At 42.6% G+C, this 139130-nt stretch overlaps 4 protein-coding genes and 1 long non-coding RNA gene across 14 annotated transcripts; 1 reads left to right on the forward strand and 4 right to left on the reverse strand.

Moving 5' to 3' along the window:
- Positions 1–3644: 3644 nt before the first annotated feature.
- PARVG (parvin gamma) lies at positions 3645–25471 on the reverse strand. Of its 7 annotated transcripts, none has more exons than XM_085048976.1 (13): positions 25335–25471; positions 20967–21068; positions 20426–20490; positions 17995–18097; positions 16938–17069; positions 16451–16566; positions 15566–15621; positions 14649–14671; positions 12791–12852; positions 12618–12686; positions 11660–11761; positions 7402–7474; positions 3645–5458 (listed from the first exon to the last, which is right to left on the reverse strand). In XM_085048976.1, exons 2-13 carry the CDS (start codon positions 21043–21045, stop codon positions 5379–5381), a joined length of 960 nt encoding a protein of 319 aa, XP_084905102.1. In that variant the 5' UTR covers positions 21046–21068; positions 25335–25471; the 3' UTR covers positions 3645–5378. The 7 variants fall into 7 exon arrangements, 5 of the variants coding, with proteins under 5 accessions (XP_084905102.1, XP_084905101.1, XP_084905100.1 ...); XM_085048975.1 differs by having other exon boundaries at positions 12791–12849; positions 16938–17078; XM_085048974.1 differs by having other exon boundaries at positions 16938–17078.
- A 2068-nt stretch (positions 25472–27539) lies between these two features.
- On the reverse strand, positions 27540–75935 carry PARVB (parvin beta). The gene is made up of 13 exons (XM_085048973.1): positions 75627–75935; positions 56736–56825; positions 54547–54617; positions 48211–48313; positions 46573–46713; positions 46084–46199; positions 40949–41007; positions 39311–39330; positions 37336–37397; positions 36618–36686; positions 35619–35720; positions 33830–33902; positions 27540–30276 (listed from the first exon to the last, which is right to left on the reverse strand). Exons 1-13 carry the CDS (start codon positions 75739–75741, stop codon positions 30200–30202), a joined length of 1098 nt encoding a protein of 365 aa, XP_084905099.1. The 5' UTR covers positions 75742–75935; the 3' UTR covers positions 27540–30199.
- Positions 75936–82020: 6085 nt separating this feature from the next.
- SAMM50 (SAMM50 sorting and assembly machinery component) lies at positions 82021–96638 on the reverse strand. 2 transcript variants are annotated; one of them, XM_085048979.1, is made up of 15 exons: positions 96509–96638; positions 94653–94763; positions 93225–93326; positions 92665–92752; positions 91977–92083; positions 89950–90080; positions 89656–89743; positions 89017–89145; positions 88272–88343; positions 87095–87181; positions 85682–85752; positions 85206–85273; positions 84249–84395; positions 83002–83143; positions 82021–82233 (listed from the first exon to the last, which is right to left on the reverse strand). In XM_085048979.1, the coding sequence occupies exons 1-15, from the start codon at positions 96527–96529 to the stop codon at positions 82188–82190; spliced, it is 1410 nt and encodes a 469-aa protein (XP_084905105.1). In that variant the 5' UTR covers positions 96530–96638; the 3' UTR covers positions 82021–82187. The 2 variants fall into 2 exon arrangements, with proteins under 2 accessions (XP_084905105.1, XP_084905106.1); XM_085048980.1 differs by lacking the exon at positions 96509–96638 and having other exon boundaries at positions 94653–94817.
- A 1957-nt stretch (positions 96639–98595) lies between these two features.
- Positions 98596–117215, reverse strand: LOC146443869 (1-acylglycerol-3-phosphate O-acyltransferase Pnpla3-like). 2 transcript variants are annotated; one of them, XM_085048982.1, is made up of 9 exons: positions 116939–117215; positions 111968–112200; positions 111190–111255; positions 108364–108573; positions 107203–107263; positions 104842–105060; positions 104387–104519; positions 103074–103190; positions 98596–100665 (listed from the first exon to the last, which is right to left on the reverse strand). In XM_085048982.1, exons 1-9 carry the CDS (start codon positions 117123–117125, stop codon positions 100374–100376), a joined length of 1518 nt encoding a protein of 505 aa, XP_084905108.1. In that variant the 5' UTR covers positions 117126–117215; the 3' UTR covers positions 98596–100373. The 2 variants fall into 2 exon arrangements, with proteins under 2 accessions (XP_084905108.1, XP_084905107.1); XM_085048981.1 differs by lacking the exon at positions 116939–117215 and adding an exon at positions 114286–115703.
- Positions 117216–121595: 4380 nt separating this feature from the next.
- LOC146443870 (uncharacterized) lies at positions 121596–128544 on the forward strand. 2 transcript variants are annotated; one of them, XR_014849347.1, is made up of 3 exons: positions 121596–121712; positions 127072–127470; positions 128233–128544. It is a non-coding gene; the product is annotated as an uncharacterized LOC146443870 (long non-coding RNA). The 2 variants fall into 2 exon arrangements; XR_014849346.1 differs by lacking the exon at positions 121596–121712 and adding an exon at positions 123875–124062.
- The last annotated feature ends 10586 nt before the right edge of the window (positions 128545–139130 follow it).

Below are 139130 nucleotides of genomic sequence, written 5' to 3' on the forward strand. Positions count from 1 at the left end.
TTTAGGGCTCACACTGAGGAGCTCAGTGATCTTCCTGACTCCCAGCCTCTGGGTTTGGCACAGATGGGTTCACAGAACACACCCTTGGCACAGGGATGTCACATGCAAGATGTGCAACGAGGGACTGTGAAACATGCACAGCGATTCACAGCTACAGCTAGTATGTTGATTCGAGAAAAAGTCCATTTTAAAGACATGGCCATGCCTTGGGATCACATACAAGCACAGTCTGCAGGACTTTATGTTCTTCAGATATCACCTGTAAATGCTGCCTCAGACCAGGTCTTTGGGGTGGATGCTCACTTCTTGTTTAACACTGCTTTGGTTTATTGAATCTGGTGAGAGCTGATACCACACCCAATAGTTTAATAGCCTGTCCTGTAGAGATGTTAAAAAAGTTTTCAGGAAAAAAATTTTTTTTCCAATCTCATGCCTGAAATTTTTATGTTTTCCTGATTCTAGAATAAAGGGAGGAATTATTTCAAAGGGCATATTAAAAGAGAATGAAAAAAACCAAAGTTGCACCAGCTGGAAGAAGATTGTGGCTTTGGAATATGAATCAACTTTCTGGATTTCATTTTCTATTCACACACTGGAGCTGCTTTTTCCCACCTCCGCTCAAGAGAACAAGTAGGGACACAACTTCTACTTTTTTTTATTATTATTATTTGAGAAACTTTTGATATAGCAGATGCCATAAAATGTGTTAGCTGCCCACTTCTGCAGAGATGCACAGTGAACTTCGGTAACACGCTATGAGCCGAATTAAATTGTCTGCCAAAAGCAAGCAAACTTTTCCAGACAATCTGTTATTTGACACACTGCAACCAGTAAAGCCTGTTGGACCATCTGCTCTGCATAAAGTGCAGGGTATGTATTTTCCATGGTTCTAAACTTAGCAGCGAGCCAGAGTCAACATTTCCACAGTGGGGATCCCCTGCAGGAAATTCTATCAACAGCTCTTGCCCTCTTGGCTTCATGTCCAACATCCAGGAAATTCCCTTTCCCCAGGAACTTTGCTGCCATTCCAGACAGACTACACCATCAGGAGAAGTCTTTTCAAAGCATGTCTTCCTGCTGATCTCATGACTAAAAAAGCATTATGATCAAAACGATGGTTCTTCAAGTCCTGCAGCACTACTGGGATGCAAGTTTTATGGGTATTTGAGTGTAGAAACTGCACACTAAAATTTCTCTTGCCTCAGATACTCTACTTTGGTGTGGGTCCCTTGTCCAGGCTGTAATTGTTCCAGAATTTTTCCAGAATCCTCCAAGCTTTGCCCTGGGAGATGTCCAGCTTCCTGCCACTGTTTGCTCTCAATAAAGGCATCATCATGATGATATTTCTTACACAAACTAATGTGAACCAAACCTGCAGAGCAAATGTGAGGTGTCAAGCTCAAGGTGCATCCTGCACAAGCCGATTTCTACCTCTCCACTGCAAATCCAACACATCCAGGAGAAGCTGCACTGCTGCACACATAATTCCTACCAGTGGGCATCCAAAAATCCCATGGAAAACCACCAAAAATCCCAGGACAAAACAACTGCACCAGAGGAGTCTGATCTGCTGGAGTTCTCAAACACCCAGACTATTTCAAACCCTCCCTACTCAACATTTTCCTGCCAAAAAGTGAACACATCCAGGAAAGCTACACACAGACAGACACACCTATCCCAGCTGCCTTGCATCTAAAGGTAAAAGGGGGAAGGAAAATTAGCTCATTCCTGGATCTGGCTGTACTTCTGCATCCTTAACACACTGGCTCAGTCAAAATGTTATCTGCTATCTTTGATATTTTTTTAATGTTGGAGGAAGGGCAAAAAAATTCTTCTTTCACCACTGAGAAACATTTTAAATTCTTATACACAGCAGCCAGCTGGTGTTTCCAGAGTTTTTACACAGCTTTTTTTACATTTCAAATACGACTTCTCCACCAGATACCTTCCCTTGGCAGCTCTGAGCACGGAGAGGGGAGGGAGCTGTTTGACCGCCTAGGTCAGCAGCACAAGGGGGGCACAAAAGGGAGGAAAACTGGGGTGGACAAAGAGTCAGAATGCCAAAGGACTAAAATATGTAGGGAGAAGCACATGCAGAAAAATCAGACGTGAGAATGAAGTTATAAACTGAAGTTTATTAATTTCATCCATAATTTTAGTTGGTGTGTCTGCAAAATACCTGACAAAACACAAATATATGTACACTACATCTCACTATGACACTATCATAACTTAATGTGGCCCAGATTATCTAGACTCTTTCCTATTTCATAACAGAACTGTGTTCTTCAGATGTGTGTAGGGTCAGATCACATGCCTGCAGTAGTATTTCTAGTAAAAACACCCACAACAAGAAGTACTTTGCAGCACCCTGACTGCAATTCCCCAGCACTTCATGCCAGCAAATGGAGGCAGCTCCCATCTAAGCACCCAGTTACTGTTCTATGGATAAAACTGATCAGTTTCTGATCAAGCTCCTCCATTCTCCTCTAATATTTAGCTGCTATTACTTATTATTTTATTGGCTTCTTGCTGAGATGTGTGAAATGCATTATGTGCAGCCTGAGGAGGGGCATCAATGGAAAAAGTCCTTAGTAACTTTAATTTTAGCCAGTGGCTGGGGCAGACCAACTTAGGGGACTATTGTTTTAAAGGAATGACACAGGGGAGAAGGCTTAGAAAACTAAGGGGAGAAGTTAATGGTAAACTTCTGATTTGCCATTAACTTCTGGTTTGCCTGATGCACTTTGCTCAAACCAAAATGCAAAAACCACACAGGTGGGTGGTTGTGTTTGGGGTTTATTCCTCTCATTTTTAAGTTCTAGAAAGTACAGGTGGCTGATGGAGAAGATGGGACAGCAGAGATGTGCCAGTCCTCAGTACTGCTGTCCTGATTTCATCATCACTTGTCTCAAAACTCATCTCTCCATGCCTCAGTCTTCACATCCTGTTCACATTCTCACTATCCAACCAAGAAAATGAACAGCAGGAAAAAACCCATCCATCTCCACAATGAGCAGAAAGGCTCATAGACACTAATTCATTTCCTCAAAGTAAAACTTCCATCTACTCTTTATTAAAGTATTAATTGACTAGGGAAAAAAAAAATCACTAGTGTAAAAACTGACAATGGCTTTTATTCTTTGGGGAAATTTTAGCAGCCTGTAAGAGAAAGAACAGCAAGGTCCCTTCATACAGACACAAACACAGGCATGCTGTAGGGCTTTGGAAGGGACCTTAAAGACCATCCACACCCCTGCTGTGGGCAGGGACACCTTCCACTAAACCAGGTGCTGGAATATTCTTTTTAGCTCTACCACTTGATATTTATTATTAAAACTGTGCCAAGACTGTGACTACGTCTGAAATGTAAATAGTGCACTTGTATACTACACCGATTTGTGGAGTGGGTGTCTGTATGATGGATTAGTAAAATTCCACAGCATGTTCTAGAAATCAAACACGGACTCTTTATCAAAGTGTTCAGACACATCAAGTGTACTAAAGATTGGCTCTCAGCATAAAAAGCAGATTAAAACATTAATTTTTGGTCTCACCATAGTTTTGATTCAAGCACATTGACCATCTTTTTCTCCCTGTATGTCTTCAAAAGCATTACATGTTTACCACAGGTTTAGGCAAGCTGGTGTTGGAAAGGGAATATAACCCTTTCTTTTATTAAATATCAAGATCTAGACATCGCCTGCCAGAAATCCACAGAAGTACAAGCACTGGATTTATTTATGCCAGAGGAGGGGAACACAAAACCCTGAGCACAGAGAGAAAAATCCAGCAGTTTTCTCAAGCAGTAATAACTAGCTAAGCAGGGCAGCACCAGCTAATCCTCCCAGCACTTTTTCCTGGCCCAGGTCATGGGCCTGCAGTCAGCACTGGAACTGAGCTCTGCTCACCAGCACAGGGCAAGAGGCTCAGGTTGGCTTCCCAGGAGGAAAAGGTCACTCTGCCACCAAATCACTGCCCAGCCCCTGCTGCCCCCTCACTCACCCCTGCTCTCCACAGGCCACATCCTGGCTTTAGCTGCTCAGTACCAATTCATTCCACAATCCACGTGCCATGGTACAGCAACATAAAATTCCACGAAGCAAGAACAAACTCCTCAGATCTCCCAGACTATTCTAAGAAGCCCATTCAGGAATAAAGCAAGGCACCTATGGGGACTTGCAAATGAAAAAAAAACCCAAATATTCTTTACTTAAATTGTGCAGAACAGCACAGACAACTAACATTTTGCTGGAGAATCAAATGATCTTGGTAGCTCATTGGCACCACACGTTGTATTTTTCTCTGTCAAGACGTCACGAGCTCATTCTTGGTGCAGAAGGGATTGGTGCCAGAGCAGTTTGCAGAGCTCTGTCCCCCAGCAGCTGTGCACTGTTACCATTTCCAAAAGCGTTATCAGCATTGCTATCTCAGGATCTTCCCTGGGCTGTGTGATCCAGGGGTAGACACAACAAATTCTCCTCTGTAAATGTCAGCCCTCGCACTGGGCGAGCTCTGGTTTCCCATTCACACACAGATGGAGGATCAGACCTGAGATCAAATGTCAGAGTTACCGACAGCAGGAAATTAAATCAGCTCGGATGGAAGCAAAAAAACCCAAATACTGAAACTTTTTTCTTCCTAATTACATCTCTAGCTTTATGCAACATGCCATAATTTTAAGGTCAAGGGCATCTTTCCACAGGTGGGCAGGACAACCCCCTGTTACTGCACAGTCTCACAGCAGCATGTTGTTCTGAGGTCCTTTTCTAAATTCGAGCAATTGAGCACTGAAACATTTATCAAACACTTGGTAAGTCCAGATTTTCTTTTTGCTACCAATTCATTTGGTGTCCAATTCATAGCCTCTTGTCTGACAGCCACGGGCCACCTCTGTAAAGGAAGTTTTTGAGCTTCAAGTGTGTCTCAGCCTTCCCACTGTGGTGGATCTTTCTCCAGTCTGATTCCCCAAATGACTTCCCAAACCAGGATAATGGGGAGGTTGCAACAACTTTCAAATTCACCTTCAGGAGCAAGGGACACAGAGTCCAGAATTTAGACCCATTTAATTTCTTTGTAGCATTAGGGGAGGCTCAGAGAAAACAGAAGGCAGGGTCTGGAACAAGAGCCACAGCCACAGAATTACACAGTGCCCTGCCAATGGACACACACATTTCCAGTTGCTCAGGCTGTGTGTGTGAAGCCTTGCATGAATAACACATTTGCTATACAATATCAACACAGCAAGTGTCAAACACCAGTGCATGCCCAGAAACAGTGGCAAACAGAGCTGGCAATCCAAAAATCGCACCATGACCTGCTAGGGAAGGGAAAAAAAAAAAAAAAAAGGAAGAAGAAGATGCTCTTGGCCTTGTTCTTCATGCTTCTCTGGTCTCGTATTTGGAATACAAGCAGTACAGAACCCGCAGTATAGCCTTGGTATCTCCGTTCACAATATCTGTGGATACACAAACCAGAGACAACAAAACCAGATGGGAAGTGTTAGCAATCCCTGGAACAGGATGAGGCTGCACCTGCCAATCTCCCACCTTTCCCCACTCATAATGCAAACTTGGACAATCTGATTGCAACAAGAAGCAAAATGTTTTGCTTCTTGAGGGGGAAACTAATAATTTATTAAATTAACTTGAGGAAAAGGGACTTTTGTTGCACTCTCTTGCTAGAAGACAAGGGCAAATAATGCAGAGTGAGAAATGATTATTGAGTAGCAAAGAACAGAGTAGATAATTTAGTATGGCTTTATACCCTGAGGTTTTTTAATGCATATTCTAAGTCAGGAATCATGTTGGAATTACCTGACACTTTATTTTTTTTTGTAATATTTCCATCATGTTTTGCTGCTATTAGCTGAGGTTTTTTTTGTTTTGTTTTCTTTTTTCCATTTAGTTTTCAGTTTCTCTCTTCTTGGCTATATAAACTGCTTGTGTATTTAAAAATTGCAGGTGGAAGAGGGTAATGGATTCAGAGGGTTTAGTGTTCTTCTTAAGGTGCTGTAAATTACTGGGACAAAGATTTACAAAGAAACACTAGTAAAATGAGCTCCTTGAACAGTGTAAATAGTGCAGCTGTAGCAAGGACCCCTAAATCACATTAAATTCACTCACTAGCTGGGCATTTCCCCAGTGAAGCTGAAGGACTTGGGGATGTTGGCACCAATATTTCTTATACTGATCCGCTCTGTGTTTGAGGCAGTGCAGAATAGCCGGGGGGAGGAAGGAAAGCACAGATTTATCTCTTTTCACACAAAAGGTGGATCTCAGCATGGAGACCTGAGCCCACACCGGTTACTCTGTGAATGTTAACATAAATAAAAGCTCTTTAGCTTTCCAGGCTCCTAGCTCTGTGCAGCACAGCAAAAACCCCACAGCTCATGAATGCCCAAGATGCAAACTGCTGACATCACCAAAGCATTAGTGGGAAAAGAGAACGAAAGGAAAAACAAAGGAAGCCCTGAATCCCCTCTTTCCCTCTCCATGATGCCATGTGCTGTGCATCAAACACATGCACCCACTCACTTAACAGGGAGCTAGAACTGGAATAATGCTTTCTATTTTTAATAAAGATTTTACTTCCTTATTCAGCAACAAACTCGTAGAGGAATGATGGGATTGTGTGCCCTGCAAGAGTTCAGACTATGCAACCACACCACTGCCAATTAATTAATCACATCCCTTGGCCCACCAGGAGCTGGCACCAAATTCTTCTGTGGACTATTTTAATTGGGTAATTGGACTCATCCAAATGGAGCTTTTTGGTTTATTTGTTTTTGTGGTGGAGAAGGAAAGAGCGGGATGTGTGTGCATTGATTCAGTGACGGAAGAACTCGCTTGGATGCAGGAAATCGAGATTCAGCTCCCGGGTGTGAACCAGGCACAACAACATCTTAAAAACTATGACTTTCATCTTCAGGAGACTGACCCACCACTCTTCTGGGTTGGAATGGAATGATCAATTTTTTTTGATTTTCAAGACATATTCGTGAAGGTATCTTCCCACAGAAACAAGCTTGCTTCTAATGCACTCAAAGTTTTTGTGAGACAGGAAAATAGCTTTGCCTCCAGCTCAGCTGCTGTAATTTCTCTAGGAGCTGTCACTGGTTTAAATCTTTAACAAATACTGAATTACTAAACAGTTTCAGTTTAGTATAAAGTTACTAAACTTATAACAATCCAACTTTTTAGTATAGAAGTAATGATTTTTCAAAAAAAAAAAAAATCTTTTTACCTCTAGTATTCATTCTGAATGAGGAGCTGTAGGGCAGCCATCTAATGAAATGTCTCAGTGTCACTTCCAGAATCTATTTTCTGCAATTACCCAAACTTTTGCTAAGCCAGGATATTAGCAATTCTATTCCAGGTAAGTTTGCATGTCATGACTCACCTTCAGAGTTCACAGGAAAATTCAGAAGACCTCCATCTGCCAGCAAGTCCAGTGCCAGGTTAACATTGTGGAGCTGTAGAGAGAGATTAATAGAGCTGACAATATTTCCTAACCAACAGAAGATTTCAAAAAGTATTTCTCTAGTAGCTGAAGATACTGATTCATAAATATGTACTCATATTCCTCTCCTTAGTTTTGATGGAGTGCTCTTCAGAATTTCTACCAATTATCATATAAAATTAGACGTAAAAATCCATCTCCAGCAAAATGTATCCCATGGGGTGGGCAGAAGAATCCATTTATTTAAAAATAGACCTTGTATGTGAACGACTTGTGTTAATGGGTGTTTCCATGGGGAAAGCAGGCTGGATTCCTGACTGGATCTAATAGAGGCATGAAGTTTATTTCTGGCTATTTTTTAACAATGCCCATATGCTTACCACACTTGGAACAAAAAAAAAATAATAAAAAAAAAATTAAAAAGGAAAAAAGTTCTCTATATGTCATTCCTAATTGCCAAGATCAGGTATACTTGTGAGCTAGAAGATTCTGCTGTACATCTAAAGGTGTTGATTCAGACAAACAGCAGTAATGATACCCATAACAACACTCATGAGAAATTAAGCACACATCTGTGAATGAAGGCTGAGGGGTTTTTCTCATTTTTCTTCACTGCTTATTCTTTCCCTTCCCCACATAAAAGCAACATCACACACATAAACAGTAGTTGTAATTGATTTTCCAAAAGTGATATCCCCTTCTCACACCTTAAGGGCAGTTGTTTATTTGGCTGGTAATTAGCAAGTTCCCTTCCTCTAAAGCAGTAACAAGACCTGAATGAACTTCAGATTGTCTCTCCCTGCCTTCCCTGAGCTACTGGGCAATTTATCCTTTGGGAGGCTGCTGTCCCCTGTTCTGTTCTGACAATAAGCACAGGAGTCCCCCATGCATAAGCCAAGCAAAACTCGTGTGCTCTGAAGTGAAGAAACAGATTTACCTTTCACCTGCTCCTCTGGTGTACAAGGAACTGGGAATGCCTGTTTGGATTCAGGTTTGTTTTCTTCCTGTGATAGTCAGCAGCCAGGAGGGCTTAAGACCTTACAGTTCTACACCATTTGCTGATGGGAATGAATAAATCCAATGTTTCCTTCATGAACCAGCACAGGCAAAAAGGGCACATTTCCCTCTCTGCAATGCTTGGAGATTTTCAAGGAATGACAACATGTACATTTCAAAAAGCATCTTCTGACGGAAATACCAATAATTACCAAAGAAAGGGAAGCCTTGAACAATAAGGTGTTTTGTCCAGCTGTGCCTCCAGGCTCAAAAGAGCTGGACAGTTTTCTAGGATTTACCTCTGGGTAGGAGCCAGGACATTTGGGATGTTTCAGCTCTGGGCCCATTTTGGCAAAAGTACCAAGTTCACAAAGTTTTGATAAGCACACAAGCCCTCCTTCCTCATCATCTTCATCTCCTGACTGCCCAAATGTCACCCCTAATCTCAGCCTGAACTATTCTGTGATCGTATTCTTTGTCACAGAATATGTACACCTTTCTACACTCACGAGCACCCAGAGCCGCACCTCTTTACAGTTACTTGTAAATGCCCTTTTTGGGGGGTAATAAACACCACAAAAAACCCTGCAGCAAACCCACCCATGTGCAGTGTCTTCTCCTTGCACCCCTAAGGTGGTCACCTCCTGAATTTCATTGTGGCAGGACACTCCCCCCTCCCCCTTCTCTCTCTCCCTGATCAGCCACCAAGATGAATGGCTCAGATTAGGCTGATAGCTTAATCCAGGCTATCGAGTACTGGTGCCTGGAAGTCAAGGTGTGACACTGAGAGAATGTGAAAAAATTTTAAGTGACTGCAAATCCACACTCTTTTTCCTATAAAAACACCACAAAATCTCAGCAAAAGAGATTTCTACATGGACATTGGAGCGTGAAGTAAAGTCTTCTCCCCTGGGCTTGGACGCAACCCTGTGGTTACTTCTTGTGGGACTGGGGGAGGATTCTAATGCATCCCCAGCTCCAAAAATTGGACTTGGTAAGAGCATTGGTTTCCTAAATTGTATTCTTCTTTGCTAGCTACAATAATATTAATAAGTACCTTTCTCATTTTTAGTGCTGTATTGTTTTAATCTCCCTATTTTGGGCAAAATATAGATATGTTTGTTTTAGCTATGAATAGCTTTTCATGTATTGTGTAGTAAAAAATGTCTAGTTCTTTGCTCCATTCTCACCTGTGTCTAATAAACCATAATCTATTTTACATTAGACATAAATTGGCTGTCTTTATAAGGACTTGTGAGTGAGACTGGGCTTTGGGGTGCTGGTCACTCTGAATAGGTTTGGTCACTAGTTGTCATAGGCCTAGGCAACTGGTAAAATCTATCCACCCTGTCTCCATTTGTGACATTCAGTCAGGGAATGGTTTTGGTTAGAAGGGGCTGTGAGGTGGATGCACCACTCTGATCCCAACAGCACACGTGGTTGTCACCATGTGAACAGCAAATGAGATCTTTTAAATCCCAGCAAAGGTTACATCTTTATACTTTACTGCACCAATTAATGTCTAAAATGACAGGGAGTTAGAAAGCACAGGGGAATTGAAAGACATATTTTGTGTACAAATGACAGCTGAACTATGGTCCATCAGTATTTTTAGTTGTAGTGTCATCCCACTTTTCTTCTTGTAATGAGCATCAGAGGAGAAACAAATGGTAAATATCACTTTGGCAAACTGCTCAGCAGTAAGTTCAGTACTTTGGGAGTAACTTTGCTAAAATGAAATTAATATAGTGTAAAGAATTGTACTGAAGCAGTACCCAAACCCCATTATATTCTTTGATGTCAGTGACAGGCAGGGTAAGAACTAGAAAGTCTGAGCTTTGATTTGTACCAGAATTTTAGGGCTATCTCATTTCCAGAAAGAAATCTGTGAGGCTAGAATGAGGCTGAACCAAAAAGAAAGTGATTATTTATGAAATTTTAAATAAGAAAATATTCAGTGACTTCCTCGGAATAAAGCTAATGGAAATGTTAACAATTTCTGTCCAACTCAATGGGAACATACCAAACAATTTTGAAAAGTGAGTGGAAGAGAAAGGGAAGAAAAACAACTCCAGGGAAATGCTTTGATTATTTCTGATTCAACGCTTCAAAATATATTTTCCCTGTTCTTAGGTTAAAAAAAAAAAAAATCTATTTTTTCCCTAATTTTAAACAGTTATCAACTGACAGCAATGAAATTTTGACAACATTTGAACCTAAGTCTCAAACAATTGTGCTTTTAAAATTTCTGATGAAAAGCACCAAGGGAATGTTTATTTGTTAATATAGGACCTCTGAGAATTTTCATTACAAATAAATAATGCCCAGGGGCATTAACTGTGGGAAGGTTAGGAATAAGATGAAAGCTTCATCTGTGTGGGGAAGCTGTAATGCAAACCATGCCAGAGGAGAGATTTTCTTCTCTGGCAGCTCTCAAGCAAAAAGGATCTGACACATTTCACTTTCAGAGATCTGAGCATAAACCAGGAAAAATAGCTACAGTTTCAAGATTTTCAGAGCTATTCAGTGACCCAAATGAAAAAAAGCCTATCCACACCAGAGACAATCTGAAAATACCTCAAATATCTCAAAACATTCTAGACCTGTGGAGGAGGCAGCCCAGCACACACTTCCTTCTGGCTGGTGACAGTTTTTACTTTTAAAGCACAGATGAAATCTGCCTGGTAGAGGTGGAAAAAGGAGCCAAGCAGGTCTGGCTGAGTATGTTACAGCCCCCAGCCTCGGGGGAGGAAAGGATGTAAACCTTTAAGAGCTTCCCAAACACAGAAGGGGCCTTCAAAATGTTCTGGCCACGTCTTGATTGAGGTTTATTTTTAGGGCAGCATAACGAAACCCACAGGGATCTGGTTCTGCTATGCAAGAGGTGTCATCCTCTTCAAATCACTGTTTGCAGGACAGCCTGGCAGAAGATGACACAGTCACTCCCCAGCACACAGAGCCCTGGGTTTCATCAGAAGGCTGCAGAAGCATGGCCATGCCAAACAAACCCAAGTAACAGGTGTTTGCCTCCCCTGAGATGCTAATTTTGAAGAGGACACCAACCTGTTCCGAGGGATTTTGGCAGCACTGTGTTTGCACTGCCCCAAACCCCCCTCCTGCAAGCACAGCAGCAGCAGTGGGAGCAAGAGGCAGAATACACAGTTTGATGGCTCAGGCTCTAAATAATTACAGAACAACCTACCATCTCCGTGGTGCTGGCTGGAGTCAGGAAGAAATTCCTCAAATTCAGAAAGTAACCCTCTAGCTGTCCAATTAGGAGAAGTAAGATAACTCCATCTGAAAACTAGAGAAGACTTATCTGAAAATTATTTGGTTTTATTAAACTATTCCAGTAAATGCCATTCTAGTAATAAAGGAATTTAAATGTTACTCAGGCAAGCAGACAGTCTAATGACTCAGCCCCCTCAACCTCTTCCACAGTGAACTTCATATTTAGTTAGATAAGGCTCCCAAATTCATGCTTGAGAAAATACAACCTTGTAAAAGGACAGCATTGAAAACAAACTATTCCAGATGTGAAGAGACTTCAGACAAGCACAAATGGGTAACTACAAATAAAAGAAAATTGTGCCTAGTGATGTATGACAGAACACTTGAAAAGCTTCTGTTCTTACAGTGGCCCACCAGGAGCACCCAGAAGAGCACCCTGATCACCAGAACCCAGAGAGGGGATCCTGACATGTCCATCAAGCCATTCTCCTGCAATTTCCTACTCTAAAGCAGCTCTGCCTTCAGAGGATGAGGCTTTGAAATGTGATGAAAACAAGGCCTTGGTGCCATGAAGCAAATGCAGCATTAACAGTCACTAAGTACAGCAATCAACTTGCCTTTCATCTGAATGTTCAGAACACCTTTATTTCCATCCTGACAAAGAGAGCACCCTCAGGAGTTGGGCAGGCTCTGAAAATTACTCCCTGTAGCATTACAAGGGCAGCATTCAACACAAAGGCTGTATTTTTGCATTAATTATTAGCTTCAGAATCTTCAGAGACTGATGCTTGATATCTTAACCTAAACCTGGAAATCATTATGTTGCCAAATTTCAAATTACTATAATAAAAAGGAGGATTCCTGACGGTGAGAGGAAACACTCAAATGGCTGACAAAACACAATTAACATGCAGGTTAGAGCACACTACCTGAGATTTGATGTCTTTCACATCTAATCCTAATTTTCCAACATGCTGGTTGACAAAATGCAAAACTGCCTAAAGAAAAAAAGCAGGGGAAGAAAGGGGGAAAGAAAAAATAACTTTTTCAATATTTAAGTTCTGCCTAACAGATTTTGATGTCTACCAAAAAAGTAAATTACCTTTTTAACAGCATCCAGTTTATCTGGAGCACAGCTAAATAATTCATCAAAGGCATCATCTCCTGTATCAAAACAACATTAATTAGTTTTATTTGGAATAACTGACAGAGCAGAGCTTTAATGTGGCTCTAGACGGAGAAAGGTATTTGCAAGTTACAAGCCAAGGAGGAAAAGAGTAGCAGGGAGGCAGAGAAAGATGCTGCTTTTATATTCATCACAGGACAGGATGACAGGCTTCCCCTCAGCCTGACCACATCAGAGAAAACAATTTGCTTCATTCAGCTCTGTAATTTTCACCTGCAGAAGTTCTCAGTTTGTGCTGCCCCCAGTCTGAGCAATGGCCAAGTTTCACATTGCTGTGGTTTATCTCTTTTCACTTATGTTTTTTTAACCCCAAACCTCTGGGATAAAATACAGGGAGCAGAGAAGAGCTACACATTTCACTGTTCTCCCCAAACAGAAACGTCAGTTACACCAAATTTGCAGAAAAACCAGCCTCCTTCCTTCAAAAAAAAACCACAAGCAAGATATGGAGACACTGCCCTTCCTCTGAAAATTTAGAGACCTCAAAAAAGGCCAGCTCCATTTAGCAAAACCAGCATCCACCTCCTCACCCAGCCACAGCCCAGCTCTGGTTCAAGCATGAACAGAGTGTTTGCAACACCCTGAGCAGTGAAAGGCACTCTGGCAGCACAGTTACATGCAGAAGCAGTTTCTACAGCAGAGGAAAGCAAAGGCAGCTGTGCTCAAGAAACATTCCTCCCAGAAGACAGCGACAGAGAAGCCTCCTTTGTGAAAGGGATTCCTCAGGTTTCCCTGTTCTCCCCGTTTGGGGGTTGCTGCCGGAGCACAGTCAGGGAAGAGGTGAATCCATCAAACAAATCACAGGGAGCCCTCTTCTGGAGCCACGCTTGGGGATTTCTCTCTCTGCTAAGAGAGCTGGGTCAAAAATAGAGAGAGAGCATCTTGAAGAGTGAATTGCAGATTCCTCTTCCCTGCAGAAGCAGCCCACTAAAAGAAACACCTAATTATGGGTTGGTTGGGTTTTTTTTTCAATTTCCCCCCCATTTTTTTGGGGTGGTGGTAGGGGGGTGAGTGTTGGAGTTTTGGTTTTGTTTTTTCACAATTTCAGCCCACACTAAAGAACACTCGGTAGAAAAAGCGATAAATACATATCAAACGATACAGTTTGCACCTCTGCAAAGGATGGAAATGACAAAATAAAGGGCACGGCAGAGAATTCAGGCAGTTGCCTCAGTTCTCTGGGGATGCAATGTGCTCCTTTGCAGCAGGGAAGAGCAGCTCACACTGAAGCCTGAGCAGTGCCCAGACCTTCTGCATGGATGATTTTCACCTCAAATGTCTCCCAGCCCTCCAAAGCCCTAAGGGTAAAAACTCTGGGGACGCTGGTTTGACTGAGCTGCCATCCACAGCCGAGCACCAGCAGATTTCAAACTCTCATTTGCAAACTGTGGGAAGGCAAGCACATTAAACCAGCAGCAACGAGAGCCACAACTCTGAAGCCTTTATAAATAGTTCCAACAGTGAACGAGGTCCATGCATAAATCCAAGCTGTATTTTGCCCCCTGCCAGGTTTCTTTATTGGGTCAGCAAGCCACCCTCAGGTCCTGTCTCCCCTCCCATCTGTTGCCTGTAGTCCACAGGCAGAGTGACTGTGCTGTGGTGCTCTGAACAGGCAGGAACAGAAGACATTTGGAGAAGAACACCAGGAAAAATCCATGAATCTCCGTAAACTTCAGTGGGAGCACACTGATTTTATCACTAGGTAAAAATGGATCAGGACATGGTGTATAAAAGCACATAATGAAACACTGAACTTGGCAATGCCAGCACTTACTTGACTGCGCTTCTATATTCTCTCTAGAAGTGCAATAAAAAGCAAGAATTAGAAAAATGATTCAGGAGAGCTGATCTTATTCATAAGCTTTGCTTGTCTGCTATCTCGTAAAGCAGGAGATAGAGTTCAAAGTGCCATTAACTTTATGTCAGAGTGCCTTCCCTAGAGACATTTTTAAGTGCTCTGTACATCTGTGTGGGCTCTTGGAAGCATATGAGATTTTAACTGGCCCACATGCCAATGAACATTTATTTTATAAGCACAGTCCTCAATATCCTTTTCCAATAAGCTGCTCATGATATTAGAGCTTGAAGATGTTCTAGCATATAAAAAAATTATAGAAGGAAAATCTGTTTCTAGTTCTTAGAATGATGTCCATATTTTTTCAGTATATAAATGGTATCCTACTACTTAACTCCTTTAACAATGATAGCACCTCACACACTCAGCAAGCTAAAACATTTTTCACAGTAAAATAAGAAAAAAACCTGCCTCCTTTCTCTTTATTTAAAGACACAACAGCAACAAATTAAAATTATATTTAAACTTTTGTGGCTTTAGAAAATTTCCAATTTAGTCTGGCACAGGTAAATTTAAAGTACTGGAATTTTATTACTATATTTGCCATGAAATTCCACGGCAATGACAAATGCTAAGGTTCTGACATAATCATAAATATTGCTTTAGAAAAGTTTATATATAAGAATAAAGAAAGGTACTGCACCACAATACCCAACGGGAAGAGAGGGAAAAAACAAAAAGGAAAGAAACCAGAGAAACAACTCCCATTCATATTTCATACACTGAACTAGGCTTACACCTTTTGTCATCATCATGATCCCAGCTATTTTTTGTAAAGGGGAACACACCCACAACATTTCTTTGACAGTGTAAAAACCAGATATATCCCCTCTTACTTGTTTTCTGTGATATATTCCACTGCATTTGATGCCTTTAGTCCCCCAGAGGTGGTCTGTTGAAAGGACAATAGACAATGTTGGGTTTGTCACACAAAAAAAATTTCCTAAGCAATCTTTCACAACCTTTTTTTGCTGCCTTAAGTGATTATCAGAGGGCATTTATTCAATAACTCCAGTACAATTAGTGAAAGTTCTTTGAGAGGTTTCTGCTTCCTTCTGCTCTCTTCAGTCTCTAACAGGAAATCTCTTACTTCCCCATCAGAGGAAGCCCTTGGTGTTTGCTGTGCTTCCCTTTGGACAGTGAAAAACATTCTCTGTTTACATACTGGTGGTGCTAACTTTTGCAATTATTTCCCAAACTGAGGGATATTTGATACTCTCCTACATCTCAGAATTGATTTTAAGAAACAAAATAGAGGAAGAGAGCATGCAGATCTCTGCTTGTAGAGAATAACACCAAAACGTGACCCTATCCCCCCTAAAGAAAGTAAAATCTCCCATCCTCTAAAGAAAGAAATCTTCAGCATTAAACCACTTTTATGAGCTATGAATACAGGCTTCTATTTTAAAACATTTAGAGATAGTAACAGCAGAATTTCTTCATTTTCTTCTTTACAGAGATCAGCAGCTGCTTTCAGTTTGGAGCATTCCTTTGTTTGACTGGGGAAGAAAAACAGCATAGGCTTTCTCCCCTTTTAAAGACAGAACATCCAAACTGAAAACTAAATCTAATCCAACCACCTCAGAAATTAAAAGGTGTGGTTCACAGAAAACAGAAGTGTCTCTTTCCCAGCTGCACACACGTTTCTCCCCAGTCCTAAGCACGTTTTCCTTGTGAAAGGACTCTAGGAACTTCTGTAACAAACACTGAACTGTAAATACCTCGATGGTGATGGTTTCCACTTGAACGTTCGGAGGCAGAGCCAGGCTGGGTTCAAAGTGCTTTGCTATTGCAACCAGGAGATGCAGTGTGCTCAGCAAGTCCTTTGCCAAGACAGCTGTTAAATGTAAAGAAAGAAAAACAACGCTCAGTGTGCAAAACAAGTAAACTTCACTTCAACATCACGAATTCTCCCTGTGCAGAGGACCCCAAAGCCATGGAGGGACCTAACACAGGTGGGACATCAGACTGGGGTTTATAAAATATCATCACTTAGCCATAGCACAGCTCAAAAGGGAGACATGCAGGGGATGCTGAGGGCTCTTAGGTGATCCACAAGTCCCAGGCAGGGTCAGATATTTCTGTCTCACTTTTGATTCAACTGGTAATTGAAAACAGGCTGTTTAATTACTGCTCTGGCAGCACATTGCCTCACAGCAGAGGAAGCCTATGATGGATAATTTTCTTCAATTTCACTTCTGCACCTACATTCCACACTCCATTTCAGCTGACTTTCTTCCAGTTGCAAACACTTGGCCACAGCTTCCATAATCACAGTGAGTTTCTGTCGCTGCTTTTTTTCTGTTAATGCAATCTTGTCAACATCCAGCTTGAGAGATCCTAAGTTTTCTTTGACAGAGAGTCCATAGAAAGTAGAAGGATGTATTTTAACACCAGCAGAGGAAAAAAAAAATTAGAAACACGAAATCACAGCAAAGCACATGAAGTCTTGTTTTAATTGTTCAATACCATTTTCTAGCTCTGCAAAAGGGAGAAGACTCAAGTCAGTCCTTGCAGCATCATCCCCCAGCCCTAGCACTTTACATTCCTTATTTTCCTGTGGATGTTACAGAAATCCAAGGAGTGAATCTTTCCTGTAGACAGTGGACAAAGTCAATATCAACCGATATATAGAAGAAACCCCAACTCATTTCTCAGGCAAGTAAACTATGAAAATAATCCAATCCTGTTCATGCTGCTGCTCTCAGCCTTAGTGGAAAGGAGAGAGATTTGAAAGACATCCCCAAAAAGAGTGAAAAGGGAAAGAAAAATATAGGAAGGACAGGAGAAATAGAAATAGATAACACGCTGCTCCAGGAGGTCACATCTTTACACAAGCACTGTAAGATGCTTAGATTTTTACCAGTTCAAGTAACAGACTGGTTCTTTACACCCAGATCTTTTTAATTATTTTTTTTAAGGCAGAAAAACATATTGCAGTGCTGATTCCATCCAGTGCTCCTGGTAGCACCACAAGCCACCTTTGTACTCCTGACTCACTAAACCCTCCTTCCTTTCAGAAGAACTGAACTACACACTACTTAGTCAACCTTTTGATCATGTCAACAAGCAGGTAATAGGAATTTCTTAGAAGCAAAATAACCATGAAAACAGTAGTGGGAATTTATTCAGAGCTGTGATTATCACAGCTGGCCCCCCATGAGAAGTGATGGAGATCCCTGCTGCGATTTCTGAGGTTTATTCTCTGATTGGAAAGTTCCTCTGTGAGGTGTCTGCAAGAGCTAAACTCAAAGGAGCAGCTTACCCAGGAGATGATGAAGTACCAGCCCATCATACAGGTCTTCTTCCAGACTTTTTACTACTATGTGTTCCTCTTTCAGAGTTCTGTTAATCCACTCAGTCAAGAACTGCAGGGGAAAACAAAGCAATTACATCCCTGTTGTTTAGACATTACAGCACTCAGTACCATATTCTGTTTCACCTCTCTCTTTAGTCCCTTATCTCACATCTTGGTTTGCTTTCACTCTCCACTTCCTTTGTGTATTTCGGTTCTTTTTTAAAGGGTTAGTTCTCCCTAATTTTGAAGTGAGATAGACATCTCACTAGTTATATTCCAAGGAATTCTTTTCTACAGCTGGGGAGACAGACCCTATTCCCACTTCCACCAGGGAAAAGGCTGCACAGCACACTTCCCATCCCCTGCCTTCATCACACATCACAGAATTCACACAAACTCAACTGCCAGGCAGAAGTTGGTAAGGAAAGAGGCTTCTCTCCTTCTGTGGGTAGTTTCTTGTACTCATCCACGCTACTAGCACTCCTCCCTCTCATCTCCTATTTTTGTTTTCTTTTTCTTTCTGCAATATTATACTACTCAGTCCCCAAATACCTTCTTGGAACTTTCTTACATGGCAGCTCTCCCCCTGGCCCTCCAGTACCTTTCCTGCCTTCACAAGGGGAAGGTGCTCAGGAAGCCACAGTCTGGCTACAAGAGGAGAGGAACCACAGGAGAACAAAGCAGCTCCTCAGCACTCCTCCAAGCATGTGTTTAATTCACGTGTGCTGAGAGAAAGGGAAGGTGACCTGGTGAAGCAGAGCAGAAAAGCAGTAGCCCCAGCTGGCTGCCAACATGAACATCCCTCTTGTAAGAGGGAAGGGTGCTGCTTGCATTGCTGTGGTTGCTGTGAGTGAGTGTCTGGAGTGGATAATATCCTTCTCGCTTGCTGTAAACAGAGGAGAAAATTCATAGCAGATTCCTGTAAGCTCGCCAGCGTTAACAGAAATGTAAAAAAGGGTTTGAAAAGAAAAGTCTCTGAGATGCTTGAAATGGCACAAGAAATAAAAAGGGCTGAACTGAGAAGCTGTCAAAGTGCCATACATTTGCTCTGCTAAGTAACAAAAATCTTCTAGAGCAGAAAGCTGTGCCCTTCAGCTGGTGCTTGGTGACACTTTGGACGTGAAGGGGTAGAGCTGTACCCCAAACAAAAAGAGAATACAACACCAGAGGGGAGTCAGAAAAGCAGCAAGCCCTGCTGAGTCCAGACCTCTGACATCCCTCCTCTGCTCTCCCAGCTCAAGACAGCCAGATGCACAGCCTCAGCTCACACAGCTCTGCTTTCTGTCCACTCGTGGGGCCACACTCAGCTGCACAGCAGAGCCTCATGTCTAAACATCAGTATACAGGGAAAGGAGAAAAGGAATACTTCGAGAAGTTTGCTGCTGGCTTCCAAATGTAACCATCTTCTATTTTACATCCAGCTGGGTATTTATAGCAACTACAGGGAGCCATTTAATATTACTCAGGTCTCCAAAGCCACCTCAAAATGAAAATGCAGTGAAACAGCCTCTCTCCCAAGCGAGTTTCATCACTTCCCTTGTTCTTGCCTTGAAGATTTTCCCTGTCCCTGTCTCCATCCCAAATGCTTCTCTAGAAAAGCCATCAAATCTTTAGATTAAGAAGAAAATAATGGGGCACTGATGGGCATTTGCCTCCCTCAGGACACAACTGCCATCTCCTCATCATCCAAAGGAAAGAAATTAGACAGGGATGAACATCGTTTCAGGAATCTCTGACAGAAAACAGATTAAGCACTGAATCTCCCAGAAATCTCCATAACTTAGGAAAATTCCTCATTTTTGGCAATCTGGAAATAAAAAAAATCCAGTTTTTCTGTAGACAACAAAATTGCATTTTGCAGCACCACCTTTCAGACTTTCCCTTTTGTACAACAACATTGTGAAAGGCTGACACAAAATCAAATGGTTTTGATCAAATGTGCACAAAAACGTAATACAGAAACACACCCACCTACATATTTATAAATGCTATAAATTACAAACATCAGCACATACCTTCAGCTGCTTTTCATAATATTTATAACAATTTTAGCACCTCCATAATGCAAGGAGTGCTGGTCTCACAAAACACATGCCACTTTTCTTCCAGGAAATTTCAGGACTTGGACTGTGCCATTAGAGGAATACGGTGATTGAACACACCGAGGAAACTTTCAAAATTAGATGGAAATAAAGCACTTGCCTGTGAAATAGCATTCATCCTTCACAGTCACCTCAAGCAGGCAATGTACCATACAACCTGAAAGCTTTTATCCTGAATTCCTGACTTGCAGACTCTTCACCCCATTCCCCTCTGCTCTCTGCTAACCTTGCCAGCTGAGCCAGCTTACAAAACAGCTCAAGGCGAGGGTTGAACTGTATGGTAAAAGAAGTGGTACCAGTTTTAATTCTTCCAGTTTGGGGTTGTTGCTTGAGGTCGGTTTTATGAGTTTCCTCTTCTCACCTATGGGAGGAAGCAAACAAGATCCATCACAATTATCAGATATGACTGATGCAAATTTGTAGCTAAATCTGCTATCAATTTGATATCACAAATATGGCTAATTGCCAAATGTAGAAACACTCATTTGTTTTGTTTTAATTAATTCCTTCTGAGCAAGAAAATGGTATATTAGACTATTAAGACTGCTGTTGGAAATTATGTTTCAGTGCAATTCAAATCAGTAAGATCTAGATAGACAATTCTGGAAAGAGGAAAATAAACTCGGTCAGATCCTTATGTTTGAAACTTAAATTTCATTTCAAGAACCATCTGGACTTTGTACCACTTCTTCAAAGAGTCAGCAGCCAAATTACACACAGAGCTTACTCACTTCTGATACAACTATGCTGAAAAATACACAATTCATTTGTACTGCACGTTTTCTGTTTGGCCCTTCAGGTGGGACTTTTTTCTGTCCTGGTTAATAAAGTACATACCTTTAGCAATTACATCCTCAGTTAGGAACTGATCAAGTGTAGAAGGCTGTGTAAATGCATTTAAAAAGTTTGGATCCATTGTCTTTAATCACTCCTGGTAAACTGGTAAAAAACATGGGGGAAAAGGGAACACAAATAAAGGCAGGTAGAGATCAAAATTAGTGCTAAGAAGAAAACAAACAAATGGAAGGGGTTTTTTATCACTTACTATTTCATGACCAGTTGCTTTAAAAAATATGAAAATATATTTAAATGTGTGCAAAGAAAAAAAAACAATTCTCTTTTTTTTCTGTTAATCATCAAAATATAAGAAAAAAAGACACGAAGTACTAAAACTTGCTTAAATTACATCTGATTCTATTTTCCCTATATTAGATAAGTAAAATCCTATTTCAACAGAAATGAAAAAGCTTTCAGTCCCTAGGTATTAATGGATATGTGCTAGAAAATATAAAAATGACAAATACTTAAGGAATATTAAATGAAGAACACAGTAGTTAAATTACTGAGACAAGTTTATAAATATAAGCAGCTTCCTTTATTAGAGCAGCTTGTACAGCTGTGGGGAAACAAGGGCAGATATTGGAAGTTAAATATTTTTTTTCAAACTCTAGTTTTGAATCATAGAATCATTTAGATTGGAAAAGACCACTAAGATCCTTGAGTCCCAACTGTTCCCCCAGCACTGCCAAGACCACCACTAAATAATGTCCCCAGGTGCCACATCTGCATGGCTTTTTAATTCCTCCAGAGATGGTGACTCCACCACTTCCCTGGGCAGCCCCTTCCAAGGCTTGGCTACCCTTTCAGTGCAAAAATTTTCCCTCATATCCAACCAAACTTCCCTTGGTACAGTTTGAGGTTGTTCCATCTCCTCCTGTCCCTGTTCCCTGGAGCACAGCCTGACCCCCTGGCTGTCCCCTCCTGTCAGGAGCTGTGCAGAGCCACAAGGTCCCCCTGAGCCTCCTTTGCTCCAGGCTGAGCTCCTTTCCCAGCTCCCTCAGCTGCTCCTGGCTCTCCAGACCCTTCCCCAGCTCTGTTCCCTTCCCTGGACACTCTCCAGCCCCTCATGTCTGTCCTGAGGTTCCAGAACTGGACACAGCACTCGAGGTGTGGCCTCAGCAGTGCCAGCACAGGGGACAGTCCCTGCCCTGCCCTGCTGCCACCCCATGGCTGGGACAGCCCAGGTGCCACTGGCCTCTTGCCCAGCTGGGCACACCTGGGCTCAGTCCAGCCACTGTCCCCAGCACCCCCAGGGCCTTTCCCAGCTTTCCAGCCCAGCCTGGAGCTGCAGGGCTTGGTGTGACCCAAGGGCACAGCCTGCTCCTTGGCCTTGCTGACCCTCAGGCCATTGGCCTCAGCCCATGGATCCAGCCTGTCCAGGTCCCTCTGCAGAGCCTCCCTGCCCTCCAGCACATCCACACTCCCACCCATCTGGGTGTTGTCCATGAACTGACTGGGTGGGCACTCCATCCCCTTCTCCAGATCATGGATAAAGACATTTAACAGGACTGCTGAGCCCTGGGTATGCCACTTGTGACTGGTCACCATCCGGATTTGACTCCATTCCATTCCCCACTACTCTCTGGGCCCGGCCTTCCAGACATGCAAGAAGCAACATGGATCTTTATAAACTAAATGCACATTGACTTAAGTGCAAGAAATCAGAGATATACTGCAACTGTGGCCTGCAGAGTTGAAGGAAAATGCAGGAGGATGAGGGCTCTGGACAGTCATGGCAGCACATGGTTTGCACCATATCTGTTCTAGTACGAGTGAGACATCATCCTTCCCAACAGTCCAAAACTCTCTGAAAGTCACAGCAGTGTAGATGTGATGACCAAGAAGACTTTTACATTCATCTGAGCCATCAAATCCCAGCTGCTGCTGGGCACAGGGTGCCCAGGGCTCAGCTCTCTGACTGGGAGTGCTGCTGTGTGGGAAGGGAAATGCTCTCTCTGAAGGTCAGTGCTGCTGGGGCACTGCAGGAGGGGGGATGCTGACTGGTTTTGTGCTTTTTTAACAGAAAATGAGATGCTCCATATTAGAGGTTCCCACAGGAGAGGACTCCCACTGTGTACCCAGGGTGCTCACATTGGGAGCCCTGAATCCTAAAGCTTCCTGGGTAATGAGTGGGAATGGCACATTTCAAGAGCAATCCAGAGCATTTAAATTAGGGGCTAATCCTAGCTTCAGGAAAGGAGTTCCCTCCATTCTGGCTGCTTCTGCAGGTGCCTGAAATGAGCTGCTCCCACGCCCCAGGGCAAGGCACCTGCTGGGAACGCTGTGACACTCAACATCTCCAAAGTGACATTTCTCTGCTTGATATCTTTATACACCAAACAGCACAGTGCTGCTCTGAAGGCTCTCTCTCACATATTTCTTACAATCACCAAAGTGTGTTATGAACATGTGTTTTAACACACAGTTTGCCAAGCTGAGAATAACTGGATGCTTTTGCAAATCATCAATCTGGTAAAACAAACTGGTACAAAATTGTCAGCAAGGCACTATGAGGAAGGGTCACAAGAGAATTAATTTCATTACAGTGGCAGCAAAACTGAATGCTATCACTAAAAAGGTGCTTCATAAAAACAGATAGGAGAAATTGAGTGATTTAGTGCCTGAGGAACAACTGAACTATCTGAGATAAGACTGCCCAGATTAAATTAACTGAGAAAAGTTAATTAATACAGAGCAACCTGAGGACAACTTACTTTTAAATTAGGTTTCTGACAGCTGTGGTGCCTTGGGGAAGTCCTGCTCATAATAGAAATGGTCTGTGTAAACCACAACTTACACTCACTCAGCTTTGCTGCAATATTCATCTTGTGTATCTCTTACTTCATTTGGCTATCAAAGTGGTGTGTGCTGCCTGCCACACCCTTGGGCTCTGTTTGGCCAAAGAACCTGAACATCAGAAGCCACTCTAAAATTTGGAAACCTCTAATGAAAGGCCTGAAACTCAGAATTTGTGATAATATAGCATAATAAACTTTAGGGCCTCAGTCCTGTGTGTCAGTCAGAGTTAAAACTTTAAGATTCACTAGCCTGGTATCCAGTCCCTTTCAGTTCCTTAGGGACAAAAAAAAAATAGCAACAAACCATTCAGAGCCCATCATATATTGTGTTTCAGCTCACATTTATCAATATTGATTTCCCACAGGCATTTCAGAGCCTGACAACTGCAGCTCTTAAGCATTTAATAGCCTCATTTCTTACTGCTCATCATTAGCATTCACATGGCATTGCTGCATACTGGTGAGGCTTGGTCCCAGGCAACAGCCTTTCAAGGAATAACATCCTGCAGGAACAACAGAAAATGGAATGCACCGGGGTTTGGACACCTCCTTGGGTGAGATGTTTCATGAGAAACAGGAAAGTTGGGAGAGTTGGTTCTCACCCCCAAGTTTCCATATTTGCTGCAAGCAGCCCCTGCCACCCATCAGTTAAATCTGCTGCTCAGAGCTGTGCCTGGCATCCTGGTTTTTCCAGCCCCCATCCTCCAGCACGAGTTCTTCATCAGTACTTAGAGAGGAGAACATTGTAAGAGACAACTGCTTGAATGCTGACTGGACGGGCATTCATTATGGCAATTTTAAATAAAATAGATGCTTAATTATCAACTATTCAAAGGAAATGGCATTCTCTGAATGAGATGCTCATTCTCTGAGAACGCCATGGATGTCCAGGCTTTGCTTTAAAGCCAAGGGGTGTTTGATTCTTGTGTGCCTCCTGCAACAGCTGCCAAGAAGTGAATTGTTCTTAGGTCAGGAGCTAGGCTCTTGCACAACCTTGCAATGCCACAGCTACTGAGAAACAACGAATTTTCTAGTTGGGTCAGAGCAGCTCACTTTTACTCCATGAGTCTTCACAGAATTTGGCTCCCAGATATCCCCAAGGCACCACACCAAGCACTAATGAGTGGGGGTCTCTGGCTTACAAACCAGAATGTTCACAAGGCATTTACCAACACTACCAAACTGTTTCACCTGTTTTATTTCCTGTTTGAACAGACAAAAACCCTACTCTGCATTAGCTCAAACACATTTCCTAGGAATGGTTGCCCAAGTAGATCACACAAAGGAGGGAAAAAAAACCCCAAGCAGAAAGGTTAATAGTAATATTTCTGCCTTCAGAAAACCAGAATTAAAAAAAATTAGTTGAAAAAAAGAGAATGCTCAGTGGGCACCCAGTTTGAAACCTACTTTCACTTCCCTGTTCAGTGCCAGACTTTTCAGGAGCCATTTTTGCCCCTTAGCACCACAAGAGATGTCAGAACAATCCACACAGACACAGAAAGTCTTGCAGTTAAGAACAATAATTATGAAAAAAACCGCCCAAAGGAGTCCCATTTTCCACACTTACTATTCTCCCCTTCAGTAGCTCTTCAGAAGCTCTTCCAAGACCTTGTCCCAGCAGACAGGATGAAATTTCCAGGGAGAGGGCTGGCCCCAGGCTCGGAGGGCAGCATGAAGCAGACAAAGCCAGTAAGGGGAAGTTGTGCCGCGGTGTTCTGCTGTTGAAAACGAAACCGCCGTCCTGTCCGGAACTGAACTGTGTGTGCTGGGCCCTGCTGTGACACTGAGATAAACAGGAACACAAGTGCAGGAGACATGCAGCCCTGCAACTCCTGAGACACCAGACTGAATCAGGAAGGTGTGATCCTTTTTGGATGGCACTGCCCAGCACGACTGGGCTGCTCTGCCTCTGGGGCAACTCGCAGAGCACTTTTGCATTGTATCTAGTAATAAACTAGCCAAGAAAAGACAAGATCATGCTCCAATACACCTTTTCCTCATGCTCCTTCAAGCATTTTATAAAGCAGATCAGCTTAATTAGTGTGTCTGGCTGCTGTCTCATTAATGGGGTTCTTGGAGAACTGCAGAGTTGCTTTTGCTTGCTGGGAGAGTTACCAAATGCAACTGGTACCTGAAGGAAATGTCCAGGGAAAGTGGTTTCTGCAGGAATCTTTTCTTTAATCAATGGTGTAAAAGGAGAGGAAGAGCAGCAGCACTGCCTGGTGGAGATAACTCTTGTCTCATGTGAGGGTTTTGGGCCCCTGATGTGGTGGCTGATTACCTCTCTAAGGACATATGAATTAACTTCCTGCCTAGTCTTCTTCTTCTGCCAGGTAGGGAGAGTGAGCACTGTGTTTAGCTGTGTGCCAAAGACAAGAATGGACAGTTTGGCATGAGCTCAATGGGATAAAGGAAGGTGGGTTTAAAACAGATTTCTAGCTGCCATGAATCCATAGGAACCAACAACTTAACCCTAAATCCTGAATCAAAGCCTAAACCTAACTATTTTCAAAGAAGATAACAAGCAAAACAATACAACAACTTAGAAAAGAGACTGAGTACCTTCTCACCTACTCAGAAGCACATGCTGCAGGCCACACATGTAGTAAGTCAAAACCACAAGGTATCATTGGAGATGTTATTGGGAACTTTGGACATTTCCAGTTTCATGTCAGCAGGCAGAGGGAGCAGGGAGAACTAAATGGGAAATCTGTCTGTAATTACTAGGTCTCTCCCTACTTTCAACACAAAGGACTTGAAAGTCTCATTCACAGTTACGGTGTGTCACTGGTAAAAGAAAAAGTTTGAAATACACACCATGGACAAGCAACTTTTTCCTCCAAAACCTGATGTTGTGACCAGTGCATGGAGTATCCAGACTTCTGTAGAACAGCAGTAGTCAATTCTGTATGAGTTGCATTTGATTTCATGCCTATGATGCCTAAAGGCTTTTGCTTTTTATACATTTTTTATGTATTTGTAGCTTTGTAGACTGTTAACACATGGTTATATAGCTCCCAGTATTTTTCCCACCCTTTCTCTAAGATTGTAGAGTAATAAGCTAACCCTGCTAACATTCCTGAAATTCTGTTGAGTCTTACTCTCAAGAACAGAACCTCTAACAAGGACATTTTGTTTTGCAACCAGAATGGGAGAAAAGCTTCACAAGAGATGATGAAAGAGAAAAGAGAAAACCATCACAAGAAAATAGGGCAAAGAAGCCCCTGGTCCAACTCCAAGAGGTGGGCTGGGGGATAACTGATTTCCTACTGGATTTACTGGCTGGATATACTGATCAATTAACCTTATAAAATTTGTAGAAATCCTTTATCAAGTGTGCATATAGCCATATTTATGCACCTGAAAGCTTTCATTAAAGATCTGCTTTTTATCTTACCATTTTAACACTCTTGCAAGGTTTTGTCCTTTTGTTTTTAAGGCAATGCCTATCTCTCCCCCTGCCCCCAAATGTTGCTGGGCATTCTCAAAGCACATCTCATGCACACACCCCCACCACACACACCTGACCCTCACATGAAAATTGCCACTGAAGAACAATTTAAGGCTTCAACACCAGTCCCACCAAAACCAAGTTCTGATAATGCATTATTTTTCTGCTTCTCCATGCAGCCCTGCTGTATTGGAGAGCCACTCCATGCTCTCTCCACACCAAAGCAAAGGGAAGCTCACCATTTGAAAGTTCTCCCTACAGCTTTGTCCACTGAGGAGAAAAAAAAAAAAGAAAGAAAAAAAAAGGTAGAAATAGAAAACATAGTGATCATTATCTGTTTATTTGAATAAATAGTACAACTGTCAAAACCCATGCATAAACATTCCTGCTGTGAATTTTAGCAAACATAGCATTGCATTGTAACTTGCTTACAGTACACAGCTCTTATCACTAAGATGGATGTCTCCAGCATATGACAAGTCCAGAATTTTATCTGCAAGGCTGGTTTTTAGTACTTAGAAATCCAGAGTAAACACTGTTAAAACCAGTAGAAAAGACTGTTAAAAATACATTAATACTGAAAGCACTGGGGTGTGGGGAAGAGGAGTAAGAAATCCTAGAAGGCTTAAAATGATTTTAAAAAAATCTGCCACTGTTGGTTTTTCATCTTGAAAAACAGAATGCAGCTGAGGACTATCTCAGCTTTCTCTGTTGCAATGCAGCTCATGGTAACTGAGTGTGTCAAGTAGATGCACCTAAAAGTCAAGTTGTATAGACTGGAAAAGACAGACATTCATTGAGTACTTACAAATGTGGGAGTTTAGGGCTGCAGAACATTCAGCTTTCTAGACAAACTCAACAGGATTCAGATTGGTACCCATATGTAAAACCCCAGTAACACAAAGACATCATGAATAACACTTTTAACACTGACTCAGCTTTTTGAGAGGCAAAGAAATATCGTGCATGTGTCACAGCAAGGCATGAAAAAAGCAGGCATCCAGAGAAGCTTTATGTACATTGCTCCTCCTGGAAACTGGACTGGATGAAGCTCCAGTTCCATCTGCCCTGCTCACAATCTGGTTAACAACAAATGCAGTGTCTGCAGAACAGGGAGATGGCCAGAAAGCAAGGAGCCAAGGAATGAAAGGTGTATTTTTCCTGTGCAACATTTACCAGCAGACAAAAACTGGCTGTGACACCTGCCCCCAGAGTTGGCAATTCCGTATCACCTGAAGGGAGCGGGGTGGAATGACAACTTTTTTCAATTGTTTACCACAAATAAACCCACATTAAACTAAAAGTCTGAGAGACCTTTCAGTTCAATGACCTCCCAGCCTCGTGATACCTTTATTCCTCAGCACAAAAGTTAGACCAACTTCACTAACCTGCCAGGAGAGCTGTTGCTGTTGTGGTAGAGTCTAGTGACCCCACCTGAACTGCACATCCACTTGTTCTAAGCTCAGTGTAACAGCAAGAGGTCAGCTCTTTCCAAAAGTAGTGATTCCCCAGAGAGCCTTACAGAGCAGAGGAGATCTGAATTTTTCATGCAAAGAAAGGGCAACTTCCTTCCAGCCTTTTTTTTTTAGAGGTGTGAGGAGAGGTGACCCAAGTAATCCAAATTCTAGAACTCACAACCCAAAGAAGCAGAAGCTCATTTCTCTCCCTCTGAGATGAAAAAAAAAACCCCATTTGAGCAGGGAAGGAGACAATCGTAATTGCACAATTATATCATTCAAATAGCATGTTTCCTCTTGAACCTGAGTTCAAAGGCAAATAAATGTTTGGTGTAAGAAATCATTTTTAGGGAAAGAAGATGCCTACTTGCAACAGGACTCAAGTGAGCCCATGAGCAGAGCAATTCTACCTGCTCTTCTTTTTCAGTGTTCTTCAAACACTCTGCCTAGTGTTTCACCAAAGGAATGGCTGCCCATAAAACAAAAATTGCTGCTGTGATCCATAACATCAGCAATCAAATCTCTCCTCTCTGTGCTCAAAGGAAAACAGTGATACTGTACACACATCCCACGTATCATTTACTCTGGAAATGCCAATCCCATTTCTTCCACCAAGCTCTCCTCAAAAATCTACTCAGGTGGCTCCTGTTGCAGCACAGCTCCCTGCACACAGCTCTGCACCAACCACATCACCAGGCAGGAGCAGTTCTACAGATGAGACCAAGCTCATCATTCCCCTGCTAGTTTCAGAAAGGACTGGGGGCAAATGCACTAATCCAGAGCAGCTCCTGACTGACCTGACTGAAGCTGCCTGATTAACAGGTGACAGTGGCCCTAGCAACCAAATTCCTCCTAGAAAACAGATTAAATAAAAATAAACATCCAAAGACTAGTTGGTCATCCCATCGCAAGACTTATTCTGTGTAAACACTGAATGGAAATAATACTGAGAAGAACAAAGTGAACACAAAGACTGAAGCCTTTGCCATTAGCTTCAGATAGTGCCTGGAATTCCCCTCAGCCAACCCACCCAACAGAACACACAAAACCTTATTTAATAGAAAGGGCTCAGCTTCTAAATAAACTCCAATGCTGGTTTTCTACTGTTAGCACTTAAACCTGGAAAATCCTCAAATGCCAGTTGCAACGAAGGAGTATGCAAAAGAAAGTGTTCTGCAGAAGCAAAGAGTCTCTAGCCATGAGGAAGGTCTCATGTTTTCCCTGCTTATTAAAGTAGTTAGTGGTATATTTTCTTTCTCAAAAGAACACTTGTGGATCCTAGCAAACAGCAGATCCACCTGGTAAAAGTGTTAAATACCTACACATTTTCAAGTGACCTAGAGAATACACATGCATCATTTTTAGTGGGACTGTCTTACAAACAGCTACAGAGAGAACACATCAGCTGTAGGAAGAATGCATGAAGTATAGGATAAGGCACAATGGGAGCATGCAGAGGGCGTGTTTATTGTAACTTCTGCCCGAGGAGGCTGAAGGATGAAGAGACCTCAGCAGCTTCCAGAATCACTCAACGTTCTTGTACTTCGTGAACAGGTTGTACAGAACCCTGAGTGTAGACTTCAGGTCCAAGTTGACAACATCTGTGGAAGAAAAGGAGAAATCCTTAAATTGCATTTTCTTTTCCCTCGTTTGTCCTGACAGGAACAGAAGTCCCCACCATCTCTGAGCTGGTGGAATCAGGAATTAAAAAAAAACCCCACAGGGTTCTGATCCCCCCCAGGACAAGCCTTTTAAATTTCCTGCCTGATGAGCTTCCAAACAGCTTTACCATCATACAGTCACAGCTAACTTCTCTCTGGGAAACAGAAGGTAATTCCCTTCCTCAGCTAAAACTGGTTACAGAGAAAGTCCTCTTCTGTCAGAGAGCTGGGATAAAGGCTTTGGGAAATACTATCCATGGTCACACCCTTCATGAGGTACTGAGCTACATCCACAACTCTGCAATGATACAGACCATGAATAAACAAAGCCTGGATCTTTAGCAGACTCCAAGCTTTCTATTATTTAATATATTTTTTTACCACACTATGTCAGGGAAAAGCTCTCAAGAAATAGCTCTTCCATTAGGACCTGTCCACCTATACTATAATCAAATGTCAAGAAATACCACAGATTTGATGTAGGAATTATGGGGGGAGGCACAGCACAGAGAAGGCTGAAGAGGTAGAAGAAGTTTGCATAGAATATGAAAGAAATGAGGAGGAAGAAGCCAAAATATACAGTGAACAATATATACAGAAGCAGAAGTAAAGAAGAACAGATAATTTAAAAAATCATCAAAAGACCTAGAAAGACAGCACACAGTTAACCGACCAAGGACAATTATTGTGAGGTCCAAGGGAAACAACAACTGCCTGCTTTGAAGAATCACTGCCAGGCCCTCTCCACCCTTCTCTCCCACCCCACACTGGATACCACTCTAACCCTCACACTTCTTCTCGTATTTTCAGGAACCTCCCAAACATTCTTTCTACACATTTTTCCTATATTATTTTACATAGTTCATCTAAGATTTTCAATTTGCATTTGCAAGAGAATCTTATCCTGCCCTGAAAGAAAGATCCTAACTGCTCAGAGGTTATACAGCCTGAAAAAAATAAATTACCTATCTGGATAACTGAAATATGAAACAGGCTTCTAATTTTCCCAGGTAATACAGAAAGTTGCTCACTACCCAGCATTCTCACTAAGTGAACAGCCAGAATCAGCAACCAGCATTGGTTCCTCTGTAACAAAACACAGTTCCCTCAGAGATTGATTTAAAATGTAAAGTTAGCCATGGAAAATTTTTTCAAGGCAAAGTTCTGTTGTACCTGAGAACAGAACTTTACCATGAAAAACCTACATCAAGCTTACAAACCAACCTGAACTAAAACACAAGCTTAACATTGCATGTTTTCTTAATTCATTTTTTTCTTTTCACATCATCCTGTGGTGGAAATCCCATCTCCATTCCTTGACAATGCAGACCAGTGGTTAATAACCACTGCTGCAAAAGTTATACTGTAATTCCAGTTTGCCATTTTCTTAAGTTCCAGACCTTGTTATGTCTTTGACTGCTGCATTAAAGAGTACAGAAATGCATCCTCCCTGTGTGGGTGATTACTGTGTTCCATATTGATCAGTGTCTAACAGGTGTTTCCTCCTGTTTCTTACAATAAAACATGCACAGTAATAACATTAGCAACAACAACTACTAAAATGTTAATGGAACGTGGCCATACATTCTAAAAGTAGTTTAAAATGTTCCATTAATTTAAAACTTCCACATTCCAAAACAACCTCATTAGAGGATACTAAATTAATCCACCACAACATGGTTGTGCTACAATAACTCAGCATCAAGTTCTGCTGCTGGCCCAGGCTACTCAATTTGGCTGGAAGAAGAGAGAGGAGATGAGCTGTAAGGTGCAGCCAAGGGGGGGGTCAGGCTCTGCTCCCCAGGAACAAGAGGAAACAGCCTGAAGTTATATCAGGGGAAGTTTAGATTGTATAGTGGGAAAATATATTACTGGGCAAGTCCATGCTATGAATCTGTGACACAAAAGCATTGTCAAGCAGCAAAACAGGCTGCCCTGGGAAGTGGTGCAGTCCCCAACCCTGAAGGAACTTAAAAGGTGTGTAGCTGTGGCACTTGGGAATGTGGTTCACTGGTGAACATGATGGTGCTGGGTTAATGGTTGAACTCAATTATCTTAAAGATCTATTCCAACCTTAACAATTCTAGGGTTCTAATTCAAGAGGCATTTCCTACCCAATTCATGCTGAAGGACATGGATTCACCTGACAGGTTTCCCAGCCTATTGGTGAACAAACAATGGATCCAAGTACAGCCCTAACAGAGCATCCTATACATAGAATTTTTTTCACAGAGCTTCAGATTCTCCGTCAAAATGAATTATCCTTCTGTGAAACACGTATTACATGACTGCCAAGATGTTACAAATCAAACTATTCCCAAGATGTGACTGTCCTCTCCATGGGAGTAGTATTTCAAGTCACCACACAAGCACACTCACTCCAACAGCTGGGAAATGCTGCCAGCAATGGCCACATACACAGAGGAGGAAGGAAAACACGAGAGATTGTACATCCTGCAGCAGCAAAAAGCAAAGAAAGGGATGTTGTATGAGCTAATTTGGCTCTCTAGCTTATATTAATAATTAAATTTTTTAATCAGTAAAACACTTAAAAGCATATTTTGCTGCTTCTTGAATCTATGCACTTTATCCCAAGCAAACAAAAGATCTGCTATAGTGTTTTACCACTCATGATAGTGTAAAGATGTAAGAAAGCCTTATGGAAAGATAAACTCTTCTTGTTCTCATCATTTTCAGCATTCTTCAGGAGAACTTTTCATCCCCCAGTTTAAAACAATACTGACAGAATATATAGGCATTTAATACTGTCTTTTGCCTTTTCCCCCTCCATAACCAGCTCCACTATTTGTTAATCTATTTACTATCACCACTTTGTCTCATTTTAAGTCAGACCAAACATTTCTTGGGGGCTCCTCACTTTGCTTTGCCCTGCTGAATCTTCTAACACATCGTTTGTAACACCAGGAATAAAAATTGCTCATTTAACAGTCATAAAGTTTTAATTCCTCTTTTCATCCCTAGTGCAAGGAACAATGCAGACCTCATCAATAATTAATTTTAAAGTTCAGAGACTTTAAAGGGAAAACTCAGTTTTTACACTTTTTAGTTCTGACTCCCACATCCCCAAAAATCAAGAAGATCATTTACTACTGGCTCTCCTAAAAAAATCCCTAAAGCCTTCCAGTTATCTGTCATTGAAACCTGATCACAGGAATCCAGACCAGCACCAGCTGGAAGAATGACAAGAATTAGACCATGAAAAGCTTTCTGCTTGGATTGCCATAGAAAACACCAGCTGAATTGATAATGTAGCACTGAGCAGCTCTGGAATGACTCACTAAAGCTCTGCTTGGACACCTCAGTGAATCTGCTCCAGACAAGAAGCACAGGCAGTGAGTCCCTTGGAAAACTGTCAAGGGGCTCCATTGCCAGCTCCACTTTGTGGTGCTACTGCCTTTGAATGGAATTGCAGTGAAATCCACCTGCTCTTATGCCTTCATACACAGTTTAAAGCCACAGGGCACATCCATACCTTCAGGACGAGCTTTTGGTTTCTTCAGTCCTCCATCCTGCATCAGCTCAAAGGCAAAAGAAACATTATGCACCTGAAAGAGGGAAAGGGTTTAGAACCTCTGAGTTACATAGGCATCAAAAACCTATGATGAAAATTTTTAGATGCTTTATTCTCTCGATACTTGGCACAGAAAATGAATATTTAACATTAAATCAACATTTACATGTTTAAGCATGGCAGAAAGTAAACATGAGCCATTACTAAATAAAAGCCTGTATCATTATAGGGCAAATACTCACCTTTTGATGCAAAGGAATTTAAGACCTCCAGATATGCAAGTGTAAAAATGGGATTGGATCCCACATGGACCAAGAAACCCCATTAAACCCTGGTCTCAGATCTCTACAACTCAAACAGAGCTGCATTTTTTCCTTCTGCCTGTCCCCATGGTCAACAACAAGACCTCACTTGCCATCCAGGCAACAAGGGATGCAACAGAAACAATCTAACTGAGCAGAGATGAAAAACATACCTGGGCAAGTAAGAAAGAAAAAACGAGGACACCACACAGAATTATTTTCAAACAACATTAGTCTTTTCTGTGCTATTATCAGCTGTGCAGCAAGCAACAGCAACATCAGAGCAAGGATTTTGTGCTAATTCCTTAGTCTTGTGGTGATTTGGCTTCCCCTACTCAGAAATGGAGACAAAAATCAAATTGAGTTTCTGTAATGAAGTAAATGCTTCCTAAAATGCTTGGTGGGGGCAGTTCCTGGATAGGCTGTGCAGAGATCCTGCAAAACAAGCTGTGCACATAAAGAGCTTCCTGAACAAACCCCCACAGATCACACATGAGCATAAATTCAGAGGAAAGAAAATGGACAGAAGGGAAAGAGAAAGAAAGTAGGTGTCTCCATTTAATCTCTCCTTTGAGGAATGAACATTATGACTTGAAGAGATCTACATAGCTGATTTCTTGTCCACACTCACTGAAATTTAGGCAAGGTAATTAGCACCATGAGTTCTGTGCAGTTTTGTTACTCAGGACTTTATTAATCTCTTTTACCTGCTGCAGTTCCTCCTCATTCTTTGTGACAAAACCAGTCACTTTCAACGTGATAATTGTTTCCTCCCAAAACACAGAGCCTACCTCTTCTTCTTCAATTAACAAATCCCCATTCCTCAGGGCAGAGCCTCCACACAAAACCACAACATGACTTCAGGAATACCAGATAATCCTTAAAAATTTCAACCATTAACACTAAAATTGTAACCCAACAGACAGCAGCTGCAGCTCAGCACCCTGCATTTCTATAAGGGCAAAAATGGAAGATACTGGGATAAAAAAGCAAAAGAAAGCTGTAAAGGAGAGCTTGTGTAAGATGGACAAGATAACCATCCCTCCCCAAGATGTAGGGCTGACAGCTGAGCAGCAAGTGAGGGGCTGAGACACAAGAACACTTCAGGCAGTACTGCAACCTAAAAATTACTTTGATTATGCAAACTACTGTACAGTACAAAGCACTCATTATTCTTTATTCATCCTGGATATTCATGAGCTTTACGTGTTGTCCAATGCCAGTGACAGAACACCTTTCTTCCTTAACTATGGGGAATTTACCCATTCACTTCACAAACAATTTTTAGTGGTTTTAACAAGTGCCACAGCCAGTGCCTCATTGCTACGGCTCTTAAAGAGAATATACCAGGTTCTGGTTTACCTGGCACAAGGAGAAAGGATGCAACAGTTGGAAAAAAAACATGTGATAATAATGCAAACAGAGCAAAACCTGGAGCTTCTACCCACCTTTTGATCAAAACTTTCAGGTGTTAAGTAGAAGTTGTGAAGTGGAACAAAATAGTCTTCAAGGAGACCCATGAGCAAAACCAAGTAGACACCATCTGCAAACTAAAGAGAAATACTAGGAGAAAGCATCTGTTTGTAAATCAGCATTCATAAACGAGAAGAACAAAGAATGTTTGGCCCAAATTATGTGTTTTGAGGTTTTTTTGCTAGTATGAAAGTGTGAGATGGTTCAGGTGTCTGTACTTGCTTTCCTCACATTCATTTTATTTGCTTTAGGAATCCTGCCAACTCCACTGCAGTATTTTTAAAAGTCCTAAACATCCTGGGAAACATGTTTGCACATTATATACTCTCAGTGCTATTTCCACAGTACCTGGTCGTTTCAATTGCAATCCCTCTTAAATTCTGTTAAATTTTGATTAAATCAACCAAAACTTGCAATTAAGCCTCCCCTGTTTCAGGTAGAAGTTAAATTTCATAAAAGCATTTTTTCCCCAAATCAAAGAAGATTTTTTATGATTTCAGCAAATACTTAATAAAATCCTTTTCAGCCATCCTGTTCAGTGTTCCTACCAGACCAGATGACTCCTGACTGGCTAAGGGGGATAAAGTTGTGCAGTTCTAAGACCTCTCACTTGTGATCCTGATAAGGTTTACATGACATCCTCTAAAAAATAAATTCTTGGGTATCTCTAAGGCATTAAATAATTTCTTGTGACAGATCAGCTGCAGTCACCCATTTATTTCAGCAAAGCTGTAAACCAGCAGTGAATGAATGACTGGTATTATACTAAGCCAGGCCCACATGAATTACCCATACTCCTGGTATAAATCTCTGGATGCTGTGCTTTTCTTTTTGTTGAGACAGTAAGATAACCATCTCTCACAGCTCAGTAAACTCTGGAAAGAAAATCTGCTTCTGCTTAGCCAAGCCTATGTCTGAAAATTCTCAGTTTACACAGATTACATACAAGAATTACATACAAGAAAGCCTCTTACTTGCGTTTCTAACTCCGTTACTTCCAAATTCAGTTTATTCAAGTGTTTGTTCACGAAGGTGATCAGAGACTATTAAAAAAACCCCAGAAACAGTGATGTCAGACACTCCACTCAGTGCTCATGTGAAAGGGTTAACACAACATTTAACAACATTTTTTAAAACATAATAAATGTGTGTGTGCTGCTTGCTTTTGCACAAATAAGAACACAGAACTGCCATTTTTGTTGCAGCAGATGCCAGAAATCACCAGATGGTGCTGTTACATGCAGCTCACTTTTAGCTCTCCCAGCACATGAAACAAATTTAGTGTCCTGAGAAAAGGCTGTGATGCCATTGGTGCCCAAAGGTGAGGTGAGCAGTAGGTGCATTACTGTCCACCCTGATTTTTTTCAGGCTCTTGAAGAAGATCTCAACAGCACAGGAGGACAAACCAGGGGACCACAGCAATAAGTGCTAAGCAGAAGAGCCCTGGGAAAAGCAACTCTTCTGTAAAAGCTCTGTATTTATATTTCAGCAAACTGCTTTATGGCTGAATCCCATTTTAGGGCACTGTGGAAAACATCATCCAGCTTTGAAACAGTGATCTTTGGGGATAAACATGCTTTTCACCACTTCAGATTCCTCTTCTGTTATTTGCTGGATGTTTTTAAATATCTTAACAAAAGCACAGGAAAAAAAATGCAATGTGGAAAATCAAGCTGGGATTTTAGTTTTTACCTTTTTGACTACACTGAGTTTGTCTGGGGCGTGATCAAAAAGTGTGTCAAAGGCATCGCGCTCTGGTTTGGGGAAAAAAAAATAAAAATCAGAACACCTCCAACAGCCAAGTATGGGAAGCAGGTTACCTGTGCAAAGCTTAAAGGTTTTTTTCTCAGAAAGTCAAAAAACAGAGACCCAAGTTAAAAGGCAGCACCCTATTTTGATGTCTGGCTATATGCCAGAGCAAGCTGCCCTAGGAATTTTAGAGGTAAATGAAAATAAATGTATTCCCTGATTTCCCCCTTCTGCCATTCAAAATTGGTACACAAAGTATGTAGGTGAAAGAAAAATTAAAATGATACACTAATTCTAACTATACCCCAATCCCAACCTAAACCATAGCTCTGGTTGCATCCACACTCAGCGTCAAATTCAGATATTAATTGGGTTAATTTAAAATTACTGGTAGTACCCCAGACATCAGTGAAGCTTAGACTTGAAGTCAAGTGAATTCTGATTCAGCTGTGTATGAAGAGCAAATCCTACATTCATTATAATGACTTAAATTGTTTTTACCTTCAAAGCACTGTCGCTATCAATCTCTAATCCAATCTCTTTACAACATAGTTTTTAACAGTTTTTCCATGATCAAATACTTTTCAGTTACAGAATACATTTTAACAGTTTCCTACAGTTAAATAAACAAACATATTTATTATCTAAATTCCTTTGGCATCTGAAGATACATTATTTAGCCCCTGTAGCTCCCTGACATTACTTATTACTTATTTTCCAAGTACCTTTTTAAAATTTAATGTAGATATGCTGCAAGAGGAGAAATTACATTGTTCACGTATTATAATGGGCAAATAAAGAAAATAAATTACTTATTTTTCATCTTTTACAGGAGCACACACTTTAAAATGAGAAATTACTTAACATCACTAAAAAAATGAATGCAAAAAGGGACATCTCTTGGCAGCAACATTAAAAACATGAGTTTTGTTTAGAACACCAGACATACACTTGGTAAGGCCTAGAGTCTAGCAAATACAGAGGAGGTAAGATCCTCCATGCAGAGGAATTAGAGAGGGCTGTTTGCTGAAGGTGGATAGATAAATAGAGCTCTTGGACATTTTGCCACAGCCCTTGAAACAGTGGTTTTCATGTATAAATTAAATGGTCATAATATGAAAAAGGTGTAACTCTCATTGCTGGGGACTGCAAAGCTTTTTACTTGAAAGTCACTAAGACCAGAACTAGGAAACATTGTCCTGTGCAGAATTTTAGTTCTGTAATTATAGAATCCTCTGGGTTGGAAAAGATCTCTGAGATCGTTGAGTCCAACCATTCCCCAGCACTGCCAAGGCCACCACTGCCCCATGTCCCCAAGTGCCACATCTGTACAGCTTTAAATCCTTCCAGGGATGGGGACTTCACCACTGTCCTGGGCAGCCTGAGACAGGGCTTGAGAACCCTTTTCCTAATTTTCCATAATATCCAACCTGATCTTCCCAGCACAGGTTGAGTCTGTTTCCTCTTGTTCCCTGGAGCACAGTCTGACCCCCTGGCTGTCCCCTTCTGTCAGGAGCTGTGCAGAGCCACAAGGTCCCCCTGAGCCTCCTTTGCTCCAGGCTGAGCTCCTTTCCCAGCTCCCTCAGCCCCTCCTGGCTCTCCAGACCCTTCCCCAGCTCTGCTCCCTTCCCTGGACACTCTCCAGCCCCTCATGTCTGTCCTGTTGTGTTCATTTCTTACAAATTAACCCAAACAACACAGACCAGGCTAAAGAGCTCAAGAGGTTCACTGGATGATCTGGTTCTACCCATTGTGCCCCACATCTGCATGGAGTAATAAAACCTCCCCCGTAACACATTCCAACCTCACGGAATTGCTCAACCCATTGCCTAGATCTGCTGAAAGAAAAGAGACTAGATTCCTGTGCCTGACACGAATGAAACCAAAAAAAAAATTCAGAGTCAACTTTGTTACTCACCAAATCTTCCCATCATCATCCTGCAAGTCAGAGCATTTGAAACATCATGTTAGTTCATGAATAATCAGTTTGGGAAGACAAGAGCATGGCCTTGACAGGCATTTTCCTGCAATATGCAGAGGGCCAACCACTTGTGCAAACTCTGAGCACATCTCAGACCAGACCCAAAGTGCTGCAGAAATGGCTCCAGCAGAACACCAGTGATGTTAGGGAGAGCCACTTGAAATTAATGGAAATGTTTAATTACATTTTACACACAATTATGACATGTTATCCATAACAATTTTGATGATGGTGAATGAATAAATGTGCTTGTGTGTGCATTTTCTGCAAATATATAATCATCAGATGCTAAACCACACAGCTTACAAGATGCAAATCCATCTATCTCACTTTAACCTGCTTTCTCTGAAAAAAATACACATTGTATGTGAATATTATGTAAAAAAACCTGCCACATATGAAATACATACATAGCCAGTGATATCATGCAGATGTTTATCAGCTGAAAAATCAGGCCCTAATTTGCACAGAGGAATCTGAAAGTACTCAGTGAATGCTGGATTCTGCTGATCACCACACTTGCCATAGGTATATTGTAACTGGATATGCAGCACATTAAACAGTAAACCTCTCAATATTGAGTAGCATCAAACAGCTTCATAAAATACATGTATAAACACACATGCAAATCTGCAAGCATCCTTCTTGCTAAAAAATGTCTGAGCCCCAGCCTGCATATTACATCCTGCAAACCACATGTGGAAGAGAGGACAAGCTCACTGCATTGTTCAAGAGCATGGGAGAGAGGGGAGGAATTTTGGCGCACAAACCTGAGCCAGAGCTCTGATCCTACAAAAACCACTATGAGATCTTGAATGTCCACACAGACACGTTATGATCTCATCTTTGAGCCTTTCCATCTGAAACATCTTCCCCACTAAGCACCACATGGAGCTTCACTTATCTTCAAAGCCATGGGAGGCTGAGCCAACTCTACAGGGAGCCAGTGCACTGATAAACTGAGGGAGGGCTCATGTAAGCCCCTCTCAGAAGAGCTGCCTTCAGGCCATGTGAAGGAAAACCTCAGCTTTCAGTTGAAGCCAAAATGCATGTCTAGCCTTCTCCTTACAAAAAAGGACTGTGAAAACATAAAGCAAAGTAATCTGGTGCAAAAAATTGGAGGGGAAAGAGGTTTATTTGTTAAATTTATTTTTGCTGAGCTCTTCTCCCCTTACAGATTTAACTGTATCGCTTCCAGTTTGAGAGGTATGCCAAAGAATTGCTTTTTGCCAAACTAATTCTTCCCCAAAATATCTACATTAGCCCTTCACTTGATAGAGAAAATAGTACTAAGCAGAAAGCAGGTTTATATAAAGCTAAATCCAGCAGGCAGAGGGAAAGAGAGACTCACAAAGGCCACTTTCAGTTAAAAGTTTCTAAGACACAAGAATTTCCAGAGGACACTTCTCCTTTGTAGCATCTTCCCAGAGACCAAGTCATTTCCATATAGTCCAAAAAGCACCACATGAAGGGATTTTGTGAATTTAGCAAGGATGAGGGAAGGTTAAATTCCTCCCCCATCTTTCCAAATGGTCTCACACCCTGCACTTGCAAAACAGTAAGTTTTGTGCTTACTCTGTCGTGGTTGTCAGCTCCTCTGAAACATGAGTGGTCTGAAGGAGGCCTTCACGTTTCTGGAAAGGAAAATGGAATTAGCAAAGGAGAAGCTCACCAGGGGCTCATCCAGCACCATTCAGCATCTTTCAGAACACCAGGGGATGAAGCAGGCTCACTAAGTTTCACAGAGGTGAAGTTGCTGTTCACTCCCAGAACAGTCAAAGGGGTGTCTGGGAAATGTATTTATACACCTAGATTTGCAGCTACCTGCCTCACTAGCAATTCTCCTCCTCTGACTAGAGTCAACATCATGCCTGGAACACAATTTAGAGTTTGTCAGCCCCATCTGAAATCCCCCAGGGCAGCTGGTCATGTCACAGTGTCACCCAGCAGCTGGACACATCTGGCAGCCTGAGCCTTCCGAGAGGTCTGGGGCTGAAATGACACGGATGGCTGTCCCCAGGCCAGGCTCCAGAGGGCTGGCACAGCTCTCCTGGAGCAGGCATGGCACTGGGGCCACTGCCACACACCTGACAGGGACACATCCTCCAAGGAAACACAGGAAGCTCAGCTCATGACTTCACAATGAACAAACAGTATCTCTCTGATACTGCGTTGTCTCTCCTTGGCATGATTTTCTGCATGAACAAGGAGCCTCTACCCAAGAAAAATGGCATGTGTTGAGACTCAGTTTCAAAACACCTCAGGGGCTGGAAGTGCTTTCACCTGAGTGAAAAACTTGCTTAACAACTCTATAGGTTCTGTTCAAAATTGTGCCTGAATGGAGGAATTTCATTCCTCACTTCTCCATGCTCAAAAAACTGACAGAAAGAGCTCAAATCTAAGCAGCCATTGAGGAACCAGGTCTGTCAGAATGACTTAGGGGAGGGCTAATGAACATTTCAAGCTCAGGTAAGCAGGGAAACCACCCAGACACAAGCTCTGTACATGTTTACCATCTCAATTGTTTTCACCAGCTGAAGCCCAAGCAAAGAACTTCTTAGAGCAAACCAGCTTTGAAGAGGAGCACACATCCTTCCCCTGAAGCCATCTAAGAAGTGAGAATGGAAATCTAAACACCAGCAGGAAGAACTGCTGCCCTTCCACTGCCTGCTCAAGCAATGAAGGCAGGCAGGAGGGAGGGAGCTGGTACAGCTCCATGCCCCAGGGGCTCTGGGCTGGCTGCTGCCAGCTGGCCACATCTTCACTGCCCCACTTCCCTATCACACTGCCAGCTCATCCTGCTCCCCAGGGAGCCATGGGAATGGCACCAGCAGGTTTGGGGGAAAAGGCAGAATGACAGCATGGATGGAAAAAAGAGGAAGCACCCAGCAGGGCAGTGTTTTCTTGCATACAGAACAATGCTGTCTGTATTCCATCCCACCATGTCTCTGCTTTGTTAACAGAGGGCTCTGGACCTTGCAGCCCAGGGAGAAGATGCTGCAACCTGTGGACAAAACCTCAGAAAGAGATGACTAGTGGGAAACACCTCCAAATGCCTGGTAAGACAGAGGAATGGACTCCAGCATTGACCCCTCAGCTGGTGGAAAAGGAAGCACCTTCCTCCCTCTCACACCAAGCCTAGCTCCCTTGACCTTGCAATCCAAAAGCAAATGTCATTCCTTGATAAAACTTTGATTCCTTCCACCACTGGCACCAGATACATTTATTCTTCATCCTGCCTTGCCTCTGACCTTTCAGCCTGCAACTCAGGCTGAAGGGAATTACTGTAAAAATACCCCAGATCTCCCAGCAGCACCAAGGTGAGACATGCTGCAATTTTAAAAGTGAGGATGAGGCAAGCTAAGCACGAAAGATGACAATTCCTGAGCCTTGTAAAAATAACCAACACATTGAGCCTTAAGGACAATTTTTACACTTCATTCCAAGAATTTTTTGTTCTCCTGAATTAAAGTATTTCTTCACCATGCAAGCTTCCATTTCAAATAGCAGGCAGAAGAGTCAGCTGGAAAATCTCAGTATTTTCAGTTCTCACTGGAAGCATCACTGAAACCAAGAGTTTCTCTCCTCCCTGCCTCCACTGAGGCACATGTTGAGTGACACCAGCATTAAAGCATGTACCACTCTACACTCTTAAATCAGCACTCAGAGCAGCTACTCACAGGATTTTTACTAGAAGAGCCACCTAAACCCTTGCCCTGCTGGGACTGTTCTTGAGTAACTTGGGCACGAATTGCCACAGTGACCTAATTTCCTATTTCACACAAAAACCAGCAAGAAAACTAATTTTGGAGGATGATTTCAAAAAGGCTTTCAAGTTCCTTCCAAGTCAGTAGGTTTCAGGAACTCTGCTCATGAGAGGGGCTACGTCATGGAGGCCATTATAAAGGAATAAAAACAAAATTGTTTTTCTGCTGGGTTAGTCTTGTAGTTGTTCCACATAATATTGAAAGACAGATATATAGGGAAAGGTTCTTCCTGCCAAGGAAGGTAAAACAGAAAGTCATCTCCAAAATATCTGCAGGTTTCTGAGCAAACCAAACTGTGCAGGACCAAAAAGGGATAGTGTGTTGCTGGACAGATCCAGATTGAGCTACAGATCTTTCTCACACTCTAAAGCAACTATTTTTAATTTAAAAAAAAAAACAAAAAAACACAGCACCGTAAGAAAGTCTCAGTCAGTCACCTCAAGATGCTGAAGGAAGAGAAGAATTCAACAGAAGGGCAGAACTGCCACAGAACTGTGGAGATCTGGACAAATACTTTCCATGCAGCACAAAGCTCTCACAGTATTATCTTACTTCATGGATCAGGAGAGTGAAAGTCAGAGAGGAAAGAGCCCACAACGCTTACAGAAGCTCATGAGGTGTTCTGCATTGCTCTGGGACAAGCTGTGGAAATGCACACAACTTGGCTAAGCAGTAACTTGTTAAACCAGTTTATTTTCATGGTGTAAGCACAGTCCTTTTGGGCGAGAAGCACCTCAGGGACCTGCACAGTGTGAGAACAGCTCAACAAAGTTGATAAAGATCATCAAAGTCATCCATGAAAATGAGACTTCACTAGTTTTGAACACTGCAGTGAGGGTGTGTTCTTGCACCATACTCCCACAGCACCTTGCACAGTTTTCTTGCTGCAGGGTCAGTTCTGAAAGAACAGAAGTCACTTAAACATTATTTACCCCCTCAGATGTATACCCAAGCAAATGGAAGCATTTCAATGAAAACCTCTCCATTAATACCTTACATTAACTGCGATCTAGTGTGGGGATACGTAACAAGAGATCATTTAACAACAAATTGGTAATAATGGCAATAATCTTCTTAATAGTAGTTTTCTTACTTGGATTAGGAACAGTATTAACCTCATTGCCATTCTGTTTGTCATTAGCATAACAAAGGCTAAACAAAGTCTGTTTAAAGAGATCTGTCCTACCAGACTGTATTTTCAGACTAGATTAGGGATGCTGAACTACAAAAATTCAGTTTGCCAAACTAAAAGGCCAAAGCTCTTGCTCCAGAACCAACATGCTGTGTTTCCCACTGCCCCTTGCTTTCCAGTTAAATAACCAAAGCTGAGGAGCTGCAAGCTTTTCCCAGGAGTGGGTTAGGGACTGCCTCTTGCCCAGGGCCAGCTCATGACCATCTCCAGGCTCCAAGAGCCTCTAGGATTTAACCCAACTCTCTCTGTACGTGACACCTTCACTCTCTTGGGGACACAGGTGTTGCTCTCTCTCTCTGCCCTAGTTTCTTGTCAGCCTTCATGTCATCTTGTCATCGCAGTCCCAAGATCCAGGCACTCTGGTGAACCAGATGGTGTCTCCTCTACATCCCTCCAACAGGAAAAGAAGAGGAAACCTTCTCCACAGCCTTCCCTCTGCTGTAGAGCTGAAGGGTTCTGAAGCCTGAACTAAGGACAAGGAAAAGAGAGGCTTTACCTCTCCCCCTAATGCTTCTTCTGACTTAGCAGCTTCAGAGGACACCTCACTGTACTGGGCAGGAGAAGGTTTTGAGCACCAAGGTGTGACAGAACTGCTGAGCAGCTTATATTTACATATTCCTCCTTATCTTTCCAAGACAGACAAAAGAAAATTTGAAAAGAAATCAGTCTCCTATTTACATTCATAACTAACTCACTACTGCTTTATACCTACCTTACTGTTCTTATGTTCTTGAGTCTAACTTCAGTTCTGAAAGAACTAAAGCAGTTCAAAATCACCTCCTACAGATCATATACACATTTATTGAGAACCAGGGAGTATCCATCAATTTCTCATTTACATCACCCCCTGCACCTCTAGAGCATCCAGGCAGACAGCCTGGAAAACACCATGACTTAAATATAAAGCAAAATGAGGCTCATCTCATCAACCACCCTGCCATTTGGAACGGGATCCCCATTTGCAAAACAGGGTGTGAGATCACTTGATCATCTTTACTCTTGAAAGGAAACTTACAGCTGGAACAGTAGATGGCACTTGCAGAGTGAGTGCCACAGCCAACAGGCACAGCAGGAGCAGAGTGCCAGCTGGAACACATCTGCCTGCAAGAAAAACTGGGTTCCCATGCTACAGACATGGGAAGCTTTCACTGGAGTAGAAGGCAAGGGAAAAGCAAAGTACAGACACTTGAAAGTAGAGTCTTTGCAGGGGCAAAGGAAATGATCAACACCAAGCAGAAAAAGGAATAACTAGAGCAGTATCTAGGGCAGGGGGGAAGCAGTCAGGGATCCTTAGGTCAGATCTCTTCTCCATATCTAAGAAAAGCTAACAAAAACACAAGACTGTGAAAGAAATGATGAAAGTCTATCAGGCATGCCAAGGAAAACAACTTGTCTAAGTCTGCACATGAAGTCATCAGGGAAAAACAACACTGCTAGCAGGCACTCCAGACTGGGGAGATTCTATGTGCTGAAACTCTTTTCTGTGCTGTTCATGTTTCGATGGCTTCTCTACAAAAAATGCATGGCAAAAAGAAAAAAAAAAAAATACTGAAGTGACAGAAATGACAGACCCAACGCTCCCTTGTACAAAATCCCATTGCAGACTTTCAGCAACAACACACGCTGGCTCCAAACACACTAAAATCTGCTGTTCTTGGGGTCACATTCAAGCACACGCGATCTGAAAATTCCTTCCCGGGCTTGGGACTCACCAAGCAGTGCAGAATCCCATGCCAGGAGGTGGTACTCACCCTCACCACCACCACCTGCACAGCCACGTGCTCAGGCAGCCGGATGGGAGCTCGGAAATGCATGGCCAAGGCCACCAGCAGGTGAAGGATGGAAATCAGGTTCTTGCCGTGGATGGCTGTGGGGAACCAGGGAAATGAAGGAAGTAAAAGAACACTGAGGTGTTGTTTTAAACAAAGAGCTCTGGGGAAAGGGCAGTGAAAAATGCTTTTGGTCAGCGCAGGCTTCTCTTTTTATCCTTCTTCCCCTTTTTCCTGAATTAGTAAGGCCTACAATGTAACTTGACAGATGGCAAAGCCTAGACTCAGCCTTCCTTTAAGCCTGACTTACAAGCCCAAACCCTTCCACTCCCCCTCTGACCAACAAGGACAGGCAGACTCAACCACTTGTTTTTCACTGCACTGGAGAATACTGCAGAACACTGCTCTTAGCAGACTTCCTAAGTGATATCCCACTTTCTGAGACAAAAATCATTATAATAGAGTCCTTACAATCAACAGTCCACTTGATGGTCCAGCCGTGGGGTCGGAGCAAATCATGGACAGCTTCCAAGACCGTCTGCAACTTCTGTTTCTGACCAATTTCAGATTGTGTCACCTCTGCCACGTTCAGTTTACGGTCAGCCAACTTTTCTGCATTAAAAAAAAAAGAAAATAAAAACTAAAAAAGACAGGCAAAACCAGATTACACTGTGTGGAAATAACAAGCACAGACCACTGGGCAGAGCTGGAGTCCACTAGAACTTTTCTAGGAGAATTATTTGCCTTGGAAGGAAAAATAGGTGAAAGTAAAACTTTCAAAGTGATTTAATTCCAATAAAAATATGACGAAACTGGTAGAGTCTGACTAAACATACTCATCAATCAGGTGTCAAAATATGTAACAGCTTTCAACTAGACATCAAGTTAGCAGCAATATTAATTTTACCTCCCAGTTTCTTCCACTGCAGAAAAGCATTTGGCAGAACACTCTTCACTAAAAAAGGAGTCTGCACAAGGGTAAAGGACTTTTTAAAACAGTTAATTTAGGACCAACAATGGGAAATATTGAGTGAACATTTACTTCAGCTTGATAAGCTTTATTTCAGGTTAGCTGAAGGTATGAATTTCAGCTAAAGCACATTTTGCACCCTCAAAAGCCATAGACTCATGACCCAGGGATCTGTACTGGCTCAGTGGAACTAATTTTAAAAAGCTGATACAATCTTCTCATGATGTTGACATTGTCACATCATAGTTGATTACTTCCAAAATGAAATAATGCGGGAAAACGTGTAACATTACATTACTACAATTTCAGTTGTTTATGTAAGATAACTATTTGTGGCCGAAGTGGTAGACAAGTCATTCTTCTCTTCCTCTGTGTTGTGGTCCTTGCAAAAGAGACTTTCCCTTTTTTTATGGGAATTTTTTCCTTTAAAATTCCCATAAAAAAGGAAAAGCAGAGAGCTGAGGAAGGTGGCGTAGAGTCCTCCAGCCATCAGAGCAATGGGAGCAGCTGATCTCTGTTCTCTCCATGAAAAATGTGGCCAAACTCATTCTGCTGATCAGTCTAGGAAGTCAGGACTGCTTGGCAATATATCCAATTACATAATACTCCACTCTTTAAAACAAAAAACCCACACTTCACCAAAACTGAGATTTTAAAGAATTTAAAGATTCTTTCAGAAATGTTTCAGAGTTGTCAAAATCTATTGTTCCAACAATGGAGATATTTCTGCTCTCAAGAGTATGCTTTTTCTGGACATTTCATCTAGCTGAAGATATACATTTATTTCTTTTTAAAGTGGCAGCAATGCAAAAGTACTCTCGTAACCCAAACAGAAAACACACAGAAGTGCATATTTTGAGTCCATGCCTGCTACCATGTATTCTCATTTTCTCTTTCCCCCCCTTCAAAAGTCATACTATCAGGACCTCAAAAAAAGCTCTCAGCCCAAATGCTTTCAAAAGCAACCTATGCTGACAGAATTTCAGACCACAGGGCAAACACAAATCTCTTCATGCTTTTCCTACCCTGTATTTCAGCTGTCTGGAGAATAATTAGTGCAGCTAATTAGAGCAGCTTTGGAAGAGGGTAACTTTGTGCCCTTGCAGTCTCTGGGGCTGCCTTCTCCTGAGCGGACTCACCCAGCAGCTTCTGCAGCACTTGCCCATCATAAAGATCCTCTTCAAGCTGCTTGACAATGATCCTCTCCTCCACCAGAACATCATTAATCCAGTCAATTAGAACCTGCAGGCACACAAAAAGGAGGCAAATGCCTAAAACCAACTGAAATATGGTCCTTTCACTCAAGGCAGCAATCAGGAATATAAAACAGATGAAGTGCAAGCATGTTTATGTATTTACAGGAGATAATAACAGAATTTTAAAAACGTAGAATAAAAGCATCTCATTGTTCTTAATTCAGGTCTTGACAACACGACAAAGCAGTTTATCCTCAGCTATTGCAGAATACAAAAGTCCAGAATTGAGATCTTGCTCAAATGGCTCTGATAATCATTTCACAATTTTAACAGTTCCCATATGCTAACTACCATAACTATAAAAATCATTCAGTCACCTGTACAACAGGAATGAGCATAGAGAACCTTTAAAAAGAAAAGGAACTGAGTTAAGTTTTCCAGGTGCCAAAGATAATTATTTCCAAACAGTTACAGGTAAACAAGTTGTGACTGTTTGAAGATGGTAGCAGTGCTCTCCTCCAATTCATCATTTGGAAAATTAAATTGTTTTCACAAAAACAACACAGTTCTGTGGGAAGAGACATGATGTTAACTCTTGCTACTTCCTTGGTTCTATAAGAGAAGAGTATTGCCACTCACAGACATGAAAAGTCCATGAACTATAGCCACCTAAAACAACAAGCTTCATCTAAATGTTCTGTAATTTTTAATTTGCATCATATAAAATGGTGGATTCCTTAAAATCACTTTCTGATTAGACCCCATATTTCTGTCTCTCCTTGGAAATTACGATGGCTAAGAAACTTTTGGGGTTTTAACATACAGGCGATTGTGAATCAAAACCAAATAACCAAAATACAGACAGGCTTGCAGTGGAAAACACCCACCTTGGGAATCCTAGGGAACACAAGGATTTGGATATGTTGGTCATGAGGACGTTTAAGTTTTTCAGCCTGGCTACTGATGTTGATTCAACCTAAAAACCTCAAATAAATTCGGTCAGGCTTAGTGACCATGAAGAAGTTTACAATGCAAACACGAAATACTAATGCTTCATGTGCCTCTAATCCATATCTTTAGTGCTTCCAAAGCACTCTGAAAACAGGCAGGGCTGAAAGTCACCTCTAGAAATAGCAACAGTGTGTAAGTGGCAGATTTTAGCCAGGTGATTTGGCAATTGCTCAATCCATGGAAAGCAAGGATCAGCATCAGTGCTCACATATGTAAATCACTGTCCAGAGGGATTGTAAGCCCAAGAATAAAAATGAGGGCTAATTAAAAGTTTCACAAAAATTTATCACTGAAAAACTTTAGGCAAAAAACCTACACAAATTAGACACAAATTAAACAGGTCTAGCCGTAGTTATTCTATTATTTTAATAATTTAGCACCTGAATCAAAGAAAAATATCCCAAAGAACATTCTAATTTCTCTACTATTCAGACTGCAACTCCAGCTCCATTAGAAAAAGAGAATCTGCAATTTATATTTAAGGAAAGAAAAACATCCAGATGGGTTTTTTTAACAGCTGTTGAAGACTGGCAAGTACTGTAATTAAAAAAAATCCCAAGCCTTTTTTGATTGTGTCTTAATTAGGAGCCTGGAAATTTTTTTCTGCACAGTTGATTTTTTGGGGGTTTTTTTGGTAACTTTTACAAAGGAAACAGCACATTGCTTATTGAAACTTTCTGACTCTGCTCACGGAAAGTCAGCTCTCTCCAGTTCTTTGTAATTTCTCCTCCATACAAAGGCAGAAGCAGGAATTATTCAATAACCTGAATGTCTAGAAATTTTACCAGCCTGACACAGACACATTGGTGCTTGGTGGGGAGCAGACAAGAGCTTTTCCTATGCATGAAAATAAGCTTAACTTGGATCTGTCTGCTCTCACACTCCTCTACCCATTCCTTCATTCCTGTGCCTGCACTTCATACATCTGCAGCTCACTAGTGCATTTTGAGCTCATAGAAAGCTGCTTTTCTATAGCCTTCTATAGTATTTGGGTATTGGTAGTGTGGTTTTAAAAATTTGATGCCATATTCTGGTGTTCTCAAAACCATGCCTGACATTTCACACACAAATAAAAGCACTTTTGAACAGGGCCAAATGCTCAGACACACATGCATTTGTAGTGGGAAAAATTCAGAGTTCAAGGGCATAAGGACCCCACAGTCACCACAGTATAGTAGAGAAGGAAATGCAAAACAACACAAAAGACATGAACACATCTGGCACAATGGGAAAACAGGAAGCCCAGGCACCAAAAACAGCAAAGAAAGCCCAGGCTTCAGTGCCCCACTTCCCCTCAGCTTCTGGGAGAATTGGGAAGCAGAGATCAAAGGTGTGAAACTGGCTTCAGGGCTGAGCATGAAAATTAACACTAAAAATTCATATTCAGGCTTCTTGACTAAGCACAAAGCATTGGCATCTTGTAAACAAGGGGAAGGCACCTTTTTTTGCCAAAAGCAGATCAAAAAGCCTTTAGGAAGTTCAGTTTCATCTGGTCACATGTAAAACCACATGTCAAAGGACAGTGGCTTCATTTTGGTTTTTTTCTCCACCACAGTAAAGCTGAGAAAGCCATAAAACTAGACATGGAAAAAGTCGGTACTTCTAGGACTGTGAATGCTTTACTACAAATGAGACTATTTACTCTTTTCAGGCAGCATCTAGAGCAGCAATGTTTGGATCTGTAGGAAGTTGAGATGAGCCTTTTAAATGCTGGAAGTTACTGCAGTATTACCCAATCTTACAGAAGTCTTCTCAGGGAGGAAAAGCACCTTACAGCTGTGACTTGCTGCCTTTTGTCAAGGCACTTTCAGATGGGACCCAATTCTTGCAAGCTGCTCTTCTAAAATTTTGCATTCAATCAGCAGAAGCTCTTTTTTCACGTGTTTCCAATTGAAATACTGAAAATGAGAAACCCCTAGGAAATCTGCCACTTTTGTGAAGTGTTAAAGTGTCTTTTCAGAGTCTGTGACTCAATTCCTACAGCCTGTTAGCCCTAATTGTGTTCAGAATGACAATCAGCAATGTGGCTTTTGAAACTCCTACCCTTCCATCTTTATACACAACACATAAGGAAACACACACAAACAACAAGGAAAGTACACATAGATTAACCTCATTTTTTTTAAGTATTCAAAAGAGAGCTAGAAGAACCCCCAAACATTATTTACAATTAGTAGCAGGGGTCAGAGCTAGGGAAACATATATTAATGAAAACTGAATTTTAATCAGATTCACAATAACATATAGAATAGAAACCTGACTCTGAAGTATAAAACAAGAAACAACATATCACAAGACATCTCTGTATCTGATCACCAACTAGCCCAAAATCTATAATTCAAATATTTATTATAAGTTAGTTGGGCACTTGGCAAATATTGGACAATGAGTAAAAGCAGCTCATGCATTTCAGACATTAGAAATAGAGCATTTTGTGAATAAAATATTTATACATACATCTAAACAAAAACCAGTAACTCATCTCTCCCTCCCTGATCTGAATTTTCAGCTTTAGGTCTGCTCAGCCATGTACCAAATTTTGATTACACACAGAGCAGATGCAGCGAGTTAAAAACGGCTGCTGGCCACAGAGGGAACTTTGCTGAACACTTCATACTGACAAATTAGGAGTATTTTTAGAAAACTGTCTGTGGTGATAACAAACAACACTTCCAGGCATAACTTCAGACAAAATGTTTCTCATCTGTGCAAGAAGACTTAATGCAGGTATTTTCCCATCCCCAGCTAAGCAGCCTTCAGCAAGGAGATTCACTGTGTGTTTGCTTTCCTAAGAGTGAGGAATGAGGCTTTTTGTTGTGCTTTCCTTCTGCTGCTCTCTGTATTACCACAATGCTGAACAGTCTGGCCCTCTAGAGTTACAAAGGCTCTGTCAAAATCACTTCCAAATGCCCGATCCACAATGCACACAATTCCCATGGCGTGAGGTTAGCACAAATTAAACCAACATTTGGCAGAGACAAAGAGGTACTAAAGCAGCATCAGCAGCAGATATCCCTGGTGCTGCTTTGCACTGAGGTAATTTACCCAACTGCATGTGGCTGGCAGACCGGGAACACTCAGCACCAACGATGGCATTGGCATCTCTAGCTCTGGAGCTGAAAGAGATCTGGCTGGCCCCAGCTAAACTCAGTCCCACTGCCAAATTTCAAAATGCACGAGGCTCTGCTGCTGCTATTGACACATTCCTCTCTGTGGGGAAAGGGAGAGAGAACCACAGTTTTATGGAGAGCTATAAAAACCTCCATCTATTTCAGTTCCCACTCCCCACTAGCCCGTGGAGAGCTTTCCTTTCAGGCTCTGTGGGGCAAACACTTTTCTGCTGGCTGGGTTTCCAAAGCATGCAGCACAGCAATTCTTGTCCAGCTCTGGGGCTTTGGAAAATGCCATTAACCACCAAAGAATGGAAAATGAGGAATAAACTACTAATTTCTTGGCATCATCCAAACTCTGGAGCATAAAATAAGTTTTGCCAATATAATTCAAACCTCTCCCTGCCTTACAGATTCACACCAACAGAGTGTGAATTCACACCAACGGTGCTGAAGCTCTGTAAAAACTAACTGCTGAGAGGTATGAAAGTTATTAGCAATTACCTAAATTACACAGGCACTCTGCAGAACACCTCCATCCTTTGAGGATGACCCCAAGGAAACAATCTCCAGTTCCATGCTACTCCCTGCACCAGGTGATCCAGCTCCACTGGAACCTCTCTCCTTGTGCAAGTGTGAACTGGCCTAGAGAACGTGAACCTGATGCTGCACTGCACTCAAACATATCCTCAAGTGGTTTTCATTCCTCCTGAAGGTTTTCAGGTTTTGAATCTGAAAAATACAACTTTGCTGGACTATGACATCTAGGGAAGACTCACCAATCTGTATTAAACTCAGCAGGAAAATTCACAATTTAAAAGCAATTGCGGTTTTGGTATCAAATCTCCCGAATCACAGAGTGCATCTTGTTCCTTCACTGCAACGACTCATGTTCAGCTGATAATATCACTGCTCCACTAGCAGAGAAACCACATTACATTCTGAGAGGGTGATGCAAGGCCACTGCACCTTTTAGAGAATTAATGGATTTAGGTACTAACAAAGGAAGAATGTGCAGTCACTTAATTTAAAACCACAACATACTCCTGGTGAATTAGAGTAACACAAATTTGAGCACAGCTCCTTGCTAGACTCAGTCTGATGTGGCTTTGTGATCCTAAACATGTTATTGCAGTGATAATAACACACCACTGGGCTGGTTTTAAAGATGCACCAGGTGAGCAGTTTGCTGAAGCAGTTTACTGCTGTGAAGCAGCTGTGTGCATCAGGCTTCCAGCAGGGAATGTGCCCCAGCTCAGTCCCTCTCAGAAAATGGGATACACTATCCAAAAATTTCATATCCACACAGATATAGCTGTATTCTCATTTCTAACAAAAATTATTTTTGCCATTATTTTAAAGTAATAAAAGGAAGTACAGCACCAGCATAAATACTTTTTTGAAAAAAATCACATTTGCTCAGGTTCACCATGCCTTCTCTTCCTGCTCAAGCTGGCACTATGTTAACCCCAAGAATTTACTGCATAGAAAAGGTTGTGAGCACAAGTTCTTCACAATCAAGTCCTCTGTCATACCAGACAGGAACTATGGGCACTGCTGAGTCAGGAGGTCTCATTTAATATCTGCACATCTGGGCACACCTTATCAACACCTTGGGCAGGTGACAGGACAGACCCAGCACTGAAGTGAACTGAGGACACAATGCAGGGCAAGAAGAATCCCAGTTCCAACTTTTCCATGACACAAGAGGTCTCCTCTTTGTCCCCTAGCATGTCCTTGTGCTCATTTCAGTCCTTTCCCCTCCTGAAACCTCACTAATGCTTTCCAAAGCTCCTTCCCAGCTTTCATAAACAGAAAGAACCTACATTTGTGTAGCTCCTACATGTGCTGGGACTGCAGGCAGACTTGAGCCAAGCACTGATCCTCACTGTGATAATCACAAGGATATAAATGGACAATTGATCCTTATTCCATAACTAGCACAAGGACCCTGACATTCAGCCTTTCCTTGTCTCTCTCACTGTTGCTTTTAGCCTTACCTTGGTGTCGACCTTCATCTCAGTTTTCACAGCTACACTCCAGTTGAATAGCAACTCACAAGTTGCTATTCCTCAACTGTGTTCTTGGGTAACCAGCTTGCAAATTACTCCATCTCACTAATTAAAATTTGAAGAAGGATGAAATATTGATTTCCTACCTTGATCAGTTCCTTGAACTTGGGATCTTCTTTGGAGTTCGGATCAATCATCGTGCGTTCCTCATTCTCCTCTGTTCACATAAAACAGAAAACCTTGGTGAGATCCACTTCAAACATGAAACTGCAACAACTCCTAGCCAGGCAGGGGTTTGTCAGCTGATGGAGAAATGGCAGTGCCTACTCATCCTCTTGGCAAGGGGATGTCCCATGACCCAACTGTCAGGCAATTTTAGAGACACACAGAGAGATGACAGAGCCCCACTTCCCTAAACCAGGAGTGTTCCCACTGCCCTTCCCCTGCTCAGACCCTGCTGCATGCAGAATGCTCCAGGAAAATCCCTGTCCTCGTGGGATTCATAGTACCACACCAGAAACTACACTGAGCTACTTTTCTCCTTCTGCTCAGTTTGTTTTCAAACAGAAGTAAAAATCACCTGTCCCAGATTACAGCACCTGGAGGAATACAGTGACCTTAATGCACTACACTCAGTGCAGCTGCTGAGATTTGGCCTGAGTTTGTGCCTCTGCCCTCTGGTTCCCCAAAACTTGGTCACACATGGTCCTGAGTGCAGGAATTCCCTAACCTTTGTTTAAGCTTAAGAAATAAAATTACCCTTTGTATCCGCTGTATTTGTGCATGAGGGAAAACATAAAATAGACTTCACAGGTGTAAGGTCTTCTATTTCTTCTGCTGCTGATGAGATGAAGGTATGTGAGAAGTGCTCTCTAATGGCCAGTAGGACAAGCATGAAGAGCAATTTTTAGAAGGGATGGAGTGCTGGTGGCAAAATCAACATGAGCTCTCCAAGTAGCAAAGTGGGAGCTGTGATCTAAGCTAGATCTGTTCCATTCCATGGAGAGCAATCCCTGGCACTACACAACAGGGACACGAGGATGGGGGACAGTGGCACAGCTTCGTGGGGGGATCCTCATCTGTTCCGCTAAAATAATTATTGATGAACCTCATGGATTTACCTTTAACTGAGCCCAGACAGGCCAAACACAATCCTATTTTGCTACTGACTTCTCAATTCCTTCTATCAGGACAACAAAGGAGGGATTTTGGTGTCACCGTTGGTCAGGCCATTGTCACACTGCTCTGCCTTTACACCTGGCAGTGACCAGGCTGCAGCGAGTTCCCATTGCAGTGCCAGGCTCCACTGCTGTCAGATGGGAAACATGACCCATCCTGGACACAAGACTGGCTGTACAGCATTTAATAACCAGTATTAAAGTATCTAACCAGTTACCTTAGACTTCCCCCTCACCTTTGGGGTCAGTATTTTCCAGGGCTCTCATTTGTATTAAAAAATACGACCATGCTGTCTGAACATACATGAAGAATTTTCATAAACCAATGACAAAACCATGAATTCTTTTGCTGCTTTCCCCCCACCTCCATTCCTTTACTTCCTCATTACTGCCTAGGCTGAGTCAGGCATCCACCATAAGGAAGTGACGCCCACTCCACACCCAAAACACTAACCCTGAACAGGGCACGACCCATAACGGGACATGATTCACCACAGATCTTGGGTTAACATTCACTGGTGGTCATGTCTTTGCAGGACAGCCCTTCAGAAGTCATCCTGCACCTTCTAAAGTCATGCAGAGCTTTAGTGGTATCCAGAAGAAGTCACTGCAGACACTCTTGATCTAGACATGTACACAGAGCAACCAACATTTTGCTCACATCTTAGAAAAAAAGTACTTTGAGTTTCCTACTACTCTCTTAATGAGGAAATGCAAATGACTAACACTTCTCTGTTTTTAATTTACTGTTTTATTATTTGTCCTGGTGTTTGATTTACTGTTATATAATTAGCTTCAACTAATGCCGTAGATTAAGAGACAAGTGGCCAGCAAAGACAAAAGTGGTTTATTTCAATACATTTCAAACACTTTTTGCTATTAAATTATTCTGCTGCTCTTGTAGGGACTCTGAGTGAGGGAATGGGGATGGACACGGGAGAGAGTCTATAAACAACCTCTCTTGGCACTGCTCTTCAGATTCCACTTAGCCCTTCTAATTTTTACATGTAACATGCAACCTTTTTTCAATTGTCACATCCAATTCTCTCAGCTCCAACTGGGCTATCCACCTTCAGCAGTGAAGCAATGATGTGGGGCTGGAGTGGCCACCTCCTCAAACCACCTCTTAGTTAGCCTCTGGAGCATGGAAACTTTACCTAGTAGTGTGTCTTCAGGATGGATGTCCACAGTGCTTGGGTTCATGGGAGCATTGATGGCATTTTTGCCTTCTTCTTGGAGGTCACTCACTGGATAGAAGGAAAAAACAGCAAGAGTGTAATTAAAGCAAAGCTGGGGTATATGGAGGGGTTGGGGATGGTATTTATAATAAGAGACAACATCTGGGAAATCCATCTCAAAACAGGACCACAGTTTATGGCATGAAGAACTGCAGCCAGAGTGGAAAATAAAATCGAAGTAACATCCTTTTATAGCTTCCTATTAAACAGAACTACCACACAAGTGGCTGGAAACTTTTAGGAAGAAACCCAACTCTGTGGCAAGGACATGCTCAGGGTGCTCATTTCTCCAGAAAGAAGGGCTGTGAGCTTTGCCTGCAGGATGGCCCCAGCCTAAAACAGACATCACACTGTAAAAAAAACTCCTTTTCTGATAGCACAACCACCACTCATCAGCACCCTTTCCAGATGCAGAACAGGAGGAACTGCAACTTGCTAATGGCCTTATTAAATCCTCAGAGAATCCCAGCCAGACCTACCAAATAAAGATGAAAATGTATTTAATTCCAGCATTGCCACTTGATAAAATAGATGTGCCATGACCTGCTGAACAGAAATCTGAAATTTTCTGTTTCAAGCTCTTGTCTTAAACTTACACCTCTCATTTGGGAAGGTCAGGGAAGCACACTTCATAAATAAAATTGATGTTAAAATACTTCCCTGCATCCTGCCACTTGGAAGGAACTAAACTTGGGAACAAATACTGAATAGTTCTTCAGTATTTTCACAGAGCTTGAAAAAGAACACAGAGTAAGAAAAGCACCAGCGCTGCTGGAACAGTTTCACACTCTGCAAGGCACATGTCCCCTTAAACTCAGATAACATTTATTATCAGGCATGATATTGAACTAGATGCATGTGAAATAGGAGATCCAAAGAAACCATAACATCCCATCTTCTCAGTGACAGGTTTGTGTAAGCGTGAACTAAAAAGCATGACTTGTGGCAGCATTTGTGACAGTGCAGTCTCCTTTCAGAAGGCTCCAAGTCCCACACTCTTTTCAGGGAAAAGCAAGGACTTTCAAATTAATAATGTTTTCTAGGCAAACTTTTCTCAAGAAAGAAAAGATTAAATAATGTTCACATTATTCCTGCAAGTTCTCCCTTCAAGAGCAGTCATTATTACCCTCTCCCACTGGAAAAACAAATTCAGGCTTGTCATTAGCATGCAGTTTGCAAAGGTTACAAAACCCTGCATCAGGACTGGCTGCCTAACAGAAGTGGAAAACACAGAGATGCTACTGCCACAGAGGAGGACAGGGGAGAAGAAGACACTGCAATCCCCACTCCTTCCCTCACAGCAAATTGAAACAGGCGCTTAAAACAAGTCCTCACATCTCTTAATTGCACTCCCAAGAGGTTGCTTCATTCTGGTTCACAGCATGATACTGATCACCACTAACATCCTCATTATGAAATGCAAGCAACAAACCCCAGTCACCTATCTGGAGAGCTGATGGTTTGTGCCCCACAGGTCTCGACTGCAAACACAAGGCAATGTCCTCAGGCTGATGTTTAACCCCTGAATAAAGACACCACTAAAGAAAATCTTTAACTTTTTCTACATTCCTTCTCATTTACCTGAAAAACTCCACAAACAAAGTAGGTCAGGGAGCAGGAAGGCCTCATGCAACACATCAAACCAGCTCTAACAACATGCACTACCCAGCCCTGACTGCATTATTCCCAACTAGAACTTTCTCAGCCCAACAACTACGTTGTGATGCCACCAGGAGGCATAAGAAAATTCATATGGAAACTGAAGCTAGATTTTTAAAATCCTGCTATGCCTATAAATGCCCAAACTTCAGTTAAGCCACACTTATTTTGGAAGCAGCAGCCATATTTCTAGATGTAACACTCTTCATTATTACAGCATTGCTGTCATTCTGGGAATGCCAAGTGTTCACTAAGCTCAGAGCATCACTGTTCCCAACGCTCTGCAAATGCACAGAAAAGCTGCTAAGTTCCTCTGGGCACTGAATGCATGGCACAGCATACATATATGAAGAAAACGATGCATACATTTCAAGTCAGAATACTTACAAATGCAGCTAAACTAGATTTATTCCCAAAAGTTCAATTAAGGTGGTACACTTACTCTTTTAACATTAAAATTATCTCTACTCTTCCAAAAATACCTTGTTTCTGAGCCATTTACTCAAGTGAAAGAAAACATTCATGCAAATTTGTGTATTAAGCCCCCATCCCTCGTGACATGAAGAACCACATAAAACCTTCATGCTTGTCTTCAGACCCTGTGCGGCTGTGAGACCAGATCATCCCCTCCCTCCTACCTCTGCCAGCAAAGCAAGGGAAAACCTCCCAGAGCTGCTGCCCAGGGACAGCCCAGCACAGCAGGTCCTTCTGAAGGGATTCCTGCTGCCAAGGAAGTGTTCCCTACCTCCCTTCTTGCGCCTCTTGCACAGCAGTCCAGCCATCCCAGCCCCAGCACCACAGGCAGGGCGCAGACGAAGCCCACGGGATGTCGGAATGCTGACGGAGTGGCAGCAACTGGATAAGGAACTGCCACCTCCAGGCTGCCAGACCCCCCTAATTTGGGCACGGTGACACAGGAGCAGGCACTCAGATCAGCTCCCAGCTGCTGGGGACGGGGCCAGGAGGGAGGACACAGCACTGGCTGTGGTCCCAGCCAGGAATGCCTCCCTGTCCTTGGCTGCTGAAGAGCAGGCACCTCAAAGGTGGGGTTTTCTCTGCAAGGAGCTTCTCGGGACAGTCACCTGCACCCTCTGGGGAAGGCTCAGCTGGGTTCCCACAGCTTGCCCCGAGGGATATACAGGTTCACAGAGCCAGCATGCAGAGTGGGAACTGCACTCGGGACCAGGAATTTGCCAGGGCATTGCCCACACCTGCAGCACTCCAGAGACCTTCCACACTCCACTTGGCACACTGACTTTTTCCCTGCTCACTGTCCCCAGTATTCACTTATCACTGCTGAGCAAAGAAGCAGAAGCAGGAACAGGATACCAAGCCACGATGCTGGAAGAAAAACAGACCCCATAAATGACTAATCAGAGGCAATTAACATAATAGTCAGGATGGAGCAATGTCGCTGTTGAGCCGCTAGCAGAGAAAAGAACCCAGTTCTCAGTGGCAAGAAGGAAAAGACCTTTATTGTTTTGATTTCAACATACATATAGAGTTTTCAAAGGTCACCCAGATTGGTCAGCCAGAAACCTCCCCCTAGGCCTGATTGGCCAGGCCTGCACCGTCCAGGTCTTGGGACACTGTTTTTAATAACATCCAAACTTTATCTTTGTTTATAAAACACAAAAAGAATTGTCATGGGAAAGACCTGTGCTAGCCACAGCGCAACAGGTACATTTCTAAAAAGAACCTGAACAGGTATTTTAATGCAAATTTACAACAAAGAATGGCTTTCAGCCCATGCTTTCACAAACCCAAAGGTACTGTAAAATATTATGGATATTAACAGGCTGGCAAGTGTCAACCTCCTCAACTTTTTACCAGCAGCAGTGGCTTTGCTGTGAGGACACAGGACAAGTCAGGTGTTACTCCAGGCACACAAAGATGATGCCTTGGAAAGGTATCTGGCAGAATTGGCTGTGATTTTCTTCCACATCTCTAGACCCTCTCTCCCTTCTGGCTGGAGATGTGCTCTCTGAGCAGATCCTCAATTACCAGGCAGCACCAATGTCACTGGAACTCTGCACAGTTTCAGCACCCCATCAGCCAGCACTACCAAGACCCAAATGGAACAAGGGATGGGCAAGTGGCCAAGGCTTTCAGCAAAACCCCTATGTTCTCCCTAAACTAGAACTTTAAATTCCTGCATAAAAAGTCACTTCTCTACCGATCCCCAGGAAAGCAGCAAGGGCTCCTGGCAGCCCTGTGATACTTCAGCAATCTCCTGGCAGTGTCAGCAGTCAACATGATTCAGTCACACTGGAAGCTGTGCTGGCCTTTCAAAGAAATCAACAGAATGAGCAGATCACAGACACACATGGCACACAGCACTGTATCTGTAAGCCAGGCAGGCTGTCTCAGGGCATGGGATTACAGGCAAACTGCACACAACACAAGCAACTAGCTGCAGAAAGCTGGAAGTGCCACCAGAGCTGTCAAGGATTTCTCAAAAGCCAGGAGACGGCCTTTAAAGTCAGCAGGAGCACTATTAAAAAGAGATGGCCCTGCTTCCTCCTTTCTAAAAGAAAGGGAAAGCTGATGTCAATGGCCTTCTACCTTCACTCTTAATATTTTTAATGCAGCTTTAAAAGGTATCAACAACAGCGCAGCTCACTTCAGTCTTTACCATTCACAGCCTTGTTATTAAAAAGCTGACCACAAGCCTGTGCATCTTACAAAAACAGATGGCAAATGCTAGCTAATTTTAGCTCTGGTTATTTCTGAGTGCAAGGCTGAATCCCACCCTGCAGCAAGCAGCAGCTGCTGTGACACTGATCCCAGGGCTCCTGTGCTTCCCTCTGCACTCAACCATGCACTTTCATCCCATGATTCAGCCCTAACTTTGGCAGCTATCAGAGTGCTCTGCTGTCCTTGGCTCCACTGCAGATGGTGCATTCAGGTGACTCTTTCCTCCTCCCTGCTCGGAGCAGCACTCAGCACACACTGCCCAGGTAACTCCAACTGCACGGGAAGCTCCTTCCTGCCCCCAAACTCTCACAGCTTATCAAGTCTCCCTGTTCTCACCAGAGGCAGAACTGTGACAAGCTGCACTTTCAGACAGTGTCTCACCTGCCTGCAACTCATACCCTTACAGTCCAGAGACCAGGTGCAAAACAGAAACCCCATATTCAGGACCATTCTCACCTATCCCAGACCAACTCAGGCAGCCACGCACACACAAACTTTCCATCTGACAGCTAGAGCTCTTGCAAAATGTTGTCTTCAAAGCTGCAAGCCTTCTAGGCATATTTAACAAAAAGCAGTCTTATTAAATCTTGCGTTTTCTAAGAAAAACTGGTAAAGTAAAAGATTTCAAAACCAGACCTAAATATGCTGGTTTATTTAGGTTATGCTGGTTTATTGCACTCTTTTCTGGAGACAAACCACACACAACTCAGTCTGCTACTGCATTACTAATCACTGCACATTCACAAAAGGCTCTGAGATCTTTTCATAGAGACTGAGGGACAAAGACCAAGCAGCCATTAACTATAATAGAGAATTAATAATCCCAGGCAGATCAAAGGCAAGGACTTGACCAAATCCACATAAAGGCTCTGTATCAAGGGACTGCATTCAAAGCAGAACTGTGGTAATAAAGGAAATCATGTGTATGCCTCAGCAGACAAGGCACTCACAATGGCCACATTCTGGTACATAAAGAGAAGGTGTAAAAAAAGAGAAAAGCAAAGCTAAAGGCAACTTTTAGGAAAGGGCTGTAATCACACTTTTGGTTTACTTGCAAAGATCAGGCCACACTCACTTAAATGGATGTGTTAAAATTTACACATCTGGTCTATTCTGTGACTGCCAGAACAAAGATCTTCCCTTTATTTTTGCCAAAGGTAAAATATGTATCTAGCATGGTAAAAGCATATTCAGCACTTGAGCCAGATGGAATTTTTTATGGGAAGCTTGGGTTTTGGGTTTTTTTGTGAGGGTGTAATACTGCTTTTGTATTTTCACAAATAAGAATGTTCTTATCTTTCTATGGACTTGTTAGGGAAGCGTCTGTGAACAGAGGATTTCCAATTTTTGGTGGTGACCCCTGGGATGAGATAGCCAATATTAACACAGCTCCAGCTGCCCTGGCCAAGGCCAAGCCCTCCTGAAAAGAGGCAGAATGGGAACAGAAAGAGACACAGCAGCCTAGGAGAGAAGCACTAAACTGCAGTGGCCACAAGGGGATTCCAACATCACCAGCACTGGCAACTGAACACCAAAGCAAACAAAGTGTTATCAGTAAGCAGACAGCTCTTTGGCCAGCCATGTGGCCACTTTAATTCAACAAGAAAGCTGAAATCTGCAAAAAGTGATCTGCTGCCCACTGGCTCTGCTCCATCTCCCTGCAGGGCCTTCATCAGGCAGGGATCCAGCAGGGATCTGTCAGCAAAGAGGCACTCAGACCTCATCTCCAGCCCTACCTGCCACTCACCCCTTCCTTTTGTTGGCATTAGTGGTTCCAGAGGCCACAGTACGTCACAGAGTGGGGAAACTGTATGGCTGAGAACGAGCCAGATAAGAAAGGGAAAAAGAAAAATAAATTTCACTGTGTGGACACACCAACATTATTGCTGGGCAAAATTAATTTAAAAAGCCAACCAAAAAAACTCAAAAAACGAACAAAAACCCCACAGAACAAACAAACAAAAACCCACAGCAAACAGACAAAAAAACCAAAAAAACCCTCCACCCCCAACCAGCAGAAATAGTGTGGACGAGAATGGTGTTTTAAAGTATTTGTAAAGTTACACTTTAAAAGGTGGCAATAGATGGACACCCAATGTGACCTAGTCAGCTCTGCTTCCATCTCCCTGCACTGATCTCACAGTGGCAATGCCACAGCTTTGAAAATGGCACAAAATACTCCTACAACCAAAGCTGATGGGCACAGGCAGGTGAGGAACAGCACCTTCCCCTCCAGGAACTCAGGCCAAGATCCCAAATGAAGCAGGTGGATTTCCAGGTGCCAAGCACCAACACGATTCCTTCAGCCAAAAGCAGCTTCAGAAACCAGCATCAGCTGACTACTCAAGGTATCCATATTTAATGAGTGCAGTAAAAGCAAACCACCTAGGGAGAGACAGCAGGAGCTGTCAGAAGCAGAGCTAACAGCACTGCTCTGGAATAGAGACACCCAGTGCACTCATTCAACTCTTGGCTGCTGCAGCATGCAGAAACCTGGGAGAAAACAGCACTTCACTTTACTGCCTCCTCTTTACGAGCTCTGCCTCTGATCCCACACACATCTAACCTGGCAAACTTTATCAAGCAGAACACTCAGCTTCAAGAAAAGCCACTACTGCAGCTCAGGCCAGCACATTGCACAAGTGACCAGCTTTCCATTCCTCCAGCAACTTCTGTCCAACTCCTCCACGTGGTTTGACACTTCATTTGTAGGTAGGTACCTGAATGAACCCCCCTTAGTTATCTGCCCAAGCCAGTTTTACCTGCTTCAGCTCCCTGCTCTCCCCATATCCTTCCCACAAAGGCACAAAAAGGTCACCACCAGCAACAAAAGCAATCCACTGTGCAAACATGAGAACATTTTATGCTGCTTGTTCTTCTGGACACGTCAGGAAAAGTACAGAGTAGCAGACTCACTTCTGAAGGCACTGGTGGCAGGTGAGCAGTGACAAAAAGGGACCCCTTCCACAGGTGACAGACAGAGCTCAGCAGCCAGACTTCGGGGGAATGGAAAGGAGGCTCCAGATATGACTTGCATTTCAAAAAAAGCAACTATTCTGCTTGTGCAGCATGATGCTACAGGAAGAACAAGACAAGATAAATGGTTCTGCAGACCACAGGGAGTGCACATGACCAGTTGCTGGAGTTGCCCCAAATGTCACCCAAAAAGACAAGGAAAACCCTGAAAAACACTTACATACAGCATCTGTATTTGCAACACATTGGGAGTTTGCTAGTAAAATACCATTTTTCCATTCAAACGAGCACAGGGGCAGTGGAGGGACAGGCCATGCTCCAAACCAGAAGCTTTAACCTAAACACTCAACACAGTTTTCAATGAACCATACACCAAGGTTGCTCATGCCCAGCTCTACCTTTCCTGTGCCCTACCTGCACTCAGGGCAACAAAGCAGTGGATTAAAACTAAGATGAAAGATCTGTGTGAGTAGATGCTGCAAAATACCAGGGAATTTTCTCAGTGGTCTCCAGACAAATCATATGAGAGAAATTACCTTACTTGTTGCTTTGAGCACCAGAGGAGCCTGTCAAGACAAGCACTTCAGTGAAAAACACTCCAGACCTCACAGTAAAAGCCTGGAACTCAGAGCCCCCAGTCAGATAAAAGCCACTCCATGAAGGGAAGGCACAGTGAAGACAGTGGCTGCCATGAAAGCATTTAGATGTTTAACTCTGCTGGGTTTAAATAAGAAATAGACACCAGCATTTCCTGATGGAGCTGCTGAAGACTTCGTGGAGAGAGTGGAGCCCTCCAACTGGCATTCCAGTCCAGTCTCCCAGGCACAGCCCCCCAGGGACATCAAAATGTGATCATGAAACCAGAGCCAGCCAAAGAATCAAATCCAAACAAGTCCAAAACAAGAAAAGTCACATTTCTCAAATTATCAAAAAGACCTGCAGCTGTTTTTATTCGTTTACTGAGTCAGCATGCCAAAGCTGTACAGGATTTGTGGTTCTAGCTTTCTGTGGTCTCTTTTAAAGCCTTTGCACAGGTGATACCGGGTCCTGTGAGCTAGAAAAGGTGGTGTCTCAGTGGTGCTAGACATCTTAAAGACTTTCAAACTCAGCTACAGGTCAGTCCCAAGCCAGCTTTCTAACTACACAGCCTCTCCAACTCACCTTCATGAAAGAAGCAGCCAGAGCAGCAGCCCAGTGGAATCCCTGCTCTTCTCCTCACTAATAAATCACACAGAAAAGATATTGTACTCTTACTAGCATCTCATTGCAAAACCAGGAAAACGTCTGTGATCAGATGCACAGTTCCACTGCACAGTGTTGCATTCACATGCTCATAAATCATTCACCCACAGACTTCATTCTTCTCATGTTTAAGAAAAGTCCTGAGTCCAGCTTTTGAAGTGTCTAAGATGCCAGGGAGCCACAAGTTTGTTGGGCAACACAGCATGGAACTGACCTCGGGGGTCTTTAGCTGAACTTCCTTCTGAGAGTCAGCTCTGCAATCAGACCTGGCTGCTCAGGGCTCCTTCTCCTCTTCCTGCCCCAGAGCAGAACTTTCCACTTGTCCTTACAGGACTTCAGAAGATCCTGAAACAGCAATGCCCATCTCCTGTGCATTCAGCCCAAAAGGGGAATTCCCCAGCTCAGACAGTTTCAAATCATGTTTGCAGCCTTGGGGAAACCTCTCACCAACTACTGGATCAACAGCAAATGAAGGAATCCAGTGAGGATGCCTTTTGCCAAGATTCTGGGCAGTATGGCACCTACACCTAATGCCATTCGTGGGAAGAGGTCACTCTCTAAAAGTTACCATTTCTTTTATCAGATGGAAACGTGGAAACAAATATATAACTTTCTCCCTCAATCATACAGCACAGAGTGGACACTAAGGCCAGTCCCTCTTATTTTCCCATTATCACCTATCTCTCTCCCTGACAAGGGACCCTCAAAAATCTCAGAAACTGAGAGAAGAGCATCAGAGAAATGTTCCTTGGAAGGACTTAAATTCAGGTTGAAACTGGACTATTGCTGCATTAGGTAAGGTCAGTCACATCTGCTTCTTCCCTTCCACATGCTAAAATAAAACCCTGTGTGGCAGACAGCAGCAGGTCTGCCTCACAGGCAGCACATCTGGTTTGCTCCTGGCACAGCAGGACCACTTGCAGCACGACATCCTGGATGCAACTAAAATCCAGTTTCCCAACTACAGGGCTCCATTACGTGCCTATTTAATTACATATCCTTCCAGTTGCAGAGAATGATGAGGAAAGTAACAGGAAGAGCCAGCAGATCAAGACTTGTCTCCAAGTCCGGTTAAGGTCTTGAATGGTGTGGCAGCAGGGCAGGGACTGTCCCCTGTGCTGGCACTGCTGAGGCCACACCTCGAGTGCTGTGTCCAGTTCTGGAACCTCAGCACAGACATGAGGGGCTGCAGAGTGTCCAGGGAAGGGAACAGAGCTGGGGAAGGGTCTGGAGAGCCAGGAGGGGCTGAGGGAGCTGGGAAAGGAGCTCAGCCTGGAGCAAAGGAGGCTCAGGGGGACCTTGTGGCTCTGCACAGCTCCTGACAGGAGGGGACAGCCAAGGTGTCAGGCTGTGCTCCAGGGAACAAACGATAAAACAAAGAGCAAATGGCCTCAGGTTGCGCCAGAGGAGGTTCAGGCTGGAAATGAAAAATGTCTTCATTGAAAGGGCTGCCAAGTATTGGAACAGGCTCCCCAGGGAAGGGTTTGGGTCATCATTGCTGGAGGCACTTAGAAGAGTTGTATATGTGGCACTTGGGGACATGACTTAGGGATGGATGTGGCAGTGCTGGGGGAACAATTGGACTCAATGATCTTTTGGAACTTAAACAACTCTAAGATTCTAAGTAGAGCATCAGGATTCCTGCCAGACCAAATTCTACAGTGTTACCATGCCTGATTTTCCAACGGAACCAGTTCCCTGTAACAATCCTGGGAGCCACACAAGGGGAAGGAGGCAAACAGAAATGCCATGGTACAGCTTTATAACCCTGTTCCTGTGGGAGCATGTGAGGTGGAAAGTGCAAACTGGTAGTTTTTCCTATCATTTTTGAAGGAAATGTCAATTTTGTCAATTTTGTCAATTTTGCAAAGCCTCCAGATCCATCTGCTGGACTAGGCAAGCCAGAGAGTAAACAACACAGTTCTATTTTAAAATGACAGAAGTGTCTGCATCTGTTTACTAGCACAAATGCATTCATCTGCCAAACAGACCTAGTGGAACAACACTTTCTGAGGATTACACATTTTTCTATTTAAAGACACTAAAAGAGACACCATGCCTCTATACAGACATCTCCTCATCCAGTTCTCAGTCTCCTTCCTTACTCCAAATAAATTGTGTATGCAACCATCCCACAGCTAATTAAAAATTAGCAATAAGGCCATATGGCAGCTATAATGGAAAATACACTATTGCTTTTTTTTTTTCCGGTGGATTTCATTATGATTCAACCACACAATAAAAGAAGTGCTAAAGAAGGAACTGGGATTCCAGGAGCCAGAACAGTTTGCTTCTTTTGTAACCAAAATGCAGCATACATTGAAAAGAGTTTTTATAAAAGTCTATATATTATTTCCAGACAGGTCTTGGGGATCATAAAGAAACATTTTTTGACCTGGAGAAACAATCAGTGAGAGGCAAAATGTGAGAACAACTGTGCTCCCAGTTTGTTCACCCCTAGCAAAGCCAAAAGCAGAATCCCATGCCATGGCCTCCCCTCTCAGCCTAAGGCCTCTGGAGAGGGATCTGCAGAGAGTACATGGAAACAAATCAGTGTACAGGATTTAAAATTAGGAGCCCCATTGTTCCTCCAGGAGGAAGTGACAGTGGTTTAAGGGCCCAGATCCTACAGACCCTCTGCTCCCAGTACAGGCTGCCAGGTGTGCTTGTTCTCTCCACATCTGGTTTTCAGAGCAAGGCTCAACCGGATTCACATTACAAAAGGCTGACACCACGTGTTTTCCATCACCCTTTTCCAGCCAAACTAGACACACACAACAGAAATCACGAATTTCAGGTTGCAGCTTTCTACTTGGCCATCAGAAGAGCACAGATTAGGAAATGTATACCTGAACACAAAATGCTTCACCCTGGAGAGATCACTTGGCAACTGGCCAACAGTCCTGCCCTGTGCATCCCTGGGAATGGTGTCCAAATGCTCCTGGAGCTCTGGCAGCCTTGGGGCTGTGATCATTGCCTGGGGAGCCTGGGCAGTGCCCACCACCCTCTGGGGAAGAACCTTTTCCAGATATCCAACCTATCTTTCAAGTAGTTGGCTTCTGTAACAAAATACCCAGATTTGGTTAGTTCACAGAACCTGGAGGTGTTGTGAAGTCACAGTTGCTCTGATGAGCAGAGGTCAACACAAGGACAAGCTTTGGGAAACATGATTGATTTCCCTTCCTTCTTCCTTGCTGCCCTGCAGGTCTCCTGAAACGACTGAGGGCTGAAAGAGAGCAAGCCTGGGGCTGAGCAGGCACACACAGCCCCTCCTGCACTGCACAGGCAGCAGCAGTGAGAAGGATCACAAACCCATGATGTTACAGGTGAGGCAGAAAACTCCTTCTTGTGATGCCTGTCAGTGTCTCTGTAGAGCCACATGTCCCCTTGGAGACATCCTATCCCAGGAACCCTGACAGAGCCAGCCTCAGGAACCTTGCAGGCTGAGAGATTTGCACACTTGACTGGCTCTCTCTGAAAACTGACTGCAATTTGGCACCCAAATCCCACACAGGCAGCTCTGAAGCAGCAGCTCTGCTGGACTTTCACAGCTACAAACCTGAATCTCCTCAGCTGTGACCATGACACTCGTGTGCACAAGGTACACACACTGGAGCTGGAGCTCCTTCCAGCTGAACAGCAAAGCTGTGGCTGCTGAAACTCCAGCTCCTGCCTTGCCCTGGGTTTGCCTCAGACCACATAAGCCTGCAGCCCTCAACAGCAAGTTGTTCTGACATGCTTTTGCAAAGAAAGAAGCTTGCCAGCTAATCTCCCCAATCTCCAAACATCAAAGTACAATCCAAAGCCTGGAGCAGTGCATTGGAAAACTCCACTGGCTTTGGCTGTTTTCAGATCAGCTGGCCTGTAACAGTTCTTGAAGTACATAAAAAGGTATTTAAGCCCTGCTGTGCATAACTGTACTCAACCTTCTGAGCCTCCCTATCACTGATGTGCAAATCAGCAGGATGAATGTATATTAATAAATTGATCTAAATGTCACAGTTCTTACAAACACGAGCAGGTGATCAGCATGATGAGTGTATTTATGACAATGCACTGCAGAAGACAGCCTGATGTCCCTGCACAGATTCACCAGGGAGACAGAGTCCCTCCTTCACACAGACTTTCCATGCCTTGTGGCTTTGCAGCTCCCCTCACTCCCATCAAGTCCATGTGCAGCTCTCCACACATCAGAGTCTCACAGGGCTCCTCCTTGGAACAGAAACAGCCAGATGCCCACTTCTAAAAGTCTCTGTCAAGCTGTCATAGTTAGTACATCCTTTAGAAAAAAATTAAAACAGGTATTATGGAACAATTGCTGTGAAATAAGGGTAGACTTTAAGCAGAAAAGGACTGGAGATCTGGTGTTGGAAAATTGGAAGTGTTAATAACCACCTTGCTAAGGTTTTATGGTGAAGCTTCAAAGTATTCTGACAATGAGTCTTACTTTAAAAATTGCAACTCTGGAAATAAAATTACTCTTAAATGTCTGTTTTCCTTAAAGGAAGGCAAGGCATTTCTTCAAAGCACTACTGAAGAGCTACAGAGCTGTTCTGCATGTCTTGCTGCATCCTGTCTAGAAAACTTGGAGCTGTTAATTCCAAACTCTGCTGCCTCATCAAGAGACTGTGCCTCAAGCTGCCCTGGGTGAACCACCCCAGCCTAGGTGCAGCTACAGGAGGAAAATGTGGGGGTTATGACCCTGTTAAAAGCATGATTCCTGTGCATGTAAGGTTCATGTAAGGAGACACTGACACAAATGATATTCCCAGTACAGCTTTGGCCAGAACAGAAGAGTCAGAACCCAAACCAGCACTGCTCTACCCAGACTGAAACCAGACCTGGTCAGGCCTGAGCCCTACAGAAGAAACAGCAGTTAGTCCACACAGGTTCCAACTGGATATTTAGGTCTGTTTAAATCAGTGGTAGAAAGGATAATAAATTGAACTTGAAATATGAATCTGCGTATGTTTGCACAGGCTTTCTATATATATACACACATATCTGGAACAGTATGTAGCTTCAGTAGAACTACATGAAAATTCCTTTCTTAAAGAGCAAGTAATTCCACTTAACCAGCACTCATCTCATCCTCTGTTGGGGTATTGAGCAGCAGTAGCACATAACAGTGCACAGACACACTTCTCCAGCCAAATATCCTCTCAGTCTGCAGCAGATGGACTTGTGTGAACCAGGACCACAGAATGAGACCCTACACATTTTGTATTTGTCTATCTGTGTGCCAAAAATTTCACTGCCACGTCCTATGAGTATGGAAGGGTAAATTAAGAAGGGGCTGAGACCTGCTGTTAAAAGGAGGAGCCTTACAAATATCCTGAGTGCCAGGCCAGGAGGCAGCAAGAAGCAACCAGCTAAAGCTTATCTCAGACTGCCCATTAGGGATCTGCAAGAGACAGACTTGCCATGAAGTCTCCTCTCCTCCAATTTAATTCTGCTGCTGAGCTTATTCCCCATGTTCTTCCCTCCAGAAAGCCAAAGTGGATCAGGCAGTACAAGCAGTCCCACCTGGACAATTGTGAGATGGGTTTTAGCACACATGGAGCTGTGGGAAACAGGCTATGCAGCACCTTTGCCTAAGGACACAGCATCAGAGACAACTCAGGAGATACATGGATTCTTTCCAAGGCTTTGCCATGGCCTTGCCAGATAAACAAACATCTCCTCACCATCCACCTTTCCTCCCTGCAAAACAGAAGCAAGACCCACCATCTTTCTCTGGGAGAAAAGCCTTGTCATACAGTGACATGTCCCAAGCCATGTCCCAAACTGGTGTGTCTGCAGGCAGCTGCAACAGGGAGCTCTGTGCAGCCACCACATCCCACTAGCACCAAGACACAGATCCCAGGAGCAGCACTTCAGCCTCCCTTGATCTGCACAAAACTTTCCCATCATTCAGCTCCTGTTGCAATAACCCTGCCCTCTGCAGCACTGTCCTTTCTCTCTCTCTCTCTTTCACTCCCCTCTCCTACTGATTTCCATCAGGCACAAATAAATGGCATTTTTCTAGAGCAGTTTTCTCACCCCTGTGCCCACCCTCAATCATGTCACTGGGACACAACATTAAGCAATAGATTCTGTTTCATTTCTCTCACTGACTCCTTCACATAGGCTATACACACACACAGATACAAGAATAGAAATCTCATTTAGCCAAACACCTGCTGCCCAGATCTTTCATACAGTGTGTAAGAGGAAAAGAAAACCGAGTTTTGCAAGTAGGCTGGGAGTGAAGCTCGCAGCAAACCCTCTTCTTTATGTCAGTACAACATTGTCACTCTGACAAACAGGAAAGGGCAGATTTTTTCAATTTCCTTTTGCAGATGAAGTTGAAAGATGGCACTACCTGAAACAGCATATTTTACAAAGTCTGTAAAGAAGCTAAGGAATCATCTGGCAAAAAACTGTATCCTCTATAGGCCCTGCCAGCACCCAGCACCCCAACAGTTTTGTAAGGTGTTCAAAGCAGATTTTGGAGCTCCTGAACAGGTGGCACAACTTGAAAGACAAAAATCACACAGTCATGGAATGGTCTGGGTTACAAGGGACCTTAAAGCTCATCCCATTTCACCCTCCTTCCTTGGACAGGGACATCTTCCACTATCCCACAGTGCTCTGAGCCCCATCCAACCTGGCCTTGGACACTGCCAGGGATCCAGGGGCAGCCACAGCTCCTCTGGGCAACCTGTGCCAGGGCCTCAGCACCCTCACAAGGAAGAATTTCTTCCTAATATCTGTAATGTAAACCTCAGATTTTTGCAGATTTCCACGTAGCCTAAATGGGGGAGAAGCAAAAACCAAGCAGTCCCAGAGTGCTGGAACAGACACATCCCACTTTTCTAGGGATGTGCTTCACGAGTGATTGTAAGATCAGGAACACACACCTCCCTCCATGCAGTGCTCTCCCCCGGCCTTTCTCTGGCCAACTCCCTCCCCTGAGGGCTCTCTAGTAGTAGCATGGTGAGATTGAGCTCATCTGCCAGTTTTCCTGCTGCAGGACTCCACTAAGGCATTCCTGTACTCACTGGTGACCCATTTTGACACAATCTGCAGGCATTAATAATCAGCAAGACTTTTCTCTCTGGGGCATTTTTTCCCAAACTAGGGGTTAAAAATATTCCTGGGAAGGAAGAGGAAGGGAGGAGCCAAACAGACAGTGAGATCACTCACCCCTCTTCCACAGGAATCCAGGGTAAAAACGGCTTCCCCAAGAGCTGCTCTTTCTCTGGAGTCAGGGCTGCCTGAAAAGTCTGTTCAGCCATGAAAATGCATAAATTAAAAAGTGTGACAGCATAAAGCAGAGGTTTGAGGTAGAAATTCACACAGTTAAGCAATGTACAGAACTTGACTGTACCCTGACCCTCCTGTCACACAGCCAGGTCAGGAGCTCCACTGGCCACCCTGACAAGCCTAATGAACTCTCCTCTCCCACTAGAGCTTCTCCAAAAATACACTGCAGCACGTTATGAAGTAATTAGCCAAAAAAACCCAAAAACTTTAAATTTAGATGCTCATGGGTTGGCAGCCACACATCATGGTTATTTATGACACGGCTGCTAGCTGTGATTAAAGAAATGTAAACGACAAATGAAAACTTTTTCACTGCAATTGCAAGGAGCTTTGAGCTGCATGGCTCACAAGTTGTGCACAAAAAGGATTGATCTAAGTGGATTTTAGCTCTCACACAGAGCCTGTTAAAGGTCACTATATGAGCACAGCTGGACAGTGAGAGCTGCAATGCACAGACAGGCAGTGAAAGCAAGCAGAACATATAGAGAGCCCTCGGGCTGGAGCTTTGGGAGGCAGAGCAGGCAAGGATGATTTCAGCCTGTGGCAACGGAGCAGCCAGAATTGCCATTTGCCGTGGAGAGGACAGAATTTACTTCGGGAAGATCGTTCTGACCTCTGCTGGTCCCCTCAGGGAAAACCAGCAGAAACCTGGAGGGAGGCCAGAAATTCCCAAGGGCTGAGCACACAAACCTTGCCCACACGGCTCCTACAGGGTCTGTCAGCTCATTCAAGGAGCACCGCTCAGATGAGCTTCCAGTGTGCGAAGCTTTCTTCTGCTCCACACTCACAGAAAAAAATTACTTTCCAACCCTGAAATGTGCTCCTGGGGCAGCCCAGGTCCTACCACAAGCCGTGTTCCAGCCTCTCTCCCCCTTGGTGCAGAGCCCCAGCTCATCACTCTTATCCCTTGGCCCCTTCCCTGCACAGCCATGGCTGGACAGCCTCCACAACAAAGGGAAAAAAGCCATTTCCCTCCACAACAAAGGGGCTCAGCCGCCTGCAGCACCGGGGAATGTCACACCCACCAGGCTGTCACACAGTCACATTTCAGGCTGGAAGAAATGCCCGCACAAAAAGCTGCCCCTCGTGTTTGCAGTTTCCTCCCCACGGCACTGCCAAAAGCATGGCTGTGAGGCTTTGACGTGGTTCCCCACTAAGCACCAGGCACAGAAACCAAAGGAGGCCCTTCTGTGGCCACACAAGTGGGTAAAACCACAGGCAAACTCAGCAAAACCAGCGGGTGGCCCCTGCTGAAGGCAGGCAGCTCAAGAACACGGCCTAGTGATGCTGAAATGCCTGAGAAGGGAAGCTGCCAACCTGTCTGAGCTCAAAGCCACCTTTGGCATGCACTTTTCAGAGCACGTGCTCAGCATCCCTGCTGGAGATGAGCTTTTTCCACCAGCTTCCGTCGGAAGCAAGTGAGATCATCTCAGCAAGGCACAATTGCTTCTGCTGCTCCTCAGCAGACGCACGTCAGGGAAATTTGATTAAAAATAGATAATAAAGGAAATACCAGTAAGCCACACCAGAAGGAAAGGGAAGCAATTTCCTTGAACCAGGTTTTCAAGGCCTAATATTGTATTTTTCAATATTGAAAAGCTGCCTTCTAAATGCTGCTGGCAATTCATAGACTCAACATGGGCAAAACATGCTCCACAGCCAGCTGAAAAGAGGCTGAAACTTCCACTGTCTACCCTACACGCACCAAACCCTAGAAGTTAACCAAAGTCAGTTTCAACCAGCATAAAGTTACAACTGCATTAAGCCATAAGGCAAGGACACACAGATTTCCTGCTCACAGATGCCAGGAGTCTGGGGATAACACGGAGGAAGAATTTCTCCACAGAAACCAGTCGGGGAAGCTGAAGAGAACAGCACACACCATGCCCGGAGGGCACTGTGCTCAGACGAAGGGCACACTTGGTGCATTCAGGACTGGGCCAGCTTTATCACCCCTGGCAATGAGACACCTCCCTATCTACAGCAGCAACACCCACGTCGTGCAGCTGGAAGCCCATGGTGCTATCTCCACACAGCCCCTGGCCAGGGCCGGCGGCTCTGGAGATGTCTCTCCAGACACGTGCCCACGCCAAAAGCTGTGCCAGGTCGGGCTGAGCCCCCCGGGGAGGGTGCTGAGCCCCCCGGGAGGGTGCCGGTCCATTGGGCTCAGGCTAGGGAACTTCTCCAGGCTCTCTGCAGTGAAGGGGAGGCACACCAGTTTATGTGTGCCCATGCGGAATCATTGAGAGCGTGGTGGATTGGATGGATACATCTGGTTATGAAAATCGCTCTGGGCAAAATGCTTGCACCAGCATAAACGCTACGGATGAAGTGGACCTGGAATGAAACACGGGTGAACTTAACTGTTCCCTCCTGGCTTCCTCAGCTCTCAGGCCACGAGAAAACAACACCCACAGTCTCCTTGCTCACCAGAAATTTATTGTATAGCACGAAGCGGGTCCTGGGGTTATCTTCCCAGCCGTGCGACATGGGCAGACGGGGAGTCCCGGGGTCCCGGCCCCCATCGCTCCAGCCGCCCCCCGTCTCTCCATCCAGCCCCACGGCTCCAGCCACTCCTCATCGTTCCAGTCTCCATGGCTCCAGCCGCCCCCCACCGCTCCATCCAGCCCCATGGCTCGGGTGTCCCCCACGGCTCCGGTGTCCCCAGCCGCCCCACGCCCGCCCCAGGCCGTGCTGAGGAGGCAGAGCCGCGGCCCCGCGGAGGGGCTGTGCCCGCCCTCCGCCCCCAGAGCCACAGCCCCTCCGGGGCCGCCGAACAAAGCGCGGCTCTGGGCTGCGCCGCTGCTCCCGGGAGGGACGGGATGGGATGGGATGGGGCGGAACGGGACGGGACGGGACGGCGGAGCTGCCGCGAGTCACGCCGGCCCCGAGCACGTTCCTTCCTTCCCTCCGCGCCGGAGAACTCACCCTCCTTGGCTTTCTTCTTCCTGGCCAGGGTCCCGCCGAGCTTGCCCAGGAACGACTCCTCTTTCTTCATCCTGTGCGGCCGCAGCGTCGGGGAGCGGAGCGGCGCGGCGGACATGGGCTCTGCCGGCGGGACCAGCCCGGCCCTGCCCGATCCCGCCCGGGGGCTGCGGGCCCCGCGGAGCCCAGCCAAGTCCGGCGGCGGGGAATCAGCGGCCCGAGCGAGCGGGGCCAGCCCGCCGTGTGCTCTCGCCGCCGCTCGCAGCACTGGGGGCGGGCTGGCAGCCGCCGCGGCCACAGCGCCCTGCCACGGCCGGGAAGTCCGCGGGAGGCGGGGGCGGGACGAGCCTCGGACACCCCCGGGGGGCTGGGGGCGGACACCGAGCCCGGGGAGCCGCCCGAGCCCGGCCGGGCATCACCTGCGGCCGAGCCCCTCCTCCGGGGCACCTGGTGCGCAGGAAAAGTGGGTGAAAAGCATCGCGGCAAGACAACGCCCCCGGTCCCAGCACAGCCAGAGCAGAGGGACGGTAGGCTTCAAAGATCAAACGTGAAAGAACATCCTTTCTTAGGAACAGTTGTGTACATTCCACATTTGGCAACAAGTGGGCACAGCTGAGGACGAGCGCTCGGCATGTGCCGTTTGTCAGGGCACAGCAATTCCTGGCTGGCTGCATTCAGAGGTGCCTCCTAATTTTGCAGCCATGTGTCCCTCAGACTAGCCTGCCTTCTTCTCCTAGCATGTCGCCGGTCAGGTTTGACACCTCCGCTGGGGGAAGATCGAGGAGAAGAGGGCTGGACACTCTGTGTTGGCCAAGCCACCACCTCCCAGGTGTCCCAGCCCTGCTCTGCCCTCAGCACGGTGTGTGTGCTCAGAAACAGCCCAAACCACAAACGCCGTTGTGATCCCACAGGGAGAATTTCTCATTACTTATCATTTCTTACAGCAGCCGGGAGCATGAGAGTGAGTTTGTTGAACACACGTTAAAAACAGGTCCTGTAGGGTTTATAGGGTTAGGCTCTGATCCTGTTGAAGCCCCTGAAGCGGTGCCATTGATTTTAATGGGTCCCTAAAGTCAAGCACAACCCTTGGCTGTGCTCCTGCGAGCAGCGTCCCTGTCAGCAGCCTTTGCCCCAAGAGCTGCATTCAAACCAACAGCCTGGCTCAGGATCTGCACACCCAGCTCATGGGACAGACTTCCAGGCTTGACCTGACACAGAAACAGCCCTGCAGGACACATCCAGAGCAGAAGAGAGCAGAGATATTTTTGAGGGTGTAGTTTCGCTAAAGATTTAGCCCGACCTAATCCCCTCTGCCATGAAGACCTGCTCTTCTCCCTCACCTCCAGCTGCTCATTGCTTTACTACAGGCACTTTGGCAACTAAAAGAAAAACCCAACCCAACAGACAAAGCCCAGAATCACCCAGCCCGAGCTTTCCGGTGTGACTGAGCACGAAGTCACCCAAGGGCAAGTGGCAGCAGAAGGGAAGTGGAGGGCACACATGACCGGGCTGGAAAGACTTTCGAATGGCAGGGCAGACTTCTGTGAACTTTATTGAAACTGCTTCTTCAAAAGAACAAATTCTGTTTCCTGTAACAAGAGTCTGTTGCCCATAGCAAAGGCTTTTAGATTGCAAATGAGAATGTACCAGAGGTGGGACCAATATCGTTACAAAACCACTTTGCAAAATTAAATAATTAGCAAGGATGTCAACTGCATTCTCCTGGCAAAAGCCAGGTGAGACAATTTACAAGTGCAAGCTCCGTTTTCAGTTCATCAATAACCTGAATTCATACAAAACCCACACATAAATGTTGATCTGTATCAGGACTTGCAGAGTGGATATTTTCATTTCATAAAATGCATACTTTAGTCTTAGACTAAACTTAGCTTTAAGGCAGCATGGAAAAAGCATTTTATCCAGCCTCTGGGGAAAAAAAACCCATTAAAATGGATAAGTTCTCATACTGGATTTTTTAAGTGAAATTGCAATTAGAAAATGTGAGTACAAACTCTGAGCAAGTAAACAAACTGGTTAGCAATTTACACTCACAGTCCAAATGGCAAATAAAACTTCACTGACTCCAGTACAGCACTCAAGATGTAACCACTTAAAAGCAAGTGCCTTTTAATAATTTAAATAAAGCCACGCAGATAGATCCATTCACCCCTGACTTTGATGTTCTACCTATTTATAAAGAAATGCTCCAATTTGTAACCAAGTAGAAAAAGCATTCAGCCTATTGCAAAGAAAAAGGAGGCAGGGTTGTTCGGCACAAGAGAGAGCCCACGGCAACAAAAAGTCAAATTACACTTCAAAAACACCAAACCAAAACCTGGAGCCTTTTTAAGACACATCACAGTGGTTCAAACAAATAGGGCTCTTCTAAACAGGAAACGAGGAGCTTCAGCACTGCTTTGATCAGTGTGAGTGTGCAGTGATTGAAGGCGAATGGCCACTGAGAGGGACACAGCTGCTGCTGCACCAGCTCGGGGCCTGCAGCTCAGCCCAGCCCAGCTACGTGGTTTAAACCCTCCAGAACGAGTGAGATGTCAGCCCTCTGCAGCCACAGAATACTCTCTGGTACCTTCTTCTCATGAGGGATGATATTCCTATATATTTCGATAGGAATACATTCAGTATTCCAATATTGATTGTGTACTCATTGAGAAAACTGCCAGAGCATAAACATGTCATTTTAAAGAGTTACATCGAAAAGACTAGTTTAAAATCTGTTTTTATTTTCAGCACTGAACTGTTACTTTCATATTTAGCTGAACGTTTAAAAGTCTGAATTCACATTTGCTCATTTTAACATTGCTCACCTTCTTTTCACAGAGGTGCTGTTTCCTTTATTTTAACCTCAGAGCAATTTATACTGCTTTCAAAATTTGAGACTACGTGAGATTACTGTAATTAGATGTAGCACAAAATAACAGTGACATTGAATATATGGTCTTTTTCAGATATTGAAGCAAGGCAAAACCCACTCCTTAAACCAGCAAATCAATGCAGTCTTGTTCTATTGTAATAACACCTGTACTGACTTTTTTAAGATGAGAGAAACCTTAAAGACACAAGACACAGTTCATTTTTCTTCCTGGTCTGCCAGATGAATGAAAATGTGCTGAGTGTGTGACTGCTGGTGTTTGGGTTTGTTCTGTTGTTTGGAGGTTGTTTTGGAGGGGCAGGGTTAATAATGTTATTTATTAAATACTGAGGTAGAAATGTACCACCTAACTGATGCTACTGATTTGCTTCAGCATGCTTTCTATTATGTATTCCATTTAACTGAAAAGCTTTTACAAAGACCATTTATTCCATGCAGACATTGGCTCTGCCAGCTGCAGACTGGGTTGCATTTTTTGCATAACAAGAGAAGAAAGCACAGGATACACTCAGCACAAATTAAGGTAAAACCATCCAACAGCACTGCAGTTGCTGACAGCAATTTAGCACTGCTGTCATAAAACATACACTATTTCAACAAGTTTGCCATGGTGGAGAAGCTGTGTAAAAATTCTCCTGAAAAAGACTCCTACTGCTGTGGCTGCAGGCTCCAGCCCTCTTGAAAACAAGACAAGAATAGCAGAACAAACTGTACTGTACACCCAAGTTCTGTAATTTTAGGATTATTTTCTTATGTTCTCCCATACAGAGTTTAGGATAACCTTTTAGACATCTGACCAACGCCTTAATCATCCCACAAAGGAGTAATGGTGTTTTCTTTCCCTGTAACATCACAGTAGAAGTTCACACTTTTTCATACAACCCAACCTGACCCCTCCTCACTTTTCCATGTTTGATTGCACACGGGAGAGAAAGACCTGGAACAATTCCCTCATAGGGCACAACAGGGACAGCTGTTTCTACAGAGGTGCCCAACAAAACCAACAGGTATTTTGCAGAGGTAGGAAGCACTAAACCTCAGTTGCAATACCTCTGCAAAAGTGGCAGCAAGAGCTGTGTTAAAGGCACGGAGTGATAGCAAAGGTACTTACATTGAAGCATGCTTCCATGTTATTGAGGTCAGCATTGTCATTTATTTGTAAAGCTTGTATTTTTAAATCAATACAGTTATGTTCTTAATATGGCAGCAAACCTGCCCTTTACATTCTCACAACCTCCCAGTTTCCTCTTCCACCTTCCCCTAAACCCCCTAGAAACTTACTCATTACCAGCCCCTGATATCATCAGATCTTCCAGATCTAAAGAGCAATTTCAACTTTTTTATATGGAACAGCTTTTCCAGAACAGCTTTTCCAGAACAGCTGGAAACCAGCCACTGTCTTAGCAATTAGGAATTCTGATTCCTGCCTTATCCATTCTAAGTATCTGGGTCTCTGCAGCAAATTCTAAATGGAAGTGTATTAATCATACCAATATTCCACAGAAACCACATAATCCAGATCTTTCTTGCAGAGGAATTCAGAAATACTTCCTACACTGGACAGCTTTAGTGCACATGGGATGCACCATAAGAAAATGTTACTTTTCAATCCAGTGCAATGCCAAGAGGAAAACAGGTAAAGGCTCATAGAACCTGATTTTGCTCCATTTTTCCTACTGGACAATTCCCTGGTGAGTGGCACAGCATGGTCTGTCAGAATATGTGCTCAAAAGGTCCCTTCAGCCTGCAGCAGTTTCTTCCATTCCTGCCTTGTTTCTCAGAGGTGAGAGTTCTCTCAAAGCTGAGTTGTGGACTGAGTTTGGGGCTCTTTTGCTAGGCCTGCTCAGCTCAGAACACTGCTGAGCCCTCTCAAACAGCCCGCTGGGCTTGGGGCTCTTGTGTCACATTAAAGTACTGCACTTGTGCAGCCTTGAGTAAAACTGTGTGCACAAAATACAACTCTTAAGGCAATACAGCTAACTTTGAACTCCTAGGAGAAAACCCTAACAGTATTTTAGTATCTAAACATCCACATTAAAAATATTTGTATATGTCAAAACGTCGATAGTGCTGGAAAAAACTAATAACACTTGTTGACATTCTTAACATAGTTTCATATTTTATCTCATAACAACAAAAAATCATAAAAAATTCTTGGTTAAATATGTACTTGCTACAGTATCTCTTACATAAACACACTGAAAAAAGTTGTTTTATATTAAATTTTGCTATTTGAAATAGAACTGACTTCTGTCATTCACACCATTTTGAACATCTGTAAGCCTATTGCTGCTACTTAATAAGGAGGGAAGGATGTTTAGTTAAGCAGAGCTCTGCAAATCTGGGTAGTCCAGCTTCTGCCTTCATATTTTAGAGAATGATCAACTAAACCAGATTTAGTTACTGTATTACAACAACAGCAATACATACCAATGCTAAAGTAATGTACAAAACTGTGTTCTCTTCAAAAAGAGTGGAGTCTGAGTGCTGATTTAACTGGGAAAAAGCTTTCATGGCAGTGCTGACAGTATTCAGCAAAGGCACGTAGTGCACCAGTATGTCCAAAGCTGTGTCTTTAGCTGAGCAGAAAAAATCAGCAGTTTAACAGCTTGAGTATTTCTGTTCTGCTCTTCCAGAATCTTCTTTGTATTGGGATTTTAAATCTGCCAACACTTAATTAAAAAACAATCTAAATGTAGATGCAGGGGAAGTGCACTCCGAGTTCAGATTCTCTTAGCATGACCACACATGATTGATATACATAAAAATAATCAGTATGTAACTACCTCCAAAGATGAGTTGTTAGGACTAAAGCAGGGAATTAATCCATCCTCATAAACTGGAATATACACCAAGTGATAAAGCCAGAGGTGTCTTGGAAGTTAGCATCTCAACAAGTCAGTAGAGAGACACAAAGGGAAACCAGGTAGTTCCACATGTTCACATCTGGAGTCCCTTTCTGGAGTCCCTTTCTGCAACTGCTACAAAAAGCTGTCTGTGTAAGACATAAATCAGCACTCTGCTGAGAGCATTAATACACTCAGAGTTCAGAGCCCTGAACCTTTCAAAATTGTAATTTTAGTATTTACTGTGCTAGACAAATGACTTGAATTTTTACAGTATGCAATTCAGATTGTAGGAGGCATTCACAATAGTGCAATATATTCAAGCTAGAACATTTTGATTCATTTAGAACCATTAAAATGGTATCATATTTTACTCACAGCAGCTTCTTTGGGGTCTTTTGCTCACAGAAGCTGGAGTAAAACTGCTACTCCTTACTTTCCACTCCAACCATACTCCCACTTGGTCATCCCAACACTTGTGAAACTTGTAGTTGGGAAGGCTGTGCAGGCTAGTAACAACTCTAATGGTATGAATGATATCCAAGAGCCAATATCTGACAACTCTAATATTTCAAGTAAAAACCAGTAACTAAAAGCTGTAAGATAGACTCCTCTACAAGCACTCTCCCATCTTTGATAAGAATCAGAGGTACAATGAACCTTTAGAGCATAATTATTTAATGTAGTTTCTTGTGGAGTCCAAGAGGTAAATCACTCAGCTGAGTATCTGCATTTCAAGGAAAAAAGTTAGACCATTTTAAAGTATCTTATAGTCTTGATTTCATTTCCAGAGCACAATTTCATTTAGTGATGTAAAATATTTCTGTTTTATAGAAATCTTATTCCTGCTCCGAACTGAACACCATCACATATCCTGAAAAGAAACAAATAATAAACAGTGTAAGTGATATATATAAGGTACTGATGAAATTCAAATCAATTCTCCTTATCCCCAAATTCCCAAGGTTTTAGCTGACAAAGCCTTTTTAAAATAAATGTTTTGACAATCTGTCATCCATATGGAGCATTTACATTTCCAAATAAAGACCATAATTTTGAAATTGCAATTATTCATTCATACTGCCCATGAACAGTAAGTTGAAATATAATCCAGCTCCTGTATGAAATACAGAATATCTCACACAATACCCACAGACAAGAACAGGCCTCCTGAAGTTTTTTAATTGCATACTATAATATTTTCTTGATGTATGATAATTGGCTGCTAACAAAGGAATTTGTTCTTTTCTCTTTATCTATAAACCTGTTTTCATTATTCAAGCAAAGACATTAAACTCGATATTTATCAAAGTCATTAAACTAGGTATTTATCCAACCATTTGGGTTTAGAAGGCTCAAGAAAACCCCATGAGCTGTTTGAGTGATCATTTCCCCACATGACATGAAGCTGCTACACAGCTGTTCATACATTTCAACAGCTGATCTCAAGTTTAATCAACTCTGACACCTGAGAAGCAAAGTGTCAACCCAACCATGAAACAAAGGTGAATAAGGCAGACTGAAAAAGCAGCACAGAGATGTCTACGTTGGTACGGAATCAACAAAACCACGAGGCAGAATCCTCTCTGACAAAGCAGCCAGAAGTGCAGCAACCTCTAAGCAGCTGGTGTCCCAAACCAACCTGTCTCCAGCCTGTACTCCCATGGGGAAGCAGTAGTTGAGCTCCAGTCTGGCGATGTTTCCCAGGCGGAGCACTATTCCCGCTCCGTATGACCACCGGATGCACTCTGCCAGTCTCTGCAGGTGAGCCCTGGGACCATCACCTGCAGCCAGACACCAGGGGAGAGAACAGAGCCAGAGAGCACAACTAGAACCAAACTGCTGCCATTTTAGCTGGATTGCCAGCTGGTCTCTATGTCCCAGTAAAGTGCACAGGGCAAGGAGGAGGAAATGAGTACTAAAGACTTCAGTGTTTTCATTACTCCCTTCCAGGACCTGAAGGGAACTTGCAGGAAAGATGGTGAGAGACTATTGACAAGAGGCTGGAGTGACAGGACAAGGGGCAATGGCTTCACAGTGACAGGGAGGAGGTTCAGATTGGATATGAGGAAGAACTTGTTCCCTGTGAGGGTGTGAAGCCCTGGCACAGGTTGCCCAGAGAAGCTGGGGCTGCCCCATCCCTGGAAGTGTTCAAGGCCAAGCTGTGTGAGGCTCAGAGCAATCTGGGATAGTGGAAGGTGTCCCTGCCCATAGCAAGGGGGAGAACAAGATGAGCTTTAAGGCTCCTTCCAACCCAAACCATTCTGGGATTCTATTCCATGACTTACTGGGTCTCTATTATTTTAAAGTAGATTGAAGTATCTCCCTCTCATATGGGTGTCACCTTTCTTACAGCAAGTGAGGCACACATCAAATATCACTACATTCTGAAACTGACTGAAATCATATTGAAAAGTCATACACTAATACACTGAAATATATCTTGAACAAAGTTAGGGATGGGAGGAAAAAAAAAAAAAGAGTCCCATCAGCTACCACACCCTCACCTACACTTTAATGCAAACACTTTTTCTGTAATTCATTCCAGTAAACACCAGAACCCCCCTAAAACATCATCTTTCATTGTCCTTTCAGAATGGTGTAAGATAGCAAGTGTTACTTACACACTGGTCTGCAAACATTACCAATTCCCAGCCACTACCCTTACCATCCTGGCTCTCTTTTCCTACAAGTTGTGCTAGAATTTACGGAGAGAGCTAAATAAACTACTGGCGATCTGTCAAATGTATAAGTTAAAACCAGCTGTTTGTTGACAGGCTCCAAAATATACGCAATAAACAAACTGCTTCTGAGTGAACAGACAGAGAACAGCTCTCCTTTTTGCTTTTACATGAAGAGATGAGTGTTTTTTACTCTGCTTAGTCTTACCATAGTTGAGATTGCAGAGGTTTCCAGCATTAAGGAAGAAGTGTGTTCGGAAAAGATCTCCAAAGCCTCCGCGGCCTGGCCGGAAAGGGAGAGGGGTGTAGAGATGCACCCCTCCAGCCCAGTAGGCTTCTCCTCCCAGGTAATCACCTGTTTGGGCAAAACATTGGAATAAAGGCATTTACTGGGGAACATATTAAAAGAATCTGTTGGTAAAGGTACAGGAACATATCCCTAAGTTGTTTTATGTTCCTCTTCCACCCTTTACAACTCTTCCCATTTGCTTCTGACTCTCTCCAAACTCGCCACTATTAGTTGAAAAAATTGCCACTTTCACAATTTTTTAAACATCACAAGGGAAGTGCATTTTTCTTCATTCCCTCACCAGAACTGCCTGAGGCATGCACCTACTCATGGTTCATCAGAATTACCTCCTGAGCACCTCTGCAACACTTTCCTTGATTTAAAAAATGGGATATTGATACAAATATACAATTAACTTCAAAACATGCTGGATACTGAATCCACTGATAACAGCAGAGTAAGGACTAGAACTGAGGAAGCTCCTGGCTCTCCAAACACCTCTGTTGAGCAGATTACCTCTCCTCTAAGCTACCTGAACATAGGCTGAGTCAGAGACTGTTGCTATAACCATGTTTTGGGAACTTTTCCAGGTTGAAGGTTGCTTACTAATTAAAACAACACACTGGAAGTATGCATGTCTGAACACACACACAGTTTACACAATCAGTAATTAATCATGGCTTAACTAAGAACTACCTGGCTTTATCCCATTGTGAACTTATCTGTAACCACACATCAAAGCCGTAACACTTCCCAAAGTACAGAATGAATGTAATTATTTTCAGGTTATACAAAGTTTAAGGACAGAACATGACTCTCTGTTACACACCAATATTTACAGTATTGTCAGAGGAGTGGGATTTAAAAGTTTCAGACCTTCACTCTGGGGTCCAATGCTGTACATACTGAATCCACGCACACTTGTTGGTCCGCCAAGGTAAAACCTAGTGGATACAGATAAATTTCATTTAATGCTTCACTGAAAGGTAACTTTGTAACAGGTTTAGTAATGGGATCTTGAAACACCAGCATTAGAAGGCAAAATTGACTACAGAGTGAACAGTCACAGTATGGCTTTGTGCCTAAATAAACCTATGCTTGCTACAGAATTTTGCAGATGGTAAATACCATTTTGCAGCCATAAATACAGGCAGGCAGAGCTACTGCACAGCAAATTATAAACTTACACTAGCTCAATATGAAAATGGCTTGATTACAAACATGCAATTATAGCTAACTAGAAACATTTAATTCTCCTCAGAACTAGCACTGTTTCTCTCTTGTGCAGAGTTTTCTATATACATTACCTGAGTCAACTGGAAAAAAAACACCTGAATATTTAAAGAACTTGCCTGTCAGCTATACTGGATGGCTTGTCTCCAATAGGTACCAGCATTCCACCCCAAAATGATGCTGACACAACCTTTGGAGAGGAAAAAGAAGTTGTTTATTAGTACTTATTCCTTAATTTCCCTGACAATATGAGCTAAATTTCATCACCCAGTACCAGGCTAAGCTCCCATCAGTCTCACACAGTTACAGCTGCTCACAGTGTCATGGACATGGATATCACACCCTGTGTGTCAGACTGTCAACAGGATTTTCAGGAAATTCTTGATGGCTGCTGCCCTCTTTCTTTTATGCAGTGCTGTGCCTTGAGAAAGTCAATACAGCATATTTGAACCAAATGCTACTTCCACAACAGCTTAAAGGAGCACTCAACTTCCTCCAGCACCTATTTTGGTGTGAATTTTCATGTCTTGAAGTAAGACAAAACCGCTGACATCGATTATTCCTGGCAATTTGAAACCCACAAGAGACTAAGTCCACCAAGCAGCTGCCAAAAATTTACAATTATTACCTGTCCGTAAATTAACCTTAAAATTAAATGAAACCACCTTCTGCAACTCACTCCTTATCTATAAAAAACACTTCTTGTGACTCAAATCACTGTAACCAATACATTTAATCATTTGCTTGCTGCCTGTGTGCCAGGTAGAAGTACAACTGCCACACAGTGAGATCTACTGTCAATACCTTTGGGATGCAAATGATTGCAACCCCCTGATTTTTAAATCTTCATGCTGCAAGTTGCTGTTTAATTCCCCATTCAGTTATGAGAAGAATTTATTGAACTATCTCCATGTGGAAAAAAAACTTCTTTCTAAATGCTAATAGAAATATTCATGGGATGTGCTGAAATTCTTTTTTCAAATTTTCAACACTTCAAAACCCTATTTCCACCTAAATACTAAGTCAATACTGTTGAAATCAATCTTCCCTTTTTTTCCCAATAATTTCACACACAAGAAACAATTACATATTATGATACCAAGATTAATAGTTATATATTCACAATTTCAATTACAAAGATAATTAAATAAAGATTATTCAGAATATTCATGAAGGTTTCAAGACTTTTTAAGTTTTTCAAAAGCCTCAGAGGGTTTTGAAAAATACCTTTCTAAGAAAGACCATGAAGAACAGACATAGTCAACATCACTTCTGGAAGAAAAATCATTCTTATGCTTAACTGTGAAACAAGTTCTCTCCAAAATTACCACTTTTCAAGTGATTGTGCACAGCAGGAACATAAAGTTAAAAATAAAGATAGTCCATTTGCCAAAAAACAAAATCAATCTATCTATTCCAGCCATTTTTCATAATCTTTTTCCTAATCCATGGTGAAAAAGAATTTTAAGACATAGGTTCAACAGCCCAGGCAAACCTCAGGTCAATTACAAATATATCTTTTAAAAAATTACCGAGTCCCAGAGGATTTGCTTATTCAGTTGAAATTCAAAATCCTCCTTCAGAAAGTGCACATCTCCACCTGTATAGCCAGCCAACTCCTGCAAGGACAGAAATTTATGAAAGTTGCAACAGATATTACATGTTTCCTCCCTCTGAAAGTTCAGCATGTCTGCATCAGCACTGGCAGTGTTTTTCTTTACAAGAAATACAGAAACACTTGGCATGGTGAGCCAACTGAATTTTGGACCAAGGCATTTGTGAACCTCAAAATAATGAGCTGCATTTTTTTCTCCAGCTAATAAACTATTGCTTTCTAAGCCATTTTGTAGGCAAAACTGAATGGAGCTGGAAAATTCATCATCCAAAATCAAGACTGCTACTGTATTTTTCTAGATCTAGGAAGATTTCATGTGCTGAAGGGCTGAAGAACCAAACAGCTGCATGACATAACTTGTTATTTTCAGCTCTTTCTGAAGGGACTGAACTGATGCAGAGGCAGAATCTAACAAATGACACATTACCTAAACCCTGAATTACAACCAACTTTCCCACTCACAACAGTTCACTTCTGCTTACAGTAGCACTTTCAGTTCCAGTGGCATTTCAAATCTGCCTCTAAAGCATGACAGAAATTAATGCTGCTGAAGTATTACCCATACAGCAGAAAAACCAGCTTCTAGAAAGGCTCTGACTGTAACAAGAGGGAAGATCATTTTCTGTGCCAAAATGGTAACATGCATATGCCTTGGAGAGTTATTTGTACCCAGTCTTTAATTTTTAATTCTCAGATTTACAAATTTTGTAAGTAGCAACAGGACTACAGCCTGGCAATCTGTGCATAACAGAGTTAAAAAAGAAGGGCTTTTTAATACCTACTGAAAGTGTAGTGTAAATACTGTCAGGAATAGTGTCTCTCAGCTAATAAATAATTTTATGCTGATGGAGAGGCTGTGCTCTTTGACCAATGGCATACAAATGAAAATCTGCCACCATAAAACAAGTTTCATGATATCAAAAGGCATACTCGGTAAACAGAAAATGTAATCACCAGTCCTAATTGTCTCCTACTCAATTTAAGATTAATTTCTAACTTCACACGTTTTTTAAACTGAACATCAATTAGATAAATTAAGACTTACTCAAACACACAGATAAGACCCAATAATAGCTTAAGTGATTTAAAGGTACCTGGTTAATTTTCAGCAAAGCACCTCGTTTTGGCAAGATTGAGGAGTTCCGGGAATCAATTACCATGGCATGCTGAAAAGAATAAAAAAATTTGGTTTAGGTTCTCATATCTGTTGAATACCTCAGAGTGACACTATTATTTTCCTTCAAAAACTGTGCAAACAGTGGAAGACAACCACAGCTCCAGCTAGGATTAGTGTAACTTCATGGATCTGGGAACAACATACCCACAGGCTGGCTTTGTTTGACATTCACAAGCCACACAAAATGCATATATTTCTATCTTCTGCCCATGGTATGCACCAGAAACAGAGCAGCAGCCCAACTGTAAACCACCAACGTTGTGACAGCAATCTGCAAAGAGTTTATCTCCTACAATTTTTAAGTTACAAGTGGAAGATGGCAAGTGACCAAAAATTGGTATAGGGGAGAATGTTTACAAAAGGCACGGCAGCTTTGGATCAGGAAATTTACTCTTCCTGTCTGCTACAAAACAAGGCAATTCTGCAAAAAGAGATGGCAGGTGAGACAGACAAGAACAAGCCAAAGTCCAACAGTCAGCTATGATTCCCTGCTCTCCCTTTGGGCCTCCTGGATTACTAGGCGGCAATGACCAAACATAGCAAAAGATGTCTGAAGGAAAACACCTTCCCCCCAAAGAAAAAAAGCTCCTTTGGTATCACTCGTAAGTATGAGATGACTCAAAGTAATGTGTTTTTAAAAAATGATTATGAAAAAGCCTTACAGAGAGAGAAGATTTTAGAGAGTGTCCACTTTCCTCTCGAACAGAAAAGGATGCTGTTCTAGCAAGGCAGCCAAGCTCTCTCCACACACCCTCCCACTTCACTGTGTGATTGGTCTTCCAGATGGGAAACTACAATAAAGAATTGAGTAAGACATGAAAACAATTGTTACAAAATTATAACAAAATTTTTTTTATACTTGAGTCTGTGGCTTTCTTCCCAAACTTCTTGAAGCAGAGAGACACCCTTTTTCATTTCAGAGCAATGCTAATTCTGCTCCAGCCAAGAGAGTTAGATGCAAACTGCTTAATCCATTCCAAATGAAAAATATCTTGAATTGGGCTAATACAGTAAGCTATGCAACCAGCAACCAGCTGCCTCTCCAAAGAGATAATTAAAAAAAAAAAAAAAGAAAAACATATTGACATTTTTATACAGCTAAAATAGAACTGAATTCTAACAAAAAGATTAAGATGTACAACTTGTTGCTTTCAAATTACTGACCTCTTTCAAATAAAAGAGAAGTCAGCTCTGTGCACAAGCGATTCAATCACTAAAAGAAGCAAACAAAAGATTTGCAAGAGCTCTGTAACCCGACTGAGATGTAAATGAAGCATGTGTTACTCTTGTGCTACACTCACGTTAAATTCTGTTGATACTCCTCTGTCTGTTTCCCGAAGAGAGCTCCAAGGGAACTGTCCAGTTACTTTGTACACATTGACTGAAAAACTGAAACACGGCATTACTGGCAGGTTTGAAAGGGAAACTATTTCAGGCAGAGTTTTGAAAAATACAAAAACTTTAGAAACCAGCTCTGCTATATCATTACCAGGCCCTCCCAAGAAAGGAATAAATGTGTTACTCAAATGAAACATCTTATTAATTGTTTTATATTTCTTCACTAGAAAAAGATGTAGTCAAATTACATCCCCTACTTTCTTTCAAAGTTTCCAGGCTGTGGTTTGAAGAAGGACAGGCCATATGAAGTTTCCTTGGTTCCATAGGAGAACTGGAAGGTCACCTTTTCTGCACGTCCCAGGAGATTTGGGAACTTGAGCCCAAGTACCTATAGAAAATTTAAAAAACCCATAAATACTAGACAAACAAACAAAAAGCCTCCCCATCATAACCATTTTTGTTTGCTGTCTTGCACCTTAATCATATGCTGAAGACAAGGACATCATGAGGATTAGAAATAAGACATCAAAAATATCTGTAACTGAATGTGTTTTTCTTCTCAGTTAGTTTTCTCCTTGCCTTGGCAGCAAAAGCTAATAGTGCAAGTTACAGTCCAACATCCAATTTTTATTGCTGTTCAGTAGCTGCTGACATAATCTGCACTCTCACTGGACCATCAGCACTTGATGTTACTTGAAGCAAAATCTCCAAGCCTGTCTCAAAGCCCTGGGGAACAAGTCTTTGGCACAAGCAGCTGTTCTGCAACTGCACTCTCCCACTGATCCTCAGGAAAAATACCTGTTAGGTTGGGTTCATCAGAACCAAAGCCAAGGGAAAATTATCACTGTGGAGCCACTTCCCCGTAGTTTTGTTTTGAGTAACAAGATCCTTTTGCAACAGGCAAGATGGCAGTACAAGACACCTTTACAATTCTCCAGAAGCCAGTGAACCACTTCTGCCTATTCTGACACAAATTCTTTGCATCCACTAGGCAGCTACTGGCACTTTGGCAGAAAACATGGAGAAGGTTTTCTCCAAACACAGACACTTCCACTGTACTATTGTGTGTTCTATTGGAAAAGAATATTAAAAAGCTCCCAAATCCTGACTGCCTTTGTCTGACAGCTATTGGAAGCAGAACTGTAACCTGGGCTTTGTAATGATGATAAGCAGAAAAGGCTTGCAGTATGAAGTATTAGATGTATGAGATTCAGGTGACTCCAAGGGATTAAAATAAATGTCAAATCTATGCAACTCTTAAGGAAACATAATCTGTGTTGCCAAAAGCAGCATATACAAGTCATGCTTTTACAGCATTCACAAGTTTTACTTCTCTGTAATAAATTAAAATCAAACAGAAGAGGAAGCTGAGCACAAAAAGAGAAACCAAAGTAGTTTTCAGTCAGTTTTGAGCAGCACTGGAACCAACAGGTAGGATTTCCCTGCTGGCTTCCTTCAGGTTACAACACCCTGGACTTTGCTCCTGGCAGTGGAGCTGCCTAAGCAGCTCTCAACTCACCCAGTTCCAATTCTCCTTGCACATGCAAAACAGCACCACCTGAGTCATGCGGGATCTTATCCAGGTTAAAAATACCCCTAAGAAGAAAAGGATGAGTCCCTTGATCTGGCTTATCCAGCAGCCCCAGGCACAGCTGCCCTGTGCAAGTGAGAAGGCAGAAAGGGTGCAGGCTGAGCACCTAAAAGCTCAATCTGCTCACAGCAGCACTTCTGGTAAAAGCACATTCACAGACCAGCACTACAGCTGGTACTTCCTGTGTCAAGTGGTAAATATTTTCCACACAAAGATTTAAATCTGATGCATCCTTAATTGAATCATATGAAAACAAGTTCCAAAGCTTACATAATTCATTAAAACCCTACAGCCCAGAATAACTGATACTGGGCTAAAATAGAGAAAAACAAGAACAATTTCAAAGTCAGATCTAAAGCGTTTCGATTGAGAAGAAAAATACTTTAAGTATATCTCATGGAAACAAAATGCCAAATGCCTTACTAATCTCTCCAGTAGAAAAAAAATCTTATATATTATCAAGAAATAATTCAAGAAGTTTCAAGAATTAAAAAATCAACATACTGAGCTGGAAGATACAGCATTCTCCCCAAGCTCAAAATAGGCTTTTCCTGAATGAAACCCTGACACAAAGGCCTGACAAAGTCTTAGTAAGGCTGGATCAACACTGGCTCACCAAATTCCTTGCTAGGTTTGAAACTGAAAGTAAATGGAGTATCAAAAGCATTACCAGTAATTCGAAATAATCCATACCATACTGCCTTCATTGTTGCCAACCATAGTGTTATAGCTTCCAGTCAACCTTCTCAATTCTGTTACCTCAAAGGTCACATCTAAACCATTTGGAAGGGCATCATCTCCTACACAAACAAAGAAAGTCTGTGTTATCGCTAAAGAATTATTTTAAAAATTGCAGACAGAACATTACTTGAATTATTCAAAAACTGTTTGAGTTAAAGCATAATACAAGTCCACATTACAAAGTGAAATAGCTTGAGAAAAAGATGTTTGGATGTGAGTGCAGAATTTGGTACAATCATAGGATGACTGACTTCAATCATTTCATGTCAATCGGATGTGTAATACATGGAACTGCAGGACATATCTTCAAGCTTTCCCTCTTGTGTTCCTTGAAACTGTGGATTAAGGAATGTTTACTGTAATCATTTTAGTGCTGAAAATTCACTCATGGACAAGTTACACTTCAATACACATACACATCCATGCAAACACATGAAAGTAGATCTTCTTAAGGATAACTGATGTAAACACATACATTTGTACCCACAACACACCCATGTGTTCATCTGTAATATATAAAAGTATACACAAGACTAAGTTATTTACACAAAAAATGTCCAGCCTATTACACAGGGAAATACATATTACAGGCATGAATGTATGAGAAAAAAGGTGAGGATCAATGAGGGAATACACACACCTTGGCAGGTATCAATCAGAACATCCACCTGTCTAAAGATTCCTAGACGAAGTAACTTCTCACGAGCTTCATGTGATTTTCTCATCACCTACAGGATGAGAAAAGTAGCTCAGTCACTGAATCACAGGATAGTTTGGAAGGGACCTTCAAGATAATCTAGTCCATTTGAGGCTTTCAGGTTAACAAAAAATAACAAGGATAAATTAGTTAATATGCAGCTAAATTGGAAAATATTCACAGATTTTGTATAAAAAGATACATATGTGCACCTTCAAAACACAACACAAACTCTTTAACACTTGCATCTGTAGAAATAAATTAAATACAGAGCATCTGGCTCAATACCTTCATACCTTTTGTTAGTTTGCTTCCTAATTACTTCAATAAACAATTATTCAAATAGGTTCCAGTAGCTACAACTTATTTAGGGGACCCCTGTTCTTGGCAAAACTTGACAGACTTGCCCCATGTCTGAAGGGAGTAACCCAAAGCAGGTAAAAGGGAGAAAAATCTTTAATTAATTTTCAAACAGCAGGTCTGATAATCACTGCAACACTTACATCAATGAGATTTTTAGCCTTGAAAACATCAGCAATTTCATACATGATGATGTCATCTTTGGTCCTTCCAAGTCCATCGAAGTGCACATGCTGAACCACCACCTGAACACAACAAATGTTTACACACCAACACTGAGTTTGCATCAAACAATGAGGATCAAGGTCACCAATGCACAAAAATTCTTGCTGTCCAAGTGAGAAACCCTGATGATTCCTAGGGCTAATTCCTGCTAACCTACATCATCAGAAATCAGCACTATCTACAATTCTGGGACATTGTTTCTGTAATGCAAGAATGAAAGAAAAGAGGACTCTAACACTAAAGCTAACACTGTAGTATTAGTATTCCACTTGTAGTAGAACAGACACTGACAGACTGCAGCTGCTGGGATTTCAGTTGTAAATGTATGGACAAATAAGCAATGGCAGAAATCACACAAGTATTAAGTACTTAAGATAGAATATGTAGTTAGTTCTATTTGTTTGCTACTTCTTGTATCAGCTACACATAAGCAAAGAACTAAAAAAAGAAAATCAAACAACAAACAAGTGTACAAGCCACAAATATTTAAACTATTACAATCATCACTACCACAGAAGCAGTGCAGTTTAAAATGCAGATGAAGATCACCCACATTATGAGGTTTTACACTTTTATTTTGATACATAGTCATCTGAGACAATTTTATTGTAAAAACCAAAGCACTCTCCATGCTATCTGGTCCAAATTGACTGCAGTAATGGCATTTCCCTTATTCTTCCAACCTTTTCAGTGAATTATAATTTTAGGGGTAAATGTCAAAAAAAAATCTGCTTCAAAGAATTGTCAAGGATTGGAATCACCATCCCTGGGGGGATTAAAAACCAAATGGATGTGGCACTTGGGACACAGTTTGGTGATGGACTTGGCAGTGCTGGGTTAACAGTTAAGATTCTATGATCTTAGAGGTCTTTCCCAACCTAAACAATTCTATGATTCTATATTAAAGTCTGTAACAGAGACTATGCAGATTACACTATCTGTATCATATATATCTGTATGACTCTTTGTATTCATGTAGAATAAAACAGCAAAATAACAGCAACCTAGTATTACTGCAAATTGCTTTAAAAAAAGCCTATGAGCATATGTCCACATGGAACTAAATAAAAACCAACCCTTCTTACCAACTTTTAAGTGAGAATGACTTCTGAATAACAGAAAGGAAAATTTTAATACAGAATTTATTAGCTCAAAGCTGAATGTTAATGACAACTCCTGTTGTAAGGATAAAAAAACAGGAACCAGACAGCAGCAGGTTAAACTCACAGTAATAAAGGTAATTGTTTCACATCTCAAATCACAGCTTAGAAAGTTGCCTTAGGTAAAACAAGGAAGAAGGGGTGCCAAGGCATTTATTTCTCTCTACAACAAAATCAGGCACTTACATCTTTGTTTTCAAGAATTTCCTGCTTGGTCTCAGGTTCCACTTCAACCAGTTCAGCTTCCTCTCCCAAGGCACCAAAGTCTGGCCCAGCCATTGGAAGAGGCTCCAAACTCTGAAAGCATAAAAGAAAACTGCATTTAATAGGCTCCATGGATTTGTGATTTATGCCTTCTGTAAATGAGAAAAACTCATGGTTCTTGCCAGTGTGCTCATAAAATCCTAAGGGAAAAAACACAAAAGAAGAACTAAAATGAAAGGAATTGCCAGAACACTTGACACCCTCCTGCTCACTGAAATTTTAAATGAAAGCTGAATAGCTTCCACATTGAAGGACTTCCGAAAAACACCCAAAAAAAACCAACAAAACAACCCACCCAAAAAAAAAACAAAAACACACACCCAGAAAAATACTTTATTTTTCTTCCAAAAAATAACCTTAACTTTTAAAACAAGCTTTTCCACCTTCTTAAAAAAAAAATCTGAAAAAGTCAGGCTATCACTTCTCTAGTTTGGTTTTAGGAGGTGGAAGAGTATGAATGTCAAACAATAAAATAAAAAGGGTGTTCTCAGAATGTTAGTTTGCTTTGCATGTATTTATTTGCCTTTGTATTTCAATATTTCTTTTAGAAGTAACCTCTCAAATATGGCCTGAGAAGCTCAGGCTATGACCATCAGAGCCAAATATTCTAATCAAAATAGTTTCCAGCACAGCATGGCTTTATTTATTATACCTGAAAGAGTCCTAAAATTAGACTTATTAGAATAGCTGTTTTCCTGAATAGTAAATTGCTGTTGCATATCAAAATCCAGTTAAAGGAAGAGTGAAGTTTCTCTCCCTGTCACAATTTTTAGGCAAGTGTGAAACACTCTGTATCCACACAATATTGTCTAACAGTTCATACTACAGATGAACACAAACCAGTAAAACTTTTGAAACAGAAATTACATTAGTCATGGTAATTATATACTCTAGAGGCTTAACTAGAGCCAGCTCCCCGCAGCTGCTCTTCAGCCTCAAAACTGAACACTTAAACCTTTATGTTTCTTCTTTAAGCACTGGTGGATGGAGATCCGTGCATGTTTACAATGATTCCAGGCTGTGAGCCCCACAGCCCTCTCCAAGCAAAGCAGCTCTCCAGCCTCCAATGCTCACCAGGGGCAGCTTCTCTTTGCATTGTGGTTTTCTCGGAGTTTGGGGTTTTGTTTCATTTTGTTTGGGTGGTTTTTCTCTGTTTTCATTTCCCCAATCTCTACTTGCCAGGCCACCCCTGTGGGGAGGTCAGCTCTGGGAAAGACTCAGGAAAGACCTGAAAAGGACCCATGTCTTCTATAAGAAATAATTTACTCAGTAAGAAATCTTTCTCTCTTATGAGGGTGCTGAGGCTGTGGCACAGGCTGCCCATAGAAGCTGTGGCTGCCTCATCCCTGGAAGCGCTCACGGCCAGGCTGGATGTGGCTCTGAGCACGCTGGGCTGGCGGGAGGTGTCCCTGCCCGCGGCACGGGGCGCAGCTGGATGATCCCGAAGGCTCTGCCAGCCGTCAGCACGTACTGCTGTGAGGAAAGACCCAGAGAGGAGCCGGGAAGGGAAGGAGCCTCAGAGCAGCGGACACGCTGCGGGCCCTTCCCCTGCCGAGCCCGGCAGCCCGGCGGGGCTGTGCCGGCAGCGCGGCTCCGGGCGGCGCGGAGCGGCCGAGGCGGGACTCGGCCCCGTTACCGGCCGCGCCCTGCCCGCCCGAAGGTCGCCGCGGGGAGCGCACGGCCGTGCGACCTTCGGGCGGCGCGGGGCGGCTGCCCGGCCCCCGGCCCCCACCCCCGGCGGGCCCCGCCCGGCCGATCCCCACGGCCCCGGCGCTCACCCGGGCGTGCACGGTGCCCATGGCGGCGGCGGCGGCGCGGCCTCGGCGGCTCGGCGGGCTCGGGGCGCTCAGGGCCGCGGCGCGGGGGCGGCCATGACAGGCGGCCCCGCCCGGCGCTCATTGGCCGGGCCGGCGGGAAGGGGCGGGGCTAAGGAGCGCTTCCGGCGGCGGAGGGCGCTGGGAACGGCGGGGGGAGCTGGAGGTGAGGAGCTGCCCGGGAAGCGCCGAGTGCCGCTAGAGCTGAGGAGCTGTCCTAAACCACCGAGTGCAGCTGGAGCTGAGGAGTTATCCCAAACCACCGAGTGCCGCTAGAGCTGAGGAGCTGTCCCAAACCACCGAGTGCCGCTAGAGATGGGAGTTATCCCAAACCACCGAGTGCCGCTAGAGCTGAGGAGCTGTCCTAAACCACCGAGTGCAGCTAGAGCTGAGGAGTTATCCCAAACCACCGAGTGCAGCTAGAGCTGGGAGTTATCCCAAAGCACCGAGTGCAGCTAGAGCTGAGGAGCTCACCGCTAACCACCGAGTGCAGCTGGAGCTGAGGAGTTATCCCAAAGCACCGAGTGCAGCTGGAGCTGAGGAGTTATCCCAAAGCACCGAGTGCAGCTGGAGCTGAGGAGTTATCCCAAAGCACCGAGTGCAGCTAGAGCTGGGAGTTATCCCAAAGCACCGAGTGCAGCTGGAGCTGAGGAGTTATCCCAAAGCACCGAGTGCAGCTAGAGCTGAGGAGTTATCCCAAACCACCGAGTGCAGCTAGAGCTGGGAGTTATCCCAAAGCACCGAGTGCAGCTAGAGCTGAGGAGCTCACCGCTAACCACCGAGTGCAGCTGGAGCTGAGGAGTTATCCCAAAGCACCGAGTGCAGCTGGAGCTGAGGAGTTATCCCAAAGCACCGAGTGCAGCTGGAGCTGAGGAGTTATCCCAAAGCACCGAGTGCAGCTAGAGCTGAGGAGTTATCCCAAACCACCGAGTGCAGCTGGAGCTGGGAGTTATCCCAAACCACCGAGTGCAGCTAGGGCTGGGAATTCGTCCCAAAGCACCGAGTGCAGCTAGAGCTGGGAGTTATCCCAAAGCACCGAGTGCAGCTAGAGCTGGGGATTCACCTCGAAGCACCGAGTGCGCCTAGAGCTGGGAATTCACCCCAAACCCACCGAGTGCACCCAATCCCAGGAATTCACCCCAAACCCACGTGTTTCACCCCAAACCCACAGGCTTTACCCCAATCCCAGGGAACCAGATTGGGCACCTTAGCCTGAAAGTTCGTCTTGTAAATTACTTAAAATTTTTGGTGGTGTGATTATTATTACTATCATTTAGCATTATGTTATCTTTATATATTTGTGTATTTAATTTTTATATTTATATTATATATTGATAGATACTATATATTAGTTATACTTACTCGTATATTTTCTATTAGTTTTTCAATATATCTTAACTGCAAATAAATATTTTAGTCTATCTTCTATTAGAACAAATTATCTCACATGGTATTGTAATACTGTATTTTATATTATTTATATTTAGTTACCTGCTAAGTTAGTTTTAGCTCAGAAACAATGCACTCTTTGTTTCTTCCCTCCAGACCAAACTTTCTCTGGTTTTTAATTGTTTCTGTTTAAATGCAATGAGCTATTTGTAAAATACATGATTGCAAAAAACAAACAAAAAACACCCACCACAACCAACCAAAAAAAAAAAAAGAAACTAAGAAAACCAACCAAAAAAAAAAAAAAACAAACCCCAAAACTTTAAATTAAGGTGACATGGAACATGAAAAAGCATCTCCCAAGCTTCAGAGCAGTACTCTTAAAAAAAGACAACTCAGAACAATGAAAATGCCTAAATGTTCAGTGACATCAACATACTCTGATTTAACTCAAGAAAGCTTAGAATGCATGGTTAGCAGAAGAGATTGTGGTTTTATTTTAGAAAAAGGAGACAAAATGGGAGCTGTGCCCAACAGAAAAAGTGGTTAAGGTTGATTTAAATGTAGTTAACAGAAGTGTCTATTAACACAGACTAGAAGCAAAACTTGTCATTTCTGCTTCAATTCTAACGCAAGCTGATAAAACTAATGAATGAAGACAATTTTAAACAGATTTTGTATACTTTAATTGTAGTTAAGAGTAACATTTCCAACATTTTTTGCAAGTCTGAGGGTACATACACCCAAGAAATGAACAGAACAGTTGAAGTGAAATAGCACCAGCTTTCTAGAGTACAGAAATGGACAGCTCAGCAATTCCTCCCCAACCTAAAATCCGTTTCAATGTTGTAAAATGCTGTACTTCAAGCTTCGGGAAATCACAACTGTTTTAAAGGCTGGCCCAATCCAAGTGCCACACTTTGCTATTTGACAGCAGGCTTCTGGAGAGCAAAGCTCACACTCCCAGCTCCTGAGCATCACAATCCAACCTCTTTCCAACAAGAGGTCCTCAGGAAGCTCCTCCCTGGGCTGCACCTGAGTTGCACAGATTAAATACTCTTGAGGGAGAAGCTTCCCAAGGCCACACAACTCCCCCCAAACACATCTGCAAATCGAGATTAAAGCTTACTGTCTATCAAACTTATTGTCTCCTTTGGCTTAAAAGTTGTGCAAGACCTGATAAAACCATCAGAACAGTAGTTAATCCTAACATCTCTTTCACTCCCAGATGCATTCGTGCACTAATGCATTGCCTTTGTTACAATCACACAGAACCTTTGTAGTGGAAATGGTTTAAGCTGCCATCACTCAACAGAGGTATGATTTGGCTGAGTTTTCAGCCTATGATTTGAGACATTTGCAGAGCTCCCTGGATATTGGTACTTCCCCCAGGTTTTACACATTTGCTGCTCCTGACAATCTTAGGAAACTTCCTTTGGGTTATCCTATCTCACCGAGATAGGAGGGACACCCTTCTTTTTCTTCCTTTAGCAAGTGGGAACTGAAAGAAGGAAAGAAAAATCTCTCAAATTGGAGGGGGAAAAAATCAAGAATGATAGGGCAACAATTAGAGAGACAACCTAAACATAATCCACCACTTGCTATATATTGATTTTTGTTAATATCCCCTGTAAAGTTTAACACCTTCTTCACGTACTGTTTGCTACTAATCACAGTCACTATTTTACCTACTTTTCAACACTTGATCAAATATTAAGCCTTTGTATTAAGTTAAAAAAAAAGTCCTCTGAAGTCACTGAAACTGTACTTGTTTACATTTCAGGGGAATGTGCTCCATTTCTCGTGTCTTTTTCACTTGAAAAATTTCAAGAGGGAAAGAGACGCAGAGCAAAGGTAGTATGAGCTGCAGAATACATCCAACAACCTAGAATAATACTGTTCCTACAGTATCTTGTGCAGACAACTTTCCATAAACACAACAGTATGTTTAAATATAAGGCAAATGGACACTGGAGGCCACTAAGCAGCTCATTTGTGTATTTCCCTTAAGGGAGTAAAAGTCCAATTTCATTTAAGTGCTATAAAAGTAATCCTAACACATAATATTGTTAAGAATCACATTTAAAAAAACGTTTTGTTATCTATGCTTGTTTGTCTAACAATCAGCTTACAAAATTTACATTTTTATGCTGAAAGTAGTTTTTTTTAAAGATTATTTCCAGAGAGACATTGTTTAACTACAAATCTTAGTACAGTTGATTGAGCTGGTGCTTGGACAGAGTTATAGTCTGGTACTTAGTATAGCAGCCACTGTTTTTATAATCCTTAAAACAGTAAAATCCCCAAGGCAGATTTGTCAGGAAGCTGTAAACAAGTAATTTTCCAAGACTTATTGGCAATAAACAAAGTGATCCCTAGTCTAGGTTTTACGTTTCTCTGCCAAATTTCAGTTTTGGAAACTGTGGAAACTACTTCCAAATTAATACTCTGGAGCAGTCTGGAAACTTGTCTCTGAGGAAGTGTCAACATCTATTTCCAACGCAGACTCATCAGGATCTGGGAGAAAATTAGGATAGGACTTGAAGTCTGACTGCTCCTGTATATCAGCAGGAGCATTTTTCATAGCTGAGTGCATGAAGCATGAAGATTCCCAGAGCCAGCTCTCAATGTGTGCAGAAGAGTGAGGCATTTTAAGGTGGCAATATGAAGAACGAAATTCCACAGTAGATGGGACAGTTTGACATTTTCTTAGTGACGCATAATTATCTTTCCTGCTAAAAAAGAAAGGGGAAAAAGGAGATTACGAGTGTTTCAATGACATCTTTGCAACATTTACAAGTAGAAAATACAGTCCTTCAACTTCCCAAAGGCCATCTCTGCACTCCACTTTACAATCAGCTTGTTATCACCAACCTGAACAACTGGAACAGAACTTTTCTGCACTCTAAACCAGCAGCTGAATCACCAGGTGAGCCCTTTCCAATTTGAGAAACAGGAAACTTAAATCTTAACCAAGAACACTTTTTTTTTTGTCTTTTAAGTTTTCTCTCCTCTCTTGCAGTGCTTTTGGAAAAAAAAAAACCAAACAGCAAAAACCCAACAAAACAACATACCACACACAAAAATACCTCAACTTGCCCTACACACACTTTCAACACTGGTTGAGCTGCTTTTCCACAAGAAAAACACTGTTTCTGTTTAATCATGATGCAGGGACTAAGGAAGCCCTCTAAGAAGTTAGTTCTGAGATGAATTTGTGATACTGGGTCTTCCCAAAGCCTGTTTCAGATGAAGAGAGTCAGGATTGGTAAGACTGGAATATGAGAGACATCAAGAGGTTGCTTGAGTAAGGGTAAAAGCAGGGAGGAGACTATTCCCAAATTTATTGTGGAAAGAAGTCAGAAATATCATTAAGAAGAGAAGGAAGACACTGGATTACCTGTCGTATCAAGTAGCTGAAGACAGGACAGTAGGATGATAGCAAATATATACAAAGAACTACATTTTTGCTCAGAGAGATGGCCTCAAAAACCAACTAGTGTTCTACAAGAAAAGGCTTTACATGATTTCAGAGAGAGAGAAGACAGGCTGTTAGTGTACAGGAATGAAATGCTTATGAATATTGTAAGAAGAAAATATCTTTACAACCTTTCATTAAAGCCACTATTTAATACTTCCAAAGGGGGAAGAAAAGCCAAGATTCAACCTCTTTAAAACCCTTCCATTAAGCCAGAACCTCTAACAGAAAGTCTGAATACTCTGTACTTCTAAGGGATGGGGCATATGAATTGAAACTTTCATGATGCCAACCCAGAACCTGGCAAAACTTCTTGTAAGGAGGTAGGATGAAGCAGTGTTTCTCAGACATATAAACCCTAAATTTCTGATGGGTCACTGCATTGCCAGGGCAAAAAAGAGCATCTTTGATCTTCCTTCTTATCTGGCATTAACACTAAAACCAGGAAGGCAAAAGCTCAAGAACTCTTGGCTTGAATAAAAGGGTATTTTTGGTTGTAATTTTAAAACGTGCTGTATATAGAATATGGCAATGATTTGATTGAAATAACTGCTGCAGTTAGGAGTCTCCAGTGCTACAGCTAGCTTTTGAAAACTTTTATGAAGTGTTTAAAACTTCTATTTACTCCTAATAGCTTTTTCAGTCAAATGTTCTTCCCTCTTGTTCTACCTCCTACACAGCAACTCTAGGAATTGGGACAATAATTAAAAAAATTACAGTAAAACTGTGTAATTTTATAAATAACAACAAACTCTGCTGGATTTATGCTTTTTTTAGATCAGATCTAAGAGATTTTGTATTTGTAAGTAACTGGACCTCAGAGAGAGCCTTTGTTTCTGTGTATAGCAATACTCTTGACATGGCTGTGCAACTCTGTTCCAGCAACAAGTACATTTTTTAGCAGGAAGAGCTTAAGCTCTTGAATTAATTCTCTATGAATATTGGTGATACTCATTTTGTGAAAGTTTGCAGAGCTTCTTGGGCAAACTCTACACTCCCTAGAAAATGGGAAACAGTGATGGAATTCTTAGATGCATAGTGCAGTGTCACCTCCACACACAGAGTGTTACAAAGTTAAACACAAATAAAAAGTCTGAAAGTAAGAGAAGCACAAATGAAGTTGAGGCTTCTCTTTCACAGGAATAGAGGTTCCTAAGAATTTTCTACCATGTGTCTTATTTTAATTCTTCCCAATTATCTTACAATACTGTCCTTTATATTAATCTACATATTAAGACATAAGAATGTCTCCTGTCCAGACTCCTAAGAATTCAGTCTTTCTCCTACCGTTCTCTCATTCCTACCTGCTACTTCTGATTTATCACATCCTGAGTAACATTTCTCTCCTCTTTTCTGACTGACTACTTCAGCTGCTGTGGAACAGAGAAGAAACCAGGTCTCTGTTCTCAGTCCAATGCACATAACCCACCCCTCTCCCCAAAAGCACACAACACCTCCTCATCTACAAGGTGTAGCAGTCACTGACCAGTTATGAACAAGAAGCACCAGAAAGTGGATTTGAAGCAGTGAGAACCGGTTTGTGTTAGCACTGAGAAAGTTATTAAATCCCGTTTTAAGAAAGATGATCAGTTCTTGAAGCTCTGAAAAAAAGAGAGTATTTCTAAAAACGCATCACTGGCATGCAGCAGCATTCCACTTTACCTGGCTGTACAGAACAGCTTGCTTTTAGCCTGGGAATAAACCATGGCAGCGAGCCGAAAGAGCTGCTCCTGCATCCATCGAACGTCAGCAGGCATGTCAGGAAACCAGTTCACCAACCTGCAGGCAAAACCAAAACACAGCTCTTGTAAGCAGGGGATTTAATCAGCGTTGTATTTACACACACCATGTCCCACATCCAAAACAGCTTGCTTTCTTTCTCCCCAAATTAACTCCCCTAGCAAGGTCTCCATTTCTACCCAAGCTCTCTGAATTCCCATCCAGCCTGCTCATCTCTTTTCCACGAGCTAAGAGAAGGGGCAGCACAGATCACTGCATCTCTGAGTTATGCCAAGTGGCTGACCAGTGTCTGCATTCCACAGTGTGTGACCAACACAGGAAGCCTGCAAAACATTCCTGTCTCCAAGACCTTTGCAGTAGGAACTTTCTGGTCAGTTTAAAGCAAGGTGGAAGAGGAAGGAGGAACAAAAGCACAACGGAAGAACAAAGAGAAGGCAAAATGAGAATAATGTCACAAATGTGCATTTTTTTCTTGTAATAACTTAGCTTTCTTGTAATAACTTAACAGAAGTCAGCTATATCAGAGTGGGACAAGGAGGAAAATCCCACAGAGAAATCTGGGGAAATTTGCTTCTTCTCCATCCACCAAAAATGGCACAGAAACAAACCAGCTCACTGGAGTTCTGTATGGTTTGATTTAAAGAACAATTGATTTTTCACGATTTTCTAAAGATAGTAATGACATCTGCTGCTCAAGGACTGGAATTCCCTTAAACAAGCACAAAGCTTAGGATTTATGGTGCATTCACTGAGCATAACTTCTCCTTTACAAAAATTGAAACATCAAATTAAGCCCTGCTTCAAGAGCACAACTTTCAGTCAAATTAAACAAAACTGGTAAGAGAATTTATATGGTGAATAAACAGTGGATTTCACTCCTGACTTGAGAAAGACGCACAAGAAGGATGTGGATAGAGTTTAGGTAACCCTGCAGAATATAGTAATAAAGCATGTGCTCCTGGAAAGCACAACTAACAGTGCTTCTTTTGGGCAATTACAAGGTAGCTGTTAGTAATATGAGTGTATTATTTAAGAATCTTCTTAACATGTTTATTTATCTAGCCTTAGACCATACAGGCTTTAGAAGGATGCATCACATGGGCAGAAATAAGGTCTTTTGACAGTTAACACTTGAACTCTAGAGTCCCAGAATGCCTACAACACTTAACAAGCTCTCAATGAGGACATTTCCAAAATGATCATAATTCTAAAAGCATTCATGACAAGTTCCTTACCGTAAAGCCACCGAGTAAGCAGACTCCACTGGCAGTGTGTATGGCAGCATCAGGTAGGATATCACCCGCATTGGGAAGAGTTTAGAGAACTGAGCATAGAATCCGTTCTGTTCTATACAAGCTTCCTGCAGTGCTTAAGAATAAATATTTAGGAAAAGATATTACACAATTTGAAAGCAGTTTCAATAATTTTCTTGCAGTTTTGTAACATTCAGTCAACATTATCAAAGTGTTACTGAATAACACTCAGGTAGAAAATGAAAGAACTAATCTCAGGGCATTCTTACCATAAACCTCTATATTATTTTAAAACATGGGAACACAGATTCATGCCATGGGGACAAAATGCATTATCCAGAACTTCTGAGCAATAAATCTAAGAATTAATATAAAAAAAGAAAAAAAAAATCAAAGCTTGCCACTCAAAGTTACAGGAAGCAGCTTGAAGCATGCACCTTTACGAAGTCTGGGAGGTAGACTTTCAAATATGCTTTTCTCCAGAGGCCATGGATTTTGCTTTAGCTGGTCATTTAAGCTGGTCATTTTCAAAGTTTCTACTCTGTTATTTTCTGTCAATTTTCTTTTCTTCACATGGTCAATGTGTTGTTGTGCAGCCTCGTGAGGATTTCTTTTTGTGAAGGACAAGTGGATATAAATTGAGTCATTCAGAATACCTGAAAGAGTCAAGAGCTTTCACTTAGGTTTAATCCACAAGTTTTCCATGTACCTCTACAGCACCTGCAGTCTGTGTGTCTGGACAAAGACCTGTCCTGAGGGAACATCATCTATCCCATGTCAAATGCACTTGTTCTCAGGATCCCCCAAATGTTTAATCACAATGATAGAAGTTTAGGTCTTACTTTAAAACAGGTTCTAAAGAAAAGAGAAAAAGTGAACAATTGAGTGACATTGCCCTGGAAACATACAGTTATTTACCAAAGTTGTTTTCCTGCAAGAAAGCAAATTATTTAAAGGAGAGGAGGAAAACTGATTTAATATGTATTTGAAAGAAAACATCTAAAACACCTCAGATATTTGGGAAATTTGACATGGCAGATATCACATGAGTACTCTGAGGCATTGCTACAACAGAGTTGAAAATGAAAGCAACTAGGTTACAATATTTTTTTAAAGTTATATCCAAAGTACAGATCTAAATCAACAGGGGTTGTATTGCAAAACTAGTGCCAATTAAGAAATAGCACTGATAACTACCTTAGGAACAAGCATTAGATAATGAGTACAAAGAGAAAAATACAAGAAGTGTATTTATACTTCTTTTCCAGAAAATTATTATAAAATGCTATAAGAAAAAAGACTACCAAATTAGACTAGGATCTATACCAGGATATAACAGAACCTGCATCTTACATGCAAGTACTAGTAAAAGACAAATGTCAAAAGAATATACACAGAATTTAGCAAAAGAAAATATTTGAAGTGTCACAGATGGGTGGGGGAAATGAATTCCTACAGTTGAAATAACTTAGTAAGAAAGATGATGCATCAAGAATGACCTTGGAAAGGTTATAATTATCATTGATGCAGCTTGATGCAAAACAGCCCTGTGACAGAATGAAAACAAAGTTGATCACAGGATTAGCTGTGTGAGAAGGAGGACAACAGTGCAATACAGAGAGGACATGGGGCAAAGAGACTGAGGAAAAATGGCAAGGAATGTCAGACGTTAGTGTCAGATGGAAACTAATGGAAACTAGAAGGAAACTAACATAGGAAACTTGTGGGTGCAGGACAGCAACAGAACCCAGCTCAGCACAGACAACCACGAACTAGAGGCTCTTTGTAGTGCTTTTAATCACCTGGTGTAAGGTATAAAGCAGGACTCTCTCATTAAATAATAACTGTACATAATAAGAATTATAGAATATCAAGCTCTTAGGCAGAACTGTGACATTCTTCAATGAAGAGAATTGTTTCAGGAAAACAATCTAGTAACCAGGCATTGGCAGAGTATATCAAAGACTGCATTACAATCCTGCAGCTGGCACTCTCTGTAACAGTGCAAATGTCCCATTTCCATTCCCACTCCTCTCATCTGACCCAGTACCAATTTGCTTCTGCATCCAAAGACTACAGGGATGAGGCATATTTAACACATAGTTAACTTTATGCTAGTATCAAGTTACTGTCTTCAACTTGTTTGTCTCAAAGCTTGCAGAGCAGTAATACTTATAAATATGAAACGTTATTAGAATTCTAGGAGTATAATAGAGTAACTCCCAGTTCTTCTTAAGTTTATCTGGGGGTCAACAACTGCTCCATTGTAAGTTTTCTTCTGAAGTCTTTCCTGATACAGACCAAGGGTTTGTCTGTGATTTGAGTTTATATTGCTGTTAGCCAACTCCCAGTTCTGGACTACCAGAAGGTCACTTGGATGACAGAAGAAAGGAGGCACTAGAAGATACAGGTTTCAGAGAAGTGGGAAGCAGTAGCCTATTGTTAGTAGTTAATTGTTAATCCTTCACAATTAACACAAAGCCAAGTAATAATATGATTAGCCTGGAACTGGAATTCTTTGGACATTTCACTCAACATTTACTTCACACAGATTCAACAAAACTCCCCAAGTTCAATTTGTGTGGCAGCACAACTTAGGTGAACAGTTACTACAATTATGGCATTTCTACAAGAACTAAACTATCATGATCTCTCCAAAAGCCTGAAAGACCAATCCCCTTCTTAGCTACATACAACCCCCTCACCCTCATTGCTTATTTTGATCTGGGTTTTTTTTGGTTTGTTTTTTAAACAGCTTAAGACCATATTATCAATAATTATCTACAAGTTTAACATACCATTCTCTTTCAAGAATTTAAGAGCATCCAAATATCCTTGCTCACAGATCTCTCCAAGTACCTGCAGATATAGGGTAAATGAGTCAGACAAATAATAGGAGTTTCAAGTTGAGATCAACAACAGATAGATTGAAGAATGAAAAGCCACTTCCATCCACCTTCCACTCTTGTAAGAAAAAAAATCACCTTAACAATTGCTGTAATTCAACAGATTCAGGTTAATATGGCTACTGGGATGATGCATACATGACCATGTACATTAACTTGTCTTTCAGCTACTACAGATGCACTGGATTATTAATCTAAAAGGACAGCATTCAAACACTTTGCAAGACTTGCCTCCCTTCTTGTTTCCCTGACTAGCCCTTCAGAAGCTGCAATGAAACAGGGTATGGAGCATGCCAACTCCCCTCCTTCCCTCCCAGTACTTCTCACTTCCCAAAGCTTTGAAAAAATCAGCTGTCCAATTGTGATGCTCAGACTCAGACTTATCTTCCCTATGAAAATATCTTCTGCAAGAAGCAATACCAGCTCACCTACAGAGGGGTACTAGTAAAGGAAAAAAAAGGAAAAATAAAGCCTGCGTAAGTAAAATTTTAAATTTCTCTTGAAGTGGTCAGAAAGCCCTCAGTTAAAAAAAATGTATCTATAGCAGTCAGAAAAATTACTTCTTTGCTGTAGTATATCCCAAGCCAATTGAAAAGGTCAGTTTTTATTTTTCCAGCTTCCACAACAGCAATTTGAGTGCATTTCCCTAATCAGATCTGCACCTAACAGCACTTAGCAAACTTTAAAAGCAACTTGCCTGTGCCAAGTATTAACTGAGAACTTTACAAAACCATGAAGCTTTAGAACTTCCTCTAACTTCTTAGCAGGTAAACATGAAAGCACTACAAACTCACAGCTATCAATTTCCCAGTGTTGGTTTTATGATAGAATCCTGTGATAATTTCCAAATAAATACTGGAAACCAATACCAGCATATGCATTTTTAGTTTGAGAGAGACTAAAACCGAGAAGAACAAAGACAACACATGAAAAAAATAGAAACAAGATACATCACCAAAGAAGTTTATATGAGTGGATGAAATGCTAAGAGCCTGTAACTTTCTGCAAAAGCTTTCATGTGGACAGATGAACCAAAGGAAGGCAATGGCTGACCTTGGGTTCTGGTGGAAAGAGTGCTTGTGTTAAGCGATACAGGTTCCCCAGGCTGAACTGAATGCTGGTGTTGGTCACGTTCATCTCATGGAAGTTGGCTGACTTCCCCTTGGGACAGATGTCACACTCCCCAGCAAAAGGGGACACTGTGATGGTGTTCTTACACTCATAGTGAGGCAAGTTGTCACTGATTCCTCCATCCACGTAGCGCTACAAAAACAAACAGAGACAACACGTCTCGAAGGCTGAAAACGTGTGAGCAGCAGATTGTCCATGCAAGAATGAAACAGCACTGAAAGCTGGAACAGAACAGCCTGGGCCTGTGCTCCCAGGCTAAACATTCTGAGTAGCCTGCTTTGTTCTCCAATGCCAATAAACAGTCCTACCTATAGTTCCATAAATAGCCCATAGAAGTATATTCCATTTGGGATTTTTCCATATTTTTTTTAAAGATCATAATCCTACACAACCTAGACAATTCAGTAAGAATGAAAAACTTAAAAACACTCTTCATAACTACAATTTGATAGAAAAGCATCAAAGAGATTTGGACATAAGGAAACGGCAAGTAAAAAATGGACAATGCATGAGAAACTTTGCCAACAGTCACAGGCATCTATTGTGCTTTGTGTGCAAGTTCCAGGCTATGCTTTTGTCTGCTTCACACTGAATGGCCCATTTCTGTAGCTTTAGTGCATCACACCTCAGACACTGTAAGATCCAGGCACCAAAAGGGTTCTGGTTTGGGGTAACTAATGTCTAGTGCAGCAGCTGCAGTGGCTACAGACAGCCCCTCCACTTGCTCACAGCAGCCAGCTTTCCAGTAAGGCCAGAGGAACTGCTTTGTTCCCACACTGGCAAAACACCACCAGCCTTGCTGGTTCAGAGGCTGCATTTTCCTCCTTCCTGACCAGTCAGCAGACATAAACTGTAGGTCCTTGTCAAACATAAATGGAACAGAGCAGGAGATTTGAGCAGGAGCAACCTGGATTATCAATTTCAGCTGCCCTGATGCTCACACCCTGACCATTCAGAGAAACACATCAGAATTCGGAAGGAATGGACACCCTCTGGACCCAGCAGCATGCAGCTACTGCCAAACTTCAGGTGTGCAATGCAATCACTGAAGTACATCTGCAATCTGCAAGTCCTTTGTGAAGTGTCAATTACAATACAACAGGTCTGGCAATGGAGGACCCTTCTCATGAAATTATTAAAAGGTGGAAGTGCATATCTGAAGCACTGTTCTACTGTTCTAAATAATTTTCATGATTTGGAGTACCTGCTCAGCTGTTCCTCCTAGTAATTTTTTTAACTTAAAACCACTGCTGTGTTTGAAAGGAGTAAAAACTCAAAGAAAACTCACCACACCCAAAAGGTTCTGACATGGCAGTTAGATACACCTACTGAATGTTATCCATGAGCCTTTGTTTTACAGTACACATGCAGGAATTCCAAGCCAATAAACCTCAAGATGCCACAAAATTTACATATTTGACATTCTATTGTGCTTAAGCCTGCAGGAGTCATGCCAAGCACATGCAACTGGGGTATTCTTACCAAGTTACATCCAAAAATGCCTCCTAAGCATTAAAATCGTATCAAAATAATTGCAAAGATCAAAAGGATAGAATGATGCCTTCCTTTGCTCAAAACATGACCAAATGAAGCATCACTTTTATGGTTTTGTATTCTGAAGCAAGCCTTTTAAAATAACATTGTTGTCTGGTGACAAGAACTGAGCAGCCAGATTAGCCTGGATCCACCTAAACCTTGGATTCAGTCCAACGTCCTGTTTTCATAACACCTCTAATCTGGAAGAGTTTAAGGAGACATACAAGGTTTAGAAGTACAGATAAAGAAAATCCCTATACAGTTCTAATCACTTTTGCTTAAATTTCCACATGAAGAAAAAAAATACATTTCATGTCTATTCTTGACCTTTTAACAGTTGCAAATTGCATTGAGAACAGTCTGTAACAACCACTGTTAAAGATGTTTAAAGTTTCCTTTCTTTCTTCCCTTCTCCTTGTGCAAGGAGCACCAGAGTTGGAAGGGAAGCAAATGCAAGTTAACAGAACAGGGTAGCAAAAAGCCACCAATGTCACTGCCTTGATTTGAAATGCAGATCTGCTTCCAGTCCTGCAATCAAAACACCTACAGCACACCATGCCAACTTTCCTGCAGTTTTTGTCTTTTTAATGGGGGATTTCAGAAAGGCCAGGATAGCCATGAAGTATTGAGAGGTTTTGTAACCAGCAGTTCTTGTGAACCAATAGAAAATACTAATATACTGATACTTTACCTCTATAAAGTTAGCTTTATTACACTGAATACAAATGCCAGAAGGCATTAAAAATGTTTGTTTACACCGAACTGAACACAGAACTTTAATCCAGTTGTAAGGCAGATCTCCCTACAGTCAGAACATGAAGATATACAATAAAGTATCTTACAAGATTTTTTTTTTTAAATAATTTTAAGTGACTCTTCCTGTAAATTTGTGCAGGTGAAAGAGTATTATTTCCTTCTACAAATATTTATCTATAAATTAAATACTCATTATCTTATAATACCTTCTTCTTTTAGTAATGCATCTTAGGGGGGAGAGGAGGGAGTCAGAGACAATATGTGTGTTCAAATGTAAGTAACATCTTCCATACATTCAGTGTTTCTTTTTCTGAGAAGTTGTAATAGCTACAGCACTAGAAGCCATAATGAAGGCATTTATTTTACAGTAGGATAACAAAAAAGCCCATAAGCATTCTCTCTTAGTATTTTCAGAATAGGTAGAACTATTTTTAGATCTTAACAATAGAGACTTACCACACCTCGAAATGATGGTGGAATGAGGCCACAATAAATAGGGACAAATGAACTGCAGATTAAAGCCTGTAAGAAAAAAACATTGACATTAAATGTTAACTGCTAATATTTTCTTTTTTAGATATTAGCAAAAATGACCAAGCAACAAAAAAAAATCCCCAGTGAGAACACTTGTACAAAAAATGGGGGAAAAAAAGAGGGTATTATCAAGCATTATTTTAAACAGGATGAATCTATTCCACATCCTTTTTTAATCATACTCCATCTAAAAAAAATTGTAGGACACACTAAAAGACCATTTCTAGAAATGATAATCAGCAAGGAAAATATGATTATTCACTCAAGCTCTAGATTTTCTGAGTAATCAAACTAACTACTGGGGATACAAATATCAACATCCTGGGATCGTATTAAATTAGCTTTGTAATTAACATTAGGAGTTTTTAAAAGCTATTTTTGACCATTTCTTGATCATTCCTTCTATAAGAATGACCTTAAATTCTTATTCTCTAAGGATATAGTTTCATTAGATCCACTGCATTTTAAAGCCATTGATTCTTTTTTATGACTGATCCCTTGCACCTCCTCTCTAAAACAGTTCACAGACACACAGACTGGGAAAACCAGTGTGTGAATCTGGTGTAATAAAGATGGAATTCCTCTTTAAGACACTGCCAGAGGCACAATATCTGAAATGCTTAAAGCAGAAATCCAACAGGTGATGTTAAAGGGACCTAGGATTACAGAAGCTTTTAGAAGTTGCCAAAAGGAAACATACCTGTATGACTTCTTCCTTAGAGTTAAAATTAGATATCAAGGCATTTTTGCCATCTGATACCCTGGTCAGTGAAATACACAGTCTGCCTGATGACAACTGGTGTGTGTTTTCTGGAAGATTTCTCATCAGTCCATCTCTTATAATCTTTATCACATCAAAGGAAGGATGAAGAGGACCAAGATTTCGCTTTCTAGCTTCTTTGGCTAATGCCAGAACATCTGCACAAGCCTGAGCTGAAAAGAAAGTGCATTTTCTTTAATAACAGAATGTATGTCAAAAAACAGAATCCACACTTGGACTAATAAAGCTTATCAAGAGCTCCAACTCATCTCTCTTATTGGTAGAATGAAAATTCAAGATCTTTTTAACAGATAAAGTAACTGTCCAACACATTTAAGAGCATTTAGGAGTTTTCTGAGAGACAAAAAAAACACTTCAGACTTTCAAAATGAACTCCTGGTAAAGGCTAAGTTACTTATATGTCATTAAAATGTAAATTCTGAGTGTAAAATACCCATTTGAGATGCTTGCATTAGGAATTATTCGTTCCAGAAATACATACTATAAGAAAAAAAAAAGAAAAAAGATGAACCAAACTGAAAGTTTTAGGGTACCATTTATCCTCATTGATATAAAAACACACTCAAGGGAGCACAAGGTGTGGTCTGGTGGGAATGTCAGGGGGGAATTTTTTAAAGCAGTGGGTAGGGAATGGGGAGGAGATCCATAATACATCACACAGGTCTCCATCTAAATGGTGCATTTTTACAGTAATGACACTTCATTTGTTTTTTTCCAATTAAACCTACATTTGGGAATTTCAAACCACTACAGAAGACGTGACTGTTCCTGAAGAACACTAAAATCCTTTCACCATTCAGTCATAGGAGGGAGTGCAGCTCATCCACCTGCAATGTTTTGTTTGAATTTAGAACGTCACATTTCTCCAGGGCACACTTTGAGGAAATTGCTTGTCACCTTGGTGGAGGAAAGGGGGGGAAGGTCAAAGTAGCACCTTATCAACAAGGTCTTCGAAAAATATTTTCAGAACTTACATACTTTACCTTACTAGAACAGATAGAAATTCAATTTATCAGGTTAAATGTGAGCACTGCACTGGCGACAACTCCGCTTAAGCCTTTGAGCTCAGACTAATTCCCAAAAATATTCCCTTTTACAATGTTATTACCCTCCCTCAAATAGCAATAACTAACCGTTTAAAATTCACAACTAAGAGTCTATGTGCAAAACAGCATCTCTAAAAATTCTGAGGTATCAGACACATTCCATTTTTACCACTTCAATTTCTTCATTCCATCCTCACCAAGGGAAGTCTTGGGCCACAAATCCACTGACACCAGTAGCCTCACCCCACCACTCACCCCAGAAGAGAGCAAACAATTTAGACACAACTGAACTGGTTCATGGTCAGTTATATGTTTATCTTACTAAAAACACATTTTACACGCAAAAAAATTGCACAAGTCACATTCTGGCAAGTGACAAAGTGACTTCCAAAAGCAGAATGAGACAGTTCTAGCAGATGCAATTTTTCATGCATTCAGACATTCTTTACCACCTCCCTTTTTTCACTTAGCAATGCTCAACCTTCTTAACTTTCTAAAGATAGCCATGTTGCAAGAGTCCAAAATACTGAACTACCAGGACTCTGGCCAGGAAGTCTTCAAGCATACACAATAATTACCTTTTGCAAAATAAGTACAGTTCTGAAAGCTTATGCATCAAGCAAGTCACTCGCTTGTTCTAAAATATAAACCAAGAGCAAACAAATACATGCAATTTGATTTAGCAGTTTACCCATCTTCTCCACATACAAGAATTTCTATCTAAGAGTCTATGATATTAAGACACTGAAAATTTACAAAATTTTTCGTTATTAATTCAACAGACTTCAAAAGATTCCAACTCCTTTTTCTTCTCCCTTCCTTTTCTAACAGGACTAAAATACAGTTACCTCTTAGGCTGGTGTATTCCAAAATAGGAACTTCTCCAAAAGGGATAAAGGGCTGGAGCTCAAGTCAAACTGGGATTTTGGGCAGACCTTGGTACACCAGTTTTATTTTTGAAACACAGGAGAGCTAAAGAAATTACTGTTCCTAATAAATGTGAACTATTTCTATTTATAGTTCTATATTCTTATTTTCAATTGTTACATTAACAATTATTTTGTTTGGCAGAGTAAAACCTGAGAAGTTTACTCCACAGAGCAAAACCTGACATTTTATTCACAGCCTCCACTAAACCTGCTCTCTTTAAGTGCCCCACTAGAACAGACGATCACAGCACCATCAAAATACCAGATCCCCAGGACATCCAAGGAGTGCAGTTAAGCATTCCAGTTTGGAATAGCTGGAACACCCTTCATCTTCAAAACAACATTCATGGCTAAGCTTCCCAACCTCCCACAAATTCAATGAAAGAAACCTCTCTGTCAGTCTGTAAAAGTAGACTTTTCCTTCCCCATTCAATGGTTAGTGATTACATTTATCCCCATTTGAAGTTCCACGGACTCTCTACCTATCCAGCAGGTAATGTGAATCAGAGAAAACCCTTCACTTAACCCATCTGCCTACAAGGCTGAAAGAAACGAAACATGCTCCTCAATTCCAACCACAACCCCTGCTTACAGATATGCACACCCTGTCTGGTGTGCACCAACACACAGACCAGTTCAGGGCTGGGTGCTGCCAAGCCCCAAACACCTCCAAGGATGGAGGTCCCACAACCTTTCTGGGAATCTCTTCCATTATTTTACCACCCTCATGGTAACTGTCTTTTCCTTACACCTCATCTGAATTTCCCCTGTTCCAGCTTGCTCCTGCTGCTTCTCATCCTTCTCCTGCTCACCTCTGGGAAGAGCTGGGCTCTGTCTACCCACAGTAAAATGCAACTGTGAAAAAAACCCATGGGATTTATACCTCCAACTGCAGGAACAACAAACTGCACATTAAAGTGTATCAGAATGAGAGAGGCACACGATATGAGCTCACAAAACACATCTACGTTATTGTAGCACACAGTGTTTCCTTACAATCTGAAGCTTACAGAACGTATTAACAATCCTCTGCTTTCACACAAGCTCACAAAATACCACAGCCAGAAACTCAGAGAGTGAGCACAGGACTACCTTCTTAGTTTTATCAGTTTACAGCAATTGACAGATATTAGAATGCGGATGGTTTTGAACTGTCATCCAACATTCCCAAGCTGTGCTTTTTTTTTTTAAATTTTTATTTTCCAGTAGAAACACACTTTGCTACCTTGGACAGTGATCTCACACACACACTCTACTAGAGAAAAGCAAGAATCTCAGTTGGCATATGAGATTAGTAATAATTGAGAAAGATAATAATTTGAAATCTACAACTCCCAATTAATAAAGTGCTAAAAGCTTTAAAAGCTGTTATTAACGCCGTCAAATAAACAATATACATTTTCTGGGCTTAAGAGTGCTTCAAATATGTAAAACAGTTCCTGTCTCAAATAATTTACAATTACTTAAGACTTAAAACTGGGTATGTTCTGAAAATAAGAGCTATTGGGGAAGAATATTATTTGTTTTAAAAGCTGATATTGGCCTCATAATAACTCAAGTGTGTTATGTTCGGACATTACAGCAAAATGAAATCAAGTAGCTTTATTGCTAAAGCTTTGAAGAAATTAAGATTATGTGCTAGATTTCAGTGGCTAAGCAGCATTTCATAGCATTTCATAGCATTTCATAGCATTTCATTGCATTTCTCTTCTGCGTACTTCAAGTTCTCTGTTCTTACAGAGAACTTCTGCTTGTTTAGTCAGTGGATTTTTTCCTCAGAAATTTAAAAGCAAAGCCCATAAACCTCTCCAAATTCAAAAGAAGTACTCATTGTTCTCCTCCTCTTCTAAGACAAAATCTGAGTTTATAAAATCTAGTTCTAAACCAGTTAAGGGTGCTGCTAACAAAAACAATCAGTGTGGAGTCATGAACTAGCCAAGCTTTACTCAGTGGATTTCTTTAGTTTAAAAAGAAAACCATTTTCAGATTTCCATCATAGGGTTTTTTAAACTGCAATCCAGTCTCCATCCTAAACGCCTTGACATTTTGATAGCTGTTACCAAGTTTAATTCATTAGAAAAATGTATATTCAGGTTCTCATGAGCCCTAAAGAGGTAACAGGTATATTTTTCCTACTGCTAGAAAATAAGCACTTATTTCACAAAGCAGACTATATGTAGTTGCAAACTAACATCTTCTATCCGGCAAAAACACAAAACAATCTTACCTCTATTATTGAAGTGACAATTAAAATCAGTGATTTTAATCAATCCACTATTTCTAATCATACACCTCAGCGACCTTTGCAACATACACCGTGCCCAGATTAACGAGGAAAAGCATGTTAAAGCTAACCTAAGCCCTGACCTTAACTCTCTTAGCCTTACCCCAGAAAGGAGCAGCTTTGGAGGAAGCAAGCTAAAGCTATCTGGCACCTCACGTGCAAAGGAGATGCTCTATTTCCCAACGAAGCGCAAACACTTTGTTTACAGCGGGTGGCAGGGCTGGCCGACTGGCTCGGGTGGGTGTCAGGGCTGAGCTGGCTGCCGCTGTCCCGGTGAGTTCCCGGACTTTGGACAGGGGGCGAGAGCAGCCCCTCGGAGGGACACAGCCCGAGTCCCACGCCCGGGAGAACTCCGACCTGCCGGCTACCCGAGCGCGGCAACCGGCTCGGCCACCGCCGCCACCACCCCTCGCACCACGCACCCCGTTCGGATTTAATTCCACCCACGGGCACACGTTTTAGGGGCAAAGAGAAGCAGAGAACCGGAGCCGGCCCGGCCCGGCCTGAGGGACCCCGCGGCCCGAGCGCTCCCCGGGGCCGTGCCCGCCCTGCCCGCCGCACCTGCCCCTTCCCCGGGGCGAGCCCCGCCGCTCGCCTCGCCTCGCCCCGCTCCCCCGGCCCCGCCGCTGACCCAGAGAGCCGCCCCCGACCAGGACGGCGCCGGCGAGCGCCCCGGCTGAGGCGCCGTAGATGTGCCGCGCGTCGCGGATGACGTGCGGGGCGCGCTCCTGCAGGCAGGTGGCGGCGCCGATGTGGTAGACTCCCAGGAAGCCGCAGCCGGCGAAGGACACGCTCCAGCCGCCCTCGCGGTCCAGCATGGTCGGCGGCGGGACGCGCACCGGGGCCGCGGGAACAGGAGCGCTCCGATCGCGGCGGCCGCTGCCCGGCGACTGAGCGCGCTCGGCGGGGCCGCTCTGCGCGTTACACGGCGGCCGCGCCCCCGCCGCCGGCCGCGCCGCAGCCAATCCCGCGCCGCCGCTCGGTGGCACAAGGCGGCCCAGCCAACCAGAGGCCAGATGCAAATGAGGCCCCGCCCGGCGCAGAGCGCGCTCCCGGCGGGGCAGATCCGCGCCCCGAGTCTGCCCCGGTCACCTCCGACCCTTCGGTCCCCGCAGACCCTTCGGTCCCCGCAGACCCTTCGCACCCCTTGCCTCGGGCGGCCTCCGCTGCTCCCCAGCCCCGCCTGTCGCCAAGTCCCCGCCCCGAGCGCAGCGGGTCCCGAAGGGCGCGGCCCGCCCGCCCCCGTTCCAAAGCCGCACGGCGCTCGGTGGGGCGCGGGGTCCGTGCGGTGCGGTGGGGCCCGAGGGGTCAGCGAGGCACAGCGGGTGTGGGCTCGGCGAGCTGCGGTGCCGGCTGACTGTGACCCGCCGGTAGGAAACGGAGGGATTGGGATCCGCAGGCACGGCGGGTAGCGGGAGGAGACACCGCTCCCCAGCCCATGCGGCCCGTGGGAGGTGCGGGCTTAGCAATCACCCCGATTATCCACGGCTCAGAGGAATCCACTGCGCCAGCTTGGGCAAGCATTCCGATTACATGATCGTCTCTGTTCGATAATCCTGACACTTAAAGAGAAGAAAATTCATTATGATAATAACACTAGGCTTGTAATGGGAAGATTACAGAATAATCTGCTTTCAGTTTGCAATTTCCACCTGCAAACAGTTCTGTGTTGGTTTATCTACCAACATTTGACAGAAAGGAGTTCAAGCAAAGCAGCTAAATGCCATCTGAAGTGCAGAACAGCATCATCTGGCAGAGTTTCAGTAGTAGCAGCTGAGTGTCAGTCAAAACCAAGTGTCAGGTACTGGTGGCCTTTGGAGGTCTCAGCATCTTTAAGAACCTGAAGACCCCATGCTTTCAGCTCTGCAGGCTTCTTTTCCTTACCATTAGTTCAGGTATTTCTGTGTAATGCTGCATTGCAGGCCAGAGATGTGCCCTAAATGTTTTTTCTGCTCAAGTCCTCTAGATGCATCTGAACACATCCAGGTAGGGTTTAGCTCCCTGCAAAAGGGGCAGGTTTCCTTTAAAATTTGTAAGAGAAACTGGCATTTGTGTGTGACTTGGTCACCCCAAATCCCAATGTTTCCATTAGGCTCAGTCTAACGCTGGTAGAGATTGAGTGGCTCAGAAGGGAATTCACAGCAATTACCTTGCCCAGCAGGGAGCTCCCCAGAGCTCAACTAAGAAAAAAACCCAGAGAACAGCGTCTGAAATCCTCCAGGATTTAATTGCCTCACTCAGGAGGCTTTAGCTACCTTCATGCACCATTACATCATAACAATAGGATGTTATAACATCTCAAAAGAGACCAAGAGGAGCTCATGCTTTCCAAACAGGAGAGGTTATATTGTGAGACCTTTTATTTATAGCAAGCACTGCCAGGGAGAGAGCAGAATTCAAGATCTTTTTCAGTCTGAGTGGTCTGAGTGGTCTTGAAGCCATATTCTGCCTCTAGGTGAGCACCACAAGCACTGGGCCATACTTCCAGTTTTCCCACTTTTAACTTAGTTCTCTAGCCACTTCTGTCTTGCTGGACCATTCATCTTCACCTGTTCACCATTTCAGTGAGCAGAGCAGGGAGTGTCCTAATCCCAGTCCTGCCTTTGGGGTGCTCCCCTTCATTTAGGGAAAAGGAAGGTCTGAGATTGACCCCATCTCAGTTCACAGAGAAGAAGGAAGCTGAAATGGGATATGAAACCACATCTCACACTTCCTAGAAAAGTCTTCTTTCATTAAAAATGTGATTGTGACTCATGTAATTTTTCCATTCTCTGCTAAAGGAAAGGGCCAGCTCGGCTGTATTTTGTATTCTCTTCATGTGTGTTCTCATGCTATTTACTCAGACCTTAAGTGTGGGAGAGAACCATTTTTTAGTGGTTCTAAGTGTTCAGAGGTGTTCAGAGAGGGACATTTCTGGACATCAACAGAAAATTGACAGATTTTGCCAATTTAATGGCAGGCAAGCAGGGGACTTTCAGAACATTATCACATCAACAGGTTTTTTAGGGCTAATCTCAGTTTTGCTGGTAGACATCAACTCTATTTTAAAAAAAGATTTTTTATCCCTAAACTGTCACTAGAAGGTGACACTTTTCAAGACACATCCTGAACCACATTTCTGAATAGTCAGAAGGAGTCTTATTTCTACTGTGAAATGATACATGGCCAGTTCATAACCATCTGATCCTCTACTTTTGGTCCTTTGGCATTAGTATGTCCTGTATCACTGACAGTGTTGAGTGCTGAGCTTTATTCCCTTTTTCCCCCATTCTGTGACACTCGGGGAGCTGAGCTCCTCTGGCTTCCTCTCATGACACACGTGCTACAAATGCTCCCAGACCAGTACTGCAACTGGTGTTTCAGCTGGGACTTCACTAGAGCTCCACACAGACCTTGCTAGGGAAGCTGAATCACAGATTCTGATTACTGTGATGAACTGGTAAATCCAGGTCCTCCCTCATCTCAACTTACATCAGTGTTTTTAAAGGTATTGCAACTCCCCCAGTACACAATACCAAATTTGTTCCCAACTCTGTACTCCCCACATATGCCCAGCCTTCCCAGCCTTTTTCAGTATCTGTGTCTTCTTGGGCTGCTTCTAAAAGACACTGCAATTTCTCCACTACATCATCTCTAGCTTGGCAAATAACATCTCTTAAAAAAATCCCAACAAACAAAGAAAAAATTCAAGCTGAGGTGCACAGAGACAAGGATGGATCCTATCCAAGAAAACTGATGCAACCTTGTCACAAGTACTACCAAGCCTAGTGTGGTTGTACAAGATGCAGTTTCAAGATTTATATCAAGTTTATATCAAGTTTTTGATCAAGTTTGTCGTTTATATCAGGTATTGTTGACAAGTATCAAGTCCTGCTTGTATCAAGTCCTGCTTTTATTGAAAATATCACTCCAAGTAATATATGATGCAATCTGTGTTGCAGACACATCTTAAAACTTTTTCTGAATCAAGTGCATAATAATTTCCCCATAATTCCAGGAATATGAAGTAAGGCCTGAAAGGCCTCATGAGGAAAATCAAATCCAGTTCAGTGGGGTCATAATGTACCAGGAAACTTGCATGCAGCTTGCAAACTTCTGTAAGCAGGCACTGACCCAACCCAATGTCTGGCACATAAATTTAACAGGCACACCTTCTGTGTGTCATTTAAGCACCCTTCATCCTTTCCATTTAGCAGCTATGTTAATTATGATATGGGCATGCCATTTTCCTGAGATGTGGACTAAATAAAATCTTTCACACAAAAAGGGAGAAACTGGTAGTGTACTCGTAAGGTGCCTTTAACTTCTTAGAAGAAAAATACCATTTAAGTACCTGAAGGTAGCTGAAGGCATATAATTTACAGGAAAAGGAACCATGTAGGATGGAGGTGAAAAGCAGTACTGGGCCAGTGACAAATCATCAGATCTGAGATCTTGGCCAGCTGTGTAAATCTGACAACAATTTCTGTCATTGGAAAAAGAAGGAGGTCCAAGAAGTTATTGCTAAGCCCTGCTTGGAAACAGCAAATGTTTTCTATGTTTTTTTCACTTTCAGGGATTCATTAATAATCATTGATCTCACTTTACATAAAGCATTTTGAAAGAGACTGATGTACCATGATGGCCTTTTTCATGGTGGAGGTGGAAAGGGATACAGTAGTGAAGTTGGCCCAGCATCACTCAGCAAGGCTAGTTTCAAAGTTGGAGGGGAAGTCTGATTTACTGAGTGCTATGCCAGATCAAAACCCAGAACTTCTCCAGAAGGATAACAAAGTACCTGCTAGAATTTCTGGAGCCCAGGGCACTTGCCAATGCAGTCTGTCATGTGTGTGTGTGTCCTTTTCAAGTGACCTTGTCGAATATTCACCTACCTAATCTAAAAACATTAAAACCTCACTCATCTCTGCCTTACACCTTTCCGGGAATGCTCTGCTGTGAAAATTTTCTGCAGAAACAAAGCATTTGCTGGCAAAGTTTAGGTGCCTTTGGCGAGTAATGCAGCCTTGTCTCATGATAGAAAGCCTTGCTCTCCTCTGCCTAAAAGGATCCCAAGAGCAAAACCAAGGGATTGCTTACACTCCCTTTGAGATCTCTTAAATGGGGTGCTGTAAGTTTACTCCTCTTGTTTCAGTGCATGCAGGGGAGAAAGAATGTGAGCTCTGCTGTCTTTGTTGTTGGGGTAACTGCTGTTTATGTTCCTCTGAAGATGCTAATTTGTCACAGAAATTATAATCAATAGCAGATATTGATTCTACTTATTTTGTGTAATAATCCTACCAGGGCTGGATGCAATAAGGGAAATTCTACTGGATCAGTAGCCAGAAGACTGTTAAATAGATTTTCCTCTTTAAAATGCACGAGGAACCTCAGGGCAGGAATGGAGAAGTGTTGAGTTACAGAGGGAGGTAAGCTGAGGACAAATACAGACCATAACCTGGACAAGGAATTCATTACATTCCAGGAGCCAAGGCCCCATGTGCAGGCTCGCCTCTGGCAGGGCTGTACACTGAGGAGCAGGGACAAAGAAAGGAGATTGAAATTGTCCTGCCAAAATGAGTTTGAATGGTTTTCAGTCAGCTTGCAACAACAACTGAACTCAATACAATCTGTTGTAAAACTCACAGAGAAGCTACACTTGGCACAAGCATCCTTCCTCTTCCATTGTTGGCTTCCAGTACTATTCAAACCAGTGATATTGACCAGCAAAGACTCAGGCACATGGTGGGGATTTTTTTTCTCTCTGCATGTAATTTTGTGACTATTGCTGAACCTTAAAATATAGGGGAGGTTCTCAGATCTACGTGCATCCCATGTCCTAAAAATTCTGGCTGTTGAAATGCTAATTCTGCTGCCAGCCCTTTCTTCCTCTGGGTGATGCGGGAGGGAAAAATGTGGTAATGCAAATTTAGAAAAGATAATACAAAAGATGAGTTAATTAAAAACCCATATTGAACACATTTGCCTTTGGCCAATTTGTTTGCAAACCGATCTCTCTCAAGAACATACTGTGACAGCTGGCAGAGAGGAGCACCATAGAAGGGGCACATGCTGGGCATCACTGTGCTGCTGGCCAGGGTTTGGTTAAACACAGTGCATGTAAAACACTCCCTGATCATCAAAAGCTGTCCAGCTGTCCACCTCATGCTAAAGGACTGAAAGCAGTGACTGAGTGCTGGCACCAGAGGCTTGCTTTGTCAATTTATTGGAAAAAGTCTCCAGCACTCAGCACATTTTCATATCTGAAGGTGGCTCGAAACCAGTGTAACTGGTTCAGGTAGGAGAAGCAAAGAATTTTCCTATCTGAAATTCCTTGGTGTGATCTGTGCTTTTCCTTCTCAAAGTCAAACAGAAAAATCCTGACACTTAAAGTTTGCTTCTCAAGTCTGATATCAAAAGCCATTACCTTTACTCTTCATAATTTCAAAACTATTGCATGGAACAAATAGCCTAGAACTATTTCATATGAACATGGTCTTTTTATATTTTCAGCTTATTTTTGTTTCATAACTTTGTGGCCTGGTATGTATGTTGCAAGAGTTTATTGCAAAAGATTCCATGCAGCTTTATATATCCTGCTAATGAGATAGAGCAATGACCATGCCCAGTGCTAATTTGCAACCTTAGCTTTTTTTTTTAAATTAATTGCTTTTGAAGGATATGTTGTCTTTAAAGACAAAACAAAGATAAAAGGGTATGTCTAACAAACTGGGGGGGAAGTTCAGATAGCCTCCAGAGTTAGATTCTTCAAATCTTGTAGAGCACAAACACCTTTTCTGTTGGTATAAGACAATAATTTTCTCTCTGAAGCTATGTCATTTCTACCTTAGCTATATTATTATTTATAAGTACAGTTATAGATGTTACTTTATCTAGTAACTGCTAGGTGGCAAACTGTGTTGCATCTCTAAGGCCTAATAGAACAAGGTCTAATAATAAGCTCCTTTTAACAGCTGCTGAGACAGATTCTCAGCAAAGTCTCTTCCTTGCTCCTGACCTAAGAAAACAAACCTGTAATTGCTCTAAAGACTAGGTACTTGTCTTCCCAACTCTAAGACCAATAATATTTAGGGAATTATTCTAGATACAGATATGTACGTAAGGAACATTTTCTCTGGCAGAATATTTCCCAAGAGTTCTGTTGCATTTGAATCTTGTCTTGCACACAGTGATCCATTAGCCAGGAAATACACATGATTTTTTTTATATTCACCTCCTTACAGAGGTTTCCATTCTGCAGAGAAACAGCTGCTCCTTCATTCAGCACCCCCGAGAGGTGGAAACTCAGGAGAACAGTGCGAAACAAATATTTGTAATAAAAGGAAATGATTGTTTGTGTACACAGAGACCAGTAAGCTGCTTAGCATGCATCAGCACCTTCTTAACATTTGAAAATGCGTTAAGAAATTCTAGAGGAGATTATGGAGCTGAACATAGGTGAAGATGTTGTCAACAGAGTGTGTGGGTGGGATGTAAACATACGGGCTGTGCATAAATATAGGCCTTGGTTATAGTAGTCTTGTTTCTCTTGTTTCTTTAAATACCAGGGATTTGAAGTTACTGGATTTTTTCCTTCCAGTTGAAGAAGGGAAGAAAGTTATACTAAGCCAGCTGCACCTTGCAGATGGCTAAACCAAGGCACAGGCTGGGTGACAGGACCGTGCAATGCCAGCACAAAAGGAACAAGGACTTCCCAAGTGCCACAGAAACTTGCCCAAAGGACTTCATGCAGTTTGCCTTGGAAAGCAAAAAATTCTGGTGAGCTTTTGGGCAGCAATACCAACTTAGGCAGTCAGTGCCAGCCCTCTGCCACCTGTGGCTGTGCTCATAGGAGCATCAATGCACAATGGACTGGCTGGAGAAGCTGCAGATTTTTCCCCCCTCTGTTTCCCTCTGTGTTTCTGTACTTAAAGCATTCTGCTGCTCAACAGCAAACCACCCGTGGCCTTACCATGGAAAAGCTTCCTTAGGGCTTACATAAGCCAGGTGACCTGGGGAAAGCCATTCCCTGGCACGTGGCAGAGGGGAGCTGAGGGATCAGAGGTGGGAGGGGTGGTAGCCTAGGCAGGGGCGATGTTCATTGTGTGCTGCACAGCATTTGGGGACCTTTCTGCTCACTCAGCTGTACTGGAGGTTTGGGGGACTTAATGAAAGGTACCCTTGTGTTGTGAAGGTGTTGGGCAACCAGCCACTGCCCATTGTGGCCTGTCACACTAAACGCATTCTATAGCCACCAGGCTTCCTAAAAACTGGGAGGAAAGAAAGAGACTATTTAGAAAGCCTGCCTTTTCCCTAAAAGTCTCCACAGTTCCTATTTGTGGAGTTGGAAGTTTGGAGCAGCTATTCCAGAAACTGAGGAGAGTGGCTGAAGTCATTAGAGCTGGCTACAGTTTCATCACTGTGTTCCAGGAGTTGTCCTAAGTGACCTTTCTCAGCCTGGACTTGTTTTAATCACTGAATTAAAGTGCAAGAAGGGGGATTTGGGGAAGGCTCTTTGTCCTGTAGCTCTGCTTTAAGAGGAATAGAGAGCTTTTGCTCTTTCTTTGTAGAGGAAGGATGTTAAGGTCAGTGAGAAAGACACATAAGCTATACATCTCTCTTTGGGTCAAAGTAAATATCTGTCCCCCTCATCCTCCTGTCAGTTATATTAGGCAGCCACCTGTGCAAGGCCCTGGCTGCTGTGAATCCCATTTTGAAGAATTTACCATTCTTCCCAAATGTTGCACAGGAAATTTAGACACAACATTAACACTAGGTAAATTTCACCCCAAGGGATAAAGTGTTTCAAGAGAGCTGATGAAATGGTGAATACCACCATACCTAACTCGTTTAGTTGGTTGGATTTTCACCCAGATGGGTTGGTTTCATTTTCATGTAGATATGATCCAATAGTTTAGTAGGCAAATGATCAGTACAGCAGAAACCAAGAACCTGTTAAACTCCCCAGTTAACCAGGAATCCTAAGAAGTTTAAGGAGCATGTGAGGGCTCTGCAGAGGGACCTGGACAGGCTGGATCCATGGGCTGAGGCCAATGGTATGGGATTCAACAAGGCCAGGTTCTGGCCCCTGCCCTTCTGGGCCCAAGCCCTGCAGCTCCAGGCTGGGCAGAGGGGCTGGAAAGCTGGGAAAGGCCCTGGGGGTGCTGGGGACAGTGGCTGGACTGAGCCCAGGTGTGCCCAGCTGGGCAAGAGGCCAGTGGCACCTGGGCTGTCCCAGCCATGGGGTGGCAGCAGGGCAGGGCAGGGACTGTCCCCTGTGCTGGCACTGCTGAGGCCACACCTCGAGTGCTGTGTCCAGTTCTGGAACCTCAGCACAGACATGAGGGGCTGGAGAGTGTCCAGAGAAGGGAACAGAGCTGGGGAAGGGTCTGGAGAGCCAGGAGGGGCTGAGGGAGCTGGAAAGGAGCTCAGCCTGGAGCAAAGGAGGCTCAGGGGGACCTTGTGGCTCTGCACAGCTCCTGACAGGAGGGGACAGCCAGGGGTCAGGCTCTGCTCCCAGGGAACAGGGACAGGAGGAGAGGAAATGGCCTCAAGCTGTGCTGGGGGAGGTTCAGGTTGGATATCAGGAGGAATTTCTTTATGGAAAGGACTGTCAGGCACTGGAAGGGGCTGCCCAGGGAGGTTTGGAGTCCCCATCCCTGGAGGTGTCCAAGGAATGACTGGATGTGGCACTCAGTGCTCTGGGCTGGGTGACAAGGTGGGGATCAGGCACAGGTTGGACTCGATGATCTTGGAGATTTTTTCCAACCTCTGTGATTCTGTTACTTACAATCAGGAAGAAAGTTATTGTGGGCTCCCAGCTGTTGAAATGGCATTATACATCAACACATCCCTATCTATTGGTATTGTGATTTTAAAATAATTGTCAGGTCCAGTTCTTCAACTGCTGCAAATCATTGTATTCACTTTCCAAATATGCTGGTGAAATTGCATTTAGTTTTAGAAAACAGTAAACTTTTCTGCGTGAAAAATACTTTTATTTTGAGTGGTTCCCTTTACTTCAGTGATGTTTTCCAGTGAGAAAAACAGTATAAAATTTATACAAGAAATTGTACAGGAGTCCTGACATCTTGCCCACCTCTGCTCCACTGGAGAGGATGCTGCTGAGGGCCACTCTGGTTACATTTTTAACTATCTTTACTTTTGTACAAAACACTAATTGTCATCTTCTCAGGCCTGAAGTTGTCCATGTCCTTGAAAGGCACAAAATAATTTTCTCCCCTTCCCTAATTCATTCAAGTTTACTAATCTAGGTCACTGTGTCACACCACCTCCCTACACTTACTATTTCCCCCACTTTCCCAGCTGCTGAATGTTGGCTTGCTGTGGGGAATTTGGCTGTGGAATTATGTCAGTTATGTTGTGAAACAACCATACTCTGATCTTAATTCCTAGCTGGTGAATTCAGAGAAACTCTTAACTTCAACTTTACCCACAGTGATATATCTGTCCTGAATTGTCCTGTGAAATGAATATTACTCCAAAAATAGGGCTTAATACCGTGTCTTTTCCCTAACTAAATATTCACTTTGGTCAACCCAAGAAACAAGGTTTGTTTGCTTCAGTCCATTTCAAAAGCAAAGAATGAAGTTTCATCTCACTGAATTAAGTTCTGCAAAAGAAAATTCCCTAATTCAATTCACCTCTTTTCCAGAGGATGCTGTCACCTCTTGCCAACCTGCTGCCCACTGATTTCCACTCAGCCTTCCTAAAATACCCAGAGAGCAGTCCCTGTCACATTTAACTGCACTGTTCTCCTCCTTTCAGCAAAAGATGATGTCCTGACTGCCAGCAGATCAACCCCTTCTTTGCCACCTCCAAAAGGGGATAATATGTATCCTGCTGCACAAGAGATGAGGCTAATACTGATTATTCCCAGGATTCACAGCAACGTCACAGGAAGCTCATGGGGACTGCGCTACGTGCAGGCAGAGGATTCACTCTCCTGCAGCAAGTTCTTCCTTTTTACTCTCCAGACTCAGCAAGAGACATTTTCCTACCACGGCTAAAGTGTTCCATCATCTCTGGCTGCTCTGTGGAAGGGAGGAGATCATTTACACTAATTCAGAAGGAACACAACTGCTTTACTGCCCTCCCCCTCCAATGCTAGGCATGCAGAGTATAAGTGAAGATTAACTGGGAGACTAGGAGGAAGAAAGAATACAGGTAGTTGAGATAAGCAATCTTATCTTTAGATGACCTCTTTTAATCTTATTTGTTGCCAAGATCAGTGTAAGCCCAAGTTCTGCATATTCAGAAAACAAAAAGGCAACACACTTGGTAGTGTTAATCTTTATTTTGCATTAAATTTGCCAAGCAGAACTATAAGCTTAGCATGATTTCATGGGGGTATTTCAAAGTTCTGCTAAATAATCACGCCTTATAGACAGGAACTTTCAGTGTATCATCAAGATAAATGGTTTCTCTAGCATAATTTAGGGCATGTATTTTGATATTTCTCTACTCACAGACTTCCGTGTGGCTTTGCCTACCACCATTATACCACAAAAAATAATACAAAGATAGATATAAATATAGGTATAGATATAGATGATAGATAGATATAGATATAGATATAGATAGATATAGATATAGATAGATGTAGATGTAAATGTAGATGTAGATATAGATATATAGATAGATATAGATATAGATATAGATATAGATATAGATATAGATATATAGATATATATAGATACAAATAGAAATAGAAATAGAAATGTAGATATAGACAGATACTGATATATCCAGAACAACTAAAAACATAAGCACCAAAATAGTTTGAGGTCTTTCTCTGCATCATAAGTTTATAAACTGAAGTGTTACTTTATCACAAACTCAGCATCAATGGCTTAACTACATGGACACATTTATGCTTCACATTATGCAATACACTTTCTAACCTTTGTGTCTGCTTGTATTTCTCAGCCTTCTTCTGAGTACTACTGGAATGCTGTTCTGTGTGGAGCCATGGAAATCCTGGCCCCAAAGAGCAAGGTGCAGTCTCTGGAAATACCAAGATTCAGTCATGAGCAGCAGCCACAAACGTGAATACAGTTTCTCTCAGCCCATGTAAATGTTATTGGGCTGTTCCCTCAGTTTTGGCAGATCTCAGATCACCACCTTTGCTACAGACAAGTGAATAGGAGAGCATGCTGCAGCCTACAGTAAATGTTTCCACATCCAGAGCTCTCCAGGCATCCTCTTCATGACTGCATTTCACATCTCATGGTTACAGATGTTGAGGTATGTTTAGTAACAACTGAGATTAGGAGAAGGAACAACTGGACTAAAGGTTCCCCTTTCTATTTGCTAACCAGACATGATGAGAGGTTATTTCTTAAGGAGGTCCTTGACAGCTGCATGCTGTGAAGTCCTTGAATGCCCCCCTTGTCCTTGCCTCTCCTTGAACGCCTTGTCCTTTTCCTTTGCTCTTAGCCTTTGTAGGCAGCAGACTCCTTGCCCTGTTGCTTTAGCACCAGGCAGCCCTCCAGTCTTCCTCCAGCACATGTTGCAGCTCTGACCTCATTTATATGGCCAAAAGGTTTTCTAAAATGGAAACATTGGTAATCGTGGAACTTTCTCCTGTTGCCAGGGGTGAACGAACCATTATCTTCAGGGAAAATATGTTAGCAATGGGTAAGTTGTGAAAGCAACAATACCCCAAAGGCTGTCTGACCCATGGAAAATTAAAAATACTTTGCACAGATGCCTTCTCAAAGAGGCACTTAGAGCTGGTGCAGAAGCAAATTAGCAAGAACAAACAACTGATATAGGGGGAATGAAGGAGATAGGGAGATAACTGACCAAGAGGAAGTATGGTGGAATGGCCATCTGAAACTGTTCTTTAGCTTTTTGTGGGATCTGCTTCAGAACATAAATGGTTACAGTTTAATGTACACAAAAGATCTGCTTTAATTGAGATTATGAGACAGTCCTAATACTGTTGAAAAATTTTGTCTTTTGTTAAAAAAACATTCCTGATGTCAAGTAAGTTTGATTAATTTGTAGTTTCCTGGAATGACAAAGTAAGCTACATCTTCCAAGGGCTGCTGCAAACCAACAACGAATGCAACCAAGCTTGTCAAATCTACATTTCACAATTAGAAAAGGGTATAGTATAGAGAAAGACTGTGTAAAATGATCCTTAAATCTTGAAACAACTCTTAAAATTACCAGAAAACAGGCTATAGATGAGAACATGGAATTCAAGAATGTAATTTTCATGAGTTCTTTGGGGAGTGTATCTCAAGCAGATTTGAATCTGCAAGTACAATCTACAGAGTGATTAAAAAATCCTTGCAGCAGCTCATAAGATCCAGTTAAAATCTCAGAAACTGTTTGACTTGTACTCCATCTTCTATATTTCAATATTTTGATTTTTCTATATAACAACAGATTGAAAGGACCACAGAATGTAACCTCTGTGTTCATTATTGTTAGTGCAACATCATGTGTAGAAAATACAGCTTCTGTTTTTCTCATTCTCTTTTGCCTTCCTTGACAGAGAAGGAACTAAAAGCAGACCAAGACCTAACTGCTCCCCCAGTTTGTGCAAACCACAAGGAATTATATACACCAACAGGTCTTTTTTTGCTTGAGGCTTTGCACTTAAAGCTAAAATTTTTTATGGTCTAGTGGGCAATATCTCGCTAGACATTTACAGGAAGAAAAAGATACTGCTCAAGTACTTAGCTGACATAAATTGTCATAGAGCAAAAAGTGGATGGTGTTACAGTATTTGCAAATAAACATGTGACAAATAGTCCAGTAAGTATTGTTCTGCTTCCTCCTACAGTTTTTCTTTTGTAATGCCAACACCAGCAGCAATCTGGAAGGCAGGTTTAGCACATATTAATGCAGTCCTATTCCCAACACAGAGGTTACATTCTCAGTAGCTGGAAGGCACATACACAGGCAATGTGGGTACTGGTTTCCCAATTCCAAAGCCAGATCTATTAAGCCAAATTGTCCTACCTCATTAATCTTTTTCCAGTTTCATTTACATATAACAGCATGGAAAGTGATGCTGATATAAATCAAGAGAAATCAAAGCCGGGTGTAAGAGAACTAGAAATGGACTTGGTTTGTTGGGCAAGAGGGAACACTCCCTTTCAGACCAAATTTTCAAAATTTGGCAGGCTGAATTTCTTGCTAAATTTTGACAGCCCCATTTGACATGTGCCTGGCTTTTGCAAATGCGGCAATGTAATTAAAGGCTAGTTTAAGCAAGAGTTACAAAGGTTGGATCATGCAGCACCTCAAACTGGGGAGGAAAACAGACTCCCTATTACAGTCAAAGTGCCAGTCTTTCTTCTGTTTATTTGCATTCTCCTTGCATATGTTATTTACTTAGGGTACAAGGTATCCTTTTTTAACCAAATCCATTCAAATCCATATTTAAACCTGAGACTACTTCATCCCTGTGGCAGGTAGATGAAAAGCAATGGAGTTTATGCTCAGTGTGCCCCTGGTACTGAGGGATGACATCTGGTAGTAACAGCTGTAGCTCTCAATTGGAAACCACCCTCTTGAAGAAGAAAGAAGCACCTGAAGTTGCATCAGTCACTGCAGTTTCAGTCTGTGGATGCAAATTGCACCGTGGGAAATTGCAGTGTAAGAAACTGTACACAGGTTTTTTTTTAATTGCCAGGAGCCATTTATTGCTATTTCCCATCACTTGAAAATGATAATTCTTTCTTCAGGTAAAAATCACATCAGGAAGGAGTAAACAAAGATCTGGTCAAAGACAGTGTGCCACTTGAAAACTGAATTTGACAAGAATAATGCAGGCTACCTATTCAGCACAGCCTGTAGTGAACACACAGCAGTGCTGTGGAAAAACTTAGGGTTTCAGCGCCATTCCCAAGGTAAATACCTAAGCAGCTTAGTAAACATTCATGTTTTTTGAACATAAGACCCTCCATTATGAATGAGAAGTGAAGCTGGATAATGGATTTGGGTGTATGTGTGAAAGGCAGAGCACACTTGCTGCCCAAATGTGCCACCACAGCTGGAGTCTTGCCTTATAAGGGAAAGCCTTGCCTTCAGCAGCAATCCAGAATATCACAGAATCATAGAGCCATTTGGATTGGAAGGGATCTTTTAAAAGTCATCTTTAAGCAATCCTGCAATGAGCAGGGACATCTTCAACTAGATCAGGCTGCTTGGGACCCCATCAGACCCTCCTTGATTGTTTCCAGGGATGGGGCATCCACCACCTTTCTGGGAGCATAGTAGTTAGGAAGTTAATGCTTAAATAACTTATGAAGGACAGTAATGTATATGAGAGGAGGTAAATTCCCACTGATACAAGTGAAGAACATGTAGGTTATACTCAGCTCATACTCATAGTCAGCTGGAGCTTCTGAGCAAAACCAAGACCAAGCTGTACTTTGGAAGATTAAAACTGAGCAAGAAAATAGGTCAGGACTTGAACAATTTCACTGTTGTTAACGTTCAGAGAGTGGCCCTGTGCATTTTCCTTTTTCTCGTGACTCTCAAGAATCAGAACATGGCTGTTGGGAAGCACAAGACTCTTGGCACAGCAGTGCCAGCTGTACCTCAGTACCTGACAGTGATGTGAACATCCCAGCAGCAATATGAAAAGTTAAGGTGCTCTGGCTTTGGGGTTTAGAGACTTACAGAACAAATTTTTCCATATCATGCTAGCTTGAAAGCTGGGATTGAGAAACTCTTTTCTGTTTCTCTGGCTCTCACAGACTCCAAAGTGCGTAAGATGTATGGAGTTGCTTTTGCAATTGGAGTAAATCCCTCTCCAGATGATCTAACTCTACAAGGAAAGTATTCCTCCTCCCACAGCCTTTCAGAACACACAGCACTGATTTAACTACTGGCTTGGAGCTAAGTTGTCCAGGAGGCTTTTATCTGTATTAACAGCTGCTGAAAATCTCATGTTCATCTGCACAGAGCTCCTTTAGGACTGGCTTCTGGCTTACTCAATGTTTATTTCTCATATGCACCCAAAGAAATCTCCTTTACTACCCATTTCAAAGCAGTGGCAAAGATTCAGTGGGAGCTGAATCTTTCCTGATTTCTATCTGCTGTTTGATATTTTGCTTAATAGATCACCTTCAATTATGTGTAGCAGACCTTCAGTGACAGCCTGAGCTGTATTTGTTACGAGTACTTAGAGCAATTCAAGACAGACAAGTTTGAGAAACTCTCTACTGGTTTGTTTTTTGGTTTTTTTTTTTTTTAAGAACAAATAGGAGAATGGAAAACACCAATTTAATAAAAGGCATTACCTGTAGGGCCCTAGAGCTGGATACTAAATCCCAGGCTGATCACAACCATATCACTAAGCCAGCCAATGACCCCAGCACCCTGTTTACCCAGCACCAGAAGGAAAAAACCAAAGACTCCTGAGCTGCACTTCTGAATTTTCCCTGTTCTGGGTCCCAAAACTTTTTTAGTACACAGCTTCCAGAGGAAGAATGGGGAGCCTTCACTGTCACCCAGTGTGTGACCCAATGACTAGGTCACAGTCCAAGGAGATGGATGATGGGGATTTGTAGCTTTCTCACAAATGTGTTTCTCATCTTTGGCCTGGGCCTTCATTCAGGGTTCTTCATTCAGGGTAAACACAAGAAAGGCTCACCTGTGAGAAAATGGAACTTCTTTCTGAGGCTTAAAATAGTAGGCAGACTCAGACACTTTGCTGGAGCAGCTTCCTGCACAAGCCATAAGGGACTGAACCGAGCCAGAACAGCTTGCAGTGCTAGGTCTGAAACTCCCAAGCCTGTCAATGCAGAGTTTACTGGGCAATAGCTGCTCTTCAACAGCCTCTTGCCCTAGCAATTGTCCTGTGTCAGTGCCTGATACAAACAAATTTCATTTCTCTACATCATTCCCACGGAAGATTTTAATTATGTGCTCACTGGGGCTGCCTCTCAACTAGAAGTACATTTTCACTCAGTTTTCCTAAACCATAAAAGTAGCTCCCCTGTGCTTTAATCTTATTACTTATTAAATCTTATTAAAATGATGCCCCTCCTTGATTTATAGGCAGATGTGTGGGCATCAGTTGTTCCCCAAGGGGATCAGTACCACTTGTGTCCCTGCTGGTGAAGCACATGTCATGATGGGAGCATTACCAGGCTTGCAACAGAAGACAAGTGGAATAAGTGATAATAGTCATTGGTCTGCTGTGTGACTGAAGATTGAACAATATTGGGAGTGTGTAGTGGGAAGAACATAGCACTGGACATGTGGCAATCACTCTCAAATTTAGCTCAGAAGAATCTGCTCTAAGGGAGGAAGCTTTAGTAAATCAGAGAATAATTTAGGTTAGCAAAGACATCTAAGGTCATTGGGTCCAGCCACCACCCCTGCACTGCCAAGCCCACCACTAAACCACGTCCATAAGCACATCTACATATTTTTTAAAAGACTATAAGACACTAAGATTAAGATATTCACTGCATTTTATAAGTACAGAAAGAGAAGGTTTAAGAACCTGAGTGGAAACATCAAGTAAATTAGAGAAAAACTGGGATTAGAAACCAAGACTTCTATTTCCCATCCACATGCCTAAACTTCAGAACAATACTATCTCTCCTGGAGCACATCTGAGTTGTGTTGTTCCTCTTTTTAGAGACTAAGCTTACATCCCTAATTCTCATGATTAATCCCATGGAAACTAATGAGAAAAAACTCAGGACTGAGCATTTAAATTGCAGTCTTATGGTTTTGTAGCCTTTTTTTTGTTAACCCAGCACCTGTGCTTTCTTAGCACTCAGTACCTAAACTATGATTATAAAAGTAATTAGAAATAATCACAGGTAACTATATTCCAAAGGCTCCAAATTATATTCGGCAAGCTGAAGTTATAATGTATGGTGTAAGAAAAACATACCTAATTTGTCAGCCTAATTAATGAGTCTGGGTGAGATAAGTCATATTACACCTGAGCACATGACATACTCTTGAAAGACTGTGACCTCTCTCCTCATTATGGTTCCACCCACAGGAGATGACTGCAGCCTTTAGCAAGACATATTACAGCTGAACTATTTTCGGGTGCTTTCATGGTGCAGCTGATGATGCATGCAGAATAATCCTGATACTTCCACATGCCAGCAGATACTGTACCACAGTCCTTGTGACTGATTGTCTGAAGGACTATATTCTTGGCTATAAGTATTAGGATCAGGGTGGAGCTGGAGATGCTCTGGAACCAAGAATCTCTTAACTTTGCAACAGCCAACTTGTGGATTTGATAGCTGAAAGATGAACTGCCTAATTTCCAAAGGCAGCAAGTGCAAGTAAAGAACCTTCTCTTCCATTTGTGCATCACTTCAGAACTCACAGGGCAGAGTGGGCTTGAAGCCTGGCATGTGGTGATGTACAGTAGATTGTGGTTTGTTAACCTTTGTTACAGACACCTCACTGGGCACACTGAGGCCACTGTGAAGTAACACTGCTGCTCTCACAGAACCAGTTGTGGTGTGTTACACACAGGGAAGGTCCAGGGAGGTTTTGTTGTGGTCACTCTTGGGTGACTGTTGCTCCCTTCAAGTCTTATGTAATCTTCATGCAGGTGATGTTGCAGGCATTGCTCACATCACTTCCTGCTCCCCACTGAACAAACTTTTTGTGGCAATGTCATGGTTTAACCCCAGCCAGACCCAAGCTCCTGGCAGCCACCCCTCACTCCCCCACCTGTGGGCATGGGGAGAGAATAGAAAGGGTAAGAGCTGGAAAAACTATGGGTTGAGATAAAGACAGCTCAATAGGGAAACCAAAATTCATGCACACAAGCACAACAAGGAATGAATTCTGTGCTTCCCATGGGCAGGCAGGTGTTCAGCACCTCCAAGAGAGCAGGGCCCTGTTCCCTGGAAGGGTGACTTGGGCAGACAAACACCATCACTCCCAATGTCCCTGCCTTCCTCCTTCTTCCTGCCCCTTTTTACCCTGAGCATGGTGTTCCAGGCTCTGGAACATCCCTTGGGTCAGTCGGGGTCACCTGTCCCAGCTGTGTCTCCTCCCCACCTCCCAGGCACCCCCAGGCCTCCCAGCGTGGCTGTGTGAGGGGCAGGAGAGGCCTTGGCTCTGTGCAATCCCTGCTCAGCAAGAACAACAACACCTCTGCTTTATCAATCCAAAGCCAAAACACAACCCCATTCCACCACTGGGAAGGAAATGAACTCTACTCCAGCCCAAACCAGCGCAGGTTAGAAGAGAGGAAGAGCCTGCCTTCTCCTTTCCCATGCCACACAAGCCTCCAGGGAGTGCACTTTGCACAAGGAGCAACAGGCATGGGCAGAAAAAAGACATGTCCTTAAAATACTACAGTGGCTGCCCCTAAAAAGCCTTAGCAAAGCACCAGAAAAGTCTGTGCTTCAATTCAAAAAATGTTAATAGCTATTCTGTCTGCAATCCACTTACATAATAAGAAATGTTACTCAAACACTGAGAGAGGATGAGAGAGAATGTTCCTCAGTATTCACCTGCTACTGCACCAGTGTCTGGAATAATTGTGAGGCAGATTTACTTAGCCCTGTGCTCACCAGGCAGCAAGATCCCAGCCCATACCTGCAACCTGTACTCGCTGCAAGCTGTAGGAATGACATTTTGATGCTCTGAGTAACTGTCCTCCTCCTCCAGGCACCTGTTACCACCCTTTTCAAGTTCTTTCCAGACACTGTGCTTTCCCACTGCTGAGCATTCTGTGGAATCCAGCAGCTGCTTTTCCTCAGAGTAGCTGCAGCAGCAGCAGCAACTGGTAGGCATCCAGGATATTTACACAACAGAGGCTGTCACTCTGGACTGCTTACAATTACAAAAGAGAAAATAGTCCCTTAAAATTCCTCTTTTGCCATCACACATCTAGAAATCAAATGAATGACTAGAAAGCAGCTCAGGATAAAGATGATACATGATGTCTACATGTAGTCATGATCCAAGTCTGCTGAATGGGAAATAATCTAGGGGGTATAATTTTAGAAACACTGTAAATCTGTGGAAAATAGTATCTGGTAAGGACATGCCTCAGAGCTGGCACACCAAGTGATTTGAATTGCTCCTGAACAATGAAGAGCCTCCTGCAGCCTGGGATGCTCAGCAACTGGCTGAGTCAAGTACCAGTCAAGAACACAGAAATACAAACCCTTGCATCCTGATCCCATTGATCAGGATCACATCAAAGAAATCCTGATTTGCATCGACCTTGTCTCCTAGAAAGACCATGTATCTTGTGATTAGGTAATGGGAGGCGAGAGATTTATCTTCAGGCAGCCTGGTGAGGTGGATTAAAATACTTGCACCATTTTGACAGGTGGAAATTAAAGCAAACGGAGACTGGGCTAGTTAAGGTTACATAGAAATCCCAGCAGAAAAAACATCATATTCCTTAACATCCTGGCTAAAAGGCCAGAGCACTCATTCCTGGTTACAGGTGCAAGAAACAGAAAAGATGGTGAGTGCTGATAAACAGCTCAGCAGAAGAATTAAACACTGTGGTGGTAGGATCATGTGCTCAAACCTCCCACAGTTGTGGCTCACATTTGGTGTGAGTCAGTAAGAAACATTCCTGAAAGTTCATGTGTTCTCAGTGAATAAAGGCCAGTGGCCAGCAGCCAGCAGTGTTTTACAAATACCAATCCAGTGCATTAATACAACATCACATGCTGTTGTTAGGGGAACACTGCATCAGCTTCATGTCATACTTGCAGAGCATTCTGTGTCATGATGTCATGTCTACAGCTAAACTGCAGTTAGCTTTTATCTTTGTGTAGTTTATCTTTCTGTGAACATGCCCCTCCAGCCTTGATTCAAGTTGATGTAATAATGGTTTAATAAAAAGGTAAGGCAAAATATTGCCAAATGTAGCTTTTCTTCATCAGATGGATTTTGAAAGCTGAAAAGCCATTTTTGTGTGAGCATCAGTGTGCACACACCTTGAGACAGGGACATTCTTTACAGTATCTTCAGCTCTAGGCACATCTGACAGCAGCAACAAGGAGACACCTCCTGACTCTTTAAGAATACAAAGGCACAGGAGGGCTTTGTGTTTTGGCAGAGCACAGAAATACAGACATACCAAAGCAGCAGGCTGTTTTCCAGGGTTGAATTCTACTTTTGCAAATCTGAAAATGACAACATTTTCCAAAGGTTGGCATTTCATTCTTCTTACAAGATCTTCTCCTTAGTTTCCTCTTACCCAAGTTTTCTACGGAGATGAGTCTACTGAGGTTGGTCCCAGTTCACATCACTGTGAGAGAATCCAAAGTTTTTTCATTTCCATCACTTTGCAAGCTACGTATTCTGATTCACTCCACAAGTTCTAGTGGAGGGTAAATTAAACACTCCAGGATGGCTCATTTGCTACATCACATTTGATTTTTATTTATCTTTAATACTGGATCATCCTCAAGTCATTTGCATAAACTCTTGGGTACCCAAATGATGGTCTGCCAGCCTCACTCTGTGAATCATGCACTGTCTACTGACTGTTTTAACAGGGAATTTCTAAACAGTTTCCATGCATTTTATGGTTAAGTTGTCTTGGATCTGATGTGACTCAGGTATGTCAGATCTAAGTAAGCACTGGGCTGGTGATCTGTGAGCATGCACTAAACCCTGATGCTTAATATCCACATGCATACATCAGCTGTGCAATTGGTGCACTACAGGCTCAACATTCTCTCTTACTGTGCCTGCAACACAGGGACAGTCACCCCAAATGCAGTTAATCCAGGGGACCTGGTTTCTCAGCCACATTCCAATTGCTCTTTCATTTCAACCATTATATTGCTGGCTTTTGAGGGTTGTTTTCTTTTTGTTGTTGTTGTTGCTGCTATCTTTTTTTCCTAACACATCCCTGCAAAGCATGTTCATTCAATGGAACAATTATTTTGAAGCTGGGTTTGGACATACTTTTCTTACCTGCTCTAACCATAGTTTCAATATCTGCAGTTTATTTTTAGTAGGAACAAATATAAGTAAACTACAGTAAAAGCGTTGATTTATGCATGCTGGTGGGTAGAGCTGTAAAGCCTGAGAGCAGTTAGTTACTGCTCAACCATTTGAGCTGCTATTTTTCCTGAGGTTGCTTCTGTAGAACAGTTTGAAAGGGCACACAAACTCCAGCTGGTTGCTGTTCACAATTTAGAAACCTCAATTGAAATTAGCTATCGTAATTTACTCCCTAGTACTTAGACATGTATTTTCCAAATAACTGTACCTTCTTCCCTTACATTGCTGCTTCTTTATATGCTTATTTTATTTCTTTCAAACGTACATCTCCTACAGACGGTTTGAAGCTTTCAAAGAATTTCTGTTGTGTTTTATTACCATTACAGAAAGATGCATAATTAAAAAATAAAGCAGCTGTTATAAGACTAGTAAGAGTAAACTAAAGCAAAGCTCTTCACTGACCCTTTCAGAACTAAGTCTTAATTCTGTTGAAACACTGCTGGCTTTTCATTCATGCCAGACCAAGCAGCCACACCAGCCTTTCTGTTGGCAGTACAAACATATATTGAGGGCTGTGTCCTCACTAACCAGCCCCCAGCAGTACTGGGAGGGGGGTGGTTCCTGCTGCCTTATGGCCACCAAACAAATTATTAGTGACTGAGTCGGCTCTGATGCCAGCCTGGGAAGTTCAGGGCACAAGTTGGAATTGGCAGGGGATGCGTTGGGTACTGTTGAGTGCTGAGCCCCCACCTGAAAGATGCCCCATGCTGTAAGGAAAGCTGTTACCCCACCAGATACACGGGGGAGTCATCCAAGAGATCGGGATGAGGGAACCAGGATGCAAAGTGGCAAGTAGGTACGGGCTTAAACAGGAGCACTGCAAG

This window comes from Lichenostomus cassidix, chromosome 1Aa, assembly GCF_008360975.1.
Source record: "Lichenostomus cassidix isolate B80296 chromosome 1Aa, HeHo_3.0, whole genome shotgun sequence".
In the NCBI taxonomy this organism is placed as follows: Eukaryota; Metazoa; Chordata; class Aves; order Passeriformes; family Meliphagidae; genus Lichenostomus; species Lichenostomus cassidix.

Excerpts from the sequence above, each read along its gene's own strand:
- PARVG (XM_085048974.1), bottom strand. The coding sequence starts at position 21,045 with ATGGATCCAAACTTTTTAAATGCATTTACACAGCCTTCTACACTTGAT. Across the intron at positions 14,672-15,565 it reads GAATATATCACAGAAAACAA|AGAGAATATAGAAGCGCAGT; the intron begins GTAAGAGGGGAT and ends TTGCACTTCTAG. Across the intron at positions 12,687-12,790 it reads AACTGGATGCTGTTAAAAAG|GCAGTTTTGCATTTTGTCAA; the intron begins GTAATTTACTTT and ends TTTTTTCTTTAG.
- PARVB (XM_085048973.1), bottom strand. The coding sequence starts at position 75,741 with ATGTCCGCCGCGCCGCTCCGCTCCCCGACGCTGCGGCCGCACAGGATG. Across the intron at positions 41,008-46,083 it reads TGCAGGTGGTGGTGGTGAGG|AAACGTGAAGGCCTCCTTCA; the intron begins GTGAGTACCACC and ends TTTCCTTTCCAG. Across the intron at positions 30,277-33,829 it reads ACCAAAAGCTCGTCCTGAAG|ATGTTGTCAACTTGGACCTG; the intron begins GTATGGATGTGC and ends TTTCTTCCACAG.
- SAMM50 (XM_085048980.1), bottom strand. The coding sequence starts at position 94,802 with ATGGAGCCTATTAAATGCAGTTTTCTTTTATGCTTTCAGAGTTTGGAG. Across the intron at positions 92,753-93,224 it reads AGGCTAAAAATCTCATTGAT|GTGATGAGAAAATCACATGA; the intron begins GTAAGTGTTGCA and ends CTCATCCTGTAG. Across the intron at positions 85,753-87,094 it reads AGCAAATCCTCTGGGACTCG|GTTGTGTCAGCATCATTTTG; the intron begins GTAATTTTTTAA and ends TCCTCTCCAAAG.
- LOC146443869 (XM_085048982.1), bottom strand. The coding sequence starts at position 117,125 with ATGCTGGACCGCGAGGGCGGCTGGAGCGTGTCCTTCGCCGGCTGCGGC. Across the intron at positions 105,061-107,202 it reads TAAATTCTTGAAAGAGAATG|GTATTCTGAATGACTCAATT; the intron begins GTATGTTAAACT and ends TGACTCTTTCAG. Across the intron at positions 104,520-104,841 it reads ACCTCCCAGACTTCGTAAAG|CACTGCAGGAAGCTTGTATA; the intron begins GTGCATGCTTCA and ends TTTATTCTTAAG.